The sequence below is a fragment of the Anoplophora glabripennis genome, unplaced genomic scaffold (genome assembly GCF_000390285.2).
Source record: "Anoplophora glabripennis isolate ALB-LARVAE unplaced genomic scaffold, Agla_2.0 scaffold177, whole genome shotgun sequence".
Classification (NCBI taxonomy): domain Eukaryota; kingdom Metazoa; phylum Arthropoda; class Insecta; order Coleoptera; family Cerambycidae; genus Anoplophora; species Anoplophora glabripennis.
In genome coordinates, this window is record NW_019416388.1 from 438,722 (window position 1) to 582,900 (window position 144,179).

The following is a 144,179-nucleotide window of genomic DNA, read 5'->3' on the forward strand; positions in this document are numbered from 1 at the left end:
AAGTAATATCTTTAGGACGTACTCGGTGATCAGGAACACTAAGATTTATTTGAGACAAGTAGGGACTATCTAATTTATTATTAAGCAATTTGTACAAAAACATCAACTGATGGTGGTATCTCCTGTATTCCAGTTTGACAAAATTGAATTCAGTGCGATAGGAATCGTACGAAACAAAGTCAGGATTTCTGTAGTATTTTTTGTAGAATAAATATTTTATAAACTTAATTTGTACAGTTTCAATTAAACTATGTAATTTTTTAATCCCAGGATTCCAAATTCGTGAACCAAACTCAAGCTTACTACGAACTAATGAATTAAATAAGAATTATTCTTGTTTTGTTTTTCTACTTTGTGTTATGACTTATGAGTAATGTGTTTGTGTCAAATTTTGTTAGTGAAAATTAGATTAGCAGAGAGTAAAATTTCCTAGACTCTTATTTTAAAAATATGTACGGTTCTAACATAGTAATTATGTTCAATAAAAATTAACAACAAAAAATGGCGGGAGCGCCGGTCGATGTGCACTGTGAAATAAAATCACAAATATTTCCTAAACTGTTAATATTACCGAGTTGAACCAAGAGGGTGTTATATTGGGCAAATTCTTCAGGGAACTTATTTTGGATACAAGCAGAGTGCAATCGTCATCTTTGCAAAAATTCTGGGTTGTTAGCCTTTGGGTCCGTCCCTGGCGTTCTGGGTATAACGAAATGTCACTTACATCATCAAAAACAAGCTATACGCATGTGTTATCGATCACCAAATTTGCATCATGCTAATAGTTTAGAGACTACTTATAAATAAAAATAACTTTTTAATTTTCACCTTTGAGGGCCCGTAACTTATTAACGAAGGCCCGTAAGGAAAAGCTCTGTGTTTTGAAAATAAACTTTAGACCATTGATAATTTAATTTTTTATGCTGTAAGAATTATTCACTTAACAACCACGTAGAAAACATCCACATAGTAATATTCTCTGATTTGACACAAATTATTCTAATGGTTCCGTTTCTTTATCAACATCACTATTTCACTGAAGTTTATGACTTTAACTAATATAATTTCCGCTGTCCACCTTCTACAAATAAAGAAACACAACAATACCAAAACACAAAAGATAAAACATCTACGTTGCAAACTAGAAAGGATAAATTTCTTCATAACCCATGGCTTAAATTTTATTTTATCTAACCCTTCCATCTCTTCGAGTGCTTGACCACCGACCGTGTCGTGATTCCCCGACTGGCTCGTCGGTCGCAACGTCGTAATTATTTCCAGGTAAATTATGTCATTCGTACGTGATCAACGCCGCGCCGTCGGCAGGAGACCGCTCTGCCCAAGATGGCTCTTTAATTGAATAATTGCACCGTGCAGGATTTGCCTATAAGGAATATTCGTCGACTGAAGCAGAAAAACTTGCTCGCACGTGTTTGGTAGTCGTTCGGTAATGTTTTAATTAGAAACGTTACAAAAACGATCAATAACATTCTTAAACTATGTCTGCTATACTATACAGGGTGTTCTGAAAATGAGTGCATAAATATTAAGAAAAGAAGATAAAAACGACGATTCTTTTGTGTGGACCATAAACTTTTCTTTTGTTTTTGAGATATAGGATGTCAAGAATTATCTGAATTCAAATATTAACCATATCTTTTTCAAGATATGTATATCACTAACTGTCGTATTCCCAGTTCCGAGGGACTTCAATTTCACGATATTTTCCAACCGGGATTGAGAAATCCATGTGTATGGACCCACAACAGTCAGAGTCGAGGGTGAGCCTAGTGCGCGCAATCCAAATTTCACCTCACTTTCCAATTTTTCCAGTCGTCACTACCGTTTCCGCTCGAACCTCCTAACCACAACTTGGCAGACCACAACGGATGTCGTTCCAAAAGATGAAGCCAATCGGCACATGAATAACGACGTGGGATGGAGACATGGGAATTTCACCACACTTTCCAATTTTTCCGTCGCTGCGACCGATCCCGCTCAAATCCTCCAACCATATTATGGTAGACCGCGGTGGATATCGTTCTAGAAGTTGAAGCCGATCGACCCAGCCATAACGACGTGGAAGTAACGTTTTCATCTCACTTTCGAATTCTCCGTTGCCGCCTTCCAAAAACCGCCCTAGGAGGGCAAAAATTAGTTAAATTCTTGAAAGCCATATAGAGATGCCTGAATTATGGATTTATTCGTCAAATCATCCGAATTTCAGAAATTCCAAAATTTGTACGAAAATTCCAATATTCGGATTGGGAATGTCCAATATTCTGGACATAACTAATCAACTAATCGAGTCATTTTAGAAAGAAAGAGCCTTTTTACGTAGTCGTCACACAAGATCGTCCTTTTTAAGTATCATTATTTTTCCACCCATCTTACCGGAGACGACGATAGCGCCTCGCCAAACCAGCGTAGATGATTTGAAAGCATTTATTTACAAATGTGGGCGAACGTCGACCCGGAGCATCTGTAGTACCTTAGACAGGCGTGGACTACCTGGTTCGAGTGTGTACTCGCCCCGGAACATGCGTTAACCGTCGTGTTCAGATGCAATAGCTGATAATCTTAAACCACCTGTGTACATATAAATTGTTTCCCTTGCATTTTCAGATATAATAAAATGTCGAACTTCAGCTTGATTTTGCTTAAAAATCTCATCATGAGTTAGATCACCAAAAAATCACAGTCACGAGCTTTCACACTCCCAAGCTTCAGCCTAGGTGTAGCAACCCTACGGCTCCATACCCTTTCAGTATTTTCATTGGCTTAATAGCCCCATATACTCGTCCTCAGAGAAGCAGTTCCGAAGTTAATACTTGCAGGGCCCACTCAGGGACCCCCATAGTAAATCACACACATTAAGTGCGTGGCAATATTGAGAACATTCTAGTGCTTAGCAACCACTACGAGTCCTCGTACTTCCAGTGCTTTTGTAGAATTCTGTAATCCTAGTAGAGTCAGTGAAAAAAGACATACAGAGTCAATTGAAACCCTTCCAGAAAATTTTGAACTTTAGGTTTAATTGGCACCCGAACGGTTGAACTTTCAAGTTCAGCGCATCGACGTCTTGGACCCATATATTAGATCGTTTATCAATCCTCTTCGACATAACCTCGTCATCAAGAGATGAAGGGTGAATCCAGGTCTCAGAGCCAGTACTCCGAATCAACTCTCTCGGAGTTCGTGAAGGAGGAGGCGCGCGAGCCTGCCGGATGTCCTCTTGCCAGTGAGCAAGGACGTAGTTTCTTTGCACCGATGGTGAAGGCGGACCCGGATCAGAAACCATACTTAGAATCCATATTTATGCTCAAGAAGGAGCCTCAGCAGTTGCTGTTGATGCCTCCTAATTACCGTCTGTAAATGGAGCGGTAGATACGGGCGACTAACCGGATTATGCAACATGGCGCCCAGCGTGGGGCTCGAACCACTGCGGTGCAAACAGCCACAGAAACCCCACGAACTGAGATGCCGTTGTCCCAATTACAATCGCCAGCTCAGGAATAAGCTGGAAAACGACAATACGAACGTAACAAATCATTTGATAAGGCGTCATGGCTTACACAGTTAAATGCCTTTGATAGATTATGAAATAAAGCACTAACACTGTATGCGCTACTAAAATTTTTGTAAACGAAACGTAATTCGTCTGTAAACGCAAATATTGTCTATGAGTTTTCTCTAAAAAACATATTGGACAGAAGACGAAATTTATATTTCCAAAAATGATGTTCTATTCGATTGGATAGTGTATAATGGAATTTTGTTATTTACAATTGTGATTTAATTTTCAGTCAATCTATAGAACTTTTCTTATGTAAAATTAAATTCTACACTGTACTAAATGCAGAAAACCTACTTTCTATAAAGCTGCATCACTAGAGAGATCAACAGAGACTTATATGTGTAAAATAGCGACAGCGATAAGGGTAAGAATAACGACAAAGACAACGGTAACGACAACGGTAACGACAACGGTAACGACAACGGCAACGACAACGACAACCATAACGATAACAATGGCAATAGCAATAGCAATAACAATAGCAATAAATACCTTTATTTTCTTTAACAATAAGGGAATGTTAGGGGAAATATTTTAACTGTTAAAAGGATATTTTTGTGTAATAAAATGACTTGCATCCAATATATGTATGTTTAGATAGAATTCCAAGAAATCTATCGGAAATACTATAACAATTTACTGCGGCAGGAAGCGTGCCTTGAAATTTTCCGCCAAATGTCTTTCTACCTCATGTGTTGAATGCAGTGAATTCCAAGAAAGTGATGCAGGAGTTTTCTTGGAATTCTCTAGCAACAAATATTGTACGGACTGTAATTTCATATGTAAAACATTATGTAATACTCTTAGATGTATTACTAGTTCTCTCTTAATATTAATATTTTAAATAAATAATACTAAGTACTACTTATTTGCATCTTCACACCATTCGGATTATAAATGTAGGTAAGCCGAAAAGACATAATCAGTTTAACTTCCTAAAATTAGATATGTTTGATAGATTGCATGTTAAAAGAAATAACATTTTGAAATTATCCGGGACTTCGTACTTAACTTTAAACTTTTGAGCCACAAAGTTACAGTACTCGTAGATAAAATTCAAAGAAAATATAAATCAGCTTCTGGCTCTTCCTGCTGTCGATGTACAAGAAACTGCATCTTCAGGTTTAAATTTCAGTTAAGGATGCGACCGAATGAAATACGGCTGCTCAATAATAAGGGAAATAATGTATCGGACATAAATTACCTAAGTTTTCAGTTTCTGGAGTTAATTTTAAAATAGAGCAATTTATTTCGAGGAGCCAAACCACAGGATAAAATATAGCGCCGGCCAACTTGTCACGTATTTTTTCCGTATCCTTAGATTTATATATCGGAACCTATTTGCTGGCACATACTTAGTATGGTTGCAGCTTTGCAGGGGGCAGTTATAAAACAAGAATGTCAAGAAAACAAGACGTCTATTTTGTGATTTTTTTGGGACTATCTGTATTATAAACCCACTAAAGAGAAAACAATTTTTATTTTTGTGTCAGGTCCTGAAAACTTATTCTTCACAATGATTACTTAAATATGTTTCAAATCCATCTTATGGCAAAGATATCAATTACAGCCTGTAAGCCATACTACATTCTAGTCCAGACGGTATCTGTTTCAGAAAGCCATCTTTGGGTGAATCGTATATCCACGGAGATTTTTGGCTTTTTAGCTTTCAAATATCACTAGAAATGAAAATTTTTCTTGCGCATAAAAAAAACGTGGGCTTAACTTTTGGCGGCACAATATGTTAAGAAAATTCGAAAAACGTCATATTTTTCTTCCTATTTAATTATATATCTTTTCGATATCGAAAAAAATGCAAAAATGGGGCAAAAAAACAATACTTTTTAGGGATTTTTTCTTGGGGTATTTAAATTGGGTATAGAACCTTTATACTTGGCTCAAGAAAACTTCATGTTATGTAGAATTATCACACACAAGTTTTCTTGAGCCAAGTATAAAGGTCCTATTCCCAATTTAAATATCTACCCCAAAAAAAATCCCTAAGAACTATTGTTTTTTAACCCCATTTTTGCGATTTTTTCGATTTTTACCATAATAATCATGATTCATTCGATTTGTAACTAGTCATGTTTTGTAGAAAATTGAATTACAAACATTTTTTTCCTCTTCCATTTTCGCCTAAAATCAACTCTTGAAAAGATACATAATTAAATAGGAAGAAAAATATGACAATTTTCGAATTTTTAAAATATATTGTGCCGTCAAAAGTTAAGCCCACGTTTTTTTTATGCGCATAGAAAAATTTTCATTTTTAGTGATATTTGAAAGCCAAAAAGCCAAAAATCTCCGTGGATATACGATTCACCCAAACCAAAACAGATACCGCCTAGTCTATTCTCCCATTACTTAACTTTTATATTATAGATGTCTATGTAGGGTCATCTACTATATTTTGACAGTAAGTTAATCTATTACTTCAGAAGAAAATTCCGTTGCATATATTTTCTGTATTGTTTAATGATGTTGAAAATAATTTGCATTTGCAAAATATTAAGCAGCCCAAACTTACGATTTTTAATTTGAACAAGCTGCGTTCTGCTTGAAGTTATTTAGTTGTGGCATAATTTTATTGTTTTGGACATTTTGACCGGCATAAAAACGGGTCTCATCCGAACGATCCGCGAATGCAGCTAAGAACTCGCCATCTGGCGGTGACAAGTGATACTAGCGAAACAAGGTAAACATTTCTTGTGTGTAAGACATTTCGTTTTGTATTTTATTTAAAACTGTGTTTAGTGTTTATTTTTTGAACACTTTCATTTTAAGAAAATAGAATGAGGAAATCTTCAGCAGTTATGGATAAAAAGAAGAACTGTCGAACTATTATTGTTCAGTTCATGGTTGCTCTTCATGGTCCAAGAAAAATTCAAAATTAAGTTTTCATCAAACCATCGAAGAAATTTTCAAAATATTATTGTCGATAAACAATACTCCCTGAATTCCACGAGGTTTGTTAGTAAGCTAAATATGAAGCGAATAACATATATTTTAATTGAATGCTAAATAAATATGCTCCCTTAATATTGATTTCTCCAGATCGGTGATACAAATGTTGCGTAAGTGTCATGGATGCCATTGGTAGTGCTCACATTTGTGATGCAGGGCGTTCAATGCAAAATTTCCTTAAGAAAAGAAGTGTTTCTAAAAAAAATAGATACCACAAGTTTGTTTACTAGATATTTTAATCTGAGAATAGATACTTACCTACCAGAAGACAACAATTATGACAAATTAAAAATGATTCAACTTTAATTTTATATTTAATTAAATTAAGGTTTTTCAAGTCACAGGAAACGTAAAAGTGAATAATTAAACTATAGCTAGAATCATTCATTAAAACGTAATTGATGAACTACTTTGCCTATCATATTTGAATACTTTAATTCATTCTAAAACAAACTAGTAGATGTTTTAAATAGGCACTAACTCTACCAACAAATGAACGTAATTCTTTTATATACAGGTTGTCCGCGTTTTTTTGTAGCAGGACTCTCACAACTTGTACTAAAAGTCCTTTAAAAAAAGTTCATGTAAACATATATGTATAGATGCGTCGTTTTCGATTTACAGAGTGTTCAAATTTAAAATGAGAATTGACTTTTTATTCGTAGTCCTGCTACAAAAGTCGCGGACACCCTGTATAATGTTCACGGATATTCTAAATAAAAAAGCGGAAAAAGCTTTGTCTTAGATTCGGCATATTTTTTGGTCACCCTGCAACTTATTTTAAATGTAATTGGTCCAACTTAAAAATGTAACCATCGTAGAAAACTTATTCATTAAAGCCTATGTCAATAAAACAAATAAAGAATTTTTGAAATGTTGGCTTTTGTACATTCTATCACATTTTATGGAAACCAATTTCAGTTGGTGATTTTTATGCTATTTGTATTTTCACAAAACTTTGAAATAATATAATGTAGGCAATAAAACAAAATAATAATAAGAAGTAGATTTTGTTGATACAAAAAATGAGTTCATAAATCCGATATTATAGAGTCTTAAGTGATAAATGGGAAACTAGAAGAGATAGGGAATCGGTTTAATCAGCTAGTATAAATTTTTGTCTCCAGAAAGGAACTGAAAGTGGATAAAAATAATAATTATTGTTAATTTAATAGTATAGGTGTAAGTAAGTAAAAGTAAGTAAGTAAGTTTATTCAAAGCAGAATTCAACAAAGCAAAAAAAAAACATTTCTAAAATGTAAATTTAATAAAATATTAAATGAATTTGCACAATACACCTAAGTTATACAATAACTTGTGCTGTGTTATTGTCCAATTACAAAGGAAAAATAAAGAAAAAAAAACAATACTGTACATGAATATAGAAAAATAAATATTTATATAAAGCAATGTATTTTAAACAAAACAGCTGAGTCCAGCGGAGTCCAGTGAGGTGGAAGAACAAAATACTTATAAATTTGTTATATTAGATAAAATTAAAACGTCCAAAACAATAGAGACAATTTTTACTATTTAAATATATCCTCAATTGAAATATGATTTTCTCTTATGAGAGTTTTTATTGTTTTTTTGAATTTATATATACTACTAATATTTTTTACATCAACTTGCAATTTATTAAACAATTTCGGTCCATAAAAAAATACAAAATGTTGGGTATGAGATTTACCATAAAATGGTACTTGAACAGACTGTTCAGTACGCAATCAAGTGCAATAATTGTGACTGATAGGAGCAATATGGGACTTATGAGCCCATAATATAGAATGATATGCAAATAATTTTCTTATATTGAATATATTTAATTCCTTACACAGTAGTTCTGTAGAATATCTAAAATCTTTATTGAAAATAATTTTTAGTAACTTATTTTGATCGACTTGCAAATTTAGTAACTTGTTGTCATACAGACCACCCCATATCAAAATACAATATCCCAGTAATGACTGGGCCAGAGCATCATAGACTACATGTAATAATTTAGTATTAAGAACATCTCTAATTTGGTAGAATGCATGTATTAAACTTCTAAGTCTTTTGGTAAGATATTGCACATGAAAATCCCAACGTAGATGCTGATCAACTACCACTCCCAAATATTTAATTTTATTTACTTTTTCTAAACATTCACATTTACAGCTGTTTACATCATTGCAATTATTTTTATGGATTTTTATAAGAGAAAATTCTGTCTGATCCGCCTCAGTAATAGTAAAAGTTAAAAATTTTGATTTCTTTACGTTAAGACTAAGAAGGTTCTCGTTCAACCAATACCGGAGATATTTCATAGAATGCTCCGCCCTGTGCAACACTGAGGGCCAGGAGTCATCAACAAAAATTATGGCTGTATCGTCAGCGTAAGAAATGATATGGCCGTCTATGCTATCCAAAAATGCCAGGTTATTTATATATATTAAAAATAAAACAGGACCCAATATTGTAACCTGAGGAATACCCCTATTAACCATAAGTGAATCGCTTAATGTTTTATTTATTTTTACTTTTTGTTTTCTATCAGACAGGTAACTCCTAAATAATTCAAGTGCAACACCCCTTACATTCAAATCAGACAGTTTTTCGAAAAGCAACAAATGATCCACGGTGTCAAATGCCTTAGCCAGGTCCAGAAATATACCAAGACATTTTTTATTTTTATCTAAGGAATGAACTGTATTGTTAATGAACTCCAGAACAGCATCTTCAGTACTAAGTTTATTTCTGAAACCGTATTGTCTGTTTGATAAAATTTTAAATTTTTCTAGATACCCAATAAAACGAAATTTTAAAGATTTTTCAAATATTTTGGCAATGTTATTAATTACAGATATAGGTCTATAATTTGTAACAAGTTCTTTAGATCCAGCCTTATAAATTGGAGTAGTTATAGATTTTCCAGAGTCCATGCCCATGTAAAAAACAGAGATTGATCAGATGAGCTAGTGGCTTCAGCAAAAATTTGTGAATAATTTTTAAAGTAATAACTGATATGCCATCAGGGCCTGACGCTGTATTATTTTTTAAACTACCAACATAGGATATAATTTCCTTTTCGGTCACAGGAAATAAGAAAAAACTGGGATTAGAAAACCGTTTATTAAGTTTTGGCAAAGGATCAGAGCTGTTATCAATTTCTGCTACCATTTTGTTACCAATATTAATGAAAAATTCATTAAAAAAATTTGCTTTATCTTTGTCATTTTTAATGAGTTTATTGTCCTTACCGATAATATTAAAACAGTCGTCTTTTTTATTTAGACAATTTGTAGCTTCCTTAATTATTTCCCATTTTTTTTTTATAGTTATTGTGAGCCTGGTTTAATTGATTTTTATAGTATTCATTTTTTGTGTTTTTCAAAAGTTTAGTTAGCGTATTTCTGAAATGTTTATACTCAGCTAAAAGTTCCGGCGAGTAATGTTTTGTTAACTGTCTTTTTAACTTATCTCTGCATCTTATAGAATTTATTAAGTCATCTGTAATCCATAGTTTAATTTTTTTCATTCTACTGTTCGAATATTCTGATATTACAGTATTTGATACAATGTACTTTGTAAGTTTAGAATACTATTATTAGCGTTCTCAACGTTATTTTCACTCAAAACATCATTCCAAGTTTATTTTTTAAGGGAAGCTAACAATTTGTTATATTTTATTTTTTTAAGTACTTCTTTATTACAATTATTTTCAGTTTGTCGATTATTAAATATATCAGGCAGTGCAATTGAAATAATTGGCGTGTAATGATCCGTTAAATTTGTTTTAATTGTGAAAGTTTTAATATTTATTCTATTTACGCTAAATTCTTTCTCTTTGTGTAAAAATATATGATCAATTGTAGCGCTAGTGTTTTCTGTTACCCGAGTAGGTTTGTTTATTACAGAGAAAAGACCATGTTACGCTAATGTACACAAATAATTATTTACATGAAAATCCATTTCGTTAGATATATCAATATTGATGTCCCCTAAGAGATCTTCAATATTTTGGATTTTTATTTTCTTCCCATTAATTTTAGCAAAAATATTACCATTGTAGGACCATACGTTCCCTTTCCCAAATTTCCCAATAGTCTCCGAAAGAAGTTTCCTTCTATAGTGCGTTAAATCTTCTGCAATAAATATATGTTTCCCCGCAAATTTGCTTTTATTTTTTAGCAGAGAAATTTTTTGCTCAAATGTCCCAAATTTTGCAATCACGGACTGAGGCTTTCCAGAATTATTGTCCAACTTTCCAATCCTGTAGCATTGTACTATATCCATTTCAGTTACATTAACATTAGTATTTACGTTAATGAGTTGTGACACCATAGCTTTTAATTTTTCATTGTCGTTTTCTTTAATTCCATAAATACATACATTATTTAATTTTGCATTTTGTTGGTAAATTTCCATTTGTTTTTCTAAAGCAGATATTTTATCAAGCGTACCGTTTACTTTTTCTTCAAACAGTTTAATTTTATCCTCCAGCTTAACACTAAAACTTTTATTTGATTTTATTTATAAAGGCTTCATCAGAAAATAGCTCGTGGATTGTTTCCTTAATAACAACTTTAAGTTACAGTTTTTCTTGATTTCTAGTAGCAGCCATAATTTAATACTATCACTTTTATGTCACAACACACTTTACTCACAGTACTACTAATTTTGTGGTAAAAAAATACGGGAAGAATAGCGTTATTTACTTAAATTTTATAGAGCAAAACAATACAACCTACTCGCTTCGTTTCATCTGTTCGAATCAAGATATTAGTGTAGAAGATATTATTTCAAAAATTAAGTTTTCGAAGTTTTAAACAAATCATAAATCAAATTTTATTTATTTATGGACATGGAAATGCAAATATAATGAGATATCAACAAGAAATATCTCATAATTCCGTACATCAAATATCTATATGTACAAAGAAAAAAATTCAATGACTTACATATTAGATAGACCAGGTGTCCAAAAAAAAATTTGTTTGTAAGGTGCCAAAGTAGACATCATTTTGGGGTTACTTTGGCAGCGTATGAAAATTGGCTTGATGCTACTGTAGACGTGTCGTTAAGCCTAGTTTGGCACCAAAAATGATGGAAAATAGGTGTTAACTAAATTAACATTTTGTTCTTAAAACATTCCAAAATATAAAATTTAACTTAAAACAAACATTCTGTTGTTAAAAAACTCAAAAATAGGTAATAATAACCACACAACAACAAAAAATTGACAAAAGGTCTCCTCGGCCAAACCTATCGTATTATGTTTTTTGGATCGCTGAAACGGAATCTGCAACGCATTTGGCTCCACACGTCAGAGTTTTTTTCTAACCTCAAAAAATAGCTGAAAATGGTAGAATTCAACAAAATCAACCCTGCAACCTGTTAAAACTTTATAACTCCACATCCTTATGATCCCGAACGAGCTCGACAAGCCGTAAAATGATAACTCGCAACCGTAAAAATACATAACCTTAAAATTGGATAAGCCCAAAACCCAAAAACCCAAAATAAGCAGCAAATAAACTTACACATAGGGCACAAACTTTCATTTTTGAATAGTAAACTCTTTTAACCTAAAACCCCGAAACCCCATAACCTGAAAACACGACAAGGCCTCAATCTGAAACCTCAAAATCCCGAAGCTGAATAACCCTAAAATCCCAAAACTTCAAAACCAGGGCCGGCATTAATAAGGGTGAGGGTGGCGATCACTTCGAGCGTCACAATGAGCAGCGAGATACACACTTCAAACAAAGAAGCCACAGGCCGAAACTCATAAACTTAAGCACTCGAACCCACATACCCTAGGGGCACCGTACCCAGTAGGATCCCTAAACCCAAAATTCCAAACCCACATACTCTGAGCACAACGTACCTTGGACGCAGCAAGATCTACGCTTCACATCACACAGGCCTTTTGCGGGACTCACGAAACCAAGCTTCCACACCCTCATACCCTAGGTGAAACAAGAGAGTGTTAGAGTTTGCAACGTTTTGATACTAAGTTCCATTTACTTCTTTATCCTCTTTGTAGCAAACATTGATCTTGCTCCGACCAGAGTATGTGGACTTGGGAGCTTGGGTGTGAAAGAAAGCTGGCTTTGCTCGCTTTCTTTGTTGTGCTTTGTTGCTGTGAGAAAATACTCTTTAGGGATTGTTGCGCTGAATTTTGACTTACTTAGCCATTTATCCAATATTTACCGCCATTTCTTTTTTCATGGGCGCAAAGACAGCATTTAATGGCTGCATGATGTGTGTGCTGTTTGCATGTAAAAGTGACATGTAAATGTTGTTCTGCTCGCATGCCTGGAAGGAGAGAAAAGGGATGCTAAGTTATCTCCGATTATAATTTTCTTCTCAGAAGTGTTCGTGTTTTTAATTTTCAGCAATAGAATCTCAAAAAACCACCTTTCAAATTGAATCATGTCAAACCAACCGCTAGATGTGTTTGAGTAAATTGTTCTTGGAGGACCTCCTTGAGTCCAATTGGCGTACAGGTTTCCGGCTTTATAAACCACCATCGATAGCAGTGGCTCACCTGCTGCGTTGCCGCATACCATTATAATAACAGATGCTTTAGAATGTTGTTGAACTTGTTCAACACATTTGGTTCCCCTGGGAGCCACCACCTTCTTTGCTTCAGAATCGTCCTGCATGTTGGTCAAGTCATAGACTTGGATATGCATTCATTAGAACGTCTTTAATGTTCTCCTGAATCCTGAATCACAGTTGGCCCTACTGCTGCACGTATTCGCTTGATATTCGCAACTAAACGGACACTAAGATTATTTCTAGTAGTGAAGTGTTCCAGGAAATCCTTACCAGGAACATTGTTCTTAAATTCCTTTACAATGCGACCTTTTTTCTAAATATTTATACAACACTTCCCGTATATCCGATTTTGTAAAGGGAAGGCCCCAATCACTCACTGTACTCAAGGTCTTCGCCAACAACTTATCCTCCACGGAAATTTCTGGCTAGCCGCAGCCTACGACATGACGCATGCCGCCCCTAATGGCGGCAAGTGCGTCTTGTAAAAAACAAAATAAGGTTTTTCAAAATTTTTATTTATATACATCTAGCAACCTGTAGCCAAAAGTAGGCCGCAGGTACCAAAGCAACTCCGTTTTACGGTACTTGTTACATAATATACAGAAAATGAAATGAAAAGGTATCAGGTTCCCATTACTTAACAGAATATTGTGGAATATAAAATCACACAATTTTGTCTCATTGAACGGCTACTATTCATATAGTAATGACTATATAAATTATTAATTTATAAATGTTTTAAATTTTGCAATTTTCTCGTGTTCCGTTGAACAAATTAGTTATTATTGACTTCTTAAAAAGAAACTTTCTATGTGAATAATTGTTTAGGCAACCTATTTGTAGCCATCCTTGATTCATGGGTAATATTATGTCTTTTAGTTTTTTTGCAATACTTATATGTTTGAAAAAAGTTATTGATTCCTGCAACAGAAATGGAAACAACCTCATGCACTTCATCAATTGGCACGATTAGTGCAATATAATTGCAATTATAATTTTTATTTAACATAAATAATTGACTATGGTCGTTTAGTACAAACTGGACGTTTCAGTTTTGCAAGTCATTTGTGCATAATGAACAACCAAATCTCGTTTGGACTTCTTTCATCAGGTAACCAGCGTAGAAAGTCACTGAGCAACCTTTAGGCGAACCACGTTCAGTTTCATTCAAAATCTTAGGATTTTCTGAGATTTTTTGGAACTGATTAGTAGAATTTACAAATTCTGTAACTGAATAAATTCCCATTTAGAAATTTTCACTTGAAGCAACAAATGACATCTTTATCGTCCTTGCAATTGGCAGAATTAGATGGTCGACTCAAACTAGTCTGAATTCTAAAAGTCAAGCGAAAATTTTTGGGAGTTGGATTTAAACTCCATACTCCTCGTTGTCGAATTGCTGAAAACAAAATTTCTTTATCGTCTTGGTTAAAACGGTATATAATTACATATCCTTACATTTCTGTTCTTCAAACAATAATAAAATGGCATTTATCGATTTATGATTTATTTATGTCATCCTTATCATTCTTGGGGTTAATTTTAATTAGTTTTTTAAACATTGTTAAACCATCTTTAAAGGTCTCAATTACTAAAACATTTTTAACACTTACGGCTCATTTATAAGGGTTTTTTTTACAAAAACTATCTAGACAGTCGAATATACGGTTGATAAAGAAGATTAATTATTCTGACGTTTTCTTATATATCTGACTGCTTTCTGTTGAAGAGCTAAAGAGCACGACATTCTTTGAAATGGGGTGGGAGATGTATGTTTAGTCAGTGTTCTGCCTGTTTTAGAATTTTTGTCTATTTCATATGTCTTTCTCACCACATCGAAAGTAATATGTTTGTCACCATATTTAAAATCGCCCTTTAATGTTATTTCTCAGATTTTTTATTAAATGGGGAACATCATAAATGACATATACTCTATTATTTTCAAGTTCAAAAAATGGATACTCTAGTCCCTTGATCACAAACTTGGCTTTGGGTGTGAAACCGATAGCAATTAATATTTGTAAAATGAACACTCAGGGTTTTTCAATTTTCATAATTTATTGTGTTGTTGGATTTCCATGACGAATTTCCCTCATTAAAACAATCAAGGCATGACTTTCCTAAATGGTCTAAATCTTTGAAACCTTCAATTAAATATTATTTTTTTGAATAGTCTAAAATGGTTTTAATAGAAAGCTCACCGAAGCAAACGACACAATTGTGTTTTTTCTTTTTTGGACATTGTTTCGCTTTTCAGCTTTGTTTCAAAAGAGTGGCATCTATTTCGATTTTAAAGTGACACATATTAAACCATTTTCTGAGCGTCTGAGATGGTAGAATTTTTAGAAAAAAAATATGCCGAAGGGGACTTGTAATACAAAGATATGGAAATTTTCAGAGAACATAGAAGATAATTTGAAGGACTTGGTTTTCAGTCGACTACATTTATTTTTCATTTTATTAATCTGGATCGAACAGTTATTATTTTTTTTTTCGATTGAGAGGCTCTGTATAGTTAGCTAATGACAGTTATAATAAAATAATACAACAGTTTCTTGAGAGCAAATTGGTTCTCCGATTAGGGAAACTCATTATGGTTATGTTGGTTGCTGCTGCCTGCGCTCCCGAATGGGGAGCGCAGGAATTACCTTGCGAGGAATGTCATAAATTCGAGGCATTCCGAAATTCGTCTTCATTATTTCCCGTGATGTATTGATTCCGTCGCTAGAAGGGTGGTGCGTACACTGATTTCGGGCTTAATAGAAAATTTACAACTGCAGGGACCGCCCAGAATACGAAGTCTATCTAAATCAGTTGCTCTGAAATTTCAAACCCTTAGCTAGAAACGAAGCCAAAAATATTTAGAAGTACAGGGTTTGTCATGTATACATAAGTTTAAATTTAAATTTATAAATTTTGTATGTATATATGTAAATAAATAATATTTACAAACATTATACAGGGTGATTCAGAACTTATCCAAAAAAAAATTCTGGATGTACAGGGGACTATTGCAAATACAATTTTGTAGAGAAAAAATCAAAAAGGGCAGTTCCAAAATAATTTAAAAATACACTTCTGCACGGCACTGGAAACTGGTCCACTGTAAAACCTGACCTGGCCCAATGCGACCGTCATGGCGGCAGTGATAAAAACGGGCAAAAACTTTATTGCAAGGAAAAGAATAAACAGAGTTTTATTGCACGTATTTTATACATATTTTACAAACTCAACTGATTTTGCCGCTATTGTTATTATTAATTAATAAAATTCATTTGTGGTTTTAAATAATAAAATAATTTGACATACCTGATGTTACAACAACTGTTCAAAATTTTGTCCACCGACGTGTAAATACATTTGGGTCCGTCTACTCAGTTTCTACGAACTAACACAAATGCTGTCTTGTTTCACCATAACACAAATGCTTCACCATAATACAAATGTTTTCTTACTTCACCATAAACTAAAACGATATCTATCAACTCCGAGTTGTTATACACGCAAGCCATTTTTGACACTAACTACTAAAAAACTACCTATTGTAAATATCGGAATTTAGTATTCTGAGTCGCTGAGGCCACGTGGCTCTCCACGCGTATTACGAATAAAAAGTATAAAATTTGCAAATAGTTCTCAAGAAATACAAAATATAACGCAAACTTCACTTTACAACACAGTGCACAAGGTTTGAACCTAATTCTTATAAAGATCTGAACAAAAACTCCATCACGGAACTTACACATCGGAAATTCCAATTTTTTTTTTAATATAGTATATAGTAATCACAATTTTCATGTTAAAAAGATTAATCTGGCTACTCAGCATATTAAGTATAGAATATATTAGTACTTGGTAGTAAATCTAAAAAAATAAACATAAACAAACATAGTAACAACGACATACAAAAAAAAGTTATGGAATTTCTCAATAAAAGGGAAAGTAAGAAGTAGATAATAGAACTGTTTTATATGTAACTAGAATAGCGGTAAGATGTACAAGTGAAGTACCGATAAACGAAATTAAAAATACTGCCTCGGAATATAGGTTGTCACTTATTGACAAAAGGTCTAAAAATAAGGAATTCAAAACTGTAGATTTAAGAATAGTATTTCTCTAAACCTACAATTTGTAAAAGAAGTTTCACATAGTCTGAAATTATCAAGAACACTCCGAAACATTCGACTATAGTCGACTATTTCACAAAAACTTATATAACCAAAGCCGGAGAAGTGTCGATTTCCAGTTCGTTGAAAATCAGTAATCTGCCAGTCAAAAATAAATAGTTTCTAAAACAACAATTTGAAGAATTGAATATTATTAAAGAAGTAAGCAACCTAAAAAATTTAAACAGTGAAGTGTCAACATTAACAAAGAAGATGAAAAATCAGGCCCAATCGATAAAAAGGCCATTAAAAGAGTGATAATCAATCAAGAAAGTACCTCGAGGTACCAAATAAACTTATTCGGTTGTGAAAAAAATCGCCTGGAGTTTGTAAGTATAGAAGGAGCTTCAGGGTATGCAACATACAGAACATAAGACGAGTCAAGTTAGTAGCAGTTTCCCAAACACAAAGGAAGTATATCTACATAAAACTGGGTGGCCCAAACAATAGAGAAAAGGCAAGATAGGATCTAGGACTAGTGGATCAGCACAAAGACTACGGAGAAGTGATACATCCTGACACAAAGTACGAAAAGGGTAAAACTGAGATTAATGTAAAAAGTGAGTCTTAAGCAAAAATAATGATTGTAAATTTAATGTAGGCGTAGCTAGAGCTTAGGGATGATATAACAAAACTATTTTCTTTTTGCTATCAAAATAAAATATATATATACAGGGCGTACCAAAATGAATATCGGGGTATTAAAGCTTTGTAGAAGTTATTACGGTTAACTTACAATTTCCAAGTATACATCAAATGAACGAGCAACTCAAACAGTTTGTTCTATCAGGATGCGTACGCGTGCGCATGCTCTGGTTCCTCCGTCTTCCGTTAGAAGCGCTAGTAGCCGAGATGGCAACTAGGGAGCAGAAAGCTTTTTGTGTGTTACAATTTGCAAAGACTGAACCTGTGATTGGAGTGCATCTGGAACTAGAAAATTTTATTTGACAGCAAGATGGTGCGCCGCCTCATTGGCATGCCTTCGTACGCGATTGGTTAAACAACATTGTTCTCGACAGGTGGATTGGGCGCAAGGGGCCAGATGACAGAGCTTGTTTCGCATGGCCTCCACATTCACAAGATCTGACGCCATGCGATTTTTACCTTTGGGGGTTTGTAAAGGATCGGGTGTATGTACGTCCGCTACCAGCTGACCTAAACGACCTACGACATTGAAGCTGCAGTTGCATCAATTAATCCAAACGCACTGAGCAAGGTTTGGGACAAACTCGACTATCGAGTCGATGTGTGTCGTGTGACGGAGGGCGCTTACATTGAACACTTGTTGGACAAACTGTTCTAGAAAACTTTAAAACCCCGATATTCATTTTGGTAGGCACTATATAATAAATTAAAAAATGAATTTTAAAGAGAGATTTAGATTCAAACAAATTTAAAAAAAAACACACAAGTTCTAATAATAAAACTGATTTGGCAAGTATCATTTTATGATTTTGCATCTCGGAGATAGAAAAGATTAGAAAAAATATATTAGGTTTTTGTTTTATTTCCACTTGCTTAACAGTCCTCTGAGTTATGCATTAAGTTTAGAGACATCTGAACGTATAAAACTATAACCTGTCTTTCAAAATAATTTTTTTTGCTTTTATAAAGTACATAATTTTTTTTTTATTGTTAAGTAAACTTTTGTTGTTGCGATTTTAAGAATTTAATATATTTTATTTAATGCGGACACTCTGAATCCAGACTGTTTCTGGAGAATATGAAACCGCTGCTGTTTTAGTTAAGCTTTTGTAATTCCATAAAGGGAACCAATTGGAAGTGAATGCGGCGGACACGAATCCGTATTCATGTGAGGAACGTGCCGTCACAATACACCCCGCTAAACATCACGTCTAGTGGGCCAGAATGATGTTTCGCTGTTTGGCCGGAAGCCGTTTCTGTGTGCATGCATTACATGCGCGAAATTAGCCCAGACGTGACGCGAGTAAAAAGAAAATTCAATTTGCGGAATGAATTTTATTGCGGGAGATGAGACTGTTGCGCGTGGAGTCTCAACCGCTGGACTTTTTCCGACCTTCGGGGAAATATGGCGGCGATAAAGAGAAAATATATCGGACAATTTAACTGTCCCGTATCGTTTTATAAGAAAATAATCCCCATAAAATATTAAAACGGATGAAAAATTTAATGTTAACAAAATAAAAGAATATTAAGAGAGAAGTTGTTAAGGGATAACTTATTACGTATGTTAATTTAGAAACAAATACATTTTTATCGAGTCATACAATCTAATGATTATATTTTAATGTTACCTACCTTTTTTGTAATTTTTATATTTACTTTGTCAGATTTTTTATAGAAAATTTTCAATTTTAGAGCTAATAATAATCTAGTAATACCCTCTACAAATGTATGCAATATACAATTGTTTGTTTGCGTCATTATTTAAATTATTTGTTTAACTAAATGTTTTAAGCACGAAAACTCTAGCTTTAGAAACCGTTAACCGGAAAGGTGCTTATAGTCAACGTCAACTGGATAGGAACTTGTAGTCTACGTTAACTGGAAAACATTAACTGGAAAATCAAATGATTGTAGTCAACGTCAAGTGAGTGCTTGTTGTCAACGTTAAATGGAAAGTCAACGTTAACAGGAAGGTGTAGTCAACGGTAACTGGAAACGTGCTTGTAGTCAACGCTCTGCTGTACGTTTAAAAGTATTGTTTTTTAGAGCAAGGATTGTATTAATTCATTTCATTCCAGTAATTTATAAATTTTGATTGCTACTGCAACTTTGAAAATATGATTGAATTTTTTTGTTTACTCCTCACTTGCGATTTATATTGGTGAATTTAGAAGCATTGGTTTTGAAAAAGGTTTTGGTTAAACATACTTTTAATTTATTAATCTAATTTTTAGTATAAAACTAATTTAAAAGCGAAAATATTTAACATATAATACACTAAAATACTTCTACCAGTGCACATTTGGTATATTTTAACGAAAGAGAACCGAATATGTTGGAGCATTTGTAGTTTTAATTTTCTGCAATTTTGCATGAGTACGAGGTCTGTTTAAAAAATAATCCACTTTATGTTTTTAGTTTATTATTAATTTTAAACATTATTGATCCTTGTCTCCTTAAAAGTACTTCGTTCCCCTATTCACACACATTTCCCAGCGATGTTTCCATTTCGCGGAGCAGTCCTGAATAGCTTTAATTTAAATGGCCTTTAAAGTCTGTGAATTTGGAAGAGTTTTAACTTTTACCAATCCGTTACCACCAGTAATACAAGGACCAATCAGACAACATAATTTTTGACAGAACACCACAAAACATACAATACAGTAAATAATACTAATTTGTTGTAAATAGAGTAGATAATATTTATACCATACAAGTACAATGCAACAGTACAACTCCAGTGCCATTGCACTAAAGTTTATTTATTTCAACGTTACTTAAAACGTCTTGATAGTGTATACACGGTTCACTGTTCACTGTGAGACTTGAAAATGCAAAATTCCATTTAAGTCGAAAAAAACAGTGGACATTGGAACGAGGCTGTCATGTTTACTTGGGACGTGGAGATCCTTTGCCAATCCATTGTGATGATTGAAATTTTGTTTCATTGCCGTAGCCGTAAATCCAGCTGTCGCCTCCCGTTATGATCCTCTGAATGAATGTTTCATCGTCACTGCATGTTCAATTTATCAGTTAAAATTGCATGTCATGACCCAATTGAGATGCTAACCTCTTTTGCTTTGACCTTCTAAAAGAGGGAGTCATCAACTGAAGCCGAAAGCCTTCCTGAACGATGATCATCTTCAATTGACTGAAAACCAGTTTTAAATCGTGAAAACCATTCGTAACATTGCATACGACCCAGAGCATTATCTCCGTAACCATGTTTTAAAAGTTGAAACGTTTCCGTGAAAGTTTTCTCCATTTTCCCGCAAAATTTTACGTTGCATCGTTGTTCCAGAAAATCGCACAATTCAAAAATCGCCACTAACACTTAAACATGTTCTCAAATAGCAATATCACGAAAATTAAATGATATATCAACAATGCCAGAACATGTAGTTACAGGGGAGGTTAGGCGCAACGCAATGCTGCCAACCGCATGTCACTAAATATCCGAATTAGTACCATCTTTATAAAACTTAGTGGTTTAAGAGATACTGACAAATTCTGCAACAGCGAGTACATCAATATCCGATATCCAATAAAATTGAATCCAAATTTTACAAGGGTGAAAGAAAGGAAGAAAGAAACGCTTGATGTAAATAACAAAAAGTAGTGTAGTTAATTCTGAAGTTTGAATTCTTCTTGCAAGTAGGTTTTTGTTTGATATTTAAATATTTGTTCTTCTTTAAAGTAAGTAACATGTACCTACACTATGAGCTTCGGACGTTATTAAAGAACAAAATTAACTACCAGCGTCCACTGGCATTGGACTTCACAATTATCAAAGAACGAGAGCACGAACTTTTATTTCTACTCTTGTCCATTATATCTAGTAATTTAATACACCGTAACATTTATGCTTGCTGTATCACTCTACGTAGAAAGTGGCTTGCAATAATCTCGAATCGTAGTAAAATGAATTCAGTAATTATAGAGCAATTTCAACTGTGGAGACAAGCTGTAAGGCGATATAAGGAAAGAATTGCATAAATAGAGCAGTGGGCATTATGTGCATAATTTTTACTCAATGCCTGCATATTATCATGCAATGTCAGTATTTTTTTTTTCAATTTTGTTAACACGTATCTGCGTCTTCCCAAGAAATTGCGTGTTTATATTTTACTCGTTCAAGGAACGACAAAAGAATAAGTAAGTACACTGAAAGAAATGGGCTAATTAAACTGTTTATCTAGAATAATGTGTATAGCGCATATTAAAACTTTTATAACCAATATACAACTTTTATTAAAAAAAAGCAATCATCTCCATACTCATTATTCAATGAGTTTAACTGGAAGGTGCTTAATACACCTTATGCATCTATGAAATAAAGGTTATAAAGAATTACTTATACATTATTAGGTGTTATAGACTTTATATTCCAATTGTATAGTAGGGAAGATTTGTTGTATAAAGACCAGTATCCGAATTTGTATATAACAATTGTATTAACAGAATTATTCGTTCTTATACTGAATATGTTTCCGTTTTTAACGTGTAAAACGCATCTTATAATGGTTAAGTGATCGTCACCTCTCGGTGCATAATCGGTTATGATCGTTGTTAAGTTATATTCATAGTCTTGTAATAATAATCATATGTCAGACCCGAGAGCGAAGTGCGCCGACTCAATAAGAAACCTGGCTATTCCAGCCGCTGATTTAGGGTTCGCCGCACGAGCTCATCCCTTCTAAGATTTCAGTAGCATGCTATGCATGAAGCAGAACGGTACTCAACTATCTTATACAGTCCACTTTTATTGTCCATACATGTTCAATCATTGTCAAAATAAACACACAAAACCACAACGTCTTTATTATCTTTACTCAAGAAGAGAAAATACAACAATCGTAAAATTTCCGACAGTCCGCTGTGCATCGACTTACACACGTCTAGTTTGATGAAAATGGACAGTATATGCACATGTTTTGTGGGATACATGATCATATCGCGTTGTGTGAAATGGAAAATTATTATGTAAGTATCTAACTGTTTTATGGCTTGTAATTGTTTTGTTTTTTCAAATGTAAATCTTGTCTAAATCTTAAAAATTATTATTTTGTAGGTCCTATTAGAAATCGCTGATGTTAAGTTTTACATAAGATGGAGGAACAGAAGGTTAACGGTGACAAAGAAGAGCATGGGTATAAAGTCAATCAACCAGAGGAAATAAAATTATATGGAAAGAAGCTCAACCTTTCTGGGGATGCTTCATTCTTAAGGTGGAAGAGTTATAGTGCAAATTCTCATGTAATACAAGAAAATACGGGTGCATCGTTGCTAAGAAAATAAACTGGACAGTTTTGGGAGCGATTTGTCATCATTTTTAATGCTTAAAAGTATGTTTTATGTATGTTTACATTAGAACCTTAGCTTGTAATTACAGTTATCCAATAAAATTTCTGAAAACTTAATGACATATGTTTTTAACTCATACAGAGTATACAACAGTTTAATACATTTATTATTATAAAACTTATAACCAGTACTAGATGTTCTAATAACGATATGGAACACTTTAATAACAGTTATTGCTATTATTTCGTAAAGGGTATAAAAAACGTTGTATACTAGTTATACAATAATTTAATAAAGAATAAGGTTTATAGTCACTATACAACTGTGCTAGCAATACGCGTTTTATATCCAATATTCACCTGTTTAACTGTCACATATAGTATACAATGGTCTTATAATGGTATATAGAATTCTAATAAAGAATAAAACGCATTTCTTTCAGTGTAATCAAGTACATCAACATTTATAAGTTATAACTGTTGTTGTGGAAATAACTAATTTGAATGTGAAGTTCTACTTTAGATAAACTGAAAGTAATAATTTTTGAAAACTTTTAAAATCTGACAAGACAACATCATTGTTTCATCATTAAAGAATAGCAGAAAATGAGTTGTTATGCCGCAACCTAGTCTTAGTTAGGAATCTCTCATCTGCCCTTATTCTTTTCGAGCGCTTGACTCTGTGGGAACAAAGGCTTCGACGAGACTGAGACGATTTAGTCCCGACGAGGCTTTTGCAGAATCGCCGCTGAAGATGCTGACAATAGAGAACGGCGAAACGTTAGAAAGCATTGTATACGACCGGTTATACAAGTCACCATAGAACGTCTCAGAGGACCACCATTGCCTGGAGACTGATTCCGTCGGTAGAGACTTTACAACCAGTAACTAAAACCGAAGGTGTCCGCCCCCACTGAGTCACAGCATAAAAACATGGGCTATGAAAGCCTTAACCACTATAACAAAAAACTGTTTTTCCAATTAAAAAATGTATCAATAATTACACTAATATAATTCTAGTCGACTAAATCGAAATATTCGCGACAGTTGATCTGTTCTATTATGCTACAATTGTCAACATTTTGCAACATAAACTAGGGTGAAAGTTTTGAACATTGTCATTTATGTGATGTATGTATTTATGCATGTAATGAAAATTATCTTGTCTACAGATGTTCAACATTCGATTTGAATATATAACTTTATTGGGTATATTTCTGTGTCTGAAGTTAAAAATTGTAATGTTACACTGAAAGAAATGCGTTTTATTCTTTATTAGAATTCTATATGCCATTATAAGACCATTGTATACTATACGTGACAGTTAAGCAGGTGAATATTGGATATAAAACGATAGTGACTATAAACCTTATTCTTTATTAAATTATTGTATAACTAGTATACAACGCTTTTTATACCCTTTACGAAATAATAGCAATAACTGTTATTAAAGTGTTCCATATCGTTATTAGAATATCTAGTACTGGTTATAAGTTTTATAATAATAATTGTATTAAACTGTTGTATATGTATGAGTTAAAAACATATGACATTAAGTTTTCAGAAATTTTATTGGATAACTGTAATTACAAGCTAAGGTTCTAATGTAAACTAAACATACATAAAACATACTTTTAAGCATTAGAAATGATGATAAATCGCTCCCAAAACTGTCCAGTTTATCTAAAAACTTAACATCAGCGGTTTCTAATAGGACCTATAAAATAATAATTTTTAAGATTTAGACAAGATTTACATTTGAAAAGACAAAACAATTACAAGCCATAAAACAGTTAGATACTTACATAATTTTCCATTTCACACAACGCGATATGATCATATATCCCACAAAACATGTGCATATACTATCCATTTTCATCAAACAAGACGTGTAATAGTCGTAAGTCGATGCACAGCGGATTGTTGGAAATTTTACGATCATAACCGATTATGCACCGAGAGGTGACGATCACTTAACCATTATAAGACGCGTTTTACACGTTAAAAAGGGAAACATATTCAGTATAAGAACGAATAATTCTGTTAATACAATTGTTATATACAAATTCGGATACTGGTCTTTATACAACAAATCTTCCCTACTATACAATTGGAATATAAAGTCTATAACACCTAATAATGTATAAGTAATTCATTATAACCTTTATTTCATAGATGCATAAGGTGTATTAAGCACCTTCCAGTTAAACTCATTGAATAATGAGTATGGAGATGATTGCTTTTTTTTAATAAAAGTTGTATATTGGTTATAAAAGTTTCAATATGCGCTATACACATTATTCTAGATAAACAGTTTAATAAGCCCATTTCTTTCAGTGTAATTCTAATGATTGTTCCCCTGAAGATATAGCCATTCTAAATTTTGTGTTTGTTTTTTAATTAATGCGGACACTTTTTCAAATAAAATTTTAAATTCAAGCGATTTATGAATGAAGTTTCTGTCTAATTTAGGATTTTCGTTTCTTAGCTTCATCAACCTAATCACCAATCGATTATTCTCTTGTTATTTTACCCCAATCTTAATTTTTATACACGAAGAGTAACTTTCCCTAAAGTTTAGGTATATATGTGTACCTATACACTGATACCTACTGACTTTTTACATATTTCCAATGATTTTTGTAGATAAAAAATGTAAATAAATTGAACATAACATAGTACTTCGTACAAAATTACCCATTTGTAGTACATTTCATTTTTACAATGTATTGTTACTTTTTACGTTACACTATATTTTATGTTTTTTTACCTGTTTTGTCTACAGTCAACCATATTGATCACGTGGCCACCCAATGCTGTACGCAAGGTGTTTAATTAACTTTCTAATTATTTTTTGAAATATCATGAAAACTATTCAACGGATTTCTATGAAATTTGGTATCGTGTTACTACTAAACATGCATAATATGAAATAATATCAATTTCATCATTGCCGCTAGATGATGCCACTTACAGCAATATTGGTCCATGAACATAACTTTTTTGTCCACCCTGTATGTACATTCTTGAACAAAAATAGAGAAACAGCATTCAATTTCACACAAATATGGTATACTTTTTTGAAGTAAAAAAAGTAGACCGTTTTGTTAAAAGGTTATGCAAACCCAAACATTATGTATTCTCAAGGTCTTCAATCCTAGTGGATGTTAAGTGTATCTGTTGTAGATACTTTCTGTAAGGTAAAATCTAAATGATCGAAAGAATTGTTTTTGTTAAGACTTTTACAAAGCAATTAAGTAAAAGGAAATGTAAGAAAGTAATTAAATAAAAATAAATGGTTGACAAAATAAATATCCGAAAGGATGTTCTAAATTAAATTAATTTTTATAAACAAGTGGTTTTAGATCAAAAATTAAAATTTAGATCGGGACTACTTGCTGGCCATATGTGTACAGTACCTCTACCACTCCACTTATGCGGGTAAACTTCACCTAGATGATTCCTAACTTCTAGGATGTAATGTACTGGGGCACCATTATGCATGTACCAAGAATCACGTCTTAAAAAGTTAAAAAAATCCCGTATTTATGCATTTGAAAAATCATTATGACGTGACATTTTAACGCAAATAATAATTATGTGGTTAATAAAGAAATTTACTCAATATTACTGCATTTTGATAAGTTATAGTAAACAAATCCCCAGTTACACCTTAGCGTTGTTTTTAATACGTTACCAAAGCATACTTTGCAAAAATAAATAGAGACTTATGCATCTCATTGAAAAATGACGTTTAATTCGAAAACGGTCTACTTTTATGACTTCAAATAAGTATACCTTTTTGTGAGGAATTAAATGCCATTTCTTTATTTTTGTTTGAGAATGTACATACAGGGTGGACAAAAAAGTTATGGCCATGTTAATGAACCAATGTTGTTGTAAGTGGCGTCATCTAGCGGCAATGGTGAAATTGATACCACTTTCTTATAACACATTCTGAGTAATAACACGATACCGAATTTTATCAAAATCCGTTGTACAGTTTTAAGATATTTCAAAAAATAATTGGAAAGAAAGTTAATGAAGTACCCTGTAGAACGAAAACGAGTAACATTTTGGTAAGGCATGCTAGCTATCATTCCTTAGCACAAGTCCAATATTAATTATGGAACAGCCTGTATGAACTAGTTCCTGTTCGGATGTACTCATTGTCGTAATATAATCATATTTGTATCGGCGATAAGTGTCCAAATGTATGCAAAACCTCCACAATACTTTCAAAAAGGTTTTGTGCACGCGTATTATTAGTATTAAAGTTTCTAGTAGTCACCAAATTAAATTTTTTCGCTTTTTAAAGTTCCTTCAAGGAGTAAATCGTCAAAAATGAGGAAGTGCTTCAAGAACTGTCAGGTCTGCATCAAAACGATTTCTATTTCACTCAAGGTGTCCACGATTGTAGAGAGCGCGTCCTTCCATAATAAAAGGACGTGGCACTGGCCATACGTCCGAGATTAATAGTGCGATAAGAGACAGCTCCTCTTTATTATAGGACCACGTGTGCAAGCGACGTTCCCAGATATGCAAATGAGCTCGATAGCAGGACAATCACAGCCGAGTTAGCTTCGCGTACGGCCTAGGAGTATACTGCTTAGGTTTCAGAGCAGAAATAGTACGGTATCTGAAAAATTTTAGTCAGGATATCCATTTTTGAGATTTTAAAGTAGTGTGTACCTCATTTTCTACCTAGGATAAATGCATTTTGAAAAATAAATAACTGTACAAAGTGTTATGATGTTGATACAAACGGGCATTTAACGAGCAAAACGTTTATTTACTGTTTTACTCTATGACGAATAGTATAAAATATTTAAAATGGAAAATTTTACAAATTTTTGTTAAACAAATTTAGAAAACATATTATTATAAGTACGTAAAGGGTAAAGAAATAACGGAAACCAATTATAACTCAAAATGATCTCCATTTGTTTCAAACATGCTTCAGTGATGTCAATTTTTGAATTAACATCAAAAAATTTCATATAAAATAGTTGCATACAATTAGGCGTGAAACAGTCAACTGACTAATAAGCTAACTTTTACCAATCCAGAAGTTAGAAATGGCATTGTTAATATGATTTTTTAAATTTAAAACAAGGTGGGAACCCGACGATATACAAATGAGATACCTACTTTGACAAATATTAAACGGTACGTCCTCTAAAACTTCTGGAAACTTTGCTTCTAAAAAATGTGAATAATTGTGTGTGCTTAACCAGTTCTGTGAAATGGTAATAAATTGAAAGAGTGAAATAAAAATAAAGGAAAGAGAATAAATCAGGATACGGCATCTTAGAAGTCAGTCACCTAGTAATCCAAAAACAGCTAGGTAACTATTTTGAGCAGCTTATGTTTCTAGTATTCCTTTGCTTTGCATATTTGTTTACTAGACTTGCTTAATAATTTCGTAAAATGTTGTTTCCTATTTTTTTTTAACATCGATACCTTGAAACTATTCATCTAAGCTTGTAAAATGGCTGACTTTTAACTGTGTATTATCTTACATATGAACGAATATCATATCCTTGTATGTGTTTTTATCAGTTATTATTAATTGTATGAAATTAATAAATCTTTAACAAATGAAGAACAATGAATAAATGGTGTTTTATGAAAAAAAATGTCACTGTAAATTTGTTCTTCTACAGAAGATAGGACATACAAATCTTAAATATCTCCAAAGTACCTAATTTAAAATATTGCACCGTTATAAGAAGAAAATTTCAATACAATATCAAAGTGCCTCTGCTTGTGTAATATCTCCCTTGTTGAAAATATCTACGTTATTTTTTTATTTTTTTTATTCGCAAACGAAATGGTTTCTCAAATTTCAAATTTCAAATATTTGCATAAGTAACTGCAATTATTATAGTTACCTACTTGTGATTACTTTTTTAAAACACATAAATATTTACTGCAAAGCAATGTTTGCAATGAGTCCAGAAATGTTAGTATCCACCCTGTAGAGGCCACTAAGTTCGCGTCCTCGATTCAACCGTCGTGTTATTTCTTTTCCACGAGTGACTTACAAGATTTATTTCCGAGTTAATAGCCCTTAAGTACTGTAAGCATTTCTGAAGAAGTCGTTCCGAACCCACTGCATAACGGCCAAGGTCAGTATTGTATATCTATAACAGCTTGTACACTGGGTACGGACCTAAGATGTATTATATTTAAACATAATGTACAAAAAACTAAGCATTTTTAATCAAATCTCCTGTGGTCCTGATTTTTTTCGCAGAATGACAGTTTAGTCATAAAAACTTTTTGTAAAATTACATATGTATGTACTAGATGCCACCCTAGGTAATGTAGAATTACCTCCTACAAGTAAAGTCATAAGCATGTAATTTTACACTGTTTATGTAATTCACACCAAACTTAAATTTACAAATCGATGTTTACACAACTAATGTAACGAGCGTTCAAATAAAAACGTGGTCGAAGTTGGCTCTGACACATTGGACGTAGGGAGTAGCTTATAGCGACCAACTTAACCTCATTTCTCAACGAGCTGTATAGCAGCTGTCAGTTTCAATAACGTTAATGACTTTATTTTAAAGAATAATCGTGATAACAATAACAAACAATTTAAGGAGCTGCGGAAAGTGTCCCCCTCCTTGTTATAACAATAAATTAAAGCAGCTGCTGAAAGTGTCCCCCTCCTTGTTCCAAGCACTTTTCACACCTGTTCCTCAAAGAATTAAAGACATTTTCTAAGATGCACGGGGTATTGTTTATTTCACGAATCTTGTCTATAAGTCGAGCCTGCAGATGGTTTAAATCAGGAATAGGCAGTTCAAAAATAGTGTTTTTAAGGTAAGGCCACAAAAAGAAATCACACGGCGTAATATCACATGACCTCGGTGGAAATTCATGTTCCGCATTGAGACTTATTAGTCGATTTTGAAAACTTCCCTCAACATATTCATCGTCTCGCCTGCCGTATGTGCCCTTGCGCCATCTTGTTGAAAGTAAAAGTTTGTAATTTCGTTTTCTTCCAGCTGGTTAACAAAAGGAGCGATAATTTCTTCTCTATACCTTTGCGCAGTAAGAGTACCATTAAAAAAAATAGGTCCATAAATCCTCCTTCGATTGAGAGCACACCAAACTCCAATTTTTTGAGCGTGTAGAGGGCCCTCGACAAAAAAGTTATCTGGTTTTTCAGAAGACCACATTCTCATATTCTGTGAGTTTACGTAACCACTTAAATGAAACCAGGCTTCATCAGAAAAATAGGTGATATTATGAAGTTCACCGTAGTTGTTTAAAAACCATTCACAAAATACAGCCCGTCGCGGAAAATCAACTTCATGAAGTTCTTGCTGACAAGTTAAACGATAGGAGAACAAACGCAAATCTTTTTTTAACACTGTGTGGCAGGTACCGACTGATACTCCCACCATTTGTGATAAAACACGTTCTTGGCGCATTTTCCATTATTTGTTGGACATTTTCTTTTAATTCTTCAGTCCGCTTTTAAGGTCGGCCGCTTCCTTCTTTTCTTGTTACACTGCCCATTTCACGAAAAACATTAACACAACGCTGAACTGCACTTTGAAAAATTTTGTACTCAACAACGCCGGGAAATTGATTTTGAAATTCTATGAAACATTCCTCAATAGAATACTTCCATATTCCATCAATCTTGCGTCCATTTCTAAAGTAGGACTCTATGATAAACACTTTTTGTTGTTGAGAAAATACCATTTTAAACGCTTTTTAAAACGAAAATATTTAAATTGATAGCGGCGATATAGCGCTTTGACAGATGACGTTTAAGTACGCCCTACGTCCAAATTTTCAGAACCAACTTGACCATGTTTTTATTTGAACGCTCGTTATAATATTACTAAGAAAAAGGGGATCTGCAGAGTATTTTTATGGAAAAGCAAAATCTATGCATTATTATGTTGTAACAAGTTGAGCACTCTTGGTTATATCTCCGTTATTATTAAAGATAGACCCATCAATATCTACATTACTGTATTATTCTTAGGGAACATTGAACTGAAAACAAAATAGTGTAAATAAAATAATAAGTAAAATAAGTCTTAAATAGTAAGCTACAATCCTGATGCCTTTGGGTAAAAATTGGGCAAAGTTTAATACGGTTAATATTAATAATGTTAAATACAAATTTACCGAGAGATTTGCATAATTTTCATAAATTATTTACTTGCTTCAATATTTATTTATCACAATATTTTGGTAGCTAAAATACTACTCTGTATTATTACGCCATAAATAAATTCAAACATATTCTCTGGACCCTTGGCTGTACCACTAGGACAGTGCTTTTTATTTACGCTTAGTCTTGGTTCAGCCAAAATAGGGTCAATGTAGTTCCACACTTTTATTGATATATTCACATCAAATATTGTAACAGATTAATAACAGTAGATACAACGTAAAAAGTAACAATAAATAATTCATTCAAATAAATGCGGTTTTAAATTATTCTGACTTTCACCTCTGTTCCACTGCTAAAATTGCACCTCTAACGGTTTTTAAACTTTGAATCATAAAGGCATAATTATTCTATGAAAAAAAAAAACTCAAGCGGTACAATTGTGTTTTATTTTCAATATCCCAATTTGTTTTGTAAAAGATTATCTTTAACGTCAAATAATTTTTTTTATAGACAACCCCTTTATCTTTAGACGCCACCGAATTGTTTCCAAATATGAAATTTAAATTTTAAATTGTCCTTGAGAAACTGATCAGATGTTGTTTCATGTCAAAATCTTTGAGGGATTTTAGAACCCTTAGGAATCGTTGTAGAAAAAATCATTACTCTTGTTCTTTGTTTGTTTTAATGAGAGAAATCAGCTTTGACGCTTTATGGTAACGTCGCTTGTATATATTGTATTTCAGGGGTTATTTACAAAAGGACGCCTAATTAAACTTTCTAAACATTATACGTAAGTAAATAAGTTGGGAAGTTATAAGTAAATTATACAATATAATTGAGACTTTTACTTTTATAGGTACGGTTTAAAGGTATACCTATTTAAGAGTGTTTTTTTTCTGGGTTAAATATAAGTGTTCATGACATGCCACGATATGTATGGTGTAACAAAAATGGACTCACACACTTCAAGACTACACGAAAATAATGAGAAAAACCATTTTTTTTTTGTTTCAAAAATACTTCGTTGTGGAGTCAAGCCGTGTAAAATTTTTCGATCATTAATAACACAGCCCCACAAAAAAAGTAGGTCTGAAAGAAAAGACCATACATGTTTTTGGGGTCGCTGAATCTCTGGGTTAAGATCAGTTTAAGGTTAAATATAAAGAATCGGCTGCCAACAAAGTAAAACTATATTTTTGGGGTCGCTGAATCCGAATCCGGTGTGCGTTTGACCCGATCAGATCTGGGCTAAGGTAAGTTCAATGTCAAATGTAGAGGGTCAATTGCCACCAAAGTAAACCTACATATCTATACGTTATTGGGGTCGCTGAATCCAAACCCGGGGTCCATTTGACTCGATCAAGTCTGTTAAATATTTTCAAGTTATAAGCTCAAAACTCTCAAATTAAGCAATTGTGCCTATTAAAATTTGAGCAGCAAATAAGATTCCAGAAAGAAAGCAATAACTTTGAGCCCATGACTCGAATTAATTGTTGTGATGTGACAAAATTCTAGTATCAATAAGCCTAATTAAGTAAACTTTAAACCAATGTGTCCGTTAATGCTTCATGTACATTAATTTACATAGTGAGTTTGTGGGCAATTGATTCTCTACATTTGACCTTGAACTGACCTTAACCCAGACCTGATGGATTCAGACGTATAAATATATGTAGGTTTACTTTGTTGACAACTAATTCTCTACATTTGACCTTGAATTGACCTTAACCCAGACCCAATCAGGAAAAACGGACACCGGATTCGGATGCCGCCACCCCAAAAGCCTACAAATGTGTACGTTTACTTTGTTGGTAATTGATTCTTTACAATTAACCTTGAAATGACCGTAACTTAGAGCTAATCGGGTCAAACGGACACTGGAGTCGATTTCAGCGACCCTAAAAATATTTGGATAACTTTGTCTTGTCGTTCGGACTTCTTACTTTCTTTTTGTGGGGGTGTGTAATTAAGTTTAGATACCCCGTCCAAACTATCTTTTTTTTTAGAAAATTCTATTATTTCCTATTTCTTGTTTCTTAGTCGGTGTATAGCAGTTTATTATTGTTATGTTGGCTTATTTGGAACACAAATGTAAAATAGTAAGTTAAACTGTTACATTTTAATATCTTTTTGGTAGATGTTTCGGCTAACTAGAAATGGTGTTCCGCTAGTGTCTAGGGTCTAGTGTCTCAAAAATTCAGCGTATTTTCTGTCGTCCCAATTTTACCTCACCTGATTTCTTGGAGTGACAGAATCTGTGATTTATATTTCTCTATTTCTTGTGCTGATTACTCCGTTTTGCCAATTGCTAGCGTAGTCTTGAAGTATTATGTTCCAGTTCAGTTTTATATTGCAATTCTTCCTATGCTTGTCTAGGCTTGTGCTGTTTGACTTTTCGCTCCTTGATATTAAATTTTGTTGCTATTTTCCTCTTCATTTTATTCATTTTGTATGCTTTGTTATTCATTTTCATTACTCGTTTCCTTTCCTAGTGGCAAGTGCCCAGTATAAATGAACAGATGTAAATAAAAATGGTTACAGTTCAACCTAATTGATCCAAGTAGGACGTAAAATACTGTTACAAATTTGTCGTTTTTGAATATTTTTATATCGGTTCCTGTATTATTGTTACACTTTCTAGTGACATTTTAATTTTATGTCTGGTTATGAATTGGGCAAAAATAGTTCTATAAAAACAATCTTCTTAGGTAGGCAAAATAGGGAAATAAACAGATACGCAACTTAAATTGTGTGTTAGAGATGTTTTAAAATCTTATGAGCTTTGACCTTCATATGCGCAGAAACATAATTCCGACCGTCGCCTAAATTATTCTACGTCCTAAAAACATTACACCTATTATTCACAGTCTCTCTCGAGCTCTAGCGTAAACAAGCCTTTGATCCGATTACAAATATCATAATAAAATGCCCTATTCTTTATTATTTTAATTTAAACAATAAAAAATATATATAACGAACGTTCGCCAGTTGACTTTATTGATGCCCGAGGGCCTTCGTTCATGTCTACTTGTAATGATGCACATGGTCTAGTTCTGAGTCAATGTTTTCACAACGTGCTTATTAGAAGAATTATGGGGATGTGCCACACCTTTCGCGCATTTCGCGGCTCATGAGATATTAAAAGACCTCTAACTTGACCCTGCATATAAATACATTACCCATATCTAAAGTTAGTATAATCCCTTGTGTAAACAGAAATTGTTTTAAATATGTTTAAATGCTCCCTCATGCAGTCATCTGGCGTACTTCTGCGTCAGAGACGTACAATGAAAGCAAGCCGTATAAAGCGTATCAATTTTATTTATCGAATTCGGGAGCTGTCCATATTGCTGGTTATTTTACGTCTCCCCAGTCCTCACCAACAGACATCTCCCATATTTTTGCCTTTTATTTTTATTTTTCAAACTTCTCTGCCTCGATGGCGACGACTGCAAAAGATTTCCCGGTTCCAGTCGTCGCACCGGTAACGGAGATCGTTTCTTTTGACGTCTTCCTCGAGCTTGATGATTACTGCACTTTCACAATCCACCTCCAGCAATATAAAGATCGTAATAGACAGGGAAATTCCTACATTCAGGGAAAATGCAGTGCTTTAAAAGCTTTGATCATTTTCAGTTAATATATTTCGTAGATTTATTAAAATTTGGCTGAAGTGTAGAGAATAAAATTTCAGAACATGTTCATTTTAAGGAACATCCATTTGTTACTCCATTCTAAAAATTAATTAATCAATAAGTGCAAAACTATACATAGGTATATGTACTGATAACGATATTAGATTTTGAAGAAGAATGATACCACAAACAGCAATTTTTGAGCTATTTTTAAGAATACTACACATAAAAGTAAAAATAGAGATTATTATAGACGTTAAAGATGAATTATAAGTTACTCAAATATAATCACACCTACACACAGTCACCAAATTTCAAAGGATCCCGCACTGGCTTTATGAAAATGTGGGCTCGGTCAAAGTATGAGTAGAATATTGCAATAAAAACAGTAACTTTTGTGAAGTGTTTATAGAAAAGATTATCGGATGACTTCGAAAAGCTGCTAATTAACATTTTTGGCATGTGCCAAACACCAAATAACAGTAGTAATAATATCTCTAATTACCAATAAGTAAATTGGATAACGCAATAAACAATCTTATGGTTCAAAAATTATATGGTGCTTTTTTCATATAATTTTGTGATCTAGGTTTTAATATGAGATTGTTTGTTCTCTCCCTCCTTTTCCCCATCTTTTGAGTATAGGGCCCCGGGCTTGGGACCGGTACAGCGGCCAGTTTGGTATTTGACTTATCAAAATGTTAATTACCAACTTTTTGAAGTCATCCGATTAATTTTTTCTATAAACATTTCACAAAAGTTACTGTTTCTATTGCAATGTTCTGCTCTTACTACTTTGCAGCCATCATCAGCAGAAATGATTCAGACCGCTTTAAGCAAGAAAGAATTGATTTTCAGACCCAAGTACTGTGGAGACTTTTGGTCAATAACACAAAGCCAACGACTTACTACAATTTCAGCCAATTTGAAAGAGGCCTCATTTTCATAAAGCTAGTGCGGGGTCCTTTTTTGGAACATTTATTTTATTTTTCAATATGGCTTTCGAAATCAGCCATTAACTATAAACTTTTGTTCCATATACCTATAAATAAAAAATCGTAAAAGTCAAATTAGAATTCGGAAGTAGCCAAACGTCGGATTCATATCGTCTTATAATTAAAGAAAAAAAAAACAGTGTAGCCAATACGAATAAGAGAAGTTGATTAAGATAAATTTTAGACAGAAATGCCATTAGTTCAACATTTATTTTCAAAATGTAGTCCTTTCCATTCAACATCACGCTTTCGTAATTAATTACATCATTCATTTGGAAAATATTGAGCAGAAATACATGAACTCTCAACCTTTGATAATCTCACAGTCGTGACCTAACCACTGTGGTTTTTTATAGGTGTATTTGAAACAAAAAAATATGAAAATGCTGATCTTCACAATAATGTTGAATTATCGAAAAATAAAAAATGTATGCATTCAGAATGAGTTACGAAAATTGTGGCAGAGAATTTGGATAACCATTAAAACTGTGTGTATTTGCCAGTGGGAACATTTACCTATTATTTTAGCTTCATTCCAACATTTATTATATAAAAATAATTATTAGTGTGATAATCGCTTTATGCGACAACATTAAATTTTGTTTTAATGGAAAAAATACAGCAATAACTAAAAGGTTTCATTCATCTAGGTGTTTACTGTATAGTTCATCATTTATTGATCTGCGTTAAGGTACCATTTGAAAATGGATTACACTTTCATAGTTCCTCCAAATCTAGAGCACGTGTTGAAATTTGTACGCTTTGTCATAGGTTTTGCGAATTAGCCCAGTTTAGCAAGATCTATTGGGATTACGAAAGTCAAGTTTGCAATTTTTACTGATTAATATCACATTCTTTTTATAACAATAAAAAATATCACTACGCTCGCACATTTCTCAATTTTTGAATTATACCTTCAGATACAAAATCTAAAGTTATATGTCTTATGCAATTATTTTGATAACTAAACCTTTTTATGAAGAATTACTTATCAAAAATATAAAATGTCTTCTTCTTCATGAAGTAGGTACTTAATCCACTATATTATTAGAAAATTAAAAACTAAATTGTATCTAACTTTTCTCCGTGTAGATTCTGTTTTGTCCCTGTGTATATTATTATTATATGTATACTCGTACTTAAGCGAAGTCTTTCCGAAATCGTTTCCTTTTCTCAAAGACGAAACTAAAAACATGTGAGTGCGACCTCATTCAAAGCGAGTCCCGCACATGTCACTAGAATATCTCACTCACTAATATCGACTCGATAAATAAAATTCTCGGGAATTCCTCGGAATTACCACTCTCGCCTGTCAAATATTTTATTTGATATTTCATTTCCGTCCCTTTAAAGTTATCTTTGCGTTATTAAAGTTACCCTTCCTTATACAAATGTTTATGAATGGAGATATTTCGTGCGATTCCTCCGGCTCCAGAGCGATGTATAATTTATTCCGCGGTGAGGCGATATTTCATTCCGGGGGTAACAGTAATATGTTTAAATTACATTTGATGACTGATCCTCGCGGCACGGCAGAGAAAGCCCGGGCGAATTTAAATTTACAACGTAAAAGTTCACTACTCCAAATTAGAATTAATTTGAAAAGTGAGCTCTCATAAAAAATATATTGTTTTTATTTAAGGGAGAAACAACAACTTCTTCTATCCTCACTTCATGGATCCACAATCTGTTGTAATACTCGTACTTAAAAAACACATTTAGTCAACTGATCATGCAGGTATTTTTGTTACCTACTTATTGCGCACCGTGAAATTTATTCTTAAACAAAACGGTCAATGATAGACGAGAAACGTAAACAATAAACGGCAAATGATAAACGATAAACGGCGAACAAAACAATAAGCAATAAACAATAAACAATAAACAATAAACAATGAACAATGAACAATGAACAATGAACAATGAACAATGAACAATGAACAATGAACAATGAACAATGAACAATGAACAATGAACAATGAACAATAAACAATAGGCAGTAGGCAATAGACAATATTGTATCAATAATGAACAATAAACAATAAACGATAAACATTGAACAATAAACAGTGACCAATGAACATTGAACAGTATTTCTTTTGGTTTTTATGGAATACATTGTAGTTAAGATATGAACATATACAGGCTGTTACAAATTCGCTTCTCACTACAGGGATCTCGGAAACGGTAAGAGAAACGAACTAGCTTAAATGGGAGCAAAGTTGCGTAATTAGGAAACCAACATTATGCCTCTAAAAAATCAAACCTAACATGATTAATTTTCGAAATATTTGAAAATAACCGAAATTTTAGAAATGCGTTTTTGTTTCATTTCACTCTTGCTTGAGATGTTATTCAAAAAAGGAGAATACTTTCTCATGGTAACTTTTTGCCTTCTATCGAATGACATAATCACATTCTATATGTAACGTTTAGCCTTTCCAGGACCATCATCGACTTCATTTTTTAAGATACGATCCTGAAAATTTGATTGCATTTTTTGCAAGCTTTTATGACTCCCAATACTATACCGCCTCAGCCCGAACCAGATTCAGACGTTTTGTCGGGGAAAATTCATCTTCAATGTATACGTTACAAATTTATATACATTTTTTATTTAAATTTGAATAATACTGTACGTACTTTTTTGTCGTCGCTTCGAGAAAAGTCAAAGCATTTACATTGCATTAATTCGCTATCGGATCAAATCTTGTTTGCCGGCAAAACTGGTTTCCTCTACCTAATGGTCATTTGGAAATGTTTGATGCTCAGGCCGAGACGTGACTTCTCCGGCAGGCGGATAGTAGGACAGATAAGCGCGGAGGCAAGCAGATGGGCACTATCAGCCAGACGGTTCGCTCCCCTACGCTCTCGCTCTTCATTTAATCTTATCAATGCACTGTTTGTAAGGCTGCTCTATTGAGTTCCCTTTTTTATTGGATTCGAAGGAATTAGCGCTTGTTCAACTATCACGGCTGGTTCGCTTCGAAAAAAACTGACGTTTAACTCTTTGTTTTTTTTTTGTATTAAGGGACGTTCTCGCAAATGCCTCCCAAACACTACAGCTTCTTCAGCAAGGCTTATTGTACATTTTTCTGACAAATATAGCATCCAAGGTGCAGATTTACTTTAACAGGATTGGAACCAGCACCTGGATAGACCGATTTAGTCTGAGTTTTGCAGGTCGCACCTCAGACAGCTCGGCTACTCTAGCTCCTAAACTATCCTTGAATGTGATAACTGCTATCTAAAAAACTGTTGAAGATAGAGGGTGAATTTAATGTGTAACAGGAAATAGTTCTATTAGACTGGGAAATTTCTTGAGAACAAAAAACTATTTTTTTTAATATAAATATAGATATATCACATCATTTTACTGTTTAGTGACGTTTAGACACTGAAAAGCCTCATCTTCAGTATTACTTTTCTTCAAGAAGTAGTTCATTTTTTACATGTTGTATTCAAAAGTGTTCACAAATTAGCAACAAAATAACAACCGACAAAATATCTCTTTAGGTAAAAATGACTTTTCATGTTCTAACAATCCCACACTTTCTGTAGCTTTTATTCCAATAAAAGTTATAATTTCGGCAAGATTTTTGTAATTTATTATTATTTGTTAATTTACGAATGTTTTTGGATACAAATCTATAAAAAATATAAATCTAACATCAAGGAAATGAGTTTTAAATTATTGTAATTTTTCTTTTGATATCGAAACAATTTTATGTAACAAAACTGAAGAAATATAAAACTAGACGATACAATAACTGACATTTCACCCAGAGCTATACCTTAGCAAGTGATAACTTTCCTATTCCAAATTGATTGGAATTTGTATGTAATAAAGCAATTATGGTAAAAAAATATTTTCCTCTTTAAGAAAACTACCCTTGAAGTATCAGTGGAATTTCTGGACACACATTTCACTACCCCATTAAGTTTTTTGTAGAACTAAATAAATGTTATATAGTGTGTACTATAACTAATTTGTTATACCTCAAGGTTAGCTTCCTTGGATGAAAAACGAACTGATTCTAATCAAGTTACCTTGTTTTTTGTGATATCTCACTGTAAAAAAAGGACTTGTGTATAACTAAAAAACACACTTCCTGAGAAAAGTAGATTTTAATTTCTACTGTAGTTTTCAGTTATGGACAATACAGTATTTGGTGGTATTCTATATCTCGCGGCAGAAATTATAAAGAGTGACTCAGACATAATATAAAAACACTATTACCATAACGCGTATAAAATATAAAATGATTTTTTGTAATGGTTCAATATTATTTGTCTTTGTGCCGCTCGCTACGCACATCGATAGAATCTATAAGCATCTATAGACAGTTACACTGAACATCGATCTATATTCTATTTCTTTCTTTTTGCACTTGGTAGGGAATAGGGAAATGCTTTTTAAGTGGGTGTAAACGAACTTGATTTACCCGTCCTTAGAAACACCATTGCATAAGCATAGGCGTGGGGGCTAATTCCATGGCTATAATAAATTTACAAATTAAAAAAACACAACTGGAACGTTTTAAAACGTTGTAATAATTAAAATGGATCAAAGTTGCGGTTGTAGCAAACCGTCAAAAATATTAGATGTTATGTTTTATCTTTTTTCCATATTTTCTATATCTTGTTGCCTTTTACGCAGAAACGTCAATGGACTTTCGTTCCCTGCACGCTTCATCCCCCTTACTAGTCCAAAAGCTAGCGATGAGTCACTCTCTATAATTTCGACCGCAGAGTATAGTCTAATTATTTTGTTAAATATTTTCAATGATGCATACCAACTTCCTTCAATTTAAAAGTAAAGAACGACTGATAATTTGAACAAACCAGCCTATGCTGTATTTTTAACTAACACTTTGGCCCCTTTAATATTTCAACATGGTGGATGGCCTAAGCACTATTATCGACCAATAAGAAAATTGTTAGACCAATGGTTCCCAAACAGGTGGATTGGGAGAAGAGGTCCTATACCAGGGCCTGCTAGGAGGCCCGATCTCACGCCTCTAGATTATTAAGTATTATAATTAATACATAGGATACGGTAATAACTGTACGAAATAATTTTTTCATCAGAATTACTAGAAGCGAAATAAGGAAACGAGCTAGTGCCTGCATAAAGAGTCAAAGGTAGTCACTTCGAGAACCAGTTAGTTGTAAAATTTTATTCTCTTTTCCAATTTTTATGAGAACTAAATTATGTGTCTGCGTCTCCGATTTTTGTGTTATTCCAGGAATTAAATTTTTTTTTTAAACTTTATACTTCATTCGAAAGATAATAAAGAAGAGAAGTTTTTAATTTGTACGTTTAATGTATTCACAAATTTTGGAAATAAATCGTCGTGAATGTACAATTGTATTAAGTTTCTAACAACCTCTGTAGGTTTTAGTTCCTTTATTTTTGTCGTATCAAAGTATATAACATACTTTTATTGCATAATTTGAATTACTATACGTATTAACGGTAAAAGGAAACAAAAGTGCAAAAGTTATCTCTTTTTTTATTTTACAATTGTAGTATTTTAGGTAGTACACTCGTAAGAAAACATTAAAATTTAAATATCTTGAAAACTATCAACTTTTGGATAATACATATTATGGTTCATTTGACTGCAAACTGTCTCTATTAACACATCTTCAAAGGAATACGACTTACTAATCACGCTGTATATCCCTGCGAATTTAATTTTACTGTACTACATTCAAAAGCCTGTATCTCCATAGACATTAAGGTTAACATAAAGGNTTTATATAAATGTGGTCGAAGCGCCGAATATTAAAAAAAATATATTGTTTCTAAAAAATATTTTACATGATTTATTAAATATTAATCAACACGTTAATAATTGTAAATACATATTTTTTAATCAATTATTACACAATGAAAGAAAGAAAGGAAATTTAGTGAAAACAGATTGCTTTTATATTACAACGACGTGTTATTTTAAAGTCACCATATTTTTTATGCCAGTGTGGATGAATTAACCAATATTGGTATGTAGATATATTATCAATATCAATTGTAAATAAAAGTAATATTATGTTTTAAAATGTTTACTGCTTAAATTTTCTGCTAGGTTACTTGTTAAGTACTGTTTCAAATATTATTTTATTTTAAATAATTAAATTTTCGCTTATGTGGAATGATAGAATTCCTGGCGAACACCCACTCAACAAAAGTAACGTGCCAAAGAACAGTACCTCACGACGGGTGGTGTGAAATGCTTTTTAATAAACTTTCCTTTCAATTATGAAATTTAACAACAGTGTCTAGCCCAGTTGCCAATTGTGTATGCACTGAGACCAACACGCGCCATTGGTTGAGGTCACACCGTCTTGTATAGCGGCAGGGTTTGAAAATTACTAAAAAAAAAAGGTTACAAAAATTAACTATCAATTAATGTGAGAGTAAATAACTACCCATATTTTAATTCTATTACAGCATTTTACTGAGCATATCTTCTTCTTGTATTGTCACCTCGAATAATAAACCTCGATTGCAGTGTGAACATCTTTCAGGGCACGTTCTGCTGGATACTGCATCTGCGCCCCCATGAAGTCGTCCTCTATGTTCAATAGCGAAGTCATAATCTTATAAAGTTTGTAACCAACGATTCTTTAAAAGCGGAATTGAAAATTAATTAAAAAGTGAACCTCAAATACAGATTATTCATGACATAAAAATGAGATAATGACGCACAAATAATAATTATAATAAAAACTTGAAATTGACTGTTTACATTCTTTGATGGATATTTTATGAAAAATTCTTGAAAATCAAGAGATTCGCAAATTTTTCAGCGAGTTTAACTGTAACCCTTTCAATTAAAATTTTACACAGAATGGAACAAAGAAAGTGGTAGCTTTGAAAAAATATAAAAAGAAAAATGTAAGTAACATATTCAGTAAAAAATAAGATACCTGAGAAATTTTGAAATTTCTGCTTAAAATACCAACGCGTTACCTTCAGATCATACTTATCACAAAAATAATACATGTAAATATACCAAACTGGGAAGCTACGTTTTAAAAATATTTAGAACAACTAAAATAATTATTTTTAAGTTTATGTTTATGTTTAAAATAAATTATGAACAAATTCAAATATTTTTCCAAATTATCAACATATAAAACCGAAATTGTCAAAAATTGCAATTATATTATTGTCTGACAACATAGATTAATATGTGGTATTCAATAAAAACAAACAATAAATAACTTCAGTCGGAATAAAATAGTTCATATACTATGCTTTCGGTAATTAACTACAATAATTCCAATGAATCCCCAATTTTAGTGAATTAAATTTATGATATCCGGGTGTTGCAATTTTTTTAAACTGTACTTTCATAAACAAGATCGATCTGTATCTTACCGAAGTGTTATGCATCAGCGTCTAGTACGAGTTATCGATCATCAGAATCAATAAACAAACTGACAGGTGATTGTTTACTAATCTATAGTCATACATAAAAAATTTACAATGACGATTAGCTACCGTAATTTCGGTATAAAAACGGTTTTTTTCCAAGAAGGCCGACAAATCCCGTTATCTTTGGAATCCTTCTTAGCGTTGTTCATCGCCGGTTTATTTTTGTGAAAGAGGATTTATTTGGACCTCCAAATATTTATTTATAATCTAATTGGGCTAAGGCGCCTTATCTCTTTGGCGACGACTGCAAAAGCACCTGTTTCGCAATCCGGGGGGCTTTGCCGGTTGTTCCAAAGATGTTTCGGAAATCAAATGTTGGTTAATCCAGGGAACAAACACTGCCTTGAAACAGAATTAATAAATCCCTGTTATTGACTTGGGTATTAACCCAAATTTCCCAATACGCAAAAATCGTGCCCGAAACCACACGAGATATAGTCATAGTAAACAATTAATTAATATTTTCTTCTAATTTTTTATGTTCCATTAATCTACAAGGAAAATTATAAGACCATAATTAACAGTCAGCAATTAAAAGATTACTCCAAATAAGAAGAAACTTATGAGATATAATTTAAACTTAAATAAGTGTTAAACCTACCAATATGATTCCAAGTTGGTTATTTATTAAATGTAAATATATTTTTTTACATTTTCATAAATGATATAAATATTGAAGAGGTAAGTCAATAAAACTTTATACAGGGTGATTCAGAACTATTTCCAAAAAAAATTGTATCAACTCCGAGTTGCTATACATGCAAGCCATTTTTGACACTAACTACTAAAAATCTATTGTAAACACTATCGCAACGACGATTATAAAATCGGATTTCAGTATTTGGAATCACAGGCCACGTGGCATTCCACGCGTATTGCGAATGACGCTAGAAACTACAGTTGTCCAGCTATGTAATGGTTGAAAGTATTACAATTTCAATAATTTTTTCTCGGAAACTATAAGGATTTTATAAAATGTTTTTACGATATTGACTCCATTTCTCATGCCGCATCCCAATTTTTTTTGGATAAGTTGTAGATCACCCTGTATATAGAATAAATATAGAAATTATCCCCTTACAGGATTTTGAAAGTTTTTTTTCAGTAAATATACCTAAATCATAAACCGGTCGATTTCTTTTTCTCTTATATTTATTTAACGCCTCGTTAGATGTTTTGACAGAAATTAAAATTCAATTTAATAATAAATAATAATAAATAAATAATAAATAATAAATAATAATAGAGAGAGAGAGAGGACACTGTGTAGGCTATCAGAAGTAAACTACAAACTTTAGGCTGACATTAGGTAATCTTATCTACCAGTAATTAAAAGCCAAATATTGCTGATATAACATATATATGTGAGAAAAAAATTAACTTTCTCAAATACAAAGCTAATGCATAATATATTAAGTTTCTGGAGGTGTTTGCTCTGAGGTATAGATATAGCTATGAGTTCATAGTTCAAGCATTCATATTTCAGATTTCCATGCACCGTTTAAATATCCAGTTACAATAAAATTTGCTGTCATATAGAAAAACGCCACCCTCGACTTCCTCTTTAATATCCGCTCCCTCGTAAATAAAAAATACGATGATGCAGCTCCAGACACTGCATTTATCCGGGCTTTTCTCATTACCCCTCTGTCGCAAGACACATAGAGGGGTGTGAAGCATGAATACTGTTGAAGTGTCGATCTGAGAACGTCAGGAACACATTGCGCTCCAGTATTCATAATGATGATCAACTGCCACACGCGATGACGTAATCGATCGTTCCTCCATGTTCGTGCTGCAGAAGAGAGTGGGAGTGATGTGCAATAGGCAGTGTTCAAAGACTTGTCTATGTATAACTAGTGCTTCTCCTTAAGAAAACATAATATCCTCAAATTAACCAGTCGAAGAGTGGCTTGATTGAAGAAATTTATGAAATTTTCAGTTTATATGAAAAAAATTCAAATTTGATGCTACATAGGAATTGCAAAAATCAAATTTTACCGTTGGAACTTCCCTAATTAAAAAAATTTTATAAACATATGTCGGTAATGTTTTCCGAAATAATAACTGTTCAAATTGAAATGTTTTTTAATATACAGGATGTTCGGAAAAGTTGGTACAAAATTTAAGGAGGTGAAAGTAGAGCCAAAAATAGTAAAAAAGTTCTTATAAACATTGGTCCTCCGGAGCACCGTTACTGAGATATGGCCCTCCAAAGGGGTTTTGCCATTTTGATATTTTTTAAAATAACTTTCTTCCTGATTAAGATAGTGGAATGAAAATTGTAGGTAATAATCATACCATAAGGGTATCATAAGTTTCATCAAAATCGGTTATAAATAAAGATAGTTTTCTAACTACCCTTACCAGAAAATTTTCAAATTTTTTTTATTCCTTCGAATTATCAAGCAAATAATATTATTTTATAATGAACTAGACTTTTTTGAAGAAAAAATTTCTTTACTTTTTTTCGAATTCTGTTTAGTTAATTATTTTGAAGAGGGACAGCTTTAAAATGTCTTGTAACTAATTTGATATTGACATTTAGTTAAGTCAGAAATAATTATTTTTTATATGTATGTATTTTTTAGATAAATTTTTATTTTGAATATTGGGTCAAAACTGAATCATAAAATGCATAAAAACATGAAAAATATTAATTCCAAGTGTGAAGCAATGACTCAAAAATTGTCCACTCTGGACGTAAAGGCACGTAATCTTCTTAAGAAGGAAGTTGAATCGAACACGCTGAAAAATTTCATGTTCAATTCGTACCTATGGCATCGAAAGCTTCATCAATACGTTGCCGTAACTCTTCAATAGTAGTCATAGAGGTAGCATATCCCATTCTTTTTACGTCGCCCAATAACTAAAAATCATCCGCATTTAAATCCGGTAAACGAGGTGGCCATTTTCCCAGGAATCCCGTACTTGCTGAGCATAAGTGTTCTAGAGATATATCGTCTAACAAGTCTGGAAGATCATTTTCCAAAAAGCTTAGATATTCAACACGTCCCAGTCGATTCAGTAGAAAGAATGGTCCTAGAAAGTAATTGCCAACAACGTCTGCCCAAACATTCACTGAAAATCCCCGTTGGTGACGAGCTTAAACAGTGGAATCGGGATTTTCGTCACACCACGTAGATTGTACAAATTGACAACGCCATCCCGTGTAAAGCAAGCTTCATCGACAAATAAAATATTTGAAACGAATGCGTAATTATCTTCTTGGCAACCAAGAATTGTGCGACAAAAACGAAGGCGGGCAGCATGATCTTCTTCAAGCATATCATGAACACTTTGGAAATGGTGAGGGTATAATCCATTTTCCTTAAGCAACTGCTGTACATAAGTATTGTTTATTCTAAAGCTAGCAGATGCTCTTCATACACTCGCAGTAGGATTACATTAAAAAAAAAACAAGATTACTTCGTCTAAATTATGCTATGCCTCGATGGACGGCCACATTCACGATATCTTGCATGAATTTTCCCAAACAATGTTGCAGAAGGTTGTCTTCTATCAGGGAAACGTTACCGATACTCTGTTTGAGCCGCCAGACTATTTCCATTACAGAAAGCACAAATAAAATGCATATCGGCATATGCACGGTTAGTAAACGCATGATGGTTCATACTTGTAAAAAAATCGAATGAAATGCAGTCAAGCACAAAGAACACAACTAAGAAAATGGACGTAGAAACGTAAAAATTTAAATGATAGCACGCGAAAGTGACAATCATTAATATCATTACAATGAAACTGTCAACATGAAAGATGCCCACTATGTGAAAATGTTTTAAAAAAATGTTATTGTTCTGAAGCATACATTATTTAAAAAATTATTATTTCTGACTAAACTCCGCAGAATTCTAAAAAAAGTATTTTTCTTCAAAACAGTCTAGTTCATTAAAAAATATTATTATGTGCTTGATAATTCAAAGGAATAAAAAAAATTCGAAACATTTCCGTTAGGGGTAGTTAGAAAACTATCCTTATTTATAACCGATTTTGGTGAAACTTACGATAGTTAAAGACCCTTGTGATATTATTATTACCTACAATTTTCATTCCATTATCTTAATCAGAAATTATTTTAAAAAATATCAAAATGATACGACCCCTTTGGAGGGCCACATCTCAGTAACGGTGCTCCGGGGGACCAATGTTTATAGGAACTTTTTTTACTATTTTCGGCTCTACTCTCACCTCCTTGAATTTTGTACGGACTTTTGTAAATACCCTGTATAATAACGGAAAATTTACACTATTTCTTTTTTACCCATGTAAAATTTTGAGTAAAATATGTTGAAGTTCTGGTACCAAATAAGTGAAAAAATGCCACATCAAGACATTTAAACGAGTTTGTTAGGAACATTGAATTGAAAGAACGAACAGGTGGACATTTTAAATAATTATTTCATCTGTAACATCCAAATAAGCATCTTTATTCGTAATAACAATACGTTATTGCCAAATTATACAGTTTAGATTTTGGAAACGTATAGACATAGGACCTAGTGCATAAGACTTTTGTATTGATTTTTTGTAGCTTTCTGTTACATAACGAACATACTGCGGACCTCTTGAATATTCTGAAAATATTATTGTTCAATATAAAATTGGAGTTTTCAGAGAAAAGTTTAATCTTGTGGATCCGAACTTCTTTCGTAATTAATTACTTTCTGTAAACATGGGATTGGTTATTACACGATTCTAATATCGCGGCAGTTAAAGCATAAACAATTTGGTCAACCTCTACGTTGTAGAGGCATTAATAAAGCAGTTACAGGCAGTAGTAATATAATAAAATCAATCAGCTGGTTTTAATTAAATGGGGTTGACTTCCGGTTGTATATACGCCGAGCCATTTTTCCCTTCTCCTTGGCAACAGAGTAGAAGGCAACGTTGCTGGCTTGGGTATCTGCTAACATATAACTGAAAGGATTCGAAGTAGAAAGATCTAATTAATTATTTTTAGAAAATAAACTCGGGAATTAGTTATAGGGAAGATATTATTTATACAGAATAAATGTTCACAATATTTTCTACGCGTAGTTGATGTGTTTGGAACATCTTATTTTAGTAAAACTCGATATTACGATTAATATTAATAATATGTTTCTTGGACTACTTCACATGGTTTGGTTAACGTACCTGTATTAGATTTTAAGACATTTGATATTTTATCACCAATATTTGAATGTGAACATTGTAAACTCTGTAAAAGCTGATTATATACTATTTATTATCTAAGTATATATATTTTAAAAGTTGTCGATTCTGTTCACAAATAAAAAGAAACTTACCACGTTTCTGGTTTATTTGTACTCAGTGCCGGATAAGAATATTTCCATCCTTTATTATTTGAGTTGATAGTAAAGCGCGAGCAAAAGTCCAAATACGTTGATAACACCGTTAGAAAAGCATTTGTTATTATATGCTCATATAAAAAAATTAGTAGGGTACGTTAAAATTTGGTTTTATTATGATTGTCATTGTTATTGTTAATGTGTGTGAGTTGGTGACTCCAGGGCTTTCTTCTCACAATCAGTCAGCAACTATACAGCCAAAGGTTCAGATATGTGGACGATACATTTATTGTCTGACCTCTCGGATATAACAGAAGAATTCCTGAACCGCATCAGTTATATGTCATATCCGGACATGAGCTTCATCATAGAAATGGAACGAAATGGTTCCGTTCCTAGATGACCTTATCGAGAGAAAACCAGACGATACCCTAGGGTACAGTCTTTACACAAAAAACAACTCACATGACTCACATGACATAGATAGATATCTCATTGCTCTCACTATTCAGCCCATAAATAAGGTGTTGTTAACATATTGGTACAAAGGCCATCTGCGAATTAGAATGCTTAGATGGGGAACTACATCGCTTACAGTCTAATTTTCGATAAATGGATACGCAAACAGGAAATAAGAAAGGAATATGTTACAACAACGTGTCTGGTCTATATACAAGGTTGTACTGATAAAATAAATCTTAAACAAACACTGTATTAATACCATCTACAATACTCCAAGGGATATAAGGATAGTCTGCCCCAAGACGGGTTGCAAGAACAATCCACTCTAAACATCCAGTGTATATAACATTCCTTGTATATGCGGAAAACAGAGGGACACGACAGTAAGAAGTTAACAAGCGTCACTTGAAAAATAACAAGCACGCGCGATGGATCTAATATGTAACCTGAGGGGTTATTTCTTTACTTATCTATCTACCGCTATGACCAGTATCATAACGGTGTTAACTGACAAAAGAAATAACGGTGTTAACTGACAAAAGAATTTACTATTAACTTTTCGAAAGGGAGTTTATAATAATAATTATTAGACTTTAATTAATACGTGGGAACTTATAAATGTTGTACGTTCAGAGAATGAATACCAGACACTTACCGTATGTCGCTCATGTACAAGGTAATCCAGTGGTTGGTTGTATAGGGTGACACTTAACTTGGAAGAACAAGAAAGAAACACCAAAACTTCTAGGAAGGGTTTTAATAACAATAAAAACAAACAAACAAACAAAATAACGACACAACGGGCTCGAACAACATTATTAATTAATTTATTGACACGCGACAGCGTACCGAGATTCAGGTCCATAGCGCGGTCCATAGCAAAATTTGGAATGACTTTATCCATTATTAAATTAACACGAGACTCTAAACCTAAGTAGACTGCTCAATGTGGAACCCAAGGAAAAACTGTCTGTTTTTTTTTTCGGCTCATAGCAGATGCTCAACACATAGCCCCAACAGTCTAAGTGAACTTGTTAAAAAATATTGCTAAATTTCATAAAGCCTTCCCCGAAGGACGGCCTTGTGACGACACTAAAACTACTCGAGAGCCTTTAACTTTCCGAAAAATTAGTGCTGACGGAAATATTTTACTTTTTGACCTATCCGTTCCGAGAACTAATAAATAAATTACCACGCGTTCCGGCTTGTGTTACAAATACCTACCAATGAATGAGAGACAAAATAATTTGAGCAAGACTCTACAGTGGTAATAGAAATCCAGAAGAACAGACATAATTTCAATCGAGATGAAGGGTCAGAACCACCTGGTATTTGGTGAATTTGGACTCATCCGTAAAAACCAAAAATCAGAATAACACCAGCCAATAACTATAAGCTAGCCATCTGAACACCGTGGAACATTGCACACAACACATAAATACCTGCCAGAAGGCTTAATTCTATTTTCGTAGCTTCTTCTGAAGAAGAGAGCTACATGTCTCTCGAAACGTCAACAAGCCTAAACCAACAACGTGACAATGCTGTCACGTGACAACGTCTAAAAATTGTTCAGCCATTCACAACTGTCGACGAAGCTATATTAGTGAAAAATAAAACTATTTTGTGTATATTCTATGTATCCATTTCTTTAAAAACATTGGACGGTACAACACTAGTAGTCGATAAAAGTATATTAGCAACTGATTTCTATTAATTTAAATTATTTTCATGATAAATAAATTTTACATATTATATTACAGTGAGAGGAACTAAATTTCTAAAATTACTTTTATTATACATTTAATAAATTGAATAGAAATCATTAATAATAATACTACTTACTAAGTACATTTCTATATCAATATCTGAAGTTTATGGCGTATAGAGAAATACAAAAACCTTTATTTATTTATTTATTTATTTATTTATTTATTTATTTATTTTTCAGGCAGTTTTCAAAATGTTTACAAATACTGCATTTACAATTGAAAACCTAAAAAACGATACCTAATATTTTTAGAAGTAATTTCTGCAAATTCACAGAAATTAACTACTACGTTTTTTTGTTAAGATGATAATTTATCAGATCTAAAATATTCTACAAAAAATGAAATATTGTACTAAATATTGTTTAAGTAGACCGTTTAAGAAAATATCTATACAATATACAATAATATACATATACATCAATTTATAGATACAAATTTCCATATATATCAATTTTAAAACTATATGAACTTATGGGACGGACACATCTGGCAACTCCGCCCGGGGAGGTAATTAGTTGCGTAATTGGGATCGACGATACTTATATCGTCCCATTCCGAGTGCAGTCACGTAGTAAATTTAATCCGGAGGAGCGTAGGGCGGATGAGGCCCACTCCTGGATGTCGAAAATAGTAAGGTGGCACCTTGTAGGGTCGAATTTCTTCTTGGGTGTGTCTCAATGCCTTATGTATAATGAAACTAAGAACACAGATCTACGTAATCCTGGAATAATGTAACGTTAAAAATATTTGTGGATCAACTTATACCAAAGCCCTCTTACCCTAAAAATATTATAAACTGTTGTTTCCTGTCAACCAAGATGGGGAGTTACCAGAAGCTACCTGGAATTTGCTCCAGTGACTACAAACACCAGAATGCCATGGACGAATACACAAAGCAAATATAAATACTAGCCACAGAGGTCTTAATTTCAGTTTCAGAGTTTTTTCTGAAGAAGACAGACATGTCTTTCGCAACTCTCCAAAGAAATGACTTCGAATATTAAAATTGCTTAAAAACAGAAACACGAAAAATATCGACAAGTGTAATGGGTTTGATGTGCGAGTTAAGTCCGTACCGACTCTCGAAGTCTCTCAGTTTTAACCGTTCATGTGTGGCTAGCTTTTGGATTTTTAAAATTGGTCCAAAAGGTGTTGATAGAGTTATTACACGAAACACATGCTAACATACAAAGTGGTAAATAATGAAACACAGAGGTGAATTGCACTGTGGCATTGAAATATTACAAGCTTACCAAACTTATATTATACAGGATGTTCCAGACTACGTGGGCAATCTCTCGGATTTATACAATATGGCTTATTTGGTTTGCCAGGAAGGGACTAGCTGTCAATTTTTTTTACACCCTTCGTTTATTTACACTTTTTGTGAATATGTGATAGTTTTACCATAGTGCATATCAGGTCGGAAATAGTTATTAATGCACATAGTCCAAAAAGTAAATATTTTTGGTATGCAAAGTAAAATTGTTACACGAGGATGAAGGCTGAGTTTGGCGAACAGGACCAACAAGATGGTGTGCCTCCTCACTTCGCCCGTGTACTTCAAAATTATTCATTCATTTGAGGGCCAGCTAGAAGCCCCGATTTTACTTCACTGGACTTCTTTCTTTGGGGATATCTTAAAAGTGTAATCCATCTTAAGTTACGACGACCCACCTACAACACAAGTGGATAAGAGACAGCGTATGAGAAACGCTTGTACTAACAAACCATTCAGCACTTGCATCGAAGACTTCAAACCTTCATTGAATAAGATGGTGCGACTTTCAAACAATTAACGTAATTAAATAAAAGTACAAAATGAGCTGTACATCATATACATTAGGTAAATCCATTATTTTTTCAAATAACTCAATTGCTGTACATTTCTGAAAATAATGATTTAAACAAAAGATTTCCAAAATAATTACCGAAGTGAGATTCCATAATAAAAAATATAAATTAATAGTTGCCTTTCGGATGATTTTAAAGCTTCTGTATGATATATTATGAAAAAGCAATTATGTATTGACCAAGGAAGGAGAAATCGATGCAAGAAGGATTATCCCATGTCAAGTACCGAAAAAGAAAATGTTTGTAGGATTGGTTCTACATTTAAGAGAATATGGGAGCTATGAACGCTAGTTAATAAGCTAGTGTTGGATGGAAGTTCAGGTAATGACAAAGGAACCAGAAATTTTAAACACCGTAGAATCCTGGTACTGGTACTACTACTCGAAGATTAGCTACAAAATTTCAAGAATGCTGTACAAATCATTTGTAAACAGATTATTTACATCTTGTCTTTCATTTATCATTTTTGATTACTGCTTGAGTTTTCTGTTACATTACTTGCTAAGTACTGTTTCATACTGTTATTTAAAAGAATTAAATTTTGTTTTTAGAGATGATAGGACGAACACCCACTCAAAAAAGTAACATATCGTAGAGCAGTACCCACCTCGCAGTGGGTGTTTGAAAATTTGCTTTTTAAAAACCTTCGCTTTAAATTATAAGATTTGACAACAATCCATAGCCCAATTCCCAATTGTACATGCGCTGAAGCGGGGCATAACAATTACTAAAAAAAAAAATTAAAAAGGTTTTCTCTATGGAATTTGAAAAAATAAACTATTGATACGTGTTTCTAAAGGTCAAAGGAAAGCTGTATAAATATGAGCCCCACTCAAAGTTACACCCTGTAGGTTAAACCGGGCTCATGTCAAACCAAATGTGATGTTTTTAAAACAACGGTATTAAGATTTAAAAATTAAAAATCAACATATAGTATGTGCATGCTCTGAAATAACAACCAGAAATTGTTATAAGATTAAAACTTCTTTACGTTTTGAAAACTAATAAATCCTTAGCTCTTGATTAGTCTCCAGTAAGTTGGGGAACTGAGTTGAAATATGAGATGTTAAAACATATTGTCGTATTTCATGCCGTCCTGTATTTACAGCGTCTATTACGTGCCGTGCAACTCAATCCATATCTTTCCATCTTGTTGGCTTACATTAATTAAAATGTCAGACGTTTTGTCTACAATTGACAGAAGAGTTGTTGATTCACTTTTTCCCCTCATCTGCATGATATCCGTGCACAATATCAGTGGGGAATGCGCTCCGTTTTAATTTTTCTGGAATCTCGCACCCCTGGGACACTGTAATGCGAAGAATAGGAGACGATAAAGGAAAAAAACCAGGAATACCCATGGTTTAATTTTAATTTGTATAAAAGCTGACAGCTCGATTTGTACGAAAATAATTAAAGTGAGTACATCTTTTCAAGTAATAGCATGATAAGGTTCACTCAACCGAACACGCAACGTTGTTTACCACAGTTGTTTTCCTAACATACCTATATATCTGAAGTTAAACATGTTGAGAGAAACATACATCCAATTATTGTTTCCTTTGGAACAAAAATATTCAGAAAATGGGAAGGACTTCGCGTACATCATCATATACCAGAGGGAATTCGTTCAGTTCGGATAATAAGACATACCATCAAGTGAAATAAAAATATTTACTTTCTTTTTCGGATAATGATAAATCCTGTAGACTGTCCGGAAAATATTTGAAACCCTCTAGATAGTTCATGAGTTTCTATTTCATGATTCCATGAGTAACTTTGATCATCTATTTTTATTTTTAAATGATAACCTCCATTTTTTATGAATCTGTTAATAATAGCATATTTTTGTTAGAACAGTTGTTTGAAATGGAACTTGGAAATATTTTTCTACTTTCTAATTGTACTTTAATTCATATGCAACTACAGAAAAGTGCAGATAACATTCTACCCCCTTTATCTTTTTTGATCTTCCATAGAAGAAATAGTAAAGACTAAACTTGTAAGAAATTTTCGGAAATATCTCAAAGAAATATACAAAAAACATTGTGTTGTTTTTTAAATGGAACATCAGATATGCAAAAACTGGATATAGATTTCATACATTTTAAGTATATTTTATTAATACACTATACAAATTGTAATAAGAAATATGAAGCTCAAATATCTAGAAATATTAAATATAGTATTTATTTACATAAAAGTGATATTAGATTAAGACCAGAAGCTTTGTACATTCACGACATGCAAATTCAATAGGTCGTAAAATTAAATAAATAAAATAAAATGGATATTGATTATTAAAAATTATTTTGTTTAGAAATGTATTTCATAAATCAAGAAGAAAACATTTTTCCTAAATAACAAAAACTGATAAGTAAGATCTTTATATTATAATTTCATATATACTTTCTAATACTAAAAATTAAATCCTGAAAATTAAAGCAATTATTAATGCTGCCTAAATATGATATTTTATGAAAAACCCCTCCAAAAATAAAAAAAAAATTGTTTTTCTTTTTTATCTTCAATGAATATCAAGCTAAAGAACCCAAACTTGGTGAACATTATCTGTCAATAAAACTACACTTTTTGAATATTTTTCAACAATGAGGTATTTTTGTAAAGGGTTGAAATAATCAATCACTGACGTTTTTCTTTTAATTTTTTTTTCGATAAATTTTTTTCCTTTTAAAAAATATAATATGTCTAAAAAGCCTCATTCATTTACTAACTTTTTGATCTCTTCAAGATTTTTTCGAAAAGTTAAGGATTTGTGAGAAAAAAATAAATGTATTGCTATGCATTTTTAAAAAGATGAGCTGTTTAACGAGTGTATTTTGCCGAAAATGTCATAGGAATTGATTATTTCAATTTACAAAAATACTTCAGGGTTGAAAAAATTTCAAGTGTAGTTCTTTGACATAATAATGTTCACCAAGTTTGGTTTCTTTAACTTGANAAGTAAGATCTTTATATTATAATTTCATATATACTTTTTAATACTAAAAATTAAATCCTGAAAATTAAAGCAATTATTAATGCTGCCTAAATATGATATTTTATGAAAAACCCCTCCAAAAATAAAAAAAATTGTTTTTCTTTTTTATCTTCAATGTATATCAAGCTAAAGAACCCAAACTTGGTGAACATTATCTGTCAAAAAAACTACACTTTTTGAATTTTTTTCAACAATGAGGTATTTTTGTAAAGGGTTGAAATAATCAATCACTGACGTTTTTCTTTTAATTTTTTTTCGATAAAATTTTTTCCTTTTAAAAAATATAATATGTCTAAAAAGCCTCATTCATTTACTAACTTTTTGATCTCTTCAAGTTTTTTTCGAAAAGTTAAGGATTTATGAGAAAAAAATAAATGTATTGCAATGCATTTTTAAAAAGATGAGCTGTTTAACGAGTGTATTTTGCCGAAAATGTCATAGGAATTGATTATTTCAATTTACAAAAATACTTCAGGGTTGAAAAAATTTCAAGTGTAGTTCTTCGACATAATAATGTTCACCAAATTTGGTTTCTTTAACTTGATACAAATTATTTTACTTCCTTAGCCTTAACGAGGAATCTTCTGTGTACTCTTGTTGTTCTCGGGCTATGATACTGTCAACAAATATGGGTATATTGTTTGTCAACAGCCACAATATAATTGATCAAACTTAAATTAATAATTTTAAAGATACAAAATTTAAAAAAATCGCATTTTCTATAATCGTATCTGCAACTATAATATAGAATAATAGAACTTGGGCTAATTATTTATATAATTAAGGTAAAAATCAGCTGAACTCAGATACAAATATATCACTTCACACTTCCATTCCATTCTCAGCTTTTCATTTTCTTTTACATCGTCTAACTTAAAGCAACATTTGTTGAGCTAATGATAACAGTCCTATTTTAATGTTTTAGGTAATAATGTTAATGTAATTGTTAATAACATTGACGTATCGATTTGCTAGCATAGGAATGCATCTTCCCTGGTTTAATCCATTTAACCGCAAACGTAGTTCTCAGTATTTACTTTCGCATAATTGAAATTATACTCTGTAAAATCAACAAAAAATTATTATCATTTCAAAAGGCCGAGCCGCCACCAGTAAATACGGGGCGGCGGCATGCGAAGCGGAGGTTGAAAACAAATAAAGGGATGTTGTTCGGTCCGTTAATTTTGGAATATTTGGAAATCATTACGGCCCGTGGCGGCAATAAATTGCTCTCTGCTACGGGAATTACTACCGGCCAGAAATAACAGGAATGCGTTCGGATCCCGACGGCGGTGCATGCCGCCCTCAGGGGCGAGAAGGGCAGGAATTTAGGTGGACAGCTGGCCTGTTCCGCAACGATATAGTTGATGCCTATTTATTGTTATATAACTTAATACCTAGTTAAGGAATAAGGTATAAAATTTAGTAATCTATTTTTCAATCGTAAACTTATAAATAGAAGTTGGTTGTTTGGATGTTATTTTCCGGTACCATCATGACACACACATTTTGTTAACTATAACAGAATGGAACAGATAATAGGTATCTAATTTTCAAAAGTACCTCAACATGGAGGTGCAATCAGGGAAGTGGCAGGTATTATTTATTTTTATTTTCAAACAAGCCGTTTTTTAAATTATATCTTAAAATTCTGATTTAGCAGCAGTTTTACGTAAAAATAATGTATTCTCCTAAAAAATCACAAGTGGAAGAGTTTTCCAGAAAAAAAATACAAATACCTAAATGTAGAATCGCAGATTATTTCCATTTTAATCAATTTCCTATGAAAAATGCATATTTAATTCCACCGTATGGGTATATAAATTAGTAAAAATTCAATCCCTACTTAAATCGTACACGTTTAAACTTACAAATCGCCATCCTGTTCTACATATTCAATTGAACTGCTTTTTTTTGGAGAACTATTTAAAGAATTTTTACAAGAATAACTCTTTTATCTAAAAATGCCTCCGAATTAAAATTTTCTTGACATTCATCCATAAGACTTCTATGTGATTTTGATCACCTGAATTCAAATGTTAAATGTTTTTTTTTTACTTAACAATCTATATCTCATAATGAACGTTCCAGAAGTATGTATTTTTCAATTTTCCTAGCAGATGCGAAATGGTGACAAGTAGATTATAGGAAGTCTTAAATACCTAGAGCAATTTAGATGGGATTTTCTCAAATATGTTGATCCTTATTCACTTAGCAGCGCACTGCCCTTTTGTAATCGACAAAAAATTGTATGTGTGGAGTGTTGGACGTACCAAACTTATGTTTTTTTAATGGAACACCCTGTATACAATTAGATTTTCGGAATCTCTGCTTCTTCCTGATTCCAACAATACATATATGTTGCCGATTTACTTAAGAGTTTGTTCAATATGCAATACGGGGTGTTTGTAAATAAGTACAAAATGTTTTAGGGGGTGGTTGCCAAAGTTAATTTGTGAAAAAAAATTCATAAAACGTAGGTCGAAATATGCTTCTTTTCCGAAGGTTGTATTTTATTTAGGAATATTGACAGCAACCTACTAGATAATGTATCAATAGAAATTAAAAAGCAAACTTATTAATTTCATATAATGTATAGAAACATAAGGTTTCCATTGTTTATTTTATCATATAGGCCAAAGTTTTAAAAGCGTGATTTTTATAGTCAAGAGTTCTTACAATTATTAATTGCCATTACCTACCTGTATGTATGTTCATTCTCGCTACAGGCACCCGAAAATGGTAAAAATTGTCTTCATTGAATACACTTCATCTGCGTGCGTCATTCAGGAATGTTGCTTTATTAAAAACATTTACTTTCTTGAACATAAATCTTACTTTTTGTTTCTTAAGACATGAAGTTAATTTAAAAATTTTAAGTTCCAAATTATTTTTGATCTTTTTTATACATTTTAGCATAGAATGTCTTGCCGAAAAATGGTTTAAGCAGACTTTTTTTCTTTCATACTTTATACATTCCTTTTTGGTATCAACTGCTAAAGAGAGCGTACCCATTCTTATCTGTGTCTAGGTTTGGCAGACAATAAACCCAAATTTGCAACCATTGTTTCTTCCAGAATAGATACTGGTACATTTTAAGCTATGGTTTGTTAGAGCTGTAGGCGACGCAAAGTAGACAGGTTTTTGTGCGCCTCGGACTTACGTTGGAATCTAGAACACAAGAAGATGCGTAGCTGGTTTGTTAGATTCTGCTCAGGTGGACTTACGGTAGGCAAAAAATTTTATGCGTCGTCAATTCAGTCGAAATCAAATTCGATTTTTATGAGATACTTCAATTTTGACAGTCATGCCCAAAACCTTTAACTTTTACAACTATAACGCTAGTCCAAAAATAGGAATAAATAAAAATGTAATGTTAATATCAATAGAGGCAAGTTCAATAGAGTTGGTGCAATTAAATATTTTGCGTTTATTTAGAATTTGGGTAAACAGGAAAGTATAAAAGAAAAACTTACTAAATAAAAACCAAAACATTGCAAAAATATAATAATAATTTCCTTTAAAATGCAAATAAAACAAAATATATCTCTCTAACTAAAATACGCCCCAAAGTAGCATTTCCAGCACACTTTTTTCCTAATCCAATGACATATCTCATGTGACTCTTCCGAGTTGAAGAGAAATTCAACAGTTATTTGTGTTCAAGGACTTTCATAAGTAATTATATTTTTTTACAATTTCATATTCAAGTTTAATTTTGCAAAAAAATGAGGAATATTCCAATAGGAGCTTATTTAACTTACACTAACTCATATAAATTGCATATTTGAGTACAGTGGCCTTGAGAAAATGTTTTTCTATTTCCTTCGTCGAAATAAAACTGGAAAATGTTAGGTTCCCATATAATGGAAATGTGAAGACTACGTAGGTATTTCCAGAAAAATCTCCCAAGCTGTGATATTTTCATGTAAAAGATGTAGCCCAGTGGCACATCCAGTGGCCATTGCTACTAATTGCCTACGCCTACAAAAAGGTAAAAAGGAAAAGCGACCAGTACTGCAGATACTGTGAAATTAAAACCAGTGTAGCCCCTATGAGGGCGAAAGCAAAGTTTTAAGTCTTTTACTTGTACTTACTCCATTCCTGGATTTAAGGCATCACAACAGCTGGATCGTTTGATAGTTATCGCACCTGTAGCATACTGATGAGGACCGAAACCGATATATGTATGTCTAGTGTATTAGGCTGATGAATGATTCTAGCTGTATGATATTGTTGATGTAATCCAATGCTGATCGGAGATATAGCCCGTAGAGTAGTTGCTTCCTGCAATACTAAACTATTTTCGATTTCTCTTCAGACAATTATTGTTACTAGATTACGCAGTATTGTTCCATTTATCCATCTCTTTATGTGTTGTGGTTTCTGATATAGTAATGTTTTCGCATTCAGTTTGAATTATACAGGGTGTCCAGGTACTTGATACAAAAACCGATATATGTATGTCTAGTGTGATAGGCTGGTGAATGATTCTAGCTGTAATGATATTGTTGATGTAATCTAATGGTGATCGGACATATAGCCCGTAGAGTAGTTGCTTCCTGCGATACTACACTATTTTCGATTTCTCTTCAGATAATTATTGTTACTAGATTACGCAACATTGTCCCATTTATCCATCTCTTTATACGTTGTGGTTTCTGATATAGTAATGTTTTCACATTCAGATGGAATTATACAGGGTGTCCCGGTACTTGATACAAAAAAGGCGAGTACAAATAGATGAGGTCAAAATAATATCAGCTCTTCATGTAAATTTTTTTCATACGGGCCTTCGTTAACAAGTTACGGGCCCTCAAAGGTGAAAACTAAAAAGATATTTTTATTTACAGTCTCTAAACTATGAACTTCAGCATGATGAAAATTTGGTGATCGCTAACACATGCGTATAACTTGTTTTTGATGTTGTAATTCAAACTTCATTATGCCCAAAACGCCAGAAACGGACTATGCCCAATGGTTAACAACCCAGAATTTTTTAATAGATGACGAGCGCAATCTGCCTGTATCCAAAATAAGTTCCCTGAAGAATTTGCCAACCCTTTTGGTTCAACTCGGTAAAATTAACAGTTTAGGAAATATTTGCGATTTTATGTCACAGTGCACATCGAGTGGCGCCTCCATCAGGCCCATATGAAAAAAAAAATATATGAAGAAGTGATATTATTTTGACCTCATCTATCTGCACTCGACTGTTTTGTATCAAGTACTGGGACACCCTGTATACGTCATAATTATATAATGGTATCAGGATTTCATCAGTATACCTATATTACGTAAAAAGTATTTCCAATTTATAACATTTTAAATGGTCCAGGGACTTTTCAGTTTGTTTTTATTCCGCCGAACACTTCTATCGGCAATATCCCGTTGTGGATAAGCACCCAATATCTAAAAACTTTCCGTATTTTCAATAATTTCATCATTGAAGTGTTCCATAACTCGCATGCATTTCCGAGATTGGCCCCGAACGGCCGTGGCAGTTTGTTTCAGATTGATTTTCGATTCAATTTTCAGCGGAGCGCGATAAATTTACCGTCGCACATCCAGGGAGGTAAATAGGAATTCTGCAGGATCCTGCAACGATGTCGCCTCTAAAACTGCATACGGTACTATTCTAGTTTGGTTGGTTTCTTTCTATATTTTAATTTTGAGAGATGGATTTCAATTTCGTGAAATGCCTAGATGAATAAGTGAATGTTTCCCTATTTTCAGTCGTGACAGGAAACTAGTTCTATTATCTAAAAAGTTCTAAATACGTCCATCGAGACAAGGATAACTTAAGTTTGTCATTCATAATAAACGAATGTATTAAGTTAAAACGATTTGACCCCTAACATAAATGAAATAATAATTAAGGCTTTAAAATAATTGTAATTTGCACTGAATTAACTGACATCAATGTGAAATCCTCCCTTAGAAAAACGCACTAGGTTAACTTTTAAACGGATTAAGCAATGACAAATACCTTAAATTGAAAAATTATTATATTGTTGTGGTTGTCCATTTTGTTCAAGAACTGTTACAACATCATGTACAAAAAGTATCTTCCTGTAATTCCACAAACAAATGTATTAATTTTTTTGGAATAAAATTGAATTATTATCCTATTGAATTCAACAATTTATATCTGTTTATAGTGGAAGTAATATCCAGGATGTCCCAAAAAGTCCCGAATCTCCCAATACGTTTTTAGGATTGAATTCTACCAAGAAAGTTTCAGATAAAAGTTGTATATTAAGAAACCAATGTGCTCTGTGGATTTAACCTTAAGTTTCAAGATCAAACCATTTGGAGACAGGTTTTTTGGAGGACAAATTCATTTTTCTCTGAATAACTCGATATAATTATTTTAACATTTTGTAGGAATTTTAATGATAAATTAGATGGTGACCTTGGATTTGCATATTGGTTTCTTAATATAGGCATTAAAAGTTTTATCTGAAACTTTTTTTGATAGCATTCACTACTAAAAAGTTATCGGGGTGGTGCGGGTCTTTGCAAATATTTATTAAAACATTTTTCGTATTTTTATATAAAATTCTTTATGCAAGTTTTTAAAAAAATATTGGGATAAATTTGATCCTGACATACGCATAAAGAGTTCTTTATTACAGATGGTATCCATTCTGGTTCTGAATAATTATTGTATTATACAAATTACCATAAACGGATTTGAAAATCTGGAAAATGTCAGTATCGTTGCAAAATTTCCTATTTATTGGCATTTGTTAATTACAAAACCTTAATGGTATGTGATATGTAAAGATATAAGAAGTTGTAATCATCTTATCTGGCGTTTTCCAAATTCATTAGTTGATTGGACTTGAATACTATGTGTATTTTATTTCAAATTTGTACTACTTTATTTCTATACTTATGGGTGTTCGTAATTGTAACACAGTGTCTTATTTTCTGTAAATTATAGTTCAACAGAGCTGCGATTGTGCAAAGTATTAACACGAGGTTTGATCAAAAAGTAACGAGAATTTTCAAATTGCGCGTATTGTATCTTGTCTATCGAGTTGATTATTTTTTTTATTTCATACTGTCCGGTATATTGCTATTTCCCGGATTCATTTGCGGCCGGTAAGTGAGCTATTACAGTATCATAGCCGGTAAATGTTGCCTAGCAACGTGATATAAAACATGTCACAAACAATATTATAAAATGACAGATCAAGCGATGTCAAACAAAAATTTGATAATATAAAATGGCAGATCAAGCGATGTCATACAAAAATTTGATAATTTTAAGGAAAAAATAGAAATTTCTGCTCGTTAAAAATAGAAAGACAGTATGAAATAAAATATCGTATACGTAATAGTATTTTACGTTACAAGTCCGGTAGGTGACTTATTACATTACGAGTTGTTTTACGGACGAGGCGACGTAGGAGCCGAGTCCGGAATAAAAACGGGTACTGTAGTAACACCTAACGGCCGTGTATCGTATGATCATTTGTCAACTGCCACGGTTAATTGATGTTTAGCGAGCTAATAAGACGTCTCCTCAGTGTTTTTGGCGAATTTTGTGTGGCGAAATGTCACAGAGTTTTCTAATATTTTGTGTTAAAAATGGAATCAAGTAGTGAAGCGTTCAAAATGTGAAAGACCTTTGGCAACGATACTATGGCACAAAGTGAGTTTATATTAAGTTTATCAATGCTACAAATATTTTCAGGAAGGTCAAAAAGACATCGAAGCTGAGGCGAAATCTAGTCTAACTGTTTTCTTCGACCACAATGGAATATTTCATCACGAATTTTGTAGCCTGTTCGTACAGTTAACAAGGAGTACTACCTACAATTTCAACGATCCCGACCCTGGAGCGACAACTCCTGGATTTTGTACCGGCGTTTACTGCTATCAAAATATTGGGCAAACTGTCAAAGCAAATATGTGACATAATTAAGCGACAAATACGCAGTGTATGTATATTCATACTCCTTTCCGTAATGATATTGATGTTCATAACTTTAACACTATTTAAGGGATGTTTTTGGCTCTACACAAAAATTTAAGGGTTATACGAATTTTTTTGACCTCCGATTCGGATTCAGCGTCGAAAAATACATAGGAATGACATGGTTATTTATCTAGATCACGATTTTTTTTTGGGGGGCTATGTAATATCTATTTGGTATACAACATAGATCTTATTTTTCCTCATTTAAAAATTTAACATAAAGTTTCGACTTTGAAATACCTTATATAATGCACCATCCATTTGTCTAACTGTAAGTTACAAAATCTAAGTGCTTTTAGTAGATACAGGACAAATAAATAGCGTTTTCCACACTCTTATGAAGCAGTGCTCATCCCTAATTTGAAATTGTCATTTAGGACGAAACATTAACTATTTGAAGAAATTACTTTGAAATTAAAATAGATAGAACCAAAATTAATAAAAATTATAAACATACATTTCCGAATGTGACTGTTTAACGGAAATTAGCCAGCAATTATCTGGAGAGTTCCATGCGGAGCCCACTTTAAAATCAAAATATCAGAGGCAGAGCAAACCGTTATAATATCATTACGAGTCTAACTGGCTGAAAGAAATAAAGTTGTACCCGAGAGAAGTTTGGAAAGCGAAACTTTGGCCTCTCGGGCACATCAAAACTTCGAAACGCCGCTTATTTTTCCAAACTCTCCTGCCCCACTAATTCATAACGGTCCCAGTACGGACATAATTTGTCAACAAGTTTTTTTCCTTATCATTACGCTCCTTTATATAAAAAATTAAATCGAGAATCCATGTCGCCATAACGAAACAAATTGTATGTAGACTGAAAAAAATGTTTCATTTGAGACATGCTTAAAATAAAAATCGAAATGTATGCAGAGCGTAATTAAACTGTCATACTATATTCTACGTTCAAAAATATGAAAAAGGTTCTAATAAACATACAGGTAAGCTGCAAGCGTGTACAATCAAGGGTCTGCAGTTCCATCAAAAAGCATTTTTAGACCTATATTTCTTAATTTTTCCATATTCTTGAAGGTAAAATCTTTGATGAAGAGTAATGGGGTACCCAATTTACTGACTCTTATTTACATTTTTATGGGATGATACTACATCCGATTTTACTCAGTTATTTATTATTGTCCCCAGTCAATTAGTTCTGAAACATTTCCAAATCAAATTTTAGAATGATTGTTTCTGCATTCTGTTAAAAATAAATAAATCTAACATTTCATTTAATTGTTTCTACATATTTTAGTGGAATTGAATAAAATCTCTGCTCATAGACCTTCAAGGTGCTGTAAATTCTTCCTCAGGAAGCATTTTAGACCTAAGTTTATTAGAACTTTTTCGTATGGACATACTAATTATGGGACAACATTGTATTGTTCAATTATTTGATAAAAGTGTAGTTATTTAACAGTTAAACTCTTACAAAAACGATATCAACGAAAAAACTAAACAAACCAAAATCAAAGAAATAGAGTGGATCAAAACTGTAACTAACAAAAATAAATATTCTTGTCCAATAGTAGGGTATGTATATTAGGGACTCATATCTACTATGTAATATTAAAGAATATATTCATGTGGAAAAATAAATTCTAAATTCTAAACATCTTAAACTGAGAGAGCTGGTACTAATTAAGTTGATAACATATGGATATTTCCACTTTTTGATAGGACATTTTACAACTGTTTTGAAACACAGAAGCATAAACTATTTAGAAATATTGTCCGTCCGTCCGTCCTTCCGTCCGTCCTTCCGTCCGTCCGTCCGTCCGCCCGCCCGTCCGTTCGTCCGTCCGTCCGCCCGTCCTCCCGTCCGTCCGCCGGCCGGCCGGCCTGCCTGCCTGCCTGTCTGTCTGTCTATCTATCTATCTAGCTGTCTGTCTGTCTGTCTGTCTGTCCGTCCGTCCGTCCGTCCGTCTGTCTGTCTGTCTATCTCCTTCCATCCATCCATTCATCCATCCATCCATCCATCCATCCATCCATCCATCCATCCATCCATCCATCCCTGTCTGTCTGTCTGTCTGTCTGTCTGTCTGTCTGTCTGTCTGTCTGTCTGTCTGTCTGTCTGTCTGTCTGTCTGTCTGTCTGTCTGTCTGTCTGTCTGTCTGTCTGTCTGTCTGTCTGTCTGTCTGTCTGTCTGTCTGTCTGTCTGTCTGTCTGTCTGTCTGTCTGTCTGTCTGTCTGTCTGTCTGTCTGTCTGTCTGTCTGTCTGTCTGTCTGTCTGTCTGTCTGTCTGTCTGTCTGTCTGTCTGTCTGTCTGTCTGTCTGTCTGTCTGTCTGTCTGTCTGTCTGTCTGTCTGTCTGTCTGTCTGTCTGTCTGTCTGTCTGTCTGTCTGTCTGTCTGTCTGTCTGTCTGTCTGTCTGTCTGTCTGTCTGTCTGTCTGTCTGTCTGTCTGTCTGTCTGTCTGTCTGTCTGTCTGTCTGTCTGTCTGTCTGTCTGTCTGTCTGTCTGTCTGTCTGTCTGTCTGTCTGTCTGTCTGTCTGTCTGTCTGTCTGTCTGTCTGTCTGTCTGTCTGTCTGTCTGTCTGTCTGTCTGTCTGTCTGTCTGTCTGTCTGTCTGTCTGTCTGTCTGTCTGTCTGTCTGTCTGTCTGTCTGTCTGTCTGTCTGTCTGTCTGTCTGTCTGTCTGTCTGTCTGTCTGTCTGTCTGTCTGTCTGTCTGTCTGTCTGTCTGTCTGTCTGTCTGTCTGTCTGTCTGTCTGTCTGTCTGTCTGTCTGTCTGTCTGTCTGTCTGTCTGTCTGTCTGTCTGTCTGTCTGTCTGTCTGTCTGTCTGTCTGTCTGTCTGTCTGTCTGTCTGTCTGTCTGTCTGTCTGTCTGTCTGTCTGTCTGTCTGTCTGTCTGTCTGTCTGTCTGTCTGTCTGTCTGTCTGTCTGTCTGTCTGTCTGTCTGTCTGTCTGTCTGTCTGTCTGTCTGTCTGTCTGTCTGTCTGTCTGTCTGTCTGTCTGTCTGTCTGTCTGTCTGTCTGTCTGTCTGTCTGTCTGTCTGTCTGTCTGTCTGTCTGTCTGTCTGTCTGTCTGTCTGTCTGTCTGTCTGTCTGTCTGTCTGTCTGTCTGTCTGTCTGTCTGTCTGTCTGTCTGTCTGTCTGTCTGTCTGTCTGTCTGTCTGTCTGTCTGTCTGTCTGTCTGTCTGTCTGTCTGTCTGTCTGTCTGTCTGTCTGTCTGTCTGTCTGTCTGTCTGTCTGTCTGTCTGTCTGTCTGTCTGTCTGTCTGTCTGTCTGTCTGTCTGTCTGTCTGTCTGTCTGTCTGTCTGTCTGTCTGTCTGTCTGTCTGTCTGTCTGTCTGTCTGTCTGTCTGTCTGTCTGTCTGTCTGTCTGTCTGTCTGTCTGTCTGTCTGTCTGTCTGTCTGTCTGTCNTTTTAGGTTTTAATTTTATTAATTATAACAATTTTAATAATAAAAGCCTTTTGAAAAAGTTCCTGATCAGGAACGAAACGTCAAGAAAGAAATCGCTGCTGTTTTTTATCCTTTTTTTAACTGACTATCACACCAGAACCCAATTCCCAAGAAAATAAATATATTTTAATATATAAATATATATTTTTTTTTCTGCCATATCTCCATAATGCGCTTACGGAATTGAATGCAATTTACTACAGCATATTCACTTAATTACACCTTTCATTGAATGTAATATTAACCTTGTGGCTTTAACCAGTGGCGTGCTACTGGAGGTGCCGCCCCATTTCCCCATGCAAGAAAAAAATACACTACTGGCGGCGTTTTGTAGTAATAATGTTACATTCATGTATTGTCAAATGAATGAAAAATGTTTCTTGTTGTTTTTTAATAGTATCAGCCGTTTAGGAGATATTTGGGTTTGTTTTTACGTTTTATTGAATTTTCTTAATAAATTAATCCGTTCATTTGATGAAACATTGTGGTTTTAATCAGTAACGTGCTACTAAAACGCCCGCCAACTTTGCCCAAAAAAAGAATATGACGGTTTTTTTAGAAATAATTCTATTTCTGTAAAAAATATCAAACTAAATAATAAAATAACAGTAGCAAATAGGTCCGGTAAGTAATTAAATAACGATTTCTATAACAATTGTTCAAAACGAAATCTTTCCGCATCGATACACTTTTGACATGTTCTAATCAGGCTATTTATAAAGGAACTTATCATGGCATGATTTTCCCTGGAGATTACAATTTTCCTCTTTTCTTTGTCACAATTCATCTCGTGTTCATAAGTTCAAGATGGATTGCAGCTTCAGGAATAAATAAACAAAGCTAGTTAATACTAAAACGAGAACATCGTAAAACTTACTAACGGATAATGCAGACAAAAGAATCTATTTTTGCAGATGGATTTTAAACAAATATGAGTAGGGGAAGTGGGGTAACTGTACGCGATTTTTTATTTTTATTCAAAAAATATTAAATAAAACTAATATTGTTGTTGTTCCAAGGGTTAAAAAATAGTTTTGTGTCTTGAGTACGTATTTATATTGCCAAAAATATATTAAATGAATATTTAGTTAAAAATTTTGTCATAAACAAAAATGATTACACTGCGAGTAGTTACCCTAGTCATATGGGGTGACTATACGCACTCGAGGGGTAACTGTGCAGATGTAAAAAATAATTTGTCTAAAATACTGCACCTCGCAATAAAGCACATAATAATAAATAACAAAATAATATAATGTGAAAGAAAATATCATAAAGAAAACTAGAATACCTATATTAAAAAACTAAGTAGATACCTACTTAAAAAGTTAAAATAATTTTTCATGAAATATAAACAAATTCATTCTCCAAAAACATAAACAGTATTGAGTAATACCTAGACAGACAGTAAAACCTTACTCATCACAACCATCGCATATATAATTTTCTGGGGTATTCCAACCACTACAAAGAGCATGAGCCCAATTGAAGCAACGAGTGCAGCGATACCACGTTTTCGTTCTAAGTGGTAGATCTCCCAACTTTCTATATGAACTAAAGCGTATTATGGTCGGCAAATAAGTAGATTATCTCTTAAGCCTCTGCTACTATTAAAAAACACCAAGAAACACTTTTCATTTATTTAATGTAACAGTATTTGAATTTATCATTATTACTACAAAAAAAAAAACTCCAGTGGCGTATTTTTGCTTGGGAAAACGGAGCGGCATCTTCAGTAGCACGCCACTGATTATTGCTACGAGGTCGACATTACATTCAATAAAAGGTCTAATTAAGTGAATACGCTGTAGTAAATTTCATTCAAATCATTCAGCGTATTATGAAGATATGACAGAAAAAATATTTACACCTTGTATCTTGAATACCACGTTCCCCAAGAAGAAAAATAATAGGGCTACTTATTTTTTGGCAACTAATCTATTCCTACAGTTTCTGTATTTAAAGTGAAATCGCCCTGTATATATAGTCCGTACAATATCTATTGAGATAGAATTCCAAGAAAAGAATAATACAGTTCTGTTATCGGAACTACTGTAGCAATTTACCGCGTTGGAATTTTCCGCCAATGTTTCCACCTCGGATGCGATTAATTTCAATAAAGTGAGGCAGGGATTCTTGGAATTCTATCTCAACGGACTGTATATGTAAACGGACTGGGTAATATTACAAGTTGTATTTCATATACTTTCTGCGTATAAAGTAATTTTTTAATGTTAAATCTACTCCAAAATGATGTGATCTGTCGTTTTTTAGGGAGTACTTATCTATTTACTTTAAAATTGTCTAAAATTTTTGACTGTTGAAAAATTATAGGATCAAAAGTATTTTACCAATATTTATCCCCAATATTCTCGATCTGAAACGCCTCAGACCAAAAACTTGGAAATGATTTTTTAACTTTTATGTTTGCAATATGATAGTAATAATCGGCACTAAATGTAATTTTTTTAAACCACTATACATTAAATCCCCAGTAAATGCTCAGTAAATCCCCAGTAAATCCTGTAAACCTTTCTAAATCCCAGTACATCTTAGAAATTCTTAATATTGTTATATCGTTTACAATTCCCTGTTTACTTACCAAAACCAAATTATCCAAATTAAGAAAAATTTTTTATTACCTATAATAAACAGTTTTTCTCGCGATAATAAAATAGGCGACTCATTGGTAGCCCCAGTTACTCCGCCTGCCGGCAACTCGTGTCAGGCTAATTTTTCATCAAAATTATAAATTGTTGTGCTGAATTTACTGCACGGGCCATGATAAAATTAAATATTAACTTACGAGAGCGGAATAATTAGGAACCTCGTCTTGTCTTTAGCTGTGAGTTATTCTGCTGGAATTGTTTCATTAATTAAGCATTCACAGGCCCGAAATTACTATTTCACTCTCGTCACGGAATTCTTCTCCGGCTACAAAAGGCGGAAATTGCCCTTCGATCCCTCCTTGGGAGATTTTAAATATTAGGGAGTCGAACGCAAAGATATCAGTATCATTAAATGGCTACAATGTGCCTTACATCTTTTACGTTCAACAAAACCTATACTAATGATTATAATCATATTTAAGAATTCAGTAGGTTCATTGAAAAAATATATCCTTGTCTTAATTTCAAATACTAATAATATGGTCAATTACCAGAAGAAAAGTATGTATAATATTCGAAAGTTGCTTTTTACGGCAAGGAAAAAACAATTACGGTTTGAAACAAAATAAACATAGTAAAATACAGATATGTAATAGTAAAATTCATTTTATTTTACATATTACATTAAATATTATGCGCAAGACACAATTGATATAAGAATAGCAAGAAGCCGATTCTTATTCCGATTTGTCATCATTTCATTTTCAAAGCTAATTATAGAATAGACATTATTACAATATATTGAGTATTGACAGCTCATAGTAATTGTTTTTATTATTAGCCCAAATATATTTTTGTTTGTGTTATGTACACAACTGTGTCCAAAAATAAGAATAATTCATACACTTTTTATAATCGATGCCAGTGCGATATTTTAGGAATAACAATTTTTCCAACAACAAAAGTATACGTATTTTTACACATTGTAAATTCAGAATTAAAACTCTCTACAAAATTTACTACTGTACATCATTGGGTAAGTCTCAATACTCAGATTTAATATAATAATTTAACACATCGACTTGCTAGTGATAATTCCTTAGAAGCGTCTAGAAGATATGCTGAAATGTATCATCAACGCGCGGTCCCTCATCGTATGCTGTTTGCATGTCTTCATCAACGACTACGAGAAACTGATGCATTCACAAAATGAAAATATGATTGTGGTCGCCAACGCGAAGTTAGAATATCAGCATTGGATGAAGCAGAACTTAATTTGATCGACAAGCAACGAGACATCAGTACTAGAAAAATTGCTTTGTAGCAACATGTTAACCATATGACGGTATTTGGAATCTTAAAGGAGCAGCTATATAAATACAACGAGTCCAGGCAATGTTACTGCGGGATTTTTGGAATCGTCTTGCATTTTCGAATTGGATGCTGGAAATTATTGGACAAAATCCTGATTTTCTCACAACAACCACATATGGGCTGGAGAAAACGTACATGCTACGAGTATAGTTGAAGCTCATCACCAAGAAAGAATTTGGTCGGAATTATTGGGGATGACTTAATTGAACCACATTTTTTGCCGTGTAGATACAATGGGGATACATCCAAATTTCTAGGAGAAAAGCTTCCGGTACTCCTTGATGATATTCCTTTAGTTGTCAGAAGAGCAGTATGGTTTATGCATGATGAAGCCCCCACCCATTTCAGTATAAGGGAACGTGAGTGTTTAAACAAAACATACCTATCCAATCGCCGAACTTAAATCCTCTTGATTTTTTTACTTGGAGCCATTTAAAATCTTTGGTGTATACGACTCGTGTTCAAGACCTAGAAGACCTAGACCTAGAAGACCTAAGAAAGCGCATTATTGTTTCGTGTTATTCAAGATTCTTCTGCAATTTCTGATCGAATACGCAAATCAATGCGTTAACCTATATACTCATGCGTAATGGCTGAAGATGGTAATTTCTGTTGGTTTTTAATAATTTATAATAGTTTGTTTTTCACATTTAATAAAATTAAGTTGCATCAATTATAACAATTAAAGTTGCCATTACAAAATGTCAACGTGCTAGCCGCCCGTTAGATACATTTTTTGAATTTTTAAATGGTAGGGTAGTAAAAAAAGTTATGTATAAAACAAATCTTAGGGGCGGCTTGTTTTCCCCTTACAACCGTAGGGGAAAATCAACAAATTGTTTATTGAGTGCATTTTCGATAGCAGAAGTTGTCTACTTAATTTCATTTCTGTCACATTTTTGATATTTCAGAAAAAAATTAAAAACTACTTTTTCGGCACCCTCTGTAAGCGGACGTATCTTCACAGAGAATGTTCAAATTGAATTTTTTTATGTAAAATACCCACCTTATTTTTCCACAGAGAAGCATATACTCCCTGATTTTTTTTGCACTTATATTACATATTTTAAATAAACTATTCAAAATAAAACCAAACAAAATATTTCTATATTGACAAACTGTTTGACAAATTTCTTCACAATAATCAAACTGTCTATTATGGCGACCGAATTAAGTCATGGCTAATTTTATTTTGTTCTAGATATTTATAATAAGCGCCTTCTGACATTTGTAACTTTTAAACAAGAGATATCAAAAAAGTTTATTAATGAATGTTTATCAGAGAAACTTTGCCTTTCCTATGAAATGAAATATGAATGTTTCTGGGACAAATACATTTCATGGCATCATGACAAAAAAAGTTCCAAAAGTTCCAACATTATTTTTGGCTCAAAGCCTAAGTGATCCTATTTGAAACCCCCAAGCGAAATTTTCATACGCGTTTTTTTTATTAGCCAATAGCAGCCCTGGGGTATCGAGTTTGAAACACCCTGTACACTAAAATGTATGTCTTGTTGAAATATCTTTGAAGTAAAATAGTTTGCTCACGCGACTTAGAAAATTAGCAATGATAGTAATGAATAAAAACTAATTGAATGAATTGGATATACAATAAAATATATGTATATAATATGTTAATGTTAAATAAATGTCAAAATAGTTAAAGCTAGAATGAAAACGTACATAATTATGCTTTCACAATATATACATTCAGTTCACGGGCATATTGAGAAGTCGCCTGCTGGTTAATACGAGGCTATAATCCATGTAAAGTCCTTTAATGATGATCGGGATTGCGGCTAAGTATAGAACTCTTGTCCGGAGTTGCTCCAGATCTAATCCTAATCCTCTAACGTAATTAAATCAATTTCTCAAGCATGATAATTCCTTAGGCGTGACGGTTCTGAATTTCCTGCGGTAACAGAATGTTAACGCATAGGAGATACGTTGACATCCTGCGACAGACTGCTTCCTTAGATCAACAAATGTTGTTCAATTTTAAAATTATAGAATGGAATAGTTGATGATTTGTAAGAAAGATAAATAGCTCAAGACCCTCATTCTTTTATTCTATATGAGCGTTGATTTGAGTAAACCATTATTATTTTCCAAGCAAGATAAAGATGTGATTTATATATATTTTTTGAAATTGGTTAATTTGTATGAAAGCAATCCTATATATAGGATGTCCAGTGTTTTTTGTATATGGCAATGAATGTTTATTAGGTGCGCGGGTTTTTGAGTGGTTTAAGCGTTTGGGAGATGACATTTAACATCCCAGTATTAGACTATCCGCCTTATTCGCCTGAGTTGGCACCATATGACTTTTATCTGTGCACCATGAACGAGCTCACAGAAAAAGACTTCCAGCATTGTTTTGACCAATAGAAAATTCGGATGGAGCGGTGTAGGTATAGAGGAGGGGTGTACGAGTATATTAAAGGGGACAACCAATATGTGCAAATTTAAAATAAAAAGTTTTACAGCATCAGTCTCGTTATTTTATAGCTACCTACACCTAGTATACGTATACCTGAAAAGATAATTATGTTTACCATGTCTCTTGCGCACTGACTAGATATGGAAGAAAAAGATCTTATATAAAATAGTGATAAACCGAATCTCAGGTATACAAGGTCAATATCCTTGGTGGGTTCGGATACATATACAATTTTGAGGAATCGAGTAACGTCTTACCCCAAAATTTAATTAATTATTGTACTAAATATTTTAATAGAAAGGTCTTAGACCAATTAGTTTACTTCCCATACTTTCCAAAATATTAAAATCTGTAATAAATACACAAGTAGAGAAATGTTGTAATAACATTTTTCTTAATTTTCGTCTGCAATAGAATTATAAAACTTTGCGGCTTGCAGCCACTGATGATAGAAAATAGATCTAATCTTAGATTTCAGTAAGGCCTTAGATTCCGTAAATAGGCATGATACCACTAACCAAGCATCACTAAAATTATGTATTTATCTAATGAAATATGATTCATGGATTATAAAAAACATATTTATTTTTATATTATGAGCGAGATTAATAATATTTTTGATAAAATAAAACTACAAAAAAACAGCAAACCGCCATGATAGGTTGAACACCAATCAGAGCGAATTACGTCACATCTATGTAAATGTCATTTTGTTTCATTTGTACTTCGACTGTATCCGCAGTATTTATCTTCGTTTAAATATTTTGTTTCCCAATTATCAGTTGCTTAGTTTTGTGTTACCATAACCATAATCAGGAAACGTTAGGCATGTAATAAGGATTCACAAAGGCAAATAGCTTTAAATTGCCTAGAATTGATTTGTCGATGTTAGGAGAGTTTCTTGCATCAAACAAAGACTTTTGTTCAGTAGATTTTAGAAATGTCAATACTTCCATGTTAATTGGTGCTTAATTGGTAATTAAAACTCGTATTGACTGATGAAGACGTCATGAAAGTTGATGAAGAGACGAGACCAGCTGCCTTTGGCATGAATTAAGATATTGCAGAGTGACGGCTTCACGAGCAATCGAATTTAGTCGTTGCAAAACCGATGATGCAACTCTGATCACGTTAATAATGGGAGGAAAAATATCAGGGACTTTATTCTTGAATTATAGGGAGTAGAAGGAACGAGAGAAAGGGGGCGTGTCTCTACTAAAACTCATTAATCGGTATTCTTGAATGGTGTTCTATTAAGTAATAATAGAAGAATTGTTCCCTATTTCTTCTACTAATATTTTCGGGGGAACAGGCAGGGATCATTAAACCTAACCCTATATTTTTTGACATGTTTCACAAATTACGAATTCCGCAATATGTCGGTACTATCTCTAGTTTCTCTAGTTACTTTTTTGTGATGATATCCTTTGAGAAATTTGAGGAAACGTTTTGTGTTTACTTGAAGGATTGTACAATACACGAATAAAATAATAATAGAATAAAATGGATCTGCCTAATATAGTATTAAAATATTTATAAGTTCTTCTCAGTTAGCCCTTATTTTCTCTCTAGTGGAGCTGGGTGTTAACTTTCGTATACATTTGTTAATTTACCCGCAATATATTCTATTAGAAGTTATTTTTGTGTAGAACTTACTGGATTTAGCTTCGGTTTTTTATTAATTTCCATTTTCTTTCCTTTTTATATTGCACCTGAGACTGACAGACAAATGACAATAACACTAAATAAAGTAGTACTTATTTCATGACTAGCTCATCACTAGTTTTCATTCTACAATCTATTTACTGCTTTCTGATTGGTCGGTACATTCGGTAAATTTGACAACATTGTTCCTCGTTCTTCACTTTCATGGCTCGATGCCTTTGTGTCGAGAACACAGTATGAATTTTCTGATAGAACAGTAGTAGAGCGAAATGAGGGAACGTTCTCCAGGGAGCATTCTATTCTCTCACCGTCAATATTCGAGCTCCAGATGTACCGGCCATGAAACGCGATAGAATGTTGGAGGATGAAGTGAGGAAAACTGTAAATACCAGACTGAGGAAAAAAATTAAAACATGTGGTTTAATGCTTTGCAAAAACTATCCCATGATATCAGGATCGCCTGATCTCATGGGATAAGGAAAGGAAACCGACCCAGATGTTTTATGTGCAGATGCAGCTATAAATATATTTAATAGGACTTTAAAGGGGCTACTTCTGTGTAGCTGATTGCAACTACAGTACAACCAAAAATGTAGAAATAAATAATGTTGATGACAACTATGTATCAAATTTTCTTAATGTTTTAGTTTCTTCATGGAAAGATAATGTGCATCCATTATTATACCAAAGTACAATTTGCTGATAAATAAAATGCTAAAAAAAATGCTAAAATTGCTACTGTTATAGTAAATTTGTATTTTTATTTAACTAATGAATCTTGCAACACAAAATATAAGCACCTTATGTTTACTATTGACAAACATAGATGTAACGTCACGTAGGCGCCATGACATCGACGACCGTTTTTGCGTGAATTTTAGACTTAAAATTAAAATGTCAATATTTTTCGACTAAACCTTTTAATTTCTATAGAAATAAGATATTTTTTGGAAATAGTAAATACTTCCGAACATCATAGAACAGTTTTTCAAAATCTGTCATGTCTATTATGATTTGATGTTAGCTTTACTAATATACCTGGGATTTCATAAAAGTGCTGTATCTGCTACATAATTATTTATTTTAACCAAACTCAGAATGTAAAAAAAATTCGCGCCACGTGCCAAAAAACACTTTTTTGTGCGAGTTAATAAATAATTACTTTATTCTTTAACATGTTATATTTTTATCGTCCTTTTGCCATTCAGTATATTTTTTATAATACATATATTACATTTTTTTATTAAAAACTTCTACATACATTTTTCTCCAGGTACTTATTATTCTGATATTGACTGATATTAAAAATTTAAATATTAAATCTACTAACTTAATTTTAGATAAAGGCTGGTAAATAATAATAAGACGTTTGTCTCAAATAATAATATTAACCGTTACATCATTTCTGCACCTTACTTTCTTCAGTATTTCTTTAAAGGTCAAACGAGAGATTAAAAACGTAAAATAATTTGGTTTACAAATATGTAGGTATTCCTGTTGATCACCATAGATTTCAAACCCGAATACAAAAGTACAATTTTTCAAATGAGAAGGCTTAGGGTCGTGAATAAACAACTCGTAGCACTGCCTCTGCCACTCTGTCAATGTGACCGGACCAGTCGAGCTATCTGCTAACAAACGGAATGGTAATGTCCCCATGATGTCGGGCCGGTGATTCGAAACGTGGTATGGAGTCGATTTACTGCGGGGAAGGTCGGAAAACAGCGTCGCCAGGGCCGACTATAGGAGGAAATTTTTTGACGCAAAACTCAAATTTGTTCAAATAGCATAATTTTAATCTACAGATAGAAAGTACTGTTGAATTTATTTTAGTAAAAAGCGTTTATAATTCAGGAGAGCTTAGGTAGAGCAGCTGGTGATTTATTTTAAGTACAAAATTGTTGAAGAATAATTATATTAAACTTCATAACAAAACACAGGGTGCTTACAACGGAGAAGCATTTTTAAATGAACGACAAAGAACATGGATTCAAGATTTTTTGTAAAAAATTTAAAAACTGGTCTAATGCAAATACCTATTTGATATTTGAAAACTGTTGCGAATAAAGACTAACTTGGGGGGACCGCCTAGCCGAGTGTCTTGGCTGATGGATTTCGATCGGCCGAAGACAGTATCACGGACGCAGGCTGGAACTTGGATGGGTGACCTAAGGCAGGCTCGGGATGTGGCTGTGGCAGCCTACCAGAGACCTGGGTCGTTCAACACCTTCCGCCTGCGTGTGGTCTCCGATAAAATGGTAATGAGAATAGAGCAATAAATCTCTATAATTTAAGACCATGCTATCATACATAAAAAAAGTAACACACAAAGTAACCTGAAATACTTGTACAAGCCTAATATTTGAAATGAAAATTGTTTAATTTATTGGGGAAAGCGTTTATTAACCTTGTATTTGACCTTCATAATTTTAACTGGGACCTTCTATTTCTTTCCTGAAAATTTTACATCCGAATGTACTTTCAACTTTGACCTTAAGGTCAAAGTCACAGCGCAGCGAGTTCAAATATTTCGTCACCCCTTAAGCAACATGCAACAAAATCGACGATAAAGTGATGACATAAACATCAATATTCAGAATAAGCAATAACGCAAAAAGGTACAATAGTTCAAACTCCCGTGCAATTTAAGGAACTTTCTTCCTTAAATAAGAGATGCGTTTATTTGGTGTTAAATTTGTACGAGCAGCGATGTTGTTCCGACGTTGATGCAATATTGGCACCAATTTTGCAAAGGAAATTTTCTCAATATGCAAATTAAGAACGGATTAATGAAATACTTAGGTGTTAGGTATTATCAACCACAGGAACAAATAATGTGACGAATAAATGTGAAGAGGACGAAAAAAATGTCTCGTTACATAACTGCTTGAGATTGAGTGACGGTGAAAAAATTGCAAAAAAAAAATAAAAATATCGCACCACTATGTGTGGCCCATTGAATTATGAGGTCATTTCGTTACTCTTCTAGGATTAACTCCTGATTTGATCTCCGAATAAACTTAATTTGACCTCTTATTGCTTTACAACGTTCTCGGGTGTAGAATTTACCGCTCTTCCAGAATGCAGCCTGAGGCACCCCGATATAAAAAGAAACCAAGTCAGGCTTCAAATGACCTTCAAAATCCATCCAAAATTACCGATCCATGATCCTGAAAAACATTTGTAGAGGTGATGAAGGTCGATTTTTGTAGTCGACCTTCAAATGACATTGAAGGCCCAGGACAAGTTCAAAATCAAGGTCATGATTGATGAAAATCCTATCGGCTTTAGTGTGAGTGATGGCTGTTCAAAAATAACTATGGAAAATAGTTTCTTGTTTTATACCTCTGGAAATTCATTAGGTATTGAAGTGAATTTTGGTACTTGAATTGGTACCAAAAGAGGTTATCTTTTAATTATCAATTATTTTGAATTTTAATCATGTCAACTGGGAAAAATTTCCAAATATAACCAGGGAATTTGTAAACACGATTATTGAATTTCTACTTACCAGTTTTAGCACTTATTCCGGTTTATAAACACCCTGTATACTGAAAGAGATTGGAAAACAATTATGTGTTAATTTAGAGTAGACAGACAGGCTGCAGGACCTGAAACATTAAATTTGGCTTAAATCGTACAAAGCGTTTTAGGGCCATTTTTTTACCAATTTTAACGTTATACCGCGAAGCAACTTTATAACCCTGTAGCGGTTCATTTACGAATCGCTCTGAATATTAAAAGCGAAATGCCTCATTGCAGTATCTAATTCTCATACCCATAAAAAGGCAGAAATGCCTGAAAGAAGTATAAGAATTACAAGATATCCTATTTTCTTAATAAAAAGTCTTATTTTCGTTTTTTAATAGTATCTCGCTGATTGTTAGAAATTGAACAAACAAACCCTACATGACTGTGCTCGACAGGGAACATTCTATCCAAATACATATGTAATATTATACAGGGTGTTCCATTAACATTAACAAAGTCTAGCCATTTTGATTGGACGTTTGTTTTTCTATCATTTTCGAAAACTTCTTAAAAAGTCTTGCAACGTTTGTATTTCACATATTTTTATAATTTTAAAAACAAAAAAGTTAAAGGGTGGTCAAAATATAGTGAATCACCCTGTACATATTTTTTATAAAACAAATCGATCAAACTCTTCATTTCATTCAGTTCATTTGATTCCAAATATACTGCTTTTGTTTTAATTAATTTTAATATACATTAAAGAAATATACATTACATATATTGTTATTATATTTTTGACTCAGAATAAAATTTAGAGCTGACTTGGGTGTTAAGTAGGTAATTTAATCCACAAAAGTGTAAAATTTCACATAAGTTTTAATACGTTTAATATGTTGTTTTTGACATTCAGTTTTTACTGTATATTTATTTGTAACATGTATTGCGTCTTATGCACTTTTACTAATTTCCAATTTCTTCGATTTTATTTGACGCCTCATTATATAGATTGATAATAATCTAATATCAGTATTGTAAAAAATGTAAAATAAAGCTAATCTTAGGCAAAGTAGTGGTAAGAGACCGGTCCTGGACGACATTAACAAGGGCCTAGACCCCCTTCCGTGTCAGTTGTATTCAATTTACACCGCGATACCGTAGGATCCTCTCGTCTCTTCGTTTGTTCAAAACATGCGTCTGACACTGAATCACAAATCCCTTATTAATTTGCGCGGACTACGCCAATTCCTTACGTTGGATTTCCTGGGCTCGACCGGAGGAGGAAATTCAAGCGTATTCGGGATCTACGCCATGTAATATTCAGCAATCGGCCAGTGATAGTTCGTAATAAAGAGCAACCAGAGAAACAATCGTTGACGAAACGTTTTCATTAGATTTACAGAAACGATATAAACATCTATAGCAAAGTTATTTAAAATTTTTATAGGCGCAAAAGGCTTCAATGTAAATTTAGTCCATATTCAAGTAAGAAATCGTAACACATCTCATCAAATTGTGATAGATAAGGTTTCCGGGCTAGTTGCCAATGGTTAAACAATTTCCGGGCTAGTTGCTACTTCTTCAGAAGAAACTCTGACTTAATACCGGCATTTTTTATAAGGGACTGTTTCTCTGGGTTTGCTGCCCCATTAACGATTATCTTTAATTTATTAATAAAAACTTCTTATTATCCTGAATGTTGGAAACTATTTAGGGTGTGTCCAGTGCACAAGAAGGGCAGTAAGAATGAATTGGTTAATTACAGGCCAATTTCTATTATTTGCAATTTCTCCAATATATTTGAGATTCTATTCCATGGCTTTTTATACATATCCTTGTCTGGGCTGTTGTGGGAGCAATACGGTTTCATTAAAGGCAGATCCACTGTTACTAACCTTGTCCAAAAAACTCAGTGTATTAGCGAGAAACTTGACAGGATGAAACAAGTCGATGTTATCTTTACCGACTTAACTAAAGCTTTTGACAGACCCGACCACGACATCTTGCTGTACAAGTTAGATGGGTTTGGTGTGTCCGAATCACTTTTGCAATGTTTTGAATCGTATCTACAAAATAGGTATCAGTTTGTTCAGCATCGTAGTTTTAAATCGCACAAGTTTCATCAAATATCTGGTGCGCCTCGAGGATCTATACTCGGACCCTTACTCTTTGTTCTTTTTGTAAACGATATCATGGTTGATCTACAAGTTCACCAGTATGCAGATGGCCTTAAGCCATTTTGCGAAATAAATACCATTGCCGACTGCTATATGTTACAGAATGCGCTTAATGTCATTAGTCTGTGGTGCTTCCAAATGTAATGTCATTACATTTACCAAAAAGAAAAATCTGTACTATTTGATTATAATTTGGATAATATAATATTACATAGACTCGATTTCATAAAGGACCTTGAAGTTACATTTGACCCTACATTATGTTTTACAAAACATATAGACATGATTGCATCATCTGCTTTCAAGAATATGGTTCATAATAAGGAATTCCAAAGGCTTTATCAGTATTTCTACACTACGATTGCTGTACACTACGTTTATTCGTTCTAAATTAGAATATGCAATAGTCTGGAACCCAATGTATGCTAACAAATTGCAACTTTGGAAAGAGTACAGCGTAGGTTTATGAAATCAGCTGTGTACTTATTGGATGGTACATATCTCCCTCAAGGTTTTCCGCATGATCAATTACTTGAGCGTTTCAATATTCATATCCTTGCTAAAAGATCTGTTTTTCAAGTAATTTTTTTGTATAAAGTTCTACATAACATTTTGGACTGTCCAGGCGTTTTAAGTAATATTAATGTCAAAGTAGCATCACCATTGTATCAAATTATTTCCAAGTACAGTGAGATAGAAAATAATGTCGATCTTTTTTGTTGTTTGGCTAATGATATAAAAAATGCGTTACTTATGTAGTCATATCGGTCTTTTATAGTTTGTTGTATTTTTATTTTGTTCTTTATGTTATTTGTAAGTTTGTACTATTATTTTCTCTATTTTTTCATATTTACTTTTTCTCTTATAACTTTTTATTTTATTACTAGACAACATATCCTGTTATTGGGCATCACCTGTTGGATGTGTATTTTAAATAAATAAATGTATCTATAAATTAAGTTCTCTATTTGGTATTATTTATATTTGTCAAGGACCATATCATTCCAATGCACGACTCAGTGAGTCATTGGCACATGTCGGTCCACTCTTTAATTTTTACAAGTGTCTCGTTTCCAATTATCAGATAATTCCAGACCCTCATATCGGTTTCGATTCTTCTGGATTTCTATTGCTCCTCTATAGAACCTTGGTCAAAATATTTTCTCTCTCTAGAATTTTGTTAATCGTTTGTCTTTAACTGTTCGGACGTGACATTTTTTAACCTTTACTAAGTGCACTGAATTTTTTTCGAATTATAGGGAGTTTACTTGTTTATGAGGTACGTACACTGAATTTCTTTCGAATTATAGGGTGTTTACTTGTTTATGAGGTACGTACATTGTGTAAACATTACAGCAACAGATATGACAGCAGCAATGCTGTACAGATTCTACCAAAAAGGTTAAAGCTGATTTCTTGATAAAATATGAAACATTATGTATATTATAGGTACCTACATTCTCGTTGTCGACAGTTGGTCCAACCAGTTTGGACCATGTGTAGCTCGTTTGACATTTCTCCCCGTTTGTTCAATATACAAGAAAAAAAATGTATATACTGTAATGGTAGAGTAGGATAACTAAGTCAGTACGCAGTCGGATGGTGGTAAGATTACTCAGAAATATCCAATATACTAAACTGTAGACGATCCATTGTTTATGGGGCAGATGATGATAAGACTCATCGTTCAGATACCTATCGATGTCGGATTCGTTTTTCTCTTAGGACATATAAGAATGGAAAAGGATACCGGATACAACAGATGTTTGCTAACGCTCTGGTCAATGGTAAATCCATTACTGATTTGCTCCTAAAGCTGATCCCTAAGCGAGGACCTTATCCTTGTCTTCAATGATAAAGTGTAAAGTCCGCATTGGATGTCCCTCAAATTGAATGTACCTATCCATGAAAATAAGGCAAAAAGTTTATTTGAACATAATTTCACAATTCTAGGGATATAAATAAAATCAGTGGACTATACGTCTGTATATTCACGGAAACTACACACATCTAAATCGATTTGTTTAGAAAAACGTATCACCCTTGGAAATGATGTAAAATCGTTAATCTCTTGTCTAACCAGTGTTAGGTAAGTAGGAGAATCCTACCTTAGAAAAAGTGGAAGTTAGGCATCTCCAAGTTGAAAGTTTCTCGTGTTTTGGCGACGTCGACGGTGCTTAAACATATTAGCAGAACTAGGCTGAATAACAAATAGATTAAACAAAATACCCTCGTACTACCCTCGGTATCCTGTTAGGAAGCATATTAGAGACCATATTCATACAAACTTTTTTAAATTTTTGTGTGTATATTTTATATCCTGTCTTTCCGTACGTTTAGCGTCGAAATTATAGTTCCTAGATAAATCAGTTTTAGCTTGAATTAAAATTTGTTATTTCTTGGAAAACATTCAGATAAGTTAGATAACAACCTAAATAGTTTTATTGCAATCACAGGATTTTGTGACCGAACGGGAATCCAACTTTACTGGGATACCATATAATGGACGTTATCACGAAAAAGCAAAAAAACGGAAAACTAGATACATACTTACCCTCCCTCCAAATATTTTCATGGATAATGTTGCAAGTGACTTATGCTTTCTTTTGCGTCCATAGCCAACTACGATTTCTATTGAATTAATGCAAATTAAGGTTGCATGTGTCCTTGAAATCATGATAGTCGTGATGAGTTGATGAGTACAAATAAAAGTTATCTATGAAGCAGTATAGGAAATGGCCCTAATATTTACATTTTTATTCCTTATTCTTGTTAATTATTTATTTTTCTAAATAATAAGTAACAATATACAAACAAATTAGTACATACAATAGGAAAAGTAATAAAGATATCAAACCTAACAGTATTAAAATATCATTTGGAATTATTTCTCGTCCTTGGATCTGTTGCTCCTATTCATTTGAGAGATTACAATAAAATTTCCTCTCTTTTCTTTTTTATTTCTTCATAATACATTGAATATTTCTATACAAAATTTCTTAAAATAAATGAAATATTAAATGTCTTAACAAGTTTTGACCTGTTCTAATATAAAATAGTTTAAACTTAACTTCTAAGGGAAGAATTTGCGATTTATAATAGATACGAATTAGTTATATTTGATTAATCTTATCGGATAATTTAAAAACTAAAGTAAGTGGAGGTTTTATATTCTTTCATGAGTTTTTATAAGTGTATATTTTTTAACTGATAGAAAGCTTAGAAGTAGCTATGAAAACATAAGCACAGGTCGAACTTAAAAGCTATACTTTACATCCGTACCGTTCCAAGTGTACGTATGTACGTACAACCCGCTGAGAACATTTCGGAATGCTTTATGAGTCGGACGTGATTCATGTCGGTGTTTGCATACGCGAGACGTTCCCACGAACTAGATGAAACATTGTTCGATGGTTAGTTCTTAAATTTATGTTGCGAGCAAATTGTTTCAAATATCTCGTGACTGAATGAATAGACTCGACCCGAGCAATAACTCACTGGTATTTCTGGAGTAATGCTGCCATTTTTCCATATGCATTCGCGACGTGGAGGAACGCGATTTACGTCCGACGCGGAAGTGACACCGGAAAATGCGCGTCTCCGCTGTAAACAGATTCGTAAGTAATGATTTCTTAAAACGAGTAAAAATCCGAGACAAGCTGACGGGAAAAATTCTCACTGACATCCTGGACTTATTCAGACATCGATGTGAAATGCGTTCTTTTCATAGTTACCGCTTTTCTGCCATTTAGGATAGTAGTATGATACAACAGGGAAACGTGTGCTTAAATTGAATTAAATACAAATGCTACTAGATAATTTTGAGACCAAAATAAAATAATCGAGCTAAATAGACCTTAATCCAAAATTATTTCATTTGCAAAGGTGCTTCAGTTGAAATTAAAGAAAGTATTTTTTCTGTAACCACGAAATCAATGAATCAATTGTCTTCATATTCGGCGCTAAATACATATATTAACAAAGTCTTCACATAAAATTTCAGGTAAATATGTAGCTCCAATGATGTATTATCAAAACCACACCTCAGGTCAAAATAAAAATATTCCGCCAATAGTCAAAATCACATACAGTTCCGATTTGAATAAAATTAGAGTTTTTGTGTCAATTAACACTATCTGGAATAATGTTCCATACAGTGAGTGTAAACTAGGAAATATTATTAAATGTTAAAAGTTTTAATGAATCATTTTAATCTTCGGAACTAGTGGAAATAACGAAATTTACGCGAAATTATTTCTATGAATTTAAATGATATACCAAATTACGTGTTGCCTCATATCCGGTAGTACCCAGTCGTTCGAATGAAAAAGAAAAGAATTTAAATTTATTTGATTGAAACATTATTGATTAAAAAATAATGGAATTTATTTCGAAGAGCTAATGTGAAATTATAATAGGTTTGTTACAGCAAGCTGCTATAAGTTCTAGAACTGCTTAGAGAATAGGCACTAACGATTTTTAGTTTAAGAACCCTTAGTGAGCATGGTAAATTGTTAATTGGCATACATATTCCAAGCACATAAAATATTTGTATAGCTTGCTGGAAAAAATTTAACTGACTATTCTCTTTCTTATTTCCAGATTATTCAAAATCTAGAAACAAGAATTATTTGCATTTATCTTGGGGGGAGTTTTTAATATTTCAAAAATAATATTCTCTTTTAGATAGATTTTAGATAGATTATTTATTTTTTGTCATTTTAAAGATTAATATTTATTGTATAGAAAAGTACTTTCAATTTATACAGGGTGTATCTAAGTATCACCGAAAAAATGTAAGAGGCGATTCTCTGATGAAAATTAATAGGAGTCTTTAGTGTAAATTTTTTTGAAAAAACAACTCTCCCCTCCAAAAATTAAAAGAAAAATTGTTTTTCATTTTTATCTTCCATGTATATCAAGCTAATGAAACATGGTGAACATTATCTGTCAAAAAAACTACACTTTTTGAAATTTTTTCAATCCTGAAGTATAGTTTTTTTGACAGATAATGTTCACCAAGTTTGGTTTCTTTAGCTTGATATACATGGAAGATAAAAAAGAAAAACAATTTGTTTTTGAAATTTTTGGAGAGGAGTAACTATTCAGGAGAGCTTTTTCAAAAAAATTTATACCAAAGACCCCTATTAATTTTCATCAAAGAATCGCCCGTTACATTTTTTTATGTTATTTAGATACACCCTGTATATTAAAACTGCTTAGTGTATTTTACTGCCTTCTTTTGTTCTTATAATTAATATTATGAGAACTGTATGTTCCTTAATATATACCCGTTTTCATTAAAGAACCTAATTCTCAATAATTTCATTTTCTGTCATTATTGTTATTACTAACCAGGTTGCAACTAATTACTTATTTTTTATAAACAACCGAAATCAATACAAGAATTGGAATTCTTTCCAAATATTGTAGTCAATGCTCACAATTTTGTATAACCCCGGATTTAAGAATTTCAGCTCAAACGTACGTTCAAAGCACGTTCACGAACTAGGTATGTTCAATTCAGGTTTCTACTCAATCTTTTGCGTGCATTAATCTCCAATAATTTACCTCTAAAGTAATTACAAAATGTTAAATTTTATAACTTATCCCTTATAAAGCCAAATTTTAGTACCTACCTTCTTAATATATTAGTAATAGCTTCAGCTAGACGACAAATACATTATGCTTCATGACATAGAACTCAAGAAACTCGACTTGGGCTGCATCATTGATTGCTTTTTTGTTATGCATATAGTTAATACCTATTCAATTTAACCGAATTCGACCGTAGTGCAAATCGATTTTAAAAATAAAGCTAATCGATTACTCATTTTTATGGAGATTCGTATGGATGGTAAGTTAAGCATCATTTACACTCCCTTTTGAGAGGGGGTATCTAGAGGGGTATCCCTCTAGATATATTCTTTGCAACTTTTAAAAATGTCACACTGTATATTGATCTTCTCTATTATAATTATTATATCTTTTCTCTATTGCTGTTTTAAAAAAAGGAAAAACGGTATTATCTTCAATATTATTATAATATTTTAGTTGCCTAATGGGTTTTTATTTCACTTCATTTTATAGTTCATGGTCTACTATTCATTACATTCTGACATTAACTTGTCGCATAGTATAATTTAATTGATCCTTTTAACCGATGTACATTTGCCAGTTTATTTAAGCACCTATTATGACATATTTATTTCGGCAGTTTAACTATATTCACCAAATTTTCTGCTAATTGACCGCATCTGCTGCCACATACTTAACCTTGCCATCTGGTGTACTTGTACATTAATTGCAATTGCTAAGGTAAATATGTTCTTGAATAAAAATTATAAAATCTCCAGGAGAAAGACATTATGTAACGGAAATTGAAGCATTCTTTTTTATGTTTACTAATATTAGTTTTCCACAATAGTTCGTAATGCTGAGCATTTCTTTCTGGTCATAATTACGAGGGTTTACATAATATGTTTGACGTGATAACAGTTGTAAAGCATGTATGTTTATATCAAGTTCAGTTGGAGGAGTAGCATTTTAAATAATTCCAAATTTGTCCTCAGCGGATTAGGTGTTAAATTACTGATCTAGATCGGTGCGCCCACAACAATTTTTTTACAATGTTTTGAATTGAACAAGTTTGTTATTGTACGTATTTTATAAAATATTGTTTTGTCACAAGAAGGTGGATATTATACCTACAATGCAATTATATACAGGGTGGTCCAAATTTTATGCAGAAAACTTCGAAGGCAGATAGATCTCTTTAAAATAGTAGGTGTTTGCCTTATGAACATAGGTCTGGAATGGCCTTGTTTTACAGATACAGAGTGTTGAAGTTAAAAAAAATGATTATTATTTGTTTATATCTCCGGAATTTATTAACCGATCTCAATAAAATTTGGTATAGATAATATATGCCTTGCGTTCCCTATAATATGAGCTCTAAGTGTTCAACTGGACAGGGGTCACCACACTTTTTATTACTAGTTATTGTAACGGATTTATATTCTAATGCAAAAAATACGTAAAAAGGTATCTTGAAGTTGAACTCATACCAATACAATTTTCTTGTGGCAGACACTTTTAATCATAATATTACAAGAACATTTAAGTAAATGCGATTTGTAACCACATCAACAAAATTCTTTAAATTCGTTTCCACACCACCTGCGAGGTAGAGTTCCTGACGCGTTTTAGTTTCCCCTGAAAGCCTAATCCACTATCTTTACATATCTTTACTTCAACTCCTGTATCTCTAAAACGAACTATGTTTATAAGGCAAAGACCTATTATTTTAATGAGCTCTATCTGACCTCGCAGTTTCCTGCATAAAATTCGGACCCCCCTATATGGTTGGAATTGAAATTTGTTCAACAAATTCGGGAAAACTGTATTTAGTTTTTCAAGATTTTTGGACCTGTTGTGTTAAACTCTCAGTACGGCCTTAGGACATATTTCTCTCTAAATAAACAAGTACGTCTTCAAGTCATCGAAAGGCAACGAATATGCTTGATTGAAATTAAACGACCTGAAGGTCGTGTGCACATATTGGCCAGAGACATCTGTTCTGGTTATTGAACAGGAAGGCCCCAGAGTCGACATTTGGTCCCGTTCGAAACCGGGGTGAAATTTTGGGCGTTCCACGAGGACCGTTGGCGGTCGCTCTGTTAACAGCATGTGGCTCGTTTCATGTCGTCTGTTGCGGCTTGCGGGGGTTTTGAACGGCTTACGGCTCTGTAGATAATTGAAGTTAGTTACATATACAATAATGAAAACATACTAGATTTATGAATGAAAATATGAGAACGGAAATCGTAATAACTGTCAGTCGCTAACAAAATGGTGGAAGTATGGAAGACGCGGGAAACGTAACTTTCCCTACTGATTGATTAGTATACTGTGGTTTATAGGTTCTGTGGTAGTTGTCAAAAGTAGATCTAGATTTCAGCATTTATTTCAATAAAATGCAACGAGCTTTAAGTACTGCTGGAAAGGTAGTTCTCTTGGGTTTGTGGTCTTCCAGGACATGTGTCCCGCTGTGCGGTGCACTCACGTAAGTGTATATAACAGTCGGGATCTGAACTTATTTGTTTGGAATTACAAACATATCTAGATATTCATCATCTCAATCATTGCTGTCGTTATCACCATCATCATCATCAGCGTCATCAGCGTCATCAATCATCATCGACAACATCACCATAACTATCATTGTCTTTTATCATCATCGGCATCCTCAGCATCCTCAGTAGTAGGAGCAGCAACTACATCAACGTCGTCTTCGCCATTTTCATCGTTATCGAAAAGCCACATTTGTTTACTGCGGTAATACATAAATATGTACTGTAACTAATAAACTTTAAGGGCCTGCGTATAATCTCCCAAAATTAAAAAATGTTTTTTTAACATCCAGTTTAAATATTAATTTTTAGTAATCGAAGGTTTTATTGGTATACTGGTAATGCCAACTAGCACATTTGTCTATTTCCGTACCTACTAGGAATTTGCAGATTTTGAACGTTTTAGCGTTAAAAAATTGTCATGTGTTGAAAAATTTACGAACGAACTTTAACTCCTGTCAAATCCGAGAATGTTAGGGAACATCTTGTCTAACCAAAAATCTCACACTGAAAAAAGCAGACATATACAAAATACAAAAAGCATATCACTATATTATGGCGCTGTAAAAATTAGAATAGACGAGCACAAAGATTACATTAAAAAAAGAGAATTTGCGATCACGTTTGGAAAAACGATCAGATAATTTAAAGGGGATCGGTCAAAATTTTGAAGAAGGAAAATAATACTGCTAATTGTTTTGTTGAACGGTGAACGATGTATTTCAAATTATTCTGTGACCTTGGATCGTTGTCTATAAATTCTGAATAACAATAAAAACACCATACCACATCTCTAACTATGGAAACAGTCAAATACGAACAACTACAAAAAATAATTAAAAACGAAAAGCATTAAAGTTCAAAAGACGAAAGCAAATAGACTTTCGAAACATTAACAACTTTTAAAGTTCTCTTCTCGAATTCGTCATGTGTGTGTATCCAATTATAGGTACATATCGAAATGAAAAAAATGAAGTAATAAGTGATATACAGGGGTTGCATCACGAGAGGGACATGGCTTAATGAGAGATAGAGGACATCTAGGGTAACTAGGATCGCCTATAGAAATAGCTCCTTGGACATTCTTTATTGAGATACAGGGTGATTGATGATTTTTGGTCAAAACTGCTTTATGTCATAACTTTTTTAGGGAATGGAATAATGCGTTCATATTTGGTAGGGTTAATGCACTCGCGATACTTCATGTACGCATGTATGACAACAAAAAAATCCAGGTTCGAACTCCAAAAATTGTAAATTTTTTGTGCAAGGTTAGAAAACAACACTATGTATGTATTTTTTTGAAATTCCAATACCATATTCGGAAAGAGCATAAAAAAGTGATCTTAAAGACGCGTTTCTTTTTTTTGGTTACACTTTGGTGGTTATTTAAATAAGCTATTGAATATACGAGACTACGGCTTCTAAAACTAAATTACGTAAAGTACACATGATAAAAATGGTTTTGCAACTAAAATTAGCGAAGGCTTAATTCAGGTTAGATGTTAACCTCATTTTCTTTAAATAATATGTATTCCAGGTCCGGACTGCAAAATTTTTATTTTTTTTTGTAACTCTAGAAAACATCGCCCCGTATGTATTTTTTTGGTATTCCCATACGATTATCGAAAAGGACATAAAAAAGTAATCTCAGCGACATGTCTCTTTTTCTTGTTACACTTTGATGATTACTTAAATACGCTATTCAATGTACGGTAACAAGGCTTTTAAAATGAAATAGACTAATACACTCATTGCCAGGTACAATGACTTTAAAGATCAGACTGAAATTACAGTCACTCTACAAAATAAGTGCCTACCAGCACCTTGTTAGCTACTGTAATATGGGTGGCAAGATAATGTAGACATTCAAAAAAATTTTTTTTGTACCCAAAACTTCCAACTGATATCACCTATTAAATTAAAATACTTGACATTATTGCCCGAAAGGGGAAAAGTTATGAACGGATATTATCAGGAGTTATTTACAAAGTTCACAACAATTTCATGAACTGAAGCCATCTAACAGCCAAACGAAGCGATTTCGGAAATAGGTAAATTAGCCTAAATCTGCCTATTTTGAGTCCACGAATCTGTGGTTGTACACGTTATTCTGGGACACCATGTATATTTGTCCCTCTTTTCGTCATTTTCGCCCCGCGAGCGCGCTGCATCTCAGTAACTCCATCGACTGAAAAGCTCAAGAAAGTCCAGAGAACGTCTGTGGATCGATATTCATCCGTCACGGTGGGTGACATCACCGGAAGTACCATAATTCCGACGTTAATGAGATCGACCTCCAGAAACCAAGTGGACGACAACGGCTCAGCCAGTATTGACACTGGCCAGTTTCATGGTGCGTATATCCGTTATTCCTATGATGAAGTCGAGGATGTTATTCTACATAAATGACGTTTATTATTCGCCTTACATGTATATTTTTAAATATTTGTATAGAATGCGTACTCAGAATTGCGGTGATATTAGTTTTGGTAGGTTTATATCTAATAATAAGGGAAATACTTTTGACCAATAATCATTCAATCAGCATCCTGTGAAAGCGTTCTATTGAAACTTTAAAAATATGTACAATCTCTTCCATTTAAGGAAAACAAAATTTAAGGAAGTTTAATAAATGTGAATAACCCCGTACTTCTTGTGAAATGCTGATGCTTTAAATTTTGGGTAATTAAAGGGCTTAAAGGACAATGTTAAAAATCGGTCAATTTCTACCCCACTCTTGAACTTTCTGTAGCTATCATAAATGATTCCAATAGGCTTGTATTTGATAGAAGTACGCTTCTAAGGATGTCATTCTGCGGGAAAAATCGTCCAGATGGAAATATCCGCATAAGATCGAGTAAAATTTGTTCAGCCTCTACGTAGATTCTTTGAAATCGATCCATGTTCAACCAACTCCGGAACTGTTAAATGACTCCAGTAGGCTTCTATTTGATGTAAATACACGTATGAAACAGGCTCATACCTTTTGGTCAGAATCACTGAGAAAGTTCAATATGCACGCTATTCTGAGTCACTCATTATATTCATCTTCATCGCTGCTCTACCTAACGTTTTGAATAAAAATCAAACTTGACAAATAATAAAAAAAAAATGTTTGGTTTGATAATAAACATATAGCAAGCAATAACAATTCTTCATGACGTCTTTCTGACTGAAAAGTCTCATGCACCATTTGTAATTTTCATGCACAGTGAGGAGTAGAAGCACTTTTTATTATATTATTTTTTTTTTAAAAAGGTCATGATCATTATAGTGGGTATATGTATACTAAAAAACAAAAAGTAGATAGACAAAAATATAATTTCATTCAGTGTTATGACAAGAGATTATTTCCTTAACTTTAAAGTCTTTCCCATCTCCCATCCCACTGTTTTAATGCTACAAACAAAAATCAATAGAACAAAAGCCGTTCATTCATATTTATAACGAGATTCGAAATAAATTCGCTACATGTGTTGTCTTGGTACTAACGTAAAATTAAACAACGGATCATCATTATCATCATCATCACTGTTTTGGTTTTTTGACTTAATGTAAAGAAAATGAACCATAAAAACTCAGATGTCTGCTGTCTAATGTTACTTTTGGCATAGTTTTATTTTTTCTCTATTTATTTGGGTATTTTGTCACATGCGAAGAAAAAAATTGAAATTTAATGAAATAGACCTTAGCGCCAACATATTATTTTTAGGGAACTATAATTTTACCTAGCCAAAATTCAAACAAGTTAACGTTTCAACAATCAAAATACTTTTATTTTTAGAACTGAGAATGAGGATTCGTTTTTAATTGGTTTACACTGTCAAAACCAATTAACTGCAACAACCTGCTTTTTTTTAGTGTGAGATTTTTGGTTAAGCAAAACTAGACCATAAAAATCTTTCACTGATCAATTTGCAACAAGGGTTAATTTCGTTAATTTTTTAATTTTAATTATAAATACATTAAAAACAATTACGTGTTATACTTCAACTAAATAATCGTATGTAGATATATCTAGAACGTGGCTAATTTTATTCGAATGTGTAAAATAAATCTCAATAATTGCAATAAATATGTAAAAAAAATCCACTGATTTTCAATGTTCAGTGCATTTCAGTTCTAAAATTAATAAGTGTTAGTTGAAGCAACCCAAATAAAAACCTTATTACTTTTTAACTTTCCTATTTTGAAGTTTCATCTCCTGAAACTGAAACTTTTAAAATTATTATCTGACCCTTACTCTATGTTTTGTCTGGGTGGTTACATGTCTGTTCATTTCTGGTATGAACACTGTGGAAACAGTTTTACTGCTTTCCAGTCTAACACATTCTATAAAAATAAATATTAAATATTTCCTATTGTACAATGTACACCTTTCTATGCATATTGGAATGATTGTCCTTCAACAGTCCCAAATACTGAAATATAGTCAGACTTTCTTCTTCTTTATTATCGCCACTGAGGCACTTCGCTTTGCTGGTAACATAAAATTCATACCTTAAGCAATCTGCTTTCTAACCTTACAGATAGCATATTATTACGCAACCGGGTTCTGGCAGCATCAGTCTCTGACCCCGAGGTCGTCCGAATCCCGGATGTCGCCCACGGGTCACTGGATCAACAAGACACAATTGCAGTAGCGCTAATTACTTGTTTTGGTCTGTCGGCGACGCTCGCCGTCAACTATGTATCTCTCGGCTTAATGGCGCGACCCTTAATAGCTGGTAATTCGCTTTTTAAATGACCTAATTAAGCGGTTTATGTATTTTCGAGGAATTGGCATTTGTTAGTGCGGCTTGTGGCTGGTTCACTTTTTTTTATCATTAATTAGCTCATTGAGACATGTTTTTAAAAGTGGGAAGAGAATAATTTTTGCAACACACTAATTTATTATATTACATTTGATGATTTTTTTGTAATATAACCAGACTTCCAGATTATAATTTAAATTTCCTAATGAAGTTGTATCCACGTGAGGAAAACACAAAAAAGGAATTTGTGTTTTATAATTCTTCTTCTGCAAATATAAACACATATAGAAGAATGTAACATATTGTCGTGTATTTGTTTTCCCAAACCATTTTATAAAAGACCGAGATTTACATCGAAATCCTCGTAAATTGCATTCAATGCAGATCTGCTGAGGTGTAAACGGGGTTTTCGGACGCTTTTCTTATAGCACCATCTACTATGGATACTTGGAGGAGAGCGCATCAGGGTAGTCGGTCTTTTATCTATTTCGGCATGCTGTTCTACTTAGAGATTTGGTCCACGATCTGATTTATTCAGTTTAATAACACTGCATACGCTTTCGGTATGACTTCCAACGTTTTCTATTGTAATGTTTTAATTGGGATTAATGAGCACTTTCTGCATTTTGGATAGTTTTTTCAAAATTTCTATGTTAATATCACTGTATTTAAGCCTTCCATTGGCTTTATTGGATGTTAGATTAGATTAGATTGGACTACGTCTCGAGCAGTGCACCTGCAACAAATTTTAAATGGTGTTTTGTACTGAAAAATGTTTATTATTGTAAGTTTTTACAAATTACTGTTATGTGATAAGTAAACGGGTGCTGTACAAACTATATTAACTTGAAATTTGTTCAAGGAATTAGTAGAAACCGATCTTTTGGACCACTCGTGTGGAATACTCAATAGACTCTGGGGACTTATTTCTCTCTAATAGGCAAGGACTAAGATATTGAATTGCAGTGAATATACTTGAATTCGAGTCGTGTCTTCTTCTTCCTGTGGTTAGGTTATATTCTAGTCCAAGAGCGCCGCGGCCTAAAGTTCAAAAGTGTCCTTGTCAACACTTCTCTTAACTCATTGCGTTCCAAAAAGAGTTTCCCCAGGAGCATATTAACTGTAAATCCTAGTCAGTCGCCCAGTATTTGCAGAGAAGTTTCATACGCCATGTCACATCTTCGCCAGACCATGCTGTTTGCAAGGTTTATCTTGTATAGATGTTTCTTAAAGTGACAGTGTCCCGTCATAAATCCCTTTACCTTTCTGAGCTGAATTTTATTCAAGCTCAGCAACTCGTTCATTTTTTTCTCCATAAGTTCCTTCGCATGGCTTTGCTTTGGTCTCGAAGCTTAGTATTTCCTGTGTTCTGACTCAGTCCATTTGCCTGAAGCTTGCCAGACTACACTGGCAAAAGTCTCACAGTCAGTTCATCCGCTTTCTCATTTCCGTCGATGCCTTTGTATCCTGGAATTCAACACAATGTATCTGATTAAATGTAGACAGTTCAGTCAGCATTTGTAAATATTCCCGCACAAGTTTTGAAATTACCTTATCTCTAATTGCTGCTTGATTATCAGAGAAAATGTATATGAACTGTTTATAACCTCTACGTACTAAACTGCTAATCACGAAAATTTCTGCTTGAAATACAGTCGGAAACTTCCCCAAAGTGTAGCTTGCACTCCGTCAGGATCTGAGTCCATATATTTCTGCTCCCGTCCCCCGTGCCATTTTGGAGCCCTCGCAGGCTCTATCTTTCCAGGGTGTCAAACTTTTCCCCCATTCTCTAATCGAGTCTCTAATGGCTTATGGAGGTTAAACCTTGGAATCGTCTTGTCGGATACCATCCATAGAGTTGGTTTTGAGACAGATGTTTCCATAATCCTGGAATAGATACTACTTTTCTAGCCATTATTGTTTCTGAGTCTGTATGCTGCTAACTACGCTTTTATTTCCACCATTATATGAAGCGGTAGTAAATTTAGCATGACTTTTAGCGTAGCTGTCGGGGGCGATGTCATCGACCGATTATACCCAAACAGGCTAATCTCTGAACTTTATTCAGTTTTTCCCTCGCTGTGGTCTGTTGTGTCTTTTGCCACCACATGGGTGCCATAAAATAGCCTAGGCATACATACACCCAGTGCGACATCCTCGGGTTCAGCCTCCAGATTCTAGCGATGAGGCGATAACATATACAGAATGTCTGCCTTTACTTACCGCTTTTTCGAACTGTGCATTCCAGGTAAACTTATCATCTAGTATCAATCCTAGATATTTAACTGCCCTGGAAGGGTAGGCTCAGAGAGCCCAGTCAAATTTCTTCTCTTGGTAAAGGGTACTACGACCGTCTTGTCCGAGTTAACTGACAGTGCTTGCCCCCTACACCAATGATTTATTCATTTCAGAGTCCCTTTCATGAGCTCTAAAACAGTGATGTTATGTTTCCCTACTATGAGAACGACTAAGTTGTCAATACAGCTTTTTGTGTAGAATTCCTATCGATTGAGTCACTCCAGTGCGCCGTCCACTACTAATCCTCATAATAAGAGAGACAATACGCCTCCCTGAGGGCAGCCCTGGCTTACCTTACACCTGGATGTCCCTCCCGAAAGGGTAGCTATCACTGTTCGGTGCGTCAAGATGGTCTCTATCCAACGACACAAAGTATCATCAAGGCCCCTGTTGCTAACTGCCAAATTAATAAATTCAAAGGGTGTATTATCAAAAGCTCCTTCAAAAGCCAAAACTGCCATTATCGTCCACCGCCCTGTTTATTCTTAAAACTTAGTTATCTCGGCTGTGTCGACTGATCTGCCAGCATGATAGGCATACTGGTTCTTGTGCAGAGGATTTTTTCTCAGCACCCTGTCGTTTATATGCCTATCTACTATTATCTCCAATGTCTTAAGGAGAAAGATGTTGAATTTATCGGGTGGTATGCCTTTACCTGGGCGTAAGATGAACGTCTCGGTTTAGGAATAATCACCACGTCTGAAGATATGATTTAGAACCGGAACTAAACAATCCACTCCTTGTTGCGGCAGTACGGGTAGAATTCTATCAGCTTTTGATGATTTAAATGGATCAGAAAACCTTATTGCCCATCTTACACGGGACTGACTTTTTTGACAATTCTGACGGGAGTAGTTACCGTTTGCTGGTATCCTCCACTCGGTGTCTCGGAGTCCCAAGTTTCACATTACCGTCCTCAGAGAGAAGTCTCTGGAATTTAACGCACTGTGGGACTCCGTCAATATGCTCACAGAACTTCCTCCAAGAATCCCTTTTCGCTTTCCTAAAATATAATAAGCTCCCATTACTTACCAACAATCCTTTGATCCGGGACCATGTGTCTAGGACTCCTGGATCAAAACTAAATCCGCGTTTACTCTTACCACAGCACCGAGAGCAGAAGTTGTGGCTCTACTGTGCTGAATGTTTGCGTTGATCAGGTGACTCAGATTTTGTTCTATCCTGATCTTCATCCCAAAGTGACCTTGCCTTTCTTCAGGTTCTTAAAAAGGACCCTGATGAAGTTCAGAAATGATCTAATGTAGTCAGATCTATCTCATCAACTGAAGAGATAAGCGTTTTTCTCCTCAACCTTACGGTTGATTAGCCTCGATGCCCTTGTCTTCAGATCCCCGTTCTAGTTCTCCAGATGACAAAAAATGGTTTCTGGTTCGTCGGAATCCACGCGATGAACTTGGAGAACTTAGATAAGTCAAGAGCACAAAGTCTAGCTCCCAACGAAGGCGCCAAACTCGCCGTGGTTTGTTTCAGCCATTGTAGGCTCTTCTCTTTGGAGGCAGTAATCGCTAGCCCGCCCCGTCGACGACACCCCAGGCAAACATTTCAAATATTTTTTGGAACTCGTATATTAAGGACAGCATATTTAGAAACCTAAAGAATAGCTATGATTAACAACAACATTTATTTAATTATTATTATAAAAATCTGTTATAGAAAAGTATAATTAGCTAAGTAATAATGTAAATCCTATGTTAGGAATTTTTGTCAGTATTCAACAGGACGGCGTTTATCGTTCGTTTGTTGATGTTATTTGCATTAGTGAGACCACCACGGCCGATGAAAGATGTCGAGTACTAAGGAAATTGGATACACTCTCTAGCTATCTGTCGGGTTATGCAATTGTTAAAAGTCTAGATTAAAATTGTATCTGTTTTATCCTTTTTGTTTAATTAAAACTTCAATAATCATAAAAAAATTTAACACCTATATTGTCATATTTTTGTTGAGGTTTTTGTATATCATACGTCGAAACTTACAACAGGCGTACAAAACGCGACGCAATAAATATAAAAGCATAGACTAGCATTACTACATTATGAACTTTATATGCTGCTACGACGATACGCCTCGTATGAGGATCTAAAACTTAACATTTAAGCCTCTTGCATGACAAATCTATGAGGATACGCCTTGTGTGCAAAACCCTAAGTTTATAATAGTTATTACAATGTGGTTTATGTGTTTTATTCGTTTCATATACAATGTGTATAGGCTTTATTGCCCTAAGATTCCACGAGAGGTCAATTTTGTCGGAAAATTCAGATGCAATTCGAAGAACAAAATTTTAAACAATGATTTGTAATACATTTATATGGAGGGATTGTTATCAGTTAGTGGACCATTTATTATATGAGATAGATTAATTGAAGTGATTAAACACGCATTGTTTTATATTCATTTCTTTCCGACGTATTCTAATTATATTGCGTAGTAGTCAAAATTCCAGAATAAAATTTAAACGGTTCAACGTAGCAACCTTCCACACTAATCCATATAATAAAATAAATTAGTCCGTTACTGTTTTCGTTGGCGATTATTTGCATGTTAATGGCCGGCACGTGGCCTATTAAATGAGCTGCCACTTAATATTGTCCAACAAGCGAGTGTAAACAGATGCGATCGGTTATAACAGGAAGTTTTTTAATGATTTTAAAAAGAATTAAAGAGAAAATTAAAGTAGAGAGCAGCGTATGTTCCTTCACACACAAAAAAGCCCCTGACAGGATGATGAATTTATGGACTTAATATGTAGTAACATAAAGGTAACAAAATTCTAATGATGTGTTTTGACGTTTTGTTGGATATATTAATGCCCTATCATATTGGACAGCACATTGGAGAGAGATCGAGGAAAACTATACCTTTGCTGTGCCTATCTGCGAAAATTTTGAATATATTGAAAAAAAATTTCTTCGCGTTTATAAAGGGTGTTTGCAGCTTTATTAATATGAAATTATTATACAGGGTATCCCGGTACTTGACACAAAAAAGTCGAGTACAAACAGATGACGTCAAAATAATATCAGTTCTTCATATAACGTTTTTATTTACGTTCTTTAAACTATTAACTTCAGCATGATGCAAATTTGGTCATCGATTACACATGCATACAACTTGTTTTTGATGTTGTAAGTGAAACTTCATTATGCTCAGAACGCCAGTGACGGACTATGCCCAATGGTTAACAACCCAGATTTTTTTGCTAGATGACGATCGCAATCTACTGTAACAAAAGCCGGAACATATAGTAATTTATTTGTTAGTTCTCGGAACGGATGGGCCAAAAAGTAAAATATTTCAGTCAACACAAATTATCGAAAGTTAAGGGCTCCCAAGTAGGTTAGCGTTGTCCTTCGGAGAAGAGCAACATTTTTTTAACAAGTTCACTTAGACTCGGAGCCATGTGTTGAGCTGGTATAAAGAGAGAAATCGATATTTTTAATAACGCGCGAAACCACGAGAAGAGCGTAGAGATTCCAAAGTAGAATTAAATCAAATTGTTAAATTGATAGTAATTGGAAAATAATTCAATAGGTGTTTTTTTGGCATATTTTCCAAGCTAAAAGGATATATTAAATGAGATCGATTAATCCGTCCCGTATCGCTACACGGAGTCACTAGAGGAAGGCTAAGGTTACTTGTAAGTAAGTTTAGTTTCAAAATTATTTAGACAATTGTAAAATCAGTCAATTACATAACTATTAACATGGCATAGTTATGCCAAAGCGTCGCGACATTCAGGGTTCCCGCCAATAACATAAGAACAGACTTCTGGACCCAAGGAATGGGCGTGTCGAAGCGAAGTGTCGAATTCAGGAGAGATCTCCGAAACAACAGGCAGTTTTTCCTTGGGTTCCACATTGAGCAGTCAACTTAGTTTTAGAGTCTCGGGCTAGGTAATTTTAATAATGGATAAAGTTTTTCCAAATTTTGCTATGGAGCGCGCATTCCCTGAATCTCGGCACGCTGTCGCGTGTAAATAAATTAATTAATAATGTTGTTCGAGCCGTTGTGTTGTTATTTTGTTTGTTTGTTTTGTTATTGTTATTAAAACCCTTCCTGGAAGTTTTGGTGTGTCTTTTTGTTTCTCTCAACTTCAGTGTCATCCTGTATAGCCAGCCACTGGATTACGTTCTACGTAAGCAATAGAGGGTAAGTGCCTAGAATTCATTCTCTGAACATGCAACATTTCTAAGTTCCCACGTATTAATTAAAGTATAATGATAATTATAAACTCTCTTTCGAGAATTAAATAATGAACTCTTGTGAAATCCAGACTCCAGATAGATAAATAAAGAAATAACCCCTCAGGTTGCACTACCTGTATCAAAAATAAGTTCCCTAGAGAATTTGCTGACGATATTACCCTCTTCGTTCAACTTGGTAAAATTAACAATTTAGAAAGTATTTGTGATTTTATGTCACAGTGCACATCGAGCGGCGCATCCACAATTTTTTGTTTTTAATTTTTAATTGGACATAATTATTATGTTAGAATCGTACATATTTTTAAAATAAGAGCCTAGAATATTTTACTCCCTCCTAATGTAATTTTTACTAACAAAATTTGACAAGCACACTTTACACAAAATAGAAAAACAAAACAAGACAAAACACCTACTCAAAAAATGTCTACCAGCTCTCCGTCTATGAGCACATTGAGCACCGATTTCCTTTAATGATTTGCTGATTTATTGTCAGGCGTTGGAACATGCACAAACACGAACAAGTTCGTTCGCTCCCGGTTTGTTCTCCATTTAAATTACGCTAAATAAGCAAATGAATTCGTTTGTTCGCTTCTGTGCACTCTAATTTGAATGCCCCTTTACATAAAATCACAAATATTTCCTAAACTATTAATTTCCAAGTTGAACCAAGAGGGTATTATCGTTGGTAAATTCTTCAGGGAACTTATTTTTGATACAGACAAATTGCGATCGCCATCTTTGAAAAAATTCTGGGTTGTTAACCATTGGGCATAGTCAGTCCCTAGCATTCTGGACATAATGAAATTTCACTTACAACATCAAAAACAAGCTCTCCGCATATGTTGTCGATCACCATGCTGGAGTTAATAGTTTACAGACTGTAAATAAAAATAACATTTTAATTTTCAGCTTTGAGGAACAATAACTTGTTAACGAAGGGCCGTATGAAAAAAAAATTATATAAAGAGCTGATATTATTTTGACCTCATCGATTTGTACACGACTTTTTTGTATTAAGTACGGGACACTCTGTATATTATATGTATAAGGATATATTATATGTCTTGCTATATTAAACCATATGACGCAAAATAGTAATTGATTTATTTATCTACTATTTATTTGTATGCAATCCAACGTACATACAAATTAGATGGTAGTAGTCACAGATAATAATTAATATAACAGTATGTTTACATAGAAAATGTATAATATTTTGTCATTGACTAGTATTCTATAATGAAGGCATTTAGTAATGAAAATGCAGACTATACGAGCAACTGCGCTAATAACTCCCTATACAGAGCATTCATAAATGATTACAAGCCACGAAAAGCATAGTCAACCGACAATGATTGGTACTACCAATTGAAAATCCCTATACCTTAAAGGGGTTAGATGTAATTAAATAAAATGATATTTGAAATTGTTTACATGAACTGTTCATATTAAACTTAATTCAAATAATTTCTGCAACTAATTCTTCAATATTGTACACTGTTGCTTTAAAAATCCAGTGATCTCGCTGGCCACAATCTAATCGGTGGATAGGATCATAATTTTTTTTCGAAAATTGAATTGCTGTTCTTACAGTATGTGCGATTGCCCTATTTTGTTGAAAGTAACCCACTTGCAACTCATCTTCATGTCGTGCTAAACAACATCACCATTTGTCCATAGAAAACTGAGATCAATCAAATTTTACAGTTTAAATTATGTATATGCAAATGACAGAATTTTAGTTAGAAACAATAATACTGATGAGAGTGATTGGACTGATTTAGATTTTAAATATCTAATACCAAGTACCTTAAAAAATTACATAAATCTGTCGCTTCTAGAATACCTATAAAATTGTATATTAAATTCTATCAATCTTTGACAAATTTCAACCCTTGAAAAACTGCAACTCTTTTCATTTACGGTCCAAAACGATTTGAAATTAGCATCAAACGATGTTCTTTCTATATATCAAGAAACAACCATATTTATAATTTTCGGAAATTCGAAAATTATAAATATGGACTCACACTTATCAATTTCAAATTTACATAATGCAAGAAACAACCAGTTTTAAAGCTTAGAATAGAACGAAAGAAAAACGCAACAAAACATTCTAGTGGTAATATTCGGTGGCACCTATCAAATAATAAAGTATTGGTCCAAGTGGACTTTTCTTCAAATATTGCGCTATTATAGTATCAGATGGAAACAAACGCCGTTACTTGACTACATTTTAAATAAGTTAGCAATACTCGAATAATGGTGCGTACTATTAAAAAGTATTTTTTCTTGTTATTTCGACAACTTTTGCTAAGGTATAATTTTTAGCTAATGGTGCCTTTTGACAAGACTTTCTCTCTTGTATTAAAACTAAATGTCTAAGTTCACAAACATCTTGTATTATATTAAATATGCAGGGTCCAATCATTTCTATAGGTTACAGAAAACTCTACTCGGCTTAAAACTCTTATTTAGACTCTACGCTAACAAAATGTACGCATTATTAATGCAATAGATATGACTAATATGTTGGTTTGCAAAACGCGATAGGTGTACCAAACATCTGCTACCAGGAAATAACCTCATTTTCTTGTTAAAATATAAAGAAGTTTATGATTGTTGAATCGATCGAAGTGTTACAAAAATTTCGAGAATAAAATGAACGTAGCCATTGATATTCAAGTAGCGTTCGCTCTTTTTAGTCGGGACTTAAATGGACCACATCTTAAGTAATTGAAAAACGTGATTTAATCATAAGTGACTGTATTTGGTATAAGATTTCAAACAACACATAAAGTTGACAAAGTGCATGCAAAGGAACAATTGTTAGATTAAATTTCTTCGACGATTGGCAGCACATTTCCACCTTAATATTTTTGTATGAAATAACTTATCATTGTTGATCTATTGTCCAAATATCTTACGCTGTGTTCTATGCTGAACGGCGTTGCCCTCGTGTTTTAGAACATTTAGGTCGATTTTCTATTTTTTCTACAGTACTACCAAAATTTCCCGTAATCAAACATTTTGTAATACAAATACAAAACTGTTTAAGCATTTAGAAAAAACATACTAACAGTAAAATTTCATTTTGTAATGTATGAAGGATGTTCATTATATATGATTTTTACAATCCATATATTTGAGAAACCCTGTATAAATCGAATAATTTATCAAGCTGAACCATTATTGATTAGAGTTTGTAATAAAAGGTAGTTTTTGTGCAGCAAGTTAAAAAAATTCCCTGTGTTGTAAATGTGATAAAGTCAAATATTGATGTAACTAATACCTAAATATAGACAATTGCGATAATTATGCATTAATATTAGGGCACAATGATTTTGTTTAAAAAATAAAAGTAAAAAATATTTGAAATACAACCAAAAGTTGAGTGATTTTGTTAAAGATTCTGTGATTAATTTCTTTTTATTTGAAATTGTCGTTACTTTGGTAATACTATTATTTGGTAGGTATACTAAAATAATCCTTAACTTAATGTTAAAAAAAAAAAATTGTTGCAGGCTATGAATTACCAACTGGATCGGTCATTAGGAATTTAAAAAAGTAAAAAATGTTCTTAATATATCACATTATACAGGGTGTTCCGGTACTTGATACAAAAAAGTCGAGTACAAATAGATGAGGTTAAAATAATATCAGTTCTTCATATAATTTTTTTCCATACGGTCCTTCCTTCACAAGTTACGGGCACTCAAAGATGAAAATTAAAAAGTTATTATTTACACTATCTAAATTATTAACTTCAGTATGATGCAAATTTGGTGATCAATAACACATGCGTATAGCTTGTTTTTGATGATGTAAGTGAAACTTCATTATACCCAGAACGCCAGACACGGACTATGCCCAATGATAAACAACCCAGAATTTTTGCAGATGACGATCGCAAACTGCCTGTATTAAAAATAAGTCCGCTGAAAAATTTTCCAACGGTAATACCCTCTTGATTCAACTAACTGAAATTAACGGTTTAGGAAATATTTGTGATTTTGTCACAATGCACATCGAGCGGCGCCTCCACCATTTCCTGTTTTTAATTTTTATTGGACATAATTACTATGTTAAAACCATACATATTTTTAAAATATGAGCATAGAAAATCTTACTGTCTGCTAATCTAATTCTCACTAACAAAATTTGAGAAACACACTACACAACACAAAATAGAAAAACGAAACAAGAATAATTTAAAGGAAGTTAAAAAAATAATTTCAAAGAAAGAAAACTATCAAAACACATTTTGAATATGGGCACTTTCCACTTCTACACACTTCCTAAGTCTACGAATGTTATTTGTTTGTACACGAAAAAGCATTTCTGGGGATGTCTAATATCACAAAGGAAATTAATTCTCTGTAGCAATTAATCCCTTATCTATACTGAGGTTGCATACACTAAACTTTCAGGTATCCCGACAAGAAGAAGTCCATTGGGTTAAAGTCTGGAGAACGTGGTGGCCATGAAGTTGGGCCTCCTCTTCCAATCCATTTATTATTAATCACAATGGATAATATGTTTGGTTTTAACATAGTAATTATGTCCAATTAAAAAATAAAAGCCAAAAATGGTGAAGGCGCCGCTCAATGTGCACTGTGACAAAATCACAAATATTATCGATCACACCGAATAACTTTGTATGATGACCATCAATTGAAAAATTTTCAAGTTTTAAGCGGGCCATACGATAATGACCTTGGTTTTGACCCAGAGGTCAAACTTAGGGGTCATTTGGAGGTCAACTTCAGAATTTCAAGTAGAAACCCCATTTCTTTTATCCAGAAATGGAAAGAGCTGGAAATTTTATGTATAAATAGGTATATTTGATCATATAGATCTTTAAGAGTAATTATATCCAATTGAAAAATAAAAGCCCAAAATGGTGGAGGCGCCGCTCAATGTGCACTGTGACATAAAATCACAAATATTATCTAAACTGTTAATTTTAGTTGAACCGTGAGGGTAGTTGGCAAATTATTCAGGGAACTTATTTTTGATAGAGGCAGATTGCGATCGTCATCTATGCCGTTCCTCGCATTCTGGGTATAATGAAATTTCACTTGCATCATCAAAAACAAGCTATAGGCATGTGTTATAGATCATGCTGAACTTAATAGTTTAGAGACTACTTATAAATAAAAATAACTTTTTAATTTTCATCTTTGAGGGCCCGTAACTCGTTAACGAAAACCCGTATGAAAAAAATTTATATGAAGTACTGACATTATTTTGACCTCATCTATTTGTGCTCCTCCTTTTTGTATCAAGTGCCGGTACACACTTTATACATGTTTGTATAAATAAAAGTAATATCCTCTTCCAATGGGGCATACAAATTGAATGTTTTTTTATGGATTTATTTTTTATTGTTAACTTAATTCCTAGGGTCTAATTTCCTTCAGTCATTTACTCCTAAGATAAAGAAATCACCTAGTAACGACAGAGTGACGTTTTTTTAACCTACGGCTTGGCTGAACTAGTAAAAACCTCCTTTACTTAGTTCATTGTGACAGGGAGAAGACGATTTTTTCTGAGAACCATTAATATTACAACACCGGCCTCCGACACACAATCGCTTAGTCCATGGAAAATGAAGAAGCTCGACTCGAGATATGCTACGCAACATCCTTGGCGCGTAACATATCGGAGATATAAGCTAATAAATTCATCAAAATGTCAAACTGCGAGGAAGTGGCGGTGTCGTAGGAACCGTGGCGACGCGCGCGGCTTGTCGGGGGGCGTGATTGATCCATCATGTCTCTGAATATAATCGAAACTACTGCGAAACGCTATGTGATGCGGATAACCGTAAAAAAGTGACTGATTCTGAATAATTCTTTCTGACACGTAAATGTATAAATACATAGTAAACTACTTCCATTTAAAAGCCACTAATTGTGCATTCTAAGCAATTTTCCAATAGCTGCTTTTGATATTGTTACCTCTGGGGGTTGACATGCGGTGAGTAGCTAATATGAGGAAATAACTGTATGCATATTGTGTATACAGGGATGGCCAGAAGTACGGAATAAAATTCATATCTTTTCAATGAGTTAATTTTTTTTAAAACGCCGAAACACGTTAACTGATTTTGATTTTTTCCCATCTTTCGGTTATATAATAATTCATTTTTCTTCAGCCCCCTAACTACCCCTACTCTTTTTTCAAATGGAAACATAAGGCATGAGGGGGCTCGTTAAAAAGCTTAAAGAAAACCGAATCCAGCCATACCAAATAAATAAGCTTTATTTTTTCAATAGCAAGGTTTTTAGGGTTGTATAAAACACCTACTTAACAAGTGAAATAAAATTTAATTATCTTCAGTGTCATCCTCCATGAATTTGCAGAGAATAAAATGAAGAATTTGAAACTGTAAGTATCACTGCTATCGCAAAATAGATATATTTTTTATGTTACGTACTTTTTTCGGATGAAGCTAAGTTTTATTTAAATGGAGTGGTTAACAGGCACAACTATCGCTTTTGGTCCCAGGAAAATCCACACTGGACATGCGAATCGCATACGCAGCATCCACAAAAAGTTAATGTATGGGCAGGTATCATCAACAGAATCTTGGGCCCATTCCTTTTTGAAGAAAATCTTACTGCCGTACGCTATCTGGATTTCCTAACATTTGACCTGATACCTGCTCTAATTGTGATTTTCCCTCATGAAATTGATCCAGATATACCGAATGAAAGAATTTGGTTCCAACAAGATGGCGCTCCCCCACATTTTGGTATTGATGTTCGAAGATACTTAGATGAAATGTTTCCAAATCGCTGGATTGGTAGACGGGGTACAGTTGAATGGCCGCCAAGATCCCCCGACTTAACACCCCTGGATTATTTTCTTTGGGGATATTTGAAAGAAAGAGTCTACCAGGACAGACCGGATAATATTGAGAATTTAAAGAACAAGATTAGAGCGGAGTTGCATAATTTACCAGCTGAAGTCATTCAGAATGCTGTGGACAGCTTTTACTATCGTCTTGGAGAATGCCAAATAGTGAATGGAGGACATTTTCAGCATTTGCGACATTGAGTTTATTTTTGTAAATTATCTATACTCGACGGCCAAAATTATAGATAGTGATTCATCGCTAGCTCTTGGACTAGTAAGGGGGATGAATCCATTGGCGTGTCTGCGTAAAAGGCAACAAGATATAGAAAATATTGAAAAAACATAATAAAACATAACATCTAATATTACGGTTTGCTATAACCGGCACTTTGATCAATTTTAATTATTACAGCATTTTAAAACGTCCCTGTTTTTTTAATTTATAAATTTATTATAGCCATGGAATTAGACACTTGGCCTACGCTTATGCTATGACGTTTCTCAGGTCGGGCAAATCAAGTCCGTTTACACCCACTAAAAACGCATTTCCCTATTCCCTACCAATTGCAAAAGACAGAGATAAAATATAGATCGACGTTCAGTGAAACTCAGTCTATACACGATTATAGATTCTACCGATGTGCATGGCGAGCGGCACAAAGATAAATAATATTGAACCGTATAGAAATCATTTTATATTTTATACGCATTATGGTAATGGTGTTTTTATATTATGTATTAGTCACTCTTTATAATTTCGGCCGCCGAGTATAGTTGTTTCAATTTCTAAACGGAAAAAAACTTGTTATTGAAAAAATAAAACTTGTTTATTTGGTATGGCTGGATTCGGTTTTCTATAAGCTTTTCAACGAGCCCCCTCATGTTTCCAGTTGAAAAAAAAGTAGGGGTAGCTGGGGGTTAGGAGGTTGAAGAAAAATTAATTATTATATAACCGAAAGATGGGAAAAAATCAAAAACAGTTAACGTGTTTAGGCGTTTTAAAAAAAATGTACTCATTCAAAAGATATGAATTTTATTCCGTACTTCTGGCCATCCCTGTATTGTATAGGGAACATGTGTAGGGTTACCAATAAAATAGTAATGGTTACAGTCAGATACAAAATGGTCCGTAATATATTCCGACAATAAAGAATTTGATTATTTTAAGGGAAAAATGTATTTCTGTTCCGAACGACTAGTTTTCATAATGTGAGTTGTTGGAGATTTTGAAAAGTTTCACATCTATCAAATATCTCGAAATATATTCTGGCGACTTAACTAAGTAAAGGTAAATAGTGACAAGATTTATATGTAACCGTGTCAATCAATGATGAAAATACTGATAAATAATATCGCTATAATTTTGATGTCACTCAATATGTTGATTGTTAATGTTATTTCAAAGAAAAATAGATTTGTTTCATTTTACCCGAAAAAAAACGAATCATTTTAAAATTATCTTAAATCACGGACTTCACTGAATTTTAAAAAATTACATTTTGTTAAAAATATATTTAGCAAACAACACATTTTTTTAAACGAACAATTCTAGTAATTTTCGGTACATTTAGGTGTGTGGTAAGGTTACTTTGGAAAGATAAAAGTCGAAAATGACCTATTTATTAAGTAAATTAGAAGAAATATTTTTTCTTAGATATACCATTAGTAATCTAAAAACAGTAATCGACTTCCCAAATACTGGTTGTTAATGATGGCGTCTCACAGTGGGGCCAAATGCTTGACAATGGTACAAATTTGTAATTAGATCGAGTATGCGAGAAAATTACTTTTTTTTCAGTGACATTGATCCTGTTGTAACCTACTCTGAAATAGGATATCGCTTTTTTTACCCTCGAAAGTCGCAATTTTTTCAAGACAGTGAAGTAAATAAAATGTAGAGCTTGTGGTGTATTTTTTAGAAAAGTGACTTAGAATACACTATATCATAGTTTTATGATGTTTATATAGTTTCTTTTTATGTTTTCAGGATTTTTTTTTAAACATATACATGTACAGGGTGTCCCATTTCAATCGATCACCCCAAGTAACTTGTAGGATGTAATCTAGGATGACCGTCAATTGAAAAATTTCCAGAATAGGAGTTGTAAGGTTTTGAGCGGGCCATAGGATAATGACCTTGGTTTTGACCCAGAGGTCAAAATTAGGGGTCTTTTGGAGGTCAACTTCAGAATTTCAAATAGAAATCCCATTTCTTTTATCCATAAATGCTCTAGGAGCCCCTTGAAGGTCAAATCAGCTTTCTGATTGAAATGTTTATATTTTATGTCAAAGGTTCATCAATTTTTATGACAAATTCCGTACAAACTACCGTGCTCATGATTTATGGTCTAATTGTGATGGAACTTGCTACAAAAATTAATTAATCTTTGCCATAAAATGTAAACGTGTCAGTCAAAAAGCTGATTTGACCTTCAGAGGGTCCCTAGGGATCAATCTGACCCAAGATCAAATATACATCTTTGAACGTAAAATTTCTTACTCTTTCCATGTCTGGATGAAACTATTTGAAATTGTAAAGTTAACCTCCAAGTGGCTTCTAAGTTTAACATCTGGGTCAAAACCATGCGGTTGAGTAAAAACGCGGTTTCCTACGTCATCGTAGGTTACAATAGGACCAATTTCACTGAAAAAAAAAATGTTTTTACTTGCATGCCCGACCATATCACAAATTTGTATCATTTTCAAACATTTCACCTCACTGTGCAGGGTGATTCACTATATTTTGACCCCCCTTTAACTTTTTTGTTTTTAGAGTTGTATAAAAATGTTGCACGATTTTTTATGATGTTTTCGAAAATGACAGTTAGAGACCGACCGATTAATCGGCTTCGGCCACATTCGGCCATTATTTAAATCTTCGGCTAAGAATCGGCTTCGGCCAAAATTAAGCTGAACTTTTCGCCGAAGCTACTGTTCGGGACGCCGCTTGATATTTGACAAATCTAATCAAGTTACGGTTAAATTAGCCCCTTAAGACTACAAATAACATTGCCAAATTACAACAAAATTGGGTAAAGGGTGTTTAAAATATTTACGAAATAGCATTTTTCTATAAAAGATTAACACCCTGTATCTTCAAAACGAAGCATCTGCGGACCAATGTTTATATGAACTTTTTGTATTAAAATCACTCAAATAATCGTCTGTTGAATTTATTGTACATACTTAATTAACACCCTATATATATTATATTTCCAAAACATTATGCATTTATTTTTGACATACTTTTATGTTATCTTATCATATTTTTATTATTAATTAAAATTTTCAAGTTAATAAAAATATCTTCGGCTTCGGCCGAAGGTGACCCATAAACCGAAGTTCGGCTTCGGCTTCGGCCAAAAAAATCACATTCGGTCGGTCTCTAATGACAGTAGAAAAACAGATGAAGCCCAATCAAAATGGTTTTGTTAAATTAAATGGAACATCCTATATATTTTTACATATTTGGATAGAACGTTCCTTGTCGAGCATAGTCATAATATAGGGTTTGTTGGGTCCATCTCTAACAATAAGCGAGATATTAAAAAAGACAAGAAGGTTTTTTATTAAGAAAATAAGATATCTTGTATTTCTTAGACCTCTTTCAGGCATTTCTGCTTTTTTTCTAATTACTTAAGGATTTACAGATTTAGTTGTAATATATTTTGACATATCGGGCATTGATATGGTCCAAAATGCGTATTTAACTAAATCACCCTAATTAGGCCGTGAGAGGCCTAATTACTCATGGATGATGTTATATGGTAGGTCGTGACAGTGACAGGTAATGTCATGACAACATTGTTATTGCTTGACAGTTTGTACTATTATTTTATTAAAATGGGTTACTCAGAAGTAGAAAATTGAAATACTATAGGAATTAAAATAGAGCAAAGTTCTTCTACATACGCTATTTTAATTCCTAATATTTCAATTTTCTATTTCTGTGTAACCCATTTTATGCAAATAATGATACAAATTGTCAATCAATAACAATGGTCTCATGACATTATTACCTGTCACTGTCACGACCTACTATATAACATTGCCCATAAGTAATTAGGCGTGGCACGGCCTAATTATTGAGATTTAGTTAAAATACCTATACGCATTTTGGACTGTATCAATGTCCGATATGTCAAAATATATTACAACTAAATCGTAATTTGAAAAAAGACGAAAATGCCTGAAAGAGGTCTAACAATCACAAGATGCCTTATTTTCTTAATAAAAAACCTTATCTTCGTTTTTCAATAGTATCTCGCTTATTGTTAGAGATGGACCCAACAAACCCTATATGATCATGCTCGACAGGAAACGTTTTATCCAAATATGTAAAAATATACAGGATGTTCCATTTAAATTAACAAAGTTAACATCCGTGGCCATTTTATTTGGACTTCATTTGTTTTTCTTCTACCATTTTCGAAAACTTCATAAAAAATCGTGCAACTTTTCTACATCACATTTTTTTATAGCTAACTCTAAAAACAAAAAAGTTAAAGGGGGGGCTGATACAAATTCAGTTAATATTTCTAGATACTTGGATAGATGTGATATTTTTCAAAAACTTCAAAAGCGTATATCTTGAAACCTAGGATGTTTAGGGCATATGCATGCATATATGATTTTCTTCCCTAAAATAATTAAAATAATATATAGATTCATTTGCTTTTATTGTTGAAATCTATTTAAAGATTACCCTAATAAATCTAAATAATAGATTTACTATTTGCCAGGATTTCATTTTAATATCACACAGCGTCTTGTTGGCAATAAATTCTTCATCGGAATGGAGCCTATACCAGATCTTAGTCCTGCATGGTCAGACTTTTTGTACTTTCTCTTGTTATATCCAGCGAGTCATTATGACTAGAAGTTAAAATCGTGTAATGCTTTATCGTAAAATCTCAAGTGACAACTGAGCAGTAAGTATAAAGAAACGCGAAAGCAAATAGCAGTAAAAAGAAATATTGTAATGAAACCTGGACAAACAATTAACCTCCCTGCGGCTATGCAACTGCTGATGCGTAAGTACTGATCCACACACATTCACCAGATAAAAGAGTACATGTCCGACTTATCTCCGAGCTTAGCTTTCAGTCGATTCAGTATTTTATATACTCTCACAAAAAGTTTTGGAATACTTAACAGATTGACAATGAATCAGAATTATACCCAACAAAACCTAGTATGTATTTGTAGGTACCTTTTTTTAAGTAACATTAAAGTTTTTTTTTCGCTATCTAAGGGATACAACAAGGTAAGGTGAAGTTGTAAAGATTGATGATGAATAACATGCCGAAAAGAAATTTTAACGTTTTGGATTCTCGAAGAAAAATACAAGATTTTTACAAGATATTTTAATTTATTGATAGATCTTTTAATCTGAAAAGATATTAAAACATTTTTGGGAAGAATTAAACCATATTATTATATTAACCGTGATGCCTATCACGATGCATAACGATATTAATTTATTTTATTTGATTTCTTCTACTTTTTCGCATTTTTTCATGCTGAATGATGCGGTTTACTTGTTTGTTTCCAATAAAATAAGAATTTATTTTTTGGTGCTTTTAAAACAAAACATCGTTGAAAATAGCATTATGATTTGTACAAATATAAAAATATCAGTAAATAATATAAAATAAGAAACTTTATGTCATTGTTAATAGATTGCTGACAAACAATAAAATGACCTCAAATTTTTCACCAAACGGAATTTTGACAGCAACATCAAAGTTTCACGAACTAAAATACAATTCCACAAAAAACAGGGATATGATTCAAAATTGACTGATTAATTTGGAAAAAATCCGACTGTTTCATATAAATATTGTATCTTTAACAAAATTTCGCTTGGGGTAATAATTGAATGTTTTTTTTCAAAGCAGTATTTGTAAAAATTGATCATTTCAGAGAAAAGAAAATAGTAAAAAAGCATAGAAAAGATTTGTTATACAGGGTGTTTCGCATAAGAACCGACACATAGCAAGGACACGTAGGGGAACCCAAAATATGGCGATTCAACGCAACTTACCTTTGTACTGTGCAAAACCGTACTTATCTTAACAACTTCGACGTCACTTGTTACATGAATGTTGTATAATAATGAAAAAGTAATATTAACAGTCGGTAGAAGGCAGCGCAAAAAAGAAAACGCCTAGATGGGGCAATTCTGGAAGGAAGCCTAGTTAGTCGAAGATAGGCAGTTGAAGTGAAGACAGCGCGTAGTGAAAAGTAAGACGGTGGTTGTAGTGTGAAAAATATAGAAGTGGTGGAAAAATAAAAGTGTTTAACTGGTATTAGTTAGCAGGTAATATCCTTTAAGTGCTTTGTTGTTAATTGTTCTATATAATCTTATGATTGTGATGGTTATAGATGTTTCATGATAATAATTATTTGTATGTTTAGCTTTCATTGTCTTACGCTCAGGGGCGTATATTTTTCTAAGATAAAATTGTTACAATTATTATTAAAGATTGCTCATTATTTATTACATGTTAAAATATGTATATTTTGTCGTGACTGCCCAGATATTGCAATAGCAACTTCTTTGTTTCACTTTTAACTTGTTTTATCACGATTACGTTGTTCTTTGATTTCTTGTTCTCACTTTATGTCATACGCATATAAGAGCTTTGTTGAATTTACTAACATTTTCGCCCTTGATTATTATTATTGTTGTTGTTCTCCGAAATCTCAACTCATAGCTGGATTGCCTCCCGTATGGGACTCCAGTACCTTACCTATTATTATTGTTATTATTATTGTTATTATTGCTATTATTGTTACTAAAACCTCTTCAGTTTTACTTGGAAGTGTGTATGTCAGACTTGAGTGAGATGACATTTAGTGAGAAATTAAATAAGTCCAGTTTTGATGATCAATACTCATTAGCAAAGGTTCTTAATGTATGCCTTTGGTTAGCGGTTGTTTTGTATTTATATTTGGGTGGTAAGAGCAACGATCGTGGGTTTCTCTGCCATGCTCTTTCCCCACAGGAGCTCTAGGTGAGCCTGGCACTCTCCTTTTATCTTTAATGGTTGTTAATGTTTTTGTTGTTCTTTCTATTTGTCACATGTTTAATTTGAATTGTATGTAAATAAAGGTTAGGTGTATTTACTCTGCTTTTGTTTTTATATAATTAAACCATACTTCCCCTCTACAAAGTTAGTAGCCAGCGCCTTCCGGTCAATAGAAAAATACATACACACAACGTAGGTACTCCTTATGACGATCACATGTTTTTGGCCACCACGACGTTTATTTTTTTTTATTGAACCTGGGGTTGTTATACTACAATACTAAGCTACACCCCTGAAAAGTTATAGGATTTGAAAGTGGGGCTTCAAATTTAAAGAAAAATCAATATCGCAGTTATATTTGAACTTAGAAAAAACAAATTTGGTACATGGTGTTAGTGTGCCAAGAACGTGAATTGACAGTAAGCACTCAATTGAAGCACTTTAAAGGGTTGATAAAGGATGATGTACTGCCACTAAAAAGTGACAGAACTTTTTAATCCGTTGGCGGACTTAAAAAAATACTACTCTATTTTATGGGAAATTTAATTCTAAAACTTTTCTTACTCTTGTTAGTTATTAAAAATTTTCGTCGTTTTCGGCAAAAACACGAATAACTAATAATTCGCACTGTGTTATTTAAAATCATCGAAAATTCAACAGTTGGCTATGAATTTAAACGTCAAACTTGACGAGCAGGAAAAAAGTCATTTAATTTTGACTACAACTTAGACTGATAGAGCACCCCTCATTTTAGTAATATTGTTAGAGCCTTTTAAAAGCACCAGTATCCAAATAAATGGAATGGAAGAGGAAATAATTGCCCACAAGCTTGTCACTCATGATCACCAGACCTCAACAAATGTAACTTTGTGTATTCCTCGCCAGTTACGTCTCGAGCAGAATTGTGGAATCGCATTACGGATAAATGCACATTCATTAGAAACATTCAGCAGTTATTGGATAGAGTAGATTTCAATTTTCGAAGAATAAATTTATGCCTGAGAGAAAACGGTGATCATTTTGAACACTTTCCATAAGTTATCAGTGCAAATTGTATGTTATTTCTGTTATTTAAGTTGTATGTTTTTCTATTAAATTATTCTTATTCTAACTTTTTTCCTGATGGTCAAGTTTGACGTTTAAATTCATAGCCAATTTTTTAAAATTTCGATGATTTTAAATAACACAGCTACAATATGTATTATTAGTTATTTCTGTGTTTGTTGAAAACAACAAAGCTTCTTGAAATCTTACAAGACTAAGGAAAGTTTAAGAGTTAAATTCCCCATAAAATAAAGTAATAATTTTTTAAGTCCGCCAACGGTTTTCCGTCACATTTTAATGGTGCATCCCTTATCAACCCTTTAAAATGCTTCAATTAAACTGTACTTACTGTCGATTAATGCTCCTGATACACTCACACCGTGTACCAAATTTGTTTTTTTGGAAATTTGAAACCCCATTTTCAAGGTCTATAACTTCTCAGCTTAGTATAAAGGTAAGTTGCGTTAAATCACCATATTTTGGTTTCCCCTAAATGCCTCTGTTCTGTGTCGATTCTTATGCGAAACACCCTGTATAAGTAAATGTATTGAAATAAATGTGGAAAACCAATATGATGTTCATACCAAAAACAGAAATTTAATCGTTTTTTTCATGCTAATAGGAACCACTGTTAATACGACTACATATTTGAATTTTCCACAAAAACTGTTTTAATAATGTCAGAATTTAAGGTCTACAAATTTCTATTTTAGATTTAAAAAAAAAATCAAAATTTATTTTTCATCAATAAATAATATCAAAATGAAAAATGTGTTTCAAATTTTTCTTCACCATGTTATTTATCAAATTCTGTAAATTTGGCCTGGCATCTCTTAATTGTAATCTTCATGAAGCGGCTTGAAAAACGGATATCTGGTGCGATATTCCCAGTTCAACTAATTTATCCCCTAACTAGGACACAAAGTGTTTTTACAACATTTTCCTACAAATATTACTTCTAGTGCATTAAATAAGCCAACTTTCTATGAATTAATTAAAATTGATAAATGACAATTTCTGAAAATTTAAGCGCGGAAAGTTTATGTAATCAATAAACACGATATATGTTCAGCCAACTAAGAAAAACATCTCTGTCCAAAGACCTACCGAAATCGACAAAATAAAAGGCACTATATATAATTACATATAAAAATCCATTAATATATCGCGCAATAATTCACAAAGTTTTGACGTGAAATATGGCAGACCGGCTAATCTTCTAAATATAGGACGTACGATAAGGGGCTGTTTCTCCATATCGCCCCCGCGACATAATTCGCATTACATGAGACGATGAAATGCGATCATCATGAAGTGCAGCCTACAGGTTGAAGTGCAGTCATCAAATGCACTCCAGGAACGGAGAGGACTCGAGAAGGCTCGCACTTCGCACTCGACGGCACAAAACTTGCCCCCGCTGAACGCTGCAAATCACCCTGAAGAGTTACATTACCCCGCGTTGTCGCTTGTTCCGGCAGCGACCTCGTTTTATATTCACAGCATCTCGGGCCACCGAGCGATTTACATCTTTTACACAAATGAAGACTTGAGCTTCAACGCGAGAACGTATAGATTTCAACTACACTGAGAAAAAGACACCTATTAAGTCAAATACAGCCACAACATAAAATAGTAAAATATACAACAAAGCATACACACACCAGTGTTGACACATAATTCAGAATATAAAGAAAACATGGTAATAATATAACAAATAATGCACTAGGCACAGAAATGAAAGGATATTTAAAAAATCCCAAAATTTTTTCAAACTTGGCGGGAAATGGTCGTAGAAAGAATAAAAAAAAGAAAATTGAAGCTTCATGTTTTTTGTTTTCGGATCTGAAGTTTAAAATTGTTTAGCGTTAGCACAAATTTCTTGTACATCTTGTGGTATGAGAATGAAACGATTCCCCAGGACGTGTCGTTCAAGCCGTAACTGGTCGTGTAAGAAATTTTCTTCACACCAACAACGTGGTAACTCTCAACCACACATCTCCAGTCTCGACTTGAACTCCATTGAGCATGTTTAGGACATGCTCGGGAGTCAAATGCGACGAGAGTATCCGCGATTACAAAATCGCCATCAATTGACCCAGGCGCTTTTACAAACTTAGCAAGGAATTACGCAACGAACGAGACATCCGGCGATGCATCAAAATGCGGGACCGCTTAGAATCGATGATCAGGGACAGAAATGGCAATGCGCGATATTAAATTGTGATCAGCAAAAAATGTGTTTTATCAAAAACCAATAATTACAGCTTGTAGAGAATACTTTGTAGAAACCAATTGGTGCTTGGTGGTGATCAACGCATTAACAATCGCCCATTTGGTGAATCCCCACATGTTCTCTATAGGGTTCATGCCCGACCAGGGCAAATGGTAATGTTTTTTCGGCTAGGAATGCACTAACACTCCTGGCTTTATGGCACGGTGCCAAATCATTCATAAAAATGGACTCTGCATCACCAGGGAACCATTCTTCGACCTGTGGCAGTAGCCGGATTTTTGTATTCGCTTGTACGGATCATGCCTCATGATCCCCTCCACGATGTATAGGCGTCTTATGCCCTTTGCTGGAATCACAGACCATAACATGACACCAACCGGGTATTTACCCTCACCACAAGGCAGCCTTGATGGAACTGCTCTTTCCAAGACGTCGTCGGAGAAATGAAGTTTTGTCGATCAAAAATTGAAACGCTGATTCGTCGCAAAATATTGAGATAATCACAAAAAAATCTTTATTAATACTATTTTAATTAGTTGTTCACATTCGAATGCATTCATATTCTGGAGTGATTGTTCCCATTGCAGCCGCATCTTCTTCATGACCTCCATCAAAGGTGGTTTTTTGGTCGATCGGGTTTTCTTCTGCCAATCACCTTCGGACTGTCATTTGGAAAATTACAATTCCTTCATTGTTTATTATAGTAATTCTATACAAAATATCAATAACGTTTTGATAATTTGTGACAGGAAAAACTCACGAAAAACGCTTCAGAAATATTTTTTAGCATCTCACTGTAACAAAAACGTTTAACATATTACCACCATATGAACAGTAACCCCACTTATCTGATAAATGATGCAGGATATCAGGTTGCCACTCAACAAAAATACTAATAATAGTACCAGCTGCAATACAAAATAAAAAAAAAAAAATTTGAACTAGAAACTTAAGAGAATAAATATGAGTCCTGTCCGTAATAATTTGCCCACTCACTGTAATTTCCGAGTAATTGATTGCCAACATCAAAAATTATTTTTTTTGCATCCTACAGGGCTCCGGAACCGCTCAAATTGAATTTAATTAAATTATCTAAAAGAGCTTTATGGTCAAATCGCCAAAAAAATATTTTGAAGTCCATAGGCCTTTTTAAAGAAACGCAATTTTTTTCTCTTTGATTTTCTTCAAAAACTGCTGACGCTAAAAAAATGTAAATATCAGATCCGAAAACTAGAAACTTGAAGTCTTAATTTCTTTTTTATTATTCTCTCTACGAGAAATGCTCGTGCCTAGTGTAATATAAGTACAAACAATAAATTGTTGTTAAATGTTGAAACGTTTGTAAGTAGACAACAAAATAAAGCAAATATTAAGTTATTAAGTGATATATGTTAAAATGAAATTTTCATTTTCTATAATATACAGAAGACACTGGAATACTCATATGTATGTCCTTGGTAATATTAAAATACCAAGTTTCTTAAACTGTGCTCTGCAGTCACCTCTGAATTTTAAACCCGAGATTATACGAATTAAGCCAATCAATAGAGCATTAAATGAGTGATTTTGTGACAAAAATACTAGTAGTAAATGGACTGTGCCATCAGCTTATATGTTTCCTACTCCAATTATTACACAGCCCCACAAAAAAAAAGAGGCAGGTCCGAAAGACAAGACCATGGTATCCATATGGTTTCGGGGTCGCTGAATCCGAATCCGGTGTCCGTTTGACACGATTAGCTCTGATTTAAGGTCAATTCAAGGTCAAATGTAGAAAATCAATTGTCAACAAACTAAACCTACGTATCTATACGTTTTTGGAGTCGCCGAATCCGAATCTGATGTCAGTTTGACGCGATTAGCTCTGGTTTAAGGTCAGTTCAAGGTCAAATGTAGAAAATCAATTGTCAGCAAACTAAACCCACGTATCTATACGTTTTTGGAGTCGTCGAATCCGAATCTGATGTCAGTTTGACGCAATCAGATCTGGGTTGAGGTCAGTTTAAGGTCAAATATGGAGAATCAATTGAAAACAAAGTAAACTTACATATTTATACGTTTTGGGGGTCGTTGAATCCGAATCTGATGTCCGATTGAAGCAATCAGGCCTATTAAATACTTTCTAATAGAAAAAGATCAATCAACATACGAAATATAATTATACAAATATTTTGGTTTTAAACCTAAGTGAAAAATTTGATGGGTTTGAACAGAGAGAAAGGGTTCACCAACACATTAAAGAAGAAAGAAATTTGGGTGGCAATGAAACTATCACTGATATTGCTAGTGATACTAGTGATGACGAATATATTCCATATCACGTTGTGAAAAGGACAGGAACAGTATCACAATAAAAAGTAAATGATGTTCGAGATTTGGGCCTGGCGGAGAATGGAGCAGAGTTCCTAATATCATGGCTAAAAAAAATACTAAGCAAGCCGGAAAAGTGAAAGCTTTTTTCTATCAGTACAGAAATAAGGAATATTTTTCTAACGATAAAGAATTTTCCTTAAGATGTTATAAATCCAACGCACATTGAAACAAAAGAGTGCCGTAATTTGAGGATAGTCTTACATAGAATCAAATACGAACAACATAAATAGCTTTACATTTGGCCTTGAACTGAACTTAAACCAGATCTGATCGAGTCAAACGAACACCGGATTCGGATTCGGCGACTTCAAAACCATATGGATACCATGGTCTTGTCTTTCGGACCTGCCACTTTTTTTTGTGGGGCTGTGTTATCATTAATTAATTTTATATAAATAATTTTATGCAAAAAAACGTATTTTTTTTAGTTTTTTGCTTATAAAAGCTAAACTAACGAGACAATCTGAATGCTATAATCGATAAGATAATTAGAAACGAAGAAAACCCGGAAAAATAGGAAAATATAGCGTTTCTCTAAAAATTCATTACACCGCCATTTTTTAAATTGTAGAGCTGACCCTGTGCACAAAAGTAGTGAATTATAGGTACTTTAAGTGTGCACAAAGCAGGCGCTGTCAGAACATTAGTTCTGGCGCAATTGCAATTTTAATTTTTCAGCCGGATTTTAAAAGTAGAAAGAAGTATAATACTACAAAACGTATGTTCCAATTTTCCGATAAAATGATGTGAAATAGGTGAATAATTCTTCCAAACATGCACAAAAACGGCCAAGTGCGCGTACGCGGTCAAATAGTGGCGGAAGATTTGGAGATAAGGGGCAGTAGATACCTGTAGGTATATAACTGCATTATTAGAAATTTTTCTGAGGGACAAAAACGTGTTTTAAAATTGATTTTTTTTGTTTGTTTTTTCCTGTAAAAGTGGTTAACATGTTGGGTAGAAGTTCACTGACAGAGAAAATAATATTTTAAACTAAGAAAAGTTTTGCAGCCACCAAAACCATGAGCATTTTTTTTTAATAGTGATGGTAATGTACATGAAGTTTAGTTAACGACATGTATTGTGACTATTTCTATTATATATTTTTAATGTTTTGGAAGCTACCTTTTTTTGCACCATACTCGTATACAAAACGAGCAAATATTTTGTTTAAAGAAAACTAAACTTTACTTTAGAAAGTAATGTAAGTACATGTTTTTGTTTTGTAACGTTTCTTTGTTTACTCGCTGTCTTCATCGTCTGTAACATCAGTCCCACCTTCATCTGTAACAGCATCTGTCGTCAGGTTTTGAAGGCGAAATAATCAACCTCTGGATATCTTCAGACTTGCCTTGTTATTGCACCAAATGCTTCGTGGTAAATGGGAGAGGTTGCTACAAAAAAACGTTTATCACAGAAACCAAGTAAGGTAGATGTCTCATTTTTAATCCAAATGACATTAATATACTTTACCTATTCGTGCAAATAATTCCATTTGGCTAAAAAGTGCAGCTATCACGTTTCTGCTACAATACCTTCAATTTCCAATACTTCCTAGCCTAGATTTTTAAACAGAAACTTGGGGATTTTAAAGCCATGTTTTAATAAAAATATCATTATAGTAATTCTGCGAAAAATCACTTCCAAAATAATTGAAGCAGGTTAAGGAGTATTCTCGATCATTGTAATTGGTTTAATAAGTACATATAAGAAGGCTACTTACTATTTAATTAAAAAAATGTTATAATCTATAGATAATAGCAACTGCCAAACTTAAATCAAATGACACTTGACGTCAGTAAGAAAATTATCACGACCGAATTTCCTTTAACGACTTGCAGCTTTTGATTCATTTTGTTGGAAATATACCTTTGTTAACTAGTCAACAGATTAAATTAAAGATGATAGTAAATAAAAGAATAATGGTAAAATAATACCAAGGTAGTTTTATGTACGGACTATATACATCCAAAATAAATTTAATAACACCTAAATAGTAGACGAGGAAGTAATATTCTGCGAAGTAAATGAACAACCGTTGAATGACTCATGTTTTATTATACATTTAATAAACCGTAAAGGTCTAGCCATGTGAACTAAAAACGTTACATGGCGTCATTACCAGGTACAAAAAGCATTTGATGTACGAGCCCCAAACAAGCAAGCCGTGTAAAGTTGTTTTTGCATTAATGTCGCATTATTCCAAAACAAATGGAATGAAATTGGGTCTTTACGGAAGTTCTACAGCGTCGGCATTATGCGAAACGACCGTAGTTCGGTACAAAAGCAAACATCTCAAAGCCGAGCTTCATTGTTACTAATTAAGTAATTGTATACTAGGATAGGTTTTAGGTATTATTAACGCCAACATATCTAATTATGTGTTGGTATGAGGGGGACTGTGCAGCTTCCAAAGTTGAGGTGGAAAACAACAATTATATAAGTTTTTCTCGTGGAACGCGAATGGTTAAAACTTCCACTGTGAGAATTTATTGAATGCCCAACAAGCTCGTTGATAAATAAAATAACGATAAAACCAGATAAAATATAACAGACTTCCTAATAATTAAAACTACAGTGAAAGCTACAAGAAAATATTTTTAAAAGTAATATACCATAAATTTTAAAACAGATTTAAATTTAGACTAGAAGATTTTCAGGATATAAAAATGTTTTCAAACATCTGGCAATGACAACCCGTCATTTTCATTAAATATTTATGCCTGGTACTTTGGGTCTTCGTTAAACCCTGGTTAATTAATCACATGATTAGACTGTTCTTGTATTGATTATTTTATAAAAGTATAATCACAGTCCAATCGCCGGATTAGTTAAACAAGTCCTAATCGAGACTTAAAGTACCTGGACTTAGGGTAACTTTACTTTTACATCAAAGTCGAGAATGAAGGATACCAGGCTGAAGACTTGGTGTGGCTTTTCAACCCATAACGACGGACACCGTGGTCTATCACCAAAATTGCAGACCCCTTGGGACGGGCTGTACCGGATTCTTGCCCGCATTAATGCTCTCGGTAGCTGCTGGATTCAGAAGCTACCGAGAGGAATATCAAGTCCACTTCAATCGTCTAGTTCCATACTATGGAAATAACGCAGATGGCACCGATGAAGTCCAAGTTAGAGTCACCAGCTCCTACAATGACGAAGCTTGTTTCGACAAATTTATGTCGGCTTTTTCTGGCACTTCCAAGGCTCGGCATGGTATACGAGTAACTAGGGAAGAACAAAGAGACCTGTTCAGTGTCCGATGACTACTCTGCCCACTGCATAGCTGAAGATCTTAGGATGTCTAAAGGTATTCCTTGTGCGTTTAAGCGAAGATTTGGAAGGCTTAAAGAATTGAGAAGACATGGCCCACAAGTTGGACAAATACTATAATTGACAGAGGGACGACCATGAAGGCACTTCTTCTACTTGGTGACCAAGCAACTGTCATATGAGAAGCCAACGTATCGCAATGTATGGTATACCCTGACTGATTTAAGAGATGCATTGCTGTTCCAGGATATCTCCAAGCTTGCCATTTCAAAATTGGCATGCGGACTGGCTAGATTGGAGAATGGTCCGAAATATGATAGAAGTCATCTTCCTGTATACGGGCATTGAGATCTTGGTATGCTGCCATTCCCGAAGAATACCAGAAGAGAAAACGGTGGACTGCTACTTCCATTGGACCTCTTTCTGCAAAAAAAGGACCATCTTGCAGATACCATCATGGGGGTTTGGAAACATCTCGGGACGAAATGTCTTAAGAAGGGGACAATGTGACGAAATGTCCTCCGCTGACTTATAGCGGAACAATTGATATAAATTAGGGTAGTTAGCATTGGAAAATACATAAACAGGAGAGTTGTTTTTAGTAACTGTCAGATTTATGATTTATGAAATTCATGTATGTGTACCTAGTTGGAATTAAATAAGAACTGCTCGACGACCTAGAAATAAATAACTAGAGATAAATAGCATAATATAACCTAACCTAACCTAGAAATAAATAACACAGATCTTGAGTACTATTATTCACACCTACGAACCTCGAGTATTAGAACATTACAGTATTCTCGATTTACAAATTACATGGGGTGAATCAATTTCTAATAGCCGATAATGGAAGATCCCATTCTAAGATAAAAGTTCTTATAAACATAGAACACATGCAGCTTCGCATTCGAGATGTTCAGTTTAACATTTTACATTTATTCAAAGATCTCTTAGGATGTTTGATGAAACTTGGAGCAATGATTTAATTAATTGTGGACGAAAATACATTAGGTTGGAGAACACTGTCACTAACTTTAAAATTTCGTTGTCACTGAATATTTTGTAAAATGGTTAAGTGCGTTTATCCTGTGGAAATTAATGAAGATAAAACCAAGCCTATTACTGAAACGTTTATTATAAACGATAAATAACAAAGTTTGTTTATGAGTAATTTTCCCAATTTTAAACCCATATGTGTATTTATTAATGTGTTTAAATTGAAATAGAAACTAAATCAATTTTAAAACTTTATAGCTGATAAAAATTATTCTAGATCTATAAATTAAATTTATGATACTTTTTCTAAAGTAGATATCTCAATATAACAAATAATGGGAGAGTTAAAAGCCCAACCCCATAAGGCTTTACACCAAACGATAAAATTAGAGGAAAAAAGGTCTGAGAAAGAATGTCGCGGAGTAACTCAACACACAGACAATTTATAATTGTTGATATATTATTTGAGATATTTCAAAACGAACGAAATTCATAACTTTTGAACATTTTACTATTGTTAGAATATGAATGGCGAGGCTGTGATTATCTTAGTATTTTCAAAACCTGAAAATCGCTAATATGGTTTATATTAGCGATTTTATTGTCGATACAATTTGATTAAGCAGTTAATTACAACCCTTCAAAACGCCTGTGAACCAAATTTTACTGCAATTAAAATATTGAAAAAGCAATACTAAAATATTTTGATTTGTACTTAAGATCTATGGATAGGCCTTGGAAACAAATCATGTTTACACAAAGAAAATATGCGCTACTGTTTTTAAATAACAGATTATTGTGCCGAGTAATGATGTAATTTGTTTGAATACTAACCTCTAATTTTTGTAAAAATTATATCAACTTAAATTATTAAACATTTATGTGGGGGGTATTGGGTATCCGCGACTATTAGAAATACAAAATTGCATTAAAAACGTATAATGTAGTTTTGTAAAAAAATGTTACTTTGTTCTTTTTGATCTATGAATAAAATCGCCTTTATTCTATTATATCGTTGTTTCCTTAGTGGTCCGAAGAAATCGTTCCCAACTTTGTCTTCGGCAAGAATGTTTTTCTGCATTATGTTCTCAACTTTGTTCTTAGTGTGGTGGATGAAATTGGGAAAATTTCGTTTATTATTTGAGTATTAGCTGACAGTGGAGCAGTCTGAGTATGTGATATATTGTTTTTTACTTTATTTTAATTTATTCCAATTGGAAGAAATTGATTAATCATAACTGTCAAAATATGTCTTCGTTGTATTAGCACATGTCCAATCATCTTCCTACCTACTGACATACATTTTTCATCGAATGTCGCTACTTATTTACTTTTATACTATTGGTTACCTTCCTTAAAAATCACCTGTCGAAAACATAAAATGTTAGTTCAGGGCCAACTCTGATCTGGTTCCGAGGCCCTTGTTTATCCACTTCTGTCCCTTCTTATGACGAGGCGCTCCCGTTTGCGGCATGTAACGAAGGTCCTCTGCTTTGTCACGCTGCCGTGAAACGAGTTTCCTGAAGTAAACACAGATAAAGGATACACCGAAACGAAATTTCAAAAGGCACTTCTTCGAATGTTACATTCACGAAGCGTTCCTTCCTTTCCGTAAACCAACGCGTGGCTGAGCGCGTTGTAATTACGCTTGAGAGATGAATTGAAAATATGATAATGTTAGTTAAATTTTAACCTGACAACATTTAGAATAATTTAGGCTTTTGCCGAGCTGTGTAAATTATTCATGTTTTGTTACGTATTGGGTTCGCGGTACATGCTTCGAACGCATAGGAATATTTAGTGAAATACCTGTAGATCGTTAATTTCGACACGATAAATTCAAGTATTTATCTATGGACTAGCTGAATTATTTTAGAAAATAAAAATATGAAACTGTCGGAGAAAATGTTAAAACTGTAGTAAACCAGTCTTTTGATATGGAACCACGTTCAAATATGGGCACTCCCACAAATATGTATAGGGTTGTCCTAAATTGTTTGCCAGGATGGATAAGTACGTGAAAAAATAAATATACCCCTTTTATATATTTTTTTTTCCAAAAATGGATAACAAGATATACTTTTTTGAAGAGAGATGACAAATATATTTTTTTTTAATTCAAATTCCATATGTTGTATAAAATGTGCAGTCTTCATCAAAAGTCAAAGCACACATGACCACGATTGTTAGACAAGCAAGCCTACGCGAAGGGCAAAGACTTAGCCTCCTTGCACACTAGGCGGACCGACTAATCGGATCCGGCTAACCGGATCCGACTATCTAGATCCGGCTGGCTCTTTCACACATAATTTAATTTCCAAACCGGTTTGGCCGATATTAGTCTCAGTTACATTTTTATCACGACAAGAGATGGATCGTAGACGCATTGCAATTATGTGGCTTGGCTATTGCCGATGTCGTAGCAATAAAAAAAAACAAAAAATATGAAAAATATCCAAAAAATATGAAAAGGCTAAAGTTTTATCCCACTGGACAGGTCTGGATTCAAGCAGTGATATAAAGAATGCTATATCTACTTCTAGAGAACAAATATTCGACATAGTTGCGTACAAATATTTAAAAAATAATTGACAAGTCCTGTTCTTTTCAATGAAACCGGACGACTGAACCCGGCAAGCACCCGGCAAGTGTGAAAGCGTCAATACAAAACTATGCACTACTATCACTTCGGACGCCGGATAGCCGGTACACGGCAGCCGGGCTGGCAGTGGTGGCGACCGGCTACAACCCGACGACCATTCGCCGGATAGCTCCTTCCGTCACGTGTGAAAGTTGCCATAAGACTCTGTACACCTTGCTGCCGGGTAACCGGATCCGGTTAGCCGGTTCCGGCATGTGTGCAACGGGTGTTAGACTTACGAGTAGAGCATATGGGGACTAATTTATATAGCGTTAATCAAATTCCACATGTTGCATAAAACTTGCAGTTTTCATTAAAAGTCAAAGCACACATGGCCACTAGTGCTAGACAAGCAAACCTACATGAAAGGCAAAGATTAATTCAAAATTTCTGAAAGAGAGAAAGTAGTTCAGTGGCATACATATTACATTTCCTTTACAGCAATTGAATTTTATTCTGCAAAATGTACCTATTTTTTATTCAATAAAATCATTTTAATTTTTTTTTTTTTTTACAAAATAATCGTAGTTATTCAAGATATTTTTATTTTTTATCTCAAACTAATTGGAAAAAGTATTTTTTGATTAGAAAAAATAATAAACTTCTATAAAGAAATATTGGTAATAGTGTTGAATCTTTGGAACTTTGGGAAACTATTCAATGTAATTTTTATAAGATGAACGAAATTACAAAATCAGTTCTGTGGATATTTTTATTTAATTATTGCAATAGTTAAATGTATACCTAAGTTATATGCAAACTGCAGTGCAAACTGTTATTGTTAACATAGACATAATAAGTATCTTCACTGAGCTAACTAAACTTGTTTTGTAAATATAAATTTGCTATGCGTTTCGTGCACTGAAAAAACGTTCCATTTCATTTGGTGTTATTTCTATTTCATGTTGAACTACAACTTTCAACTTTTTTTTAATATATTATTTTTAATACGACCAAACAGATAAAAAACGGTGTGACATCAAGACTTCATGCAATCGACAAACCCCTACAAATCAATCTATCACCATAAATATCCTGCAGATATCTTACAGTTTCTGCTGCAGTATGTGCTGTGGATTCGTTTCGTTGAAAATATCCACCTAGCAGTTCACCATGATGATGATGCATTGATTCCAGGACTTCCTGTTAACATGTTTCGATATCGCTTTCCATTTATTACTTTTCGGGTCTCTTATTCATCCCCCTGTATTTGTCATTCACATTAATATTACGCGGTTTCTCTACAACCCATAGTTCTATAATTTTGATATATTATAAAGATCTATAAATCTTTACGCTTCATCAGAATAAAACGTCAGGTCTAATAAATTATGGACATTTAAATGTTCACTAAACCAGCGACAGTATTGTATTCCTCGGTTTTAGTCTTGCGGAAGCAATTGCTGAATAAAAGGAACCTTATAAGGATGCATATGCATATACAGCTGCTTTCTTAATACTTTATGATAAGTACCAACTGACACACCTGCGGACATATTACCAATATAATATAAAACACAAAAGTGATTACTTGTAATTCAAAAATTAAAACCAGTGTAACAGCTGTAAGTTTTATATTTAATAAAAAAATGTAAATTTTAAAAATATCAAAATCATTTTATGAAATATATTTAATTTGTTGTAACATGAATATCTTTGGCTTTAGGTTAAAAAAAATTGCATACTTAACTCAAATTATATTAAATTTGTGGCAATATCTGTTTGAGCAAACCACTAACCGACTTCTTAGTTGTTCGTTGCCGTATCTTCAACAACATTTTCCGTTAAATCAATTGACATTATTGACAATTACAAATGAAGTGTTTTTCTGCATACCTTTTAATAAAGATTAATCTGCGACTTTTAAAAACATCAAACGTGATATTAACACCAGGAAGGGCTTCAAGAAATTATTCCATGCAAAACTGTAAAGAGTAAGACTAACTTCCATCTGGATTTCGTGTAGGTACTACTACGAAAATGCGTCGTTAAAATAAATAAGTCTCGTTCTCCATTTTTACACAAATCTACAAGAATTTAATAAATAAAACGCTACCTTAAAATATTCTTCACATTTCAATGCTTAAAAATATATTTGAACTACCAACCAAGTTATTAATTTTCCTTAAGTCTACTTTATAAGGAAGAAAACTCGTAACATACAATTTTCGCGAACTCTGCAGAAGCTAATAAAATCCTTTTAAGACCTGAGAGGCATAAAAAGTTTGTAGCTGATCGCCTCGAGCGTATTTTTTTCGTTTACAGCTTTTTTACACGCAGTTTATCAAAAAGGACCACTGTTTTTGCATGTTCCTAAATTGTAGCATACATATTAAATTTTCCTATAAACTTTACTACGCCTATTTTATGAATACCCAAATGATGAAAGTCCAACAAACAACGAATTTTATGTAATAGAGAGCTAAAGGATTTTTTATGGGTCGCCAGGGTGTGCTTTTAGATTTAAAGGCAGGCTTAAGAGATTCCTTTAAAATGTGATCACTCGGCACATTGCTCTGAAAAATGCTTACAGAACTGAAAAAAATTGAATCAATATTAACTAAATTTAATTTACAATTTATACACAAAGTAAGTTTAAGCATTAACTAAAATTATTTACCCAATTGCAATAGAATATAGGTATTTTCGAAAACTGTGATTAAAAGTTGACTTTTAGGTGCTATTTATTGTCAAAATAACAGTTTTTTGTCTGCAAAACACAGGCCACAAAAATCAATGAAATTATAGATAATAGAATCAGTTCATCAGTTCGGAAGCAATGAGCAGTATAGCTCTCTGCTTCCGGTAATTTTAAATATGATGCAATGTCTTTTAGAATATTTCTAATTATATTAATACAAATAACCTGATTTACACATTTTCCTTTGACATATCCATTAAAAAATCTACGGTTGGTGGTGCACACTGAATACAAAGTATAATATTTTGAGTATAATTTAAAATGTCTTAAATTTGATGTGATGCATCATGTTCTTATAGTGCGATCTTGGATTTTTACGATAATAATTGAATCCTTACCCTCAATACCATCTACGAGTTTTGTAAAGTTCAATGTCAATGTCAAAATTTTCTGTTAACATTTTTAATAATTTTTGAACTGTGGGATACAGTTTTCGAAAACAGGTTGTTTGACACTCGATTGCGAAAATCTTTTGCATTCTCGATTATTCTTCTTGCTCGTTATAACTCGTAAAAATTTAATTCTCGAATGCAAAAATAACATTTTACAATCTAGCATCAAAAAATAACTATTTCCATTAATCTTTTTTGTGCTTGTGGGGTGTTTTGGAATTATTACTTGTTGGGATGCTTCGATTAAACCCACAGAAATCTTCCAGGAAACAAGGACCCCGTACCTACGGATTAGTGCGGTCAGTTACCTTAGTGCTTGTTGTCCTGTGTGGAACTGAGAATAGTTAGTTAGAATCGTAACCGCTAAGGATACAGATGTGTCCCCATAAAGACTACACATCCATAGATCTTTACATTTATTGTATAATACATATATATAATATAGAGATATTTTGCATTAGCTCGTACGCGAATAACTACTAAATAAAGTTTAATAGACTATATGCCTATTATTTACAACATTACTATTACTTATTTTTTTTACTAGAACATCAGTGACCTCTTTCTCGTGGCTTTTAGAAACCTCAGTCTACCATATTTTTCTAAATATCAAATTGGACAACTTCTATTGTATATGTCATATAAGTACGAATATATGTTTACATAATAATTTACCGAATATGATCATCCCCTTAATATTATTAATCAGACTTTAGCAGAAACAGTTAAATAGTTTTCGACATAAATACTTTTTAACTTTTTAAGAGGTTGTAAGTAAGGGTTACGGGCCGATTCATGATGTACACTTTTTACGTAATATTTAATTTGTAACTTGAAAAAAATTAAGATGAGCGTTTTAAAAACCAATAAAACGGACAAAATCATGCACATATTTTAAACAAATTATAAAACACAAGCATTGAAAAAATGTTCCTAATAGTCTCAAACGCAAACATCATTAAACTAATTCTCTGGAGATCGTGGTGACCACCGAATAGGAGCATTTTAAACAGCAATTTAAAAATAATTTATTGTTAAAGAATGTAAGCTGCCATCCATAATAATATTAGGTTCTTAATAATCCAAATAATGCAATACAGCAGGTATTGGATCAGGTCAAAATGGTCTTGTTCATTGGCCACCACAGTCTTCAGATTTTAATCCAATAGATGTCTTTTTTGAAGTAGTGTGAAAGATATTTTTGTTGAAGAAATTAATAATATTGAACATCTTAGAGTACTTATGACGGCTAACGAACTTCAGCTGAAAGAGATGACTTTCAGCGCATATTTAAAAAAGTTTCCTTGTGTTTCAGTGAAAGTGAAGTGTACATGCATATTTATATAATTTAGTTGTAATAATTAGCTGAGAATTAGTTTAATGAAGTTACGGTCACAACAGGTTACGGTTCTATTTTAACGCCCTGTGTTTTTTAAAAGAAGCATTTTTGTGTATAGGTAAGTTTACCTTAATGGTTACTGGATTGGCCTTCTTGTGTGGGATACCTTTCTGTATTTACTGCAACAGTTTCTTAATTATCCTATCGACGCTATGGATCTACAACTGCATCTTTGTTACTTATGATTATGATTTAATTAAGTTAAGTTAAATAGCTATAAATGGAAAGTGATAGCAGTAAACTTCAAATATATTTAAGATAACTGTTTTGTATACAGGATCTTCTATTTATGCCTGTAACAACCTCATATCATAATATCAATTCGGTAAGGGAATTTCATTGTATTGAGTTGGGGAATAAGTAATGTCTGTTTTTTTTTCAAACTTATGATATTTTTTTACAATTATCAATGATGTATTCTTCATCGTTATTATATGACCTCCCAACGTTCAACAATTTTCTCGATGCCTCTCCTGTCGAAATCCTCCGGTTTTAACTCGAAAAACTCATCCAACCAGGCTCATAACTCATTGTTATTGTAAAAAAGAGCTTGACAAAGAGTGCAAGAGGTGAAAATCAGAAGGAGCGAGATCGGAACAGTAAGGCGGTTGGGACAGAACTCCCCAATTTGATTCTCCAATGGTCGTTTTGGTCATACTGGTGATATGTGGTCCCGCAATGTCATGTAAAAAACGTATCGTCAATCAGGTCTTTTTTGTTGAATAACCGCGTGGAGTTGCCGTAGGTCTTGTTCGCGGAATTGCTTGATTTGATGCTTAACCATTATTTCCGCTGTTTGAAGTTCACGTACAGACACCATTTTTCATCACTAGTGACAGTACGTTGTCCCTTATGATCACGTGTTCATCGATGACGACAGAACAAACCAATGGCAATTGCGAAGAATAAGAATTCTTTTCCTTAAAAACATGTGAGACCCAAGCGCCGAGTCTTTGAAGTTTTTCCATCGAATGCAGGTAGTATTATGATCACATCCCATCTCCTGAACCAATTTCCTTGTCGATTGTCTTGGATTTTCGTGAAGGAGTCGATTCAATTGCTCTTCATCAAATTCAACAGGGCATCCGGAACGATTCATGTCTTTAAGGTTGAAATCACCTAAAACGCGAAAACCATCGACGGGTCGTTCGTTCATTCATCGCATCATCACCAGATGCAAATTTCCTCGAGCAACTAGAGCGGCTTTAACGTTTTCCCGGTCAAGATTAAAATCAAAAAGATGCAAGTGTCGAGTGTTATCAATTTTATCAACTTGACATTCCATTTCAAATTAATGAAAATTCAAAAAAATTAAATGTAACGAAGCAACCAAAAACACAGTATGATAGAGCAATAAGTTCTCTTTCGAATGACATGTGTTAATTTAACAGTGCGTTTAATTTTCATGTGAATTTTTAAATTAAAAAAACGGACATTGCTTATTTCCCTACCCATTACATAAATCTATTTAGCGCCATCTTTGAAAAAATACATCGGATGAAAACTGAAACAGCTATAGGTTGTTAGTCTTAAGTCACACAGCCTGTAGTAGTAGTAGTAGTAGTAGTAGTAGTAGTAGTAGTAGTAGTAGTAGTAGTAGTAGTAGTAGTAGTAGTAGTGAAAGGGGCGGCGTCAGCCTGGCAAGTAGGCCACGGTGACCCCTTTTTCCTGAAGCTAAAAATAAACTAGTTTGTGATGTGATCATATTTGGTGGAAAATCATGTACATATACGTTCGTTGAACATAAAATACCAACTTTGCCTTATTTGTGTGTATATACTGATGCGGCCGGCAGAAACACGGCGGAAATTTCAGCTATTCGGTCATTTTCCGATTCGCTAAAATAAAATTTTTATGGTACGTTTAAGAAAGGGAACGGGAACCACACAGAAATCACTTATTCAACTCGTGTAAGTCTAAAAGTTGTGGCCCTTTTACGGCCATCTTTATTATTCCGCTGATGGTAAGAGCCTACACACAATCCAATCATAAAATGGAAATAAAACGGTCCGTATCGTATAAAAAATATGAGCGCAACTACTGTCCTGTTTATAAAGTACATAAAATTCAGCGTTGAGCGCCTCGCTTCCTGATAAATATAATGAAATTGGAAATTGTGTGTGTAGCCCTCGTTTATGAGTGCAAAAATTGTAAATGGGAAATGCTGTGACGGTAGGAAATTATCAATTTGGAAGGGATGGGATCGACGCAGTAAATATAAGCGGAAATTCATGTATAACGAAAATTTATTGGCCCAAGTTTCCAAGGAAAGAATATTACTTATTTTCACGAATGAGGAAGTAAAACAATAATGATAAAAAATATCAAGAAACGTATATTTTCTGCTACAACATTTCATTATTAGGTGCATCGATCTCTATTTTATATAATTATATTAACAAGATTTCTGTGACCAATATCAAATATCTCCTTGAATTTGACGGACTGGATTATATTTTAGAATGTTTCTGTTCATTTAGGCATATATACCTAATTGGTGCTTCATTTGTGTAGCTGTGATAAACCTTTTAGAGTCTTATCAAAACAAAAAAAATGCAAATAGGTACTGAAATCAATCCTACAATCCTATACGGCGATTTGGCCCTTTAGCCAATCAAAAATGTATTCGTAAAATATCTATGAGTTTTTTTGCACAAATTCACATTTATTAAAATGTCCAACTGGACATTTGCAAAATTGTGAAGGTGGTGTTACTGAGAAATTTTAGCATGAAATTGGTGTTCATATAATATGTAGTTGACAATAATTCTCCTAACTCTTGAATAGTGTATTCTATGAAGAAAAATTTTAGTTAAAATAGTCCATCCTAATCTGCGAAAAATACTATTTTCTCAGACAACTAGTCTGAGAAAACTGGAGTTTATATCTTTGAAACTGTACCAAATCCTACATTTGAGGTACCGTAATCGATTTAAGAAAAAAAGCTCATTTTTTTATAGCGACGTGGCTGTTATACACTGTATTCTTTCTTTCATTCCTTCAATATAGTAGGGTGTTTGAGCTGGATATTACTCGAGTAGTAGTATTCAATACAATAATTGCATAATCAAGTATTGAATACCTTAATTTGACAATATTCAGTATTCTTATTCATTTTTTGTGTACTAGGAAATAATATTCATCTATGAATACCCAAGTACTCATGAGGATTCATGAATATTGAGGATTTATGAATACACGGTATCATTATTGTGTGTATATTATCGTCGATATACACACATATCCGATACAATATTGTCATAACTAGTTACATTAAGAGATGGTTTACGTCAAAAGTTTTTAGTAATAGGTACTGTTCATGAAAGAGACAATATAAGTAAGTATAATTTTTCCTGTAAAATATTATGGTAAAAATTTGCTCATAATTCAAACCAAAGCAATTAACCGAATATACGAGGTCTGTTCAGAAAATAACCGAACTTTTTTAATTACGTGCTAATGGAGATATTTAGTGCGTTGCGCATAACTTCCTCTGAATCCACATATTCTTGGAATGTTGATATCTCATTTAGTCTTCGTCATATTGTTATTTGAGTGCAACATGTTTAAGTGTTAATGACGATTTTTGAAATGTGCGATTTTCCGAAACAATGATACAACGTAAAATTTTGCGTGAAACTGAGAAAACTTCTTTTGAAACAATCTTACGAAGATGATGCTCTGGGTCGTACGCAATGGTTTTCACGATTTAAAAGTGGTCGTCAGTCAATTGAAGATTATCCTCGACCAGAAAGGTCTTCGACTTCAACTGAAAACACTCACCTTCAAAAAGTCAAACAAATGGGGCGTGTAAATCGCCAATTGACTGTCAGAGAAATTGCTGAAGAGATTAGTATCTCAATTGGGTGGTGCCATGAAATTTTGATGAAAAAACTGAACATGCATCGAGTTGCAGCAAAATTTGTTCCTCGTTTGATGACCAAACAACAGCAAGAAAATCGACTACTCTTTTAACAATCCAATGAAGAGGAAACATTCATTCAACGGATCATAACGGGACGTAAAAGCTAGGTTTGTGGCTACTACATTCAGACAAAAGTTCACAATGGTTTGGCAAAGGATCCCCACACCCTAAGAATGCGCGTCAGTCTCGATCCAATATCAAAGTTATGCTCACTGTTTTTTTCGACTTTAATAGAATTGTGCATTTTGAATTCTTGCCGCATGGTGAAACATTGAACCGTGTGTACTATCAATGCATTTTACAACAGTTACGTGAAAAATCCGCAAAAAGAGAGCAAAGTTGTCGCGAGACAACTCATGATTCTTGCACCATGACCACCCGCACACTCATTTTTGTCAATTCGTCAGTTTGTTGCAAAAAAATTCCTGTCCTCCCTCATCCTCTTTACTTGCCAGACCTGCCCCTTGAGATTTTTTCTTATTTCCGAAATTAAATTCAGTGCTGAAAGGACGCCGTTTTCAGACTATTGATGACATCAAAGCAGATTCATTACATACTTTTCAAATAGAGCTATCAAGGACTGCTTGGTGAAATGTGAACACCGTTGGGAAAAGTGTGTGAACAGGGGAGGGGCGTACTTTGAAGAAGACCAGAACCAATAATGTATAAAACTAATAATAAAGTAAATTTGAAATAGATAAGTGTGTGTCCATATTTATAATTCTCGAGAAAGAGTGAAGGCTTAATAATCTCACAATCCTTTTATTAAGACGACTAGTTTCGAGGTCTACACTTTGCACCTCATCATCAGGTCATTACAAGGCTACAAAGTTAATTTTTTGATTATGCTAAAGGTATACAATGTTTTTTAAAATTTTTAATAAATAAAACTATATGTGCATACTTACATATCACATTTACAAGGTTCTGTGCAAAATTTGGAAAATTCATCTAAATAACTAGTTTATCAATCATTATTAAGTATACAATTGATAAACTGGTTATTTAGATGAATTTTCCAAATTTTGCACAGAACCTTGTAAATGTGATATGTAAGTATGCACATATAGTTTTATTTATTAAAAGTTTTAAAAAACATTGTATACCTTTAGCATAATCAAAAAATTAACTTTGTAGCCTTGTAATGACCTGATGATGAGGTGCAAAGTGTAAACCTCGAAACTAGTCGTCTTAATAAAAGGATTGGGAGATTATTAAGCCTTCACTCTTTCCCGAGAATTATTAATAATAAAGTTTAAGAAAATAAATTTCCATTACCTCGTTACCATTTACCTCGTACATCAGTAACAAAATGCTTACTTAATAAATCGCGGGCTATTTTCTATTTAGTTCCATCACTTTATACTCCAGTCGGCAGAGGCCGAAAAGTTACTGTTGGTGACATTTTCTTGATAACTCGGAAATAACTACTCAGGTCTACTTTAAATGATAAGTACAATAACAGGCTAATTTGCTGACAAAATATTTTATCAGGAAAAAAGTTATTAACAATTTAATCGTGAAAGAAATTTTTTTTAGTAGTTTTCTTTAAATAACTCAGACTTTGTACGAAAAAATGCTTAGAACATGATTTTGTTCGTAATAAAAATAGCTACAAAATGGCGGTGGTCCAATTACGAAATTTGCAATAACAAAGCCGTGAGATTGAAAAAACGGTATAAAACGCCAATTTTTTTAAGTTGCTGTAAAAATGTCAATTATATACAAAAAGTGATAAAACTTTCGAAAACTATAGTTCAATATATATACAATAATGACGCTAAAGCCGAAAATCAGGAGAGCAAAACTTTTTGTTCTATAAGGTGTTATACATTCATCGGCATCTGAAACTCGAAACTTTGCCAAATTTGTTCGAAGCTTTGCTGACACTTGAAATTTGGTACACACATAGTGTAAATATGCAGAAACCAAAAGCAATTTGCAAAATTCAAGTATCTTCATTTTTGCAGTTTTGGTAAGGTTTTATACGTCACCCTAGTTTTATACGTCACCGTTTTTTTAATTTTTGGACGTATATTTATGTATATTTATAAAATATTCCATTACGGTAGATTAGCCAGCATAATTACCTACAATTTAAAAAAATATATATTTTCATCGTTTAGATCCTAAGCTACTTAACATTTTGCGCCTGTTAGCCGTAGTCGTACATTATTCAACATATTAACATAAAACAAAATCGTACGTGTGGGGTAAACCTTTAACTTTTCATTTTCGAGCGCGAGCTCCGCTCTTCGGCGCTTGTATACTATTAGAAATATGCAACAGTAAATTTAAACAATTGTTTACTTAAAGTTAAAGGTTTACCCCACACGTACGTTTTTGTTTTATGTTGATATGTTGAATAATGTACGAGTATGGCTAACAGGCGCAAAATGTTAAGTAGCTTAGGATCTAAACGATGAAAATATATATTTTTTTAAATTGTAGGTAATTATGCTGGCTAATCTACCGTAATGGAATATTTTATAAATATACATAAATATACGTCCAAAAATTAAAAAAACGGTGACGTATAAAACTAGGGTGACGTATAAAACCTTACCAAAACTGCAAAAATGAAGATACTTGAATTTTGCAAATTGCTTTTGGTTTCTGCATATTTACACTATGTGTGTACCAAATTTCAAGTGTCAGCAAAGCTTCGAACAAATTTGGCAAAGTTTCGAGTTTCAGATGCCGATGAATGTATAACACCTTATAGAACAAAAAGTTTTGCTCTCCTGATTTTCGGCTTTAGCGTCATTATTGTATATATATTGAACTATAGTTTTCGAAAATTTTATCACTTTTTGTTTTTAATTGACATTTTTACAGCAACTTTAAAAAATTTACGTTTTATACCGTTTTTTCAATCTCACGGCTTTGTTATTGCAAATTTCGTAATCGGACCACCGCCATTTTGTAGCTATTTTTATTACGAACGAAATTATGTTCTAAGCATTTTTTCGTACAAAGTCATCTCGCTGAGTTATTTAAAGAAAACTACTAAAAAAATTTTTTTTCACGATTAAATTGTTAATAACTTTTTTTCCTGATAAAATACTTTGTCAGCAAATTAGCCTGTTATTGTACTCATCATTTAAAGTAGACCTGTGTAGTTATTTCTGTGTTATCAAGGTTTGACACACGCCCAACCTCTACCAACTGGACTATTATTAGATATTTCAATTATGCAGTGTTTGAGATACATAGCCAAATATGAATATAACTTATTTTGTACTTAGAAACCTACGTAAAAATGTTTTTGCAGGCCTGAAACATTTTAGGGAATCATTTTGATATTAGAATTATTAATTATTAATTACTGTTTTGGCATGAGGACGGTTCTTGTAATTTTTTTTCTGCCTGATCCTGTTTATTATATTCAAATATTTTCAATATATTTAAGGATTAACTCTTATACTCATATTTACTTCAGTTTGATACAATAGTTTTCTCGCTTGTAATCTTTGACATGAATATGCAACACTGTATTCGTATAATGTGAATACTTGAATGAATTCAAATATTTCTTTAACGTTGTACTTAGAATTCAAGTGATAATGGATACTGTTTTCCACAGAGTATTCAGTATTTATGGATTGAATGCATTTTCTTTACTCATACTCATACCCAGTCTGTACAAGATTTATCCCACTTACTCTTTTCTTTCAAACTGATTTTGCAGATTGTTAGACGATTCTTCTCAATACATCAAATTGAATCACAATTTTTATTGTTAACTGAAACATTCGTTTTCAAACTGTCGACTCTCACATTATTCGTTCTTTCAGTGCCACTAAGTTTTAAAGTATTGGACTTGTTATCTACTAATAATAACTTCTGAGTCCGTCAGACAAGTGGTATGTGAATTACAGAAGAATCTCACGGACATTCCAACTTCCATAGGTCGCTATGAGATTACTAAGATTTTTCCGTAATCGACGTCTTCTGGCGAGCCTCGCAAACATATTTTCTCGCTAGCGAGCGTTTCCCATTAAACGTCCTAATCTAATATAAATTACTACGAGTTAGCACTATCGTGGGGACCTTATCGGCAACCGGTGTTCGTAGTGCGGCAGTTGTTTTCGTTACACGGGAGAATGAAACGAAAACATGCATAAACAAGTGACGTGCGATTAATAATGGCGCGTCAAATCTTGACGGCTCACGTGCAAATCCGAGGCACGCATGATAAGCTCGTCGAAAAAATATAGGGACATTACGAATTTGATGCAATGCAGTATTATTGTCCACATAACTTGCATAACCGTTATATGTGGTCATTGCTAGGTTTGCTAACCTAGCCTATACAGGGTGCTTCATAACTCTACCGGTACAGAACAGGCACGTGTAGAGGATCTTAAAATATGCCGATTTGTTATGTAACATTTTTTCTGGTATGTACCGTTAAAAAGATATTGGCCTCTAAAGATGAGTGTTAAATTTTGAAAAACAATAATATTTCAGCAATGCCTTAACTAGGGCAACCAAATTTGATATATGATTTGTGTTTATTGTTACCTTTAATTGGTAAAAATATGAATTTGTTGGAAGCCCAATAAGCACTGGACTAGCGGTAGGGCGTCCTTGTCAGTATGTAAATTATTAAATATTTAGTTTTGCCATTATTACAGGATATTTAATTTTTTTTACTATTACAGATTTTTCGAAGAAATAACGGTTTTTGAGCGATTTTGTGAAACAGCGTCGTTACTAATAATTGTTTACAACAAGTAAGCTATGATTTCATGTATCATTTTTGACATTCACCCAAAAATTACTTAAATCCCTGAAAGAGTTTTTGAATTATTGTGGAAAGTTGTTATTATTTTTTTCTAAACAACACCCTGTAACTCGGCGAGAGTGCATCGTAGAAAACTATTTTATAAGAATTTTAACCTTATTTTGGTCTGCTCTACGTCCTGATAAATTTTTGTACGCTGACACTGGGACACCCTGTATAATGCTTTAAAATGAAATTTGTACAAACCAGGCCTGTGCCGCCTGATCCAGGAGGGAACCATTGCATGTACCAGCCAGTGTGAGTGTATACTCATGTATTGCACTGCACTTCAAACTTGCTGGACCCGCATGGCTGCACCAGCCTGGCTGGACCAGACTCAGGGAAATGCGACCTTAACAATACAGTTAGTAGTAGTTAAGTGTATTTACCTGAATCAACGAAATCATCTACAATTAGTCAACCACATTTATCCATATTTTTTTCTATTACATTGAATAGAATCTGATAACTCATAATTTTTTATTTGTAAACAACCGTAGTTTTCTCAGCAACTGTATTGTAATATACCCAGCAAATGGATCCATTGTATGCAGTATATAATATATAAAGCAACCACATTTTCTGCATTTCTTGGTAATTCCGTTCCACATGAAATTCCATGACTAAGATTGGCCTATTTTACGAATGCGATACGACGCGACGGTGCTACATTAGTTTAATCACCTGATATGATTAAATTTATACTTCATGGGTATTAGTCGTTACAAGCGGAATATAAAGAAAGCCTTTGCATGAGAAATATACCGTGCCGTTGTAACTAACGATGTTAAAATAACATTATATTTATTAATGGAACAACCTTATCACAAGTTTGGCAACAGGTTCGAGGAAAATTGTATATTATTAAGTCACTTCAGCATTGGTTTAGGCTCTTTATAACGCAACAGTCCACAAAAGTTTCACTGTGAAAATTATATATTTTACATCCGCAAAAGATTACAAGATAGTACATGTTTCATTTGCGATAGACAAAATAAGCAATATATTGCGGATAGCTTCATGTCGTGTCATTCAATTTTGAATATTATATTGCTAGGTTTGTTACTGATGATTAAATATTACCTATAGTATACAGAAATCATCCACAGACAGTAAGAAAAAGGGGATATAGGGGATATAAAACATTTAATTTTGTGAAATAATGTGTAACTCTAAGATTTTATAATCACATGAATAATATGTAATTTAAAAAATAATAATAAACTTAAACTAACGAGTATATTATACAGGGTATTTCTGAAATAAGTGCGTTCCTTCAAAAGGGCGATAGAGGGCACGAATAATAAGCAACGTTTATGAAGCAGCTGATGCATTACGTTTTAAATTTAAAAAAAGTCACATCAAGGTTTAAACAAATTAAAACCGTCCCTAGAGCGGCAGCCAGTTGTATCTTTGATGTCGAAGTTGCCGCGCGCCGCTGTGCGAAAGCTTTGATGGCGGTTTTGACGACTTAAATTTTATGTTCGAAAATATTAAAAATTCTTCAAATCTCGTTTACAAAATAACCCAAAAATTAAACGAATAAACAAATTACTTAACCAATAGACGATATGCTTTATAAAATTTGTTTAAAGTTGTTTCTATGTGCTAATAAACATGCTCCAAACTCCAGCTAAAATTAGTCCGCATACGTGCATTTGCTGAATTTCATTAGCTAGCAAAAATACGCTGTTGAAGATCTGCTGTATCGACAATAGGCGTTCGATACACATTTTGTTTCATACACCCCCAAACAAAAAAAGTCCAGAGGGTTCATATCCAGACTTCGTGCTGGCCTACGTACAGGGCTATTTGGTCCTATCCGCCTTTCGGGAAAGTGCACGAGAAACATAGGGAGGGGCATCATCATGTATGAAGAATATTTGGGCACGGATTTGTAAAGGAGAGTCTTCCAACAAATTCTAAGCAGCATCATTTAAACGTACAGGTGACATTATTATTAGACCGAGTAATCCGTCACCAAAAACACCACACCATACATACACTAAAAACCGTTGCTGGAACCGAGATCTCTGACATGAGGATTTGCATCACATCAATAGCGAGTGTTGTGAAAATTTAGTAGGTATGCCGTCTCTAGTAAAACAACATTCATCCGTAAAAAGCATCTTGTTGGCAAAATTCCACACGGGGCTGAAAATCATTGTTATTTATTGCCTGAACCCTTTGTACATGATATGGGTGCAATAATTATTTCCGTAGTATACGCCACACGGTACTGTTACCCACTTCTCGGCCAATGTCGCGAGTACTGCGTCTCTGATCTTCCTCAAAGAGGTTTGTAATGTTTTCTTCGTTGCTGCCTTTCCCATCCACGACCTTCATATGTCAGGTGGACATTCCCGGTATCCCGTAATCTTAAAATTGCCTTTTGCACTGTTCTGATGTTAGGTTGTCATCTGTTACGGTAACGGCCGCATGCAAACGACACGTCTCATTTAAATAGTACTGACATTCTCCGTACATTAACACTATATCTGCTAGTTGTTGATCAAAAAACATTTTATACGCCGGCTAGGTAATACACAACTAAAGAGCACAAGACATACTGAACTAGCATAAGATTTGCTTGATTGCGGAAATCGCATGGAACGTCAGCCAATTAGAGAAGAGCTTCACGCATGTAGAGAGTACGAAGAATTCTGGCCGTGCACGTGCACAAGATGCACAGAGTCGGCTTACATTTATGGTTAAATTTCTTAATTAATTTTCTCGAGAACAGAAGCATTTAGAACATCAGTTGCTCATTTTGGTGCCCTCTATCACTGTATTTAAGGAACACACTTATTTCATAAACACCCTGTATTTGGCGAGTATTATTAGCACTTTATTTCAACAACGCTATTAGATGACCAAAGAAGTCGGAAGAGACAGGGGTAACAAAAACTGCAATTTATTTGCATAAAGGTTACCTACGAGTATTTTTGTTGTTTCAGTCTAAAAATAAATACCCAGTTTTGTACCATGCATGTTTAAGAAAGTTTAAGAGAGTTTAAGTTACGTCACGACCTTGCACTATTAAGTTGTGTACATCACATCAATAATTAAAGAATTTAGTTAGCTGAATATTATAGCAAACGTGCTTTCTAATATTGATTCAGTCTCAATGGTTTGGGAAACAATATACCGTTGCAGATACTCTTCAAAGCACATAATAAACGCGTCCATTGTTGACGCTCGCTAGGACACGAGCTATCTCGTCGCAATCTGCACTACTAAATGAAAAAGTCATTAACACCGGCCCTAATTCCTCCGGGAGTCAGCTCTTTCTCGTCTCCTGCCGTTGAGCCCGCCCCCACGCTGAGAATCCCCTGATGAACAGCTATTATTTCCAAGATTTTTACCCACATTCGTGGTTTTCATCGTGATTTTCGTTTGTTTTGCGCTACTTTTTATCCCCTCCTGACCCGAATTACGGTTCCGCGCCGTATCTGATGACGCTTTTAAACTTTTTTTTATGTGGCGTGTATATTATGTTTTGAGAAATTAAATAAGGAGTTGAAAGACCAGGAATTTTGGAAGAGAGATCACCACTGAATAAGAAAGGTCTTGTTACTGTAGTACTGCTTGGCAAGGATGGATGTACTATTTTACATTTTAATTTTCGTTTGTTATTATAGAAAGTGCAAAGGGAATTATCTTTAACTGTTTGCAAGTTTAGTTGTAAAAACATCAGTGCACATAAAACACTAGTGCTTTTAAATTTACGAGTTTTAGAATTTGCCCAAATTTATAGACAATTGTCAGTAGGTACATGAATTAAAAGAATGTCATAGAAAATAGGGTTTCCCTTTTCGTGTATGTTGATTTATTGGAAAATGAGACAGCATCCAAAATGAAAATTAATACAAAGAGTCGTCAATTCTAATCCGTAATTCAAAATTTGTATTCACTTTGGTTTTGTTCATCTATGTTTCCATATATCCAAGGATTTGTGTTTGGGGACCGTGGGGGCTATAAAACTGGACCACTATTCATCAGTCAGGGAATGTTTCATTTAAATAACTACTTTTACATGGAAAATGTACGTAACAATAAAAATTCATAACAATATCTTAATACTAAGAGATTTTGATATACCAAATGACTATTCTTTCCTACATAATG